The sequence below is a fragment of the Lynx canadensis genome, chromosome X, assembly GCF_007474595.2.
Source record: "Lynx canadensis isolate LIC74 chromosome X, mLynCan4.pri.v2, whole genome shotgun sequence".
Lineage (NCBI taxonomy): Eukaryota > Metazoa > Chordata > Mammalia > Carnivora > Felidae > Lynx > Lynx canadensis.
The window spans coordinates 58,129,259-58,273,437 of NC_044321.2; the positions used below are offsets into that span (position 1 = coordinate 58,129,259).

Below are 144,179 nucleotides of genomic sequence, written 5' to 3' on the forward strand. Positions count from 1 at the left end.
AGTAATATGCCTAAACCAGAATTTAAAACAACAATCATAAGGACACTAACTAGGTTTGAGGAAAGCATAGAAGATACTAGGAAGTCCTTTTCTGCAGACATAAAAAGAATTAAACTAATCAGTCCAAAGTAAAAAAAATGATATAACCAAGATGCAAAACTGACCAGTGGTATTGACAACAAAGATTGAAGAAGGTGAGGAACAAATCAGTGATATAGAAGATAAAATTACTGAGAATAATGAACCTGAAAAGAAATGGAAAAGAAAAGTATTGGATCACAAATGTAGAGTTAGGGAACTCAGCGACCCCATAAAGTGTAATAACATTCATATCATAGGAGTCCCAGAAGAAGAATGGGGAAAGGAGGTTTATTTGAGCACATTATAGTTGAAAATTTCAATAACCTGGGGAAAGAAATAGACATCCAAATTTAGGAAGCATAGAGAACTCCCATCAAAACCAACAAGAGCCAGCCAACACCAAAACATATCACAGTAAAATTTACAATATACACAGATAAGGAAAGTATCCTGAAAGCAGCAGGGGGTGGTGGGAAGCCCTTAATCTATAAGGGAAGAAAAATCAGGTTCTCAGTGGATCTCTCCACAGAAACTTGGCAGGCCAGAAGGGAGTGGCATTATATATTCAATGTGCTGAATGGGAAAAATATGCAGTCAAAATACTTTATCCAGCAAGGATGTCATTCAGAATAGGAGAAATAAAGAGTTTCCCAGACAAAAACTAAAAGAATTCATGACGACTAAATCAGCCCCACAAGAAATATTAAAGTAAATTCTTTGAGTGGTAAAGAAAGACCAAAAGCAACAAAGACTAGAACAGAGAAAATCTCCAGAAACACTGACTTTATGGGTAATACAATGGCACTAAATTCATATCTATCAATAATCTCTCTGAATATAAGTGTACTAAATGCTGCAATTAAAACATATAGGGTGTCTGAACGGATAAAAAAAAAAAACAAGATCTGAAGAGACAAATCATGAATAGGGAGATTGAAGCAATTAACACAAGCCTCCCAACAACATAAAGCCCAGGACCAGATGACTTCACTGGTCAATTCTACCAATTTTTTAAGGAATTAACACAAAACTCCTCAAACTCTTTCAAAAATTGAAGTGGAGGGAACCCTTCTAAACCCATTCTTATGGTGATACCAAAGCCAGGCATGGACACTACAAGAAAATTGTAGGACAACGTCCCTGAATGAACATAGATGCAGTAATCCTCAAAAAAAAAAAAAAACAAAAAAAACCCCAAAAAACTAGCAATCAAAAATTACCAGCAGATTAAGAGGATTTCCCAACACAACCAACTTATGTTTATCCCTTAAATGTACAGATGGATCAACTGCAATATTAATAATTGTGATACCACATCAACAGTATGAAGGATTAAAAGTTTATGACCTTCTTAACAGATGCAGAAATAGAATTTTCCAAAATTCAAAATCCATTAATAATAAAAAAAATATTGTCAACAAATTACTTACAGAAGAAAAGTAGCTCAATATAATAAAGGCCATAATCTACAAACCCACAGCTAACATTGTAATCAACAGTGATATGCTCAGAGCCTTTTCTTTAGATCAAGAACAAGACAAAAGTGCCTGCTTTTGCCACTTCTATTCAACATAGTGTTGGAAATCCTATATAGAATTATTAGTCAGGGGGAAAAAAGACATCCAAGTCAGAAAGGAAGGGGAAAATTTTTCTGTTTTCTGATGATATGATTTTATATATAGAAAACCCTGACAACTCCATCAAAAAACTGTTAGAACTAGGGTGAGGAGATGGGAAGATGATAGAGTAGGAAGACCCTAACCTCACCTCATCCCATGGATACAACTAGATAACACTCATATCAGCATGAATAATCCAGAAAATGATCCAAAAACTGGCAGAACAAACTCCAAACTATATCTCTGCACCTCCATTTCCTTGCTTTAAAATAACCATATAATAGTGTACAACTTATAAAATTACCGTGAGAAGGGGTAAAATGGTGGTGGAGTAGGAAGACCCTGGTCTCACCTAGTCCCACAAACACAACTAGATAACAATCAAATACCTCCAGAAATTTGCCTGAAGACTAGCAGAACTCCACAACTAAAGGTAGAGAAGATGCCACATTGAAGAAGGTAGAAAGGGCAAAGAGGTGGTTTCAGAGCTAAATGGACTATGACTGTCCATAGTGGGGAGGGAGCCAGTGGCATGGAGAAGGGTGAAAAGCAGAGCTTCACACCAGGGAGGCTGCATGAGGAAATTAATCCTTAGCTTTTGAAGCAAGGTGGGTTGAATCTCATGACTTCTTACAACCTGTGGGACTTAAAGATTGGTACTTTAAAAATCAGTAGGCAGAGCTCTGGGAGATCCCAGAAAGTGATAGGAAGGGGAATTCACACCCTTAAAGAGACAACACAACAAACAGACCATGCAGATAGTGTATAGAATGAACAGTTTGAAAACATGGGGGGCATACAGGAAGGAGAGTGATTAACTCATCTCAGACCGTGGCCTAGAGAGGCAGGGATCACAGGGAGATGCTTCCAGGAACAGGGGATCTGGTAGGCAATATCTCCCTCCCCAGCTCCCAACATGAACACAAGACCATATGTGGGCACCAGCACAGTGCCAACACTCACTATATAACATGCTTATATTGAGCTTCACCCCACCCCTGTGCTTCCCAGTCATGTTTGCCTCAAACTCAGTGCTGTGAGCCCCCTCCCCCAGAAGACTCATACAAACACCATCAGCATTTCATCTCCAACCCATATGTTTTGTTGAAGAAGCTCTACTGGCAGGAGAGGGTGGGGATGGTCTCATTTGTACAAGCAGACCAGCACACACCTTGTTAAAATGTGACCAACCAATCTGCAGAGCAAACACTGGCCAAAACAAGCAAAGACAGCTTCTGCAGACAATAGAACGGGAGGATAAAGAGGCCATGACTCAACAGCAGGGCACACACACACACACACACACACACATAGGAGACACTCCATGAGGGCCTAGGTCCTGGAGAACAGGAGACACTGCACTGCAGGGCACTACAAGACATCTTCTTCATAAGGCCATTACCTTCAAAAGCCATAGACATATCTGATTTTCCTAACACAGAGAAACAGACACGGAGAGTTAGACAAAATGAAGAGACAGAGAAATGTGTCCCAATTGACAGGATAGGATCAAACCACAGCAAGAGACCTAAGCAAAACGAATGTGACTAATATGCCTGATAAGGAATTTAATATAAAGATCATAAAGACACTCACTGGACTTGAGAAAAGAGTGGAGACCCTTGACAAAGAGATAAAAAACAAAGAACCATTCAGAGATGAAGAACACAATAAACGAAATTAAAAATGCACTTTATAGAATAAATAGCAGGCTACATGAAGCAGAGGAACAAATTAATGGCCTGGAACACAGAGTAATGGAGAGTAACAAACAGAGCAAATGAGGGGGGAAATATGCAAATTGTCTTAGGGAATAGTCTTAGGGAATGCAGTGACTCCATCAAGTGAAATAACATTCGCATTATAGGCATCCCATAAGAACAGAGAGAAAGGGGGAAGAAAATTTCAAGATACACTACAAATCTATAGTACTCAAAATAGTATGGTACCGGTACAAAAATGTACATATAGACCAAAGGAATAGAATAGAGAGCCCAGAAATAAACGCACACCTATATGGTCAATTAATATATGACAGAGGAAGCATGAATATACAATAGGGAAAAGACAGTCTCTTCAACAAATGGTGTCAGGAAAACTGGACAGCTACCTGCAAAAAAAATGAAACTAAACCACTTTCCTACCCCATATACAAAAATAAACTTAAAATGGATTAAAGCCTTAAGTGTGAGACCTAAAGCGTAAAACTCCCAAAAGAAAACATAGGCAGTAATCTCAAACATAGGCAGTAATATCTTGGACATCAGCCTTAGCAACATATTAATGGATTTGTCTCCGCAGGCAAGGGAAACAAAAGTAAAATTAAACTATTGAGACTACACCAAAACAAAAAGCCTTCACACAGCAAGCAAAATTATCCACAAAACAAAAAGGGAGATGATACTTGCAAATTATATATCCTATAAGGGGTTAATATCCAAAATGTATACAAAACTTATACTACTCAACATCAAAAAAAAAAAAACCACAGCCAATTTGATTTAAAACTGTGCAAAGTCTTTTCCAAAGAATACATCCAGATGGTTAACAGACACATGAAAAAATTCTCACCTCACACCTATCAGAATGGCTAAAAGTAGCAACTCAGGCAACAACAGATGTTGGTGAGGATACTGAGAAAGAGGAACACTTTTGCAGTGCTGGTGGGAATGCAAACTGGTGCAACCATTCTGGAAAATAGTATGGAGGGTCCTCAAAAACTTAAAAATAGAACTACCCTATGACACAGCAATTTCACCACTAGGATTTTACCCGAAGCATACAAAAATGCTGATTCAAAGGGGCACATGCACCCCAATGTTTACAGCAGCACTATTGACAATAGCCAAAGTATGGAAAGAGCCCAAATGTCCATTGACTAATGAATGGATAAAGAAGATGTGGTGTGTGTATATATATATATATATATATATATTACTTGGCAATCAAAAAGAATGAAATCTTGCCATTTGCAACAATGTGGATGGAACTAAAGTGTATTATGCTAAGCGAAATAAGTCAGTCAGAGAAAGACAAATATCATATGATTTCACTCATATGTAGAATTTAAGAAACAAAACAGATGAACATAAGGGAAGGGAAGCAAAAATAATATAAAAACAGAGAGGGAGGCAAACTATAAGAGAATCTTAAATACAGAGAACAAACTGAGGGTTGCTGGAGGGGAGGTAGGTGGGGGATGGACTAAATGGGTTATGGGTACTAGGGAGGACACTTGTTGCGATGAGTACTGGGTGCTACATGTAAGTGATGAATCACTAAATTCTATTCCTGAAATCATTATTACACTGTATGTTAACTAACTTGGATTAAATTAAAAATAAATTTAAAGAATGTGCAAAGGCCCTGATAGACATTTTTTAAAAAAAGACATACAGATGACCAACAGACATATTAAAAGATGCTCAACATAACTAATCACCAGGGAAATGCAAATCAAAACCAGAATGACTTCACACTTTTTAGAATGGCTATAATCAAAATGACAAATGATAAGTTGGCGAGGACGTGGAGAAAAGGGAACCTTCATGCACTGTTGGTGGGAATGTGAATTTGTGCAACCACTGTGGAAACCAGTAAAGAGATTCCCAGAAAATTAAAAATAGAAATATCATATGATTGAGAAATTCCAATTCTGGGTATTTTTCCAAAGAAAACAAAAACACCAATCTAAAGAGATATATTCACATGTTCACTGAAGCATTATTTATAATAAATGAGATATGGAAGCAACCCAAGTAACCATCAAAAGATGAATGGATAAAAAAGATTTGGAATACACACACACACACACACACACACACACACACACACGAACACATACATACATACACACCAAATAGGGATACATATATAATATATATTACATATATATTTATTACACGTAGCAATATATGGAGTATTACTAAGCCATAAACAATAATGAAATCTTGCCATTTGCAATAACATGGATGGACCCAGAATGCATTATGCCAGGTGAAATAAGTCAGATAGGGAAAGAAAATACTGCACCGTATGGTTTCACTTATGTGGAAGGAATCTAAAAAACAAAACAAATCAACAAACAAACAAACAAAGCCTTAAATACAGAGAATAAATTGGTGGTTGCCAGAGGGGAAGTGGTTGGGTGATAGGCAAAATAGATGAAGGGGATTAAGGGTTACAAACTTCCAGCTATAAAATAAGTAAGTCATGGAACTGAAAAGGATAGCATAGGGAATATTGTCAATAATATTGTAATAACGTTATATGATGAGAGATGGTGACTACATTTATAATAATGAGTAATATATAGAATTGTCAAATCAATATGTTATAGACTGGAAACTCATGACATTGTATGTTAATAATACTTCAATAATAGGTCTAAAAAATTGGGAAGGATGGGTAAAATAGATAAAGGGGATTAAGAGTACACTTATCTTGGAGAAGATGGCAGCGTAGGAGGACACTGGGATCACCTTGTCCTGCTAATCACTTAGATTCCACCCCCATCTGCCTAAATAACCCAGAAAAACACCAGAAGACTAGCAGAACGGCCACTCCGGAGTCAAGTGCAGACAAGAGGCCCATAGAAGAGGGTAGGAAGGGCGAGAGGCGGTGCATGCTACACAGAATGGTGGGAGGGAGCCAGGGCAGTAGAGGGGCAGTCCGCCAGGCAAGGTAGAGCCCCCAAAGTCTGGCTTGCAAAAGCAGAGGGGCCAGACTCTGTGAGTTCTGACAGCCAGCGGGACTTAACATCTGGAATGTTACTCTGCTCTTGGAGAGCGGGGTGGGGGGGGGCGTGAGAGGACACTGGGATGGAGAGTTGTTGAGCCCCAGAAGACAGAGCTCAGCTCAGCGGGGGAACAAAGACGCTGGCAAGCACCATTTCCCTCTCCCATCCCCCAGCCAAAATTCCAAAGGGAAACTGCTCCCGCCACTGAACTTTCTTGCACCCTGCAAATGCGCAACGCTGTGCTTCTGTGGATTCATCCCTCCGACAGGCCTGCCTCCTTCCTGGTGCTACAGGGCCCCTCTCCCAGGGGACCACCATCAGGGAAAGCAAGCTAAGCCTGCCCCTCCTGCCCCTGTGCACCTTGCAGATCCACCCCGGCTAATATGCCCTTGGACAGATCCCATCAAAGCAGCACCACAAGCCCGGCAGTGTGCAAGCAGTCCAGACAGGGGCCACACCACTCCACAGTGAGTCCTACCCCTGGGAGAGGGGAAGATAAGGTACACACCACACTGACTGTGGCCCCAGCAGTGGGTTGGGGGAAGACATTGGGTCTGACTGTGGCCCCGTCCACCAACACAAGTTACTCCGGCCAGCAGAGGGGAAGTGCCCTACAGTTTGGAACTACTGCAGGGACTACCCAAAATGACAAAATGGAAGAATTCTCCCCAAAAGAAACTCCAGGACGTAGCGACAGCTAACGAATTGATCAAAACCAATTTAAGCAATATAATGGAACAAGAATTTAGAATAATAGTCATAAAATTAATCGCTGGGCTTGAAAAAAAGCATAGAGGACAGCAGAGAATCTATTGCTACAGAGATCATGGGACTAAGAAATACTCATGAGGAGCTAAAAAAAGCTATAAATGAGGTGCAAAATAAAATGGAGGCGGCCATAGCACGGATTGAAGAGGCAGAGGAGAGAATAGGTGAATTAGAAGATAAAATTATGGAAAAAGAGGAAGCTGAGAAAAAGAGAGATAAAAAAAATCCAGGAGTATGAGGGGAGAATTAAAGAACTAAGTGATGCAATCAAACGGAACAGTATCTGTATCATAGAAATTCCAGAAGAAGAAGAGGGAGAGAGAAAGGGGCTGAAGGTGTACTTGAAAAATCATAGCTGAGAACTTCCCTGATCTGGGGAAGGAAAAAGGCATTGAAATCCAAGAGGCACAGAGAACTCCCTTCAGACATAAGTTGAATCGATCTTCTGTACAAAATATCATAGTGAAACTGGCAAAATACAAGGATAAAGAGAAAATTCTGAAAGCAGCTAGAGATAAACAGGCTCCAACTTACACAGGGAGACCCATAAGAATAGTAGCAGACCTATCTACTGAAACTTGGCAGGCCAGAAAGGAATGGCAGGAAATCCTCAATGTGAGAAACAGAAAAAATATGCACCCAAGAATCCTTTATCCAGCAAGCCTGTCATTCAGAATAGAAGGAGAGATAAGTTTCCCCAAACAAACAAAAACTGAAGGAATTCATCACCACTAAACCAGACCTACAAGAGATCCTAAGGGGGATTCTGTGAGTGAAATGTTGCAAGGACCACAAAGTACCAGAGACATCACTACAAGCATGAAACCTACAGACATCACAAGGACTCTAAACCCATATATTTCTATAATAACACTGAATGTAAATGGACTAAATGCGCCAACCAAAAGACACAGGGTATCAGAATGGATAAAAAAAAAACACCCATCTATTTGCTGTCTACAAGAGACTCATTTTAGACCTCAGAACACTTTCAGATTGAAAGTGAGGGGATGGAGAACTATTTACCATGCTACTGGAAGTCAAAAGAAAGCTGGAGCAGCCATAATTATATCAGAAAAACTAGACTTTAAATTAAAGGCTGTAACAAGAGATGAAGAAGGGCATTATATAATAATTACAGGGTCTATCCATCAAGAAGAACTAACAATTATAAATGTCTATGTGCCAAATACGGGAGCCCCCAAATATCAAAAAACAATTACTCACAAACATAAGCAACCTTATTGACAAGAATCTGGTAATTGCAGGGGACTTTAATACCCCACTTACAACAATGGATAGATCATCTAGACACATGGTCAATAAAGAAACAAGGGCCCTGAATGATACATTGGATCAGATGGACTTGACAGATGTATTTAGAACTCTGTATCCCAAAGCAACAGAATATACTTTCTTCTCGAGTGCACATGGAACATTCTCCAAGATAGATCACATACTGGGTCACAAAACAGCCCTTTATAAGTATACAAAAATTGAGATCATACCATGTGCACTTTCAGACCACAATGCTATGAAGCTCGAAATCAACCACAGGAAAAAGTCTGGAAAACCTCCAAAAGAATGGAGGTTAAATAACACCATCCTAAAGAATGAATGGGTCAACCAGGCAATTAGAGAAGAAATAAAAAAATATATGGAAACAAATTAAAATGAAAATACAACAATCCAAACACTTTGGGATGCAGCGAAGGCAGTCCTGAGAGGAAAATACATTGCAATCCAGGCTATCTCAAGAAACAAGAAAAATCCCAAATACAAAATGTAACAGCACACCTAAAGGAAATAGAAGCAGAACAGCAATGACAGTCTAAACCCAGCAGAAGAAAGGAAATAATAAGGATCAGAGCAGAAATAAACAATATAGAATCTAAAAAAACTGTAGAGCAGATCAATGAAACCAAGAGTTGTTTTTCTGAAAAAATGAATAAAATTGATAAACCTCTAGCCAGGTTTCTCAAAAAGAAAAGGGAGATGACCCAAATAGATAAAAGCATGAATGAAAATGGAATTATTACAACCAATCCCTCAGAGATACAAACAATTATCAGGGAATACTATGAAACATTATATGCCAACAAATTGGACAACCTGGAAGAAATGGATAAATTCCTAAACACCCACACTCTTCCAAAACTCAATCAGGAGGAAATAGAAACCTTGAACAGACACATAACCAGCAAAGAAATTGAATCGGTTATCAAAAATCTCCCAGCAAGTAAGAGTCCAGGACCAGATGGCTTCCCAGGGGAGTTCTATCAGACGTTTAAAGCAGAGATAATACCTATCCTTCTCAAGCTATTCCAAAAAATAGAAAGGGAAGGAAAACTTCCAGACTCATTCTATGAAGCCAGCATTACTTTGATTCCTAAACCAGACAGAGACCAGGAAATAAAGAGAACTACAGGCCAATATCCCTGATGAATATGGATGCAAAAATTCTCAATAAGATACTAGCAAATCGAATTCAACAGCTTATAAAAAGAATTATTCACCATGATCAAGTGGGATTCATTCCTGGGATGCAGGGCTGATTCAACATTTGCAAATCAATCAACGTGATACATCACATTAATAAAAGAAAAGATAAGAACCATATGATCCTGTCAATCGATGCAGAAAAAGCATTTGACAAAATTCAGCATCCTTTCTTTATAAAAACCCTCGAGAAAGTCTGGATAGAAGGAAGATAATTAAACATCATAAAAGCCATTTATGAAAAGCCCACACCTAATGTCATCCTCAATGGGGAAAAACTGAGAGCTTTCCCCCTGAGATCAGGAACACAACAGGGATGTCCACTCTCACCGCTGTTGTTTAACATAGTGTTGGAAGTTCTAGCATCAGCAATCAAACAACAAAAGGAAATCAAAGGCATCAAAATTGGCAAAGATGAAGTCAAGCTTTCACTTTTTGCAGATGACATGATATTATACATGGAAAACCCAACGGACTCCACCAAAAGTCTGCTAAAACTGATACATGAATTCACCAAAGTTGCAGGATACAAAATCAATGTACAGAAATCAGTTGCATTCTTATACACTAATAATGAAGCAACAGAGAAACTAATAAAGAAACTGATCCCATTCACAATTGCACCAAGAAGTCTAAAATACCCAGGAATAAACTTAACCAAAGATGTAAAAGATCTGTATGCTGAAAACTATAGAAAGCTTATGAAGGAAATTGAAGAAGATATAAAGAAATGGAAAAACATTCCGTGCTCATGGGTTGGAAGAATAAATATTGTCAAAATGTCAATACTACCCAAAGTTATCTACACACTCAGGGAAATCCCAATCAGAATTGCACCAGCATTCTTCTCAAAGCTAAAACAAGCAATCCTAAAATTCATATGGAACCACAAAAGGCCCTGAATAGCCAAAGTAATTTTGAAGAAGACCAAAGCAGGAGGCATCACAATCCCAGACTTTAGCCTCTACTACAAAGCTGTCATCATCAAGACAGCATGGTATTGGCACAAAAACAGACACATAGACCAATGGAATAGAATAGAAACCCCAGAACTAGACCCACAAACGTATAGCCAACTAATCTTTGACAAAGCAGGAAAGAATATCCAATGGAAAAAAGATAGTCTCTAACAAATGGTGCAGGGAGAACTGGACAGCAACATGCAGAAGGTTGAAATTAGACCACTTTCTTACACCATTCACAAAAATAAACTCAAAATGGATAAAGGACCTAAATGTGAGACAGGAAACCATCAAAACACTAGAGGAGAAAGCAGGAAATGACCTCAGCTGCAGCAATGTCCTACTTGACACATCCCCAAAGGCAAGGGAATTAAAAGCAAAAATGAACTATTAGGACCTCATAAAGATAAAAAGCTTCTGCACAGCATAGGAAACAATCCACAAAACTAAAAGGCAACCAACGGAATGGGAAAAGATATTTGCAAATGACATATTGGACAAAGGGCTAGTATCCAAAATCTATAAAGAGCTCTCCAAACTCCACACCTGAAAAACAAATAATCCAGGGAAGAAATGGACAGAAAACATGAATAGACACTTCTCTAAAGAAGACATCCAGATGGCCAACAGGCACATGAAAAGATGCTCAACGTCGCTCCTCATCAGGGAAATACAAATCAAAACCACACTCAGATATCACCTCATGCCAGTCAGAGTGGCCAAAATGAACAAATCAGGAGACTATAGATGCTGGAGAGGATGTGGAGAAACGGGAACCCTCTTGCACTGTTGGTGGGAATGCAAACTGGTGCAGCCGCTCTGGAAAACAGTGTGGAGTTCCTCAAAAAATTAAAATAGACCTACCCTATGACCCAGCAATAGCACTGCTAGGAATTTACCCAAGGATACAGGAATGCTGATGCATAGGGGCACTTGTACCCCAATGTTTATAGCAGCACTCTCAACAATAGCCAAATTGTGGAAAACGCCTAAATGTCCATCAAATAATTAATGGATAAAGAAATTGTGGTTTATATACACAATGGAGTACTACATGGCAATGAGAAAGAATGAAATATGGCCCTTTTTAGCAACCTGGGTGGAATTGGAGAGTGTGATGCTAAGTGAAATAAACCATACAAAGAAAGACAGACCATGTGTTTTCACTCTTATGTGGATCGTGAGAAACTTAACAGAACCCATGGGGAGAGGGGAAGGAATAAAAAGAGGTTAGAGGGGGAGAGAGCCAAAGCATAAGAGACTCTTAAAAACTGAAAACATGGGGCGCCTGGGTGGCTCAGTCGGTTAAGCGTCCGACTTCGGCTCAGGTCACGATCTCACGGTCCGTGAGTTCAAGCCCCGTGTCGGGCTCTGGGCTGATGGCTCAGAGCCTGGAGCCTGCTTCCGATTCTGTGTCTCCCTCTCTCTCTGCCCCTTCCCAGTTCATGCTCTGTCTCTCTCTGTACCAAAAATAAATAAACATTAAAAAAAAATTAAAAAAAAAACTGAAAACAAACTGAGGGTTGATGGGGGTTGGGAGAGAGGGGAGGGTAGGTGATGGGCATCGAAGAGGGCATCTTTTGGGATGAGCACTGGGTGTTGTATGGAAACCCATTTGACAATAAATTTCATATATTAAAAAAATAAATAAAATAGGGGCGCCTGGGTGGCGCAGTCGGTTAAGCGTCCGACTTCAGCCAGGTCACGATCTCGCGGTCCGTGAGTTCGAGCCCCGCGTCAGGCTCTGGGCTGATGGCTCGGAGCCTGGAGCCTGTTTCCGATTCTGTGTCTCCCTCTCTCTCTGCCCCTCCCCCGTTCATGCTCTGTCTCTCTCTGTCCCAAAAATAAATAAACGTTGAAAAAAAAAAATTAAAAAACAAAAATAAATAAATAAATAAAATAAAAAACGCAATGTAAAAAAAAAAAAAAAGACATCCAGATGGCCAACAGGCACATGAAAAGATGCTCAACGTCACTCCTCATCAGGGAAATACAAATCAAAACCACACTCAGATATCACCTCATGCCAGTCAGAGTGGCTAAAATGAACAAATCCGGAGACTATAGATGCTGGAGAGGATGTGGAGAAATGGGAACCCTCTTGCACTGTTGGTGGGAATGCAAACTGGTGCAGCTGCTCTGGAAAACAGCGTGGAGGGTCCTAAAAAAATTAAAAATAGATCTGCCCTATGACCCAGCAATAGCCCTGCTAGGAATTTACCCAAGGGATACAGGAGTACTGATGCATAGGGGCACTTGTACCTCAACGTTTATAGTAGCACTCTCAACAATAGCCAAAGTATGGAAAGAGCCTAAATGTCCATCAACTGATGAATGGATAAAGAAGTTGTGGTTTATATACACAATGGAATACTACTTGGCAATGAGAAAGAATGAAATATGGCCTTTTGTAGCAACGTGGATGGAACTGGAGAGTGTTATGCTAAATGGAATAAGTCATACAGAGAAAGACAGATACCATATGTTTTCACTCTTATGTGGATCCTGAGAAACTTGACAGAAGACCATGGGGGAGAAGAAGTCAAAAAAAAAGTTAGAGAGGGAGGGAGGCAAACCATAAAAGACTCTTAAAGACTGAGAATAAACTGAGGGTTGATGGGGCGTGGGAGGCAGGGAAAAGTGGGTGATGGGCATTGAGGAGGGCACCTGTTGGGATGAGCACTGGGTGTTGTATGGAAATTAATTTGACAATAAATTTCATATTAAAAAAAAGAGTACACTTATCCTACTGAGCACTGAGAAATGTAGAAATTGTTGAATCATATTGTATACCTAAAATTAATATAACACTCCTGTTAATTATACTTGACTAAAAATTTTAAAAACGTATATAGCATGCAAACTGTAACCAAAAGAGGGTGAAGGTGGCCCTACCAATAACAAACAAAATAAGCTGTAAGTCCAACATGGTTGCAAAAGACAAAAAGGAAATTATATATTGCCTATAGTCAATTCGCGTAGAAGTTATAATAATTAAAAACATATATATACCAACTATCAAGGCTCAAAATATATAAGGCAAACATTGACATAATTGAAAGAAAAAATAGACAGCCCTAGTATAATAGTTGGAGCTTTAATACACCACATTCAGAATGCATAGAATAATCATACATTGTGTAAGTAAGGAGATAGAAGGCTTGAAGTGCACAATAAATCTACTAGACCTGGCATATATATAACACTCCATGAAACAACAGCAGAACACACATTCTTCTCATGTGCACGTGGGACATTTTCCTAATAGATGGCTTCTAAGTCCACAAAACAATAAAACAAATTTAAAAGGACTACAATCGTGCAAAGTATTTTCTGGTCAGAAAGGATGATAATAGAATCGATAGCAAAAAAAAAAAAAACTTGAAAAATTTCTAATATATGGAAATTAAATAACACTGAAATAATGGGCAAAAAAAGACAACACAAGAAAACCTTTTAAAATATTTTGAGAGAATCAAAATAAAAGACATGACACAAAATCTTAGAGGATGTAGTGAAAGCAGTATTCATTCACAGATTATGTAAATTTATATGTAGAAAATCCTAAGAATTTTACAGACACAGACACAGATACATACAGACACAAACAAACACATACATTGGAACTAGTAAATGTGCTCAGCAAGTAAGAGGCTACACATCAATATACAAAAACAAATTGTGTTCCCATAAAATAACAATGTGCAATCCAATAATGAAATTAATTAAATAATTCCATTAACAATAGTATCAAAAAGAAGAAAGACACATAGAGATAAATTTAACAAAAGAATTGCAAGACTTGTGCACTGAAAACTATAAAACATTATTGAAGGAAATTTTTAAAGGTTTAAACAAATGGAGAAATATCCCATGTTCAGGATCAGAAGACTTAACATTGTTAAGTTAGCAATATTGCCAAATTTATCTACAGATTCAATGTGATTCCTATCAAAATTCCAGCTGGTTTTTCTAAGAGAAATTGATGATATGATCCTAAAATTTATGTAATAATGTGAAAGATTCAGGGATGTCAAAATAGTAGCAAAAGAGCAAATTTGGTGGATTTACATATTCCAATTTAAAAACTTACTACAAAGCTATAGTATTCCTGATGGTGTGGTACTGACATGAAGATAGACCTAGAGATCAATTAAATAGAATTAAGAGTCCAGGAACAAACCCATAATTCTGGTTAATTGATTTTCAACAGAGGTATCAAGGCAATTCAATTCAGAAAAAAGGACAGTCTTCAACAATGGTGCTGGGACAATTCAACAGCCACATGCAAAAGTGTGAATTTAGACCCTTATACATACCATAAACAAAAACGAACTCAAAATGGATCACAGACCTAAAAAATTTTTAGAAGTAAGCATAAGAGCAGATCTTTTTGATATTGTGTTAGGCAAATTTTCTTAGATACATCATTAAGGGCACAAGCAGGGGTGCTTGGGTGCCTCAGCCAGTTAAGTGTTCAACTTCAGCTCAGGTCATGGTCTTGTGGTCCATGGGTTCGGCCCCATGTCAGGCTCTGTGCTGACAGCTCAGAGCCTGGAGCCTGCTTTGGATTCTGTGTCTCCCTCTCTCTCTCTGCCCCTCCCCTGCTTGCTCATGCTCTATCTCTCAAAAATAAATAAACATTCAAACAAAAGGCACAAGCAATAAAATTTGATGAATTGGATTTCAATCAAAATTGAAAACTTTTTCAGTTCAAAAGACACCATGAACAACATAAAAAGGCAAGCCACAGACTGGGAGAAAATGTGTGTACACCGTATATCTGATAAAAGACTTCTATCTAGAACATGTAAAGGGCACCTTGTAACTCAATAAGTAGACAATCCAGTTTTTTTTTTTAAGTAAAAAAGCTGTACACAAATGTTCATGGCCATTTTATTTATAAAAGCCAAAAATTAGGAAAAAACCCAGATGTCTGTCAGTGCGTGAATTGTTAAATAAACTGTTGTACATCTGTACTATGAATACTATATGGCAATAAAAAGGAATGAACCATGGATACACCCAGTAATGTAGATGATTCTCAGAAGTATGCTGGGTGAAAAAGGCCAACTCTCAAAGGTTACATACCATATAACACAATTTACATACTATTCGTGAAAGTGCAAAAATTATGGATCATAAAGAGTTTAATGGTTGTCAGGGATGGAGGGAGAAATTGTTATAAAAAAGATAACAGGAGGGGCGCCTGGGCGGCTCACCCGGTTAAGCCTCCAACTCTTGATTTTGGCTCACATCATGATTTCACAATTGAGCCCTGCTTCACTTGGGATTCTCTCTCTCCCTCTCTCTTTCTGCCCCTCCCCCAATAGTCCTCTCTCTCTCTCTCTCTCTCTCTCTCTCTCTCTCTCTCCCTCTCTCTCAGAATAAATAAATAAATAAATTTTTTTAAAAAGACAACAGGAGCAATCCTTGTGGTGATGTAACTGTTCTTTATCTTGTCTATAGTGTAGACATATAAACCTACACCTGTGCTAAATTTGCATAGCACTAAATTCACACACACACAAATGAATACATGTATGACTACGGAACTCTGAGTAAGTTGGGTAGATTCTATCATGTCAGTTTTGTGGTTGTCATGATGTACTAGAGTTATGCAAGATTTTACCATTGAGAAACACTGAATAAAGAGTAAATAGGACATCCCTGTGGTTATTTTCTATAATTATATATGAATCTTGAATCTATGTATAATTATCTTGAAAAAAAGCTTAGTTAATAAAATAAGACAAAAGATTTGAATAGACATTTCATCAAAGAAGGTATATAAGTGAAACAAGCAAATGAAAAGGATGCTCCACATCATTGGTCATTAGGGAAATGCAAAATAACCTACAATGTGAGATATTTCATACCCAGAAGAATAGCTATAATAAAAAATAAAATAACAAACGTTGGAAAGAATGTTGGAGAAAAATGGAACTCTCATACATTGCTGGTGGGAATGTAAACCGATTGATCCACCTTGAAAAACAGTTGGCAGTTATCTTAAAATCAACAGTCTTACCATAGACCCAGTAATTCCACTCATAGATATCTACCCTTGAGAAATTAAAACCATATGTTCACACAAGGACATGTATGTGAATTTTCATAGAAGCATTTTCATAACATCCAAACATTGGAAGCAGCCCAAATATCATCAATTGGTAAATGGGTAAACAAAATGTGATATATCCTTACAATGGCATACTATTTATCAATTAAAAGGAATGAAGTACTCATACAAGACACAACATGGATAAACCTCAAAAATATTATGCTAAGCAAAAGAAATTAAACAAAAGACCCCATATTGTATGATCCACTTTATTTGAAATGTCCAGAAAAGAAATCTATAGAGACAGAAAGTAGATTAATTATTGCCTGGGGCTAGGGGTCGGAATGGGGAATGACTGAAAATGGGACAGTGATTGTCTTTTGGGGGGTGACAGAAATGTTCTAAAATTAGTTTGTGGTGATAGTTGCACAACTGTAGATTTATGAAAATCACTGAATATGCACACTTAGAAAAGGAAGAAAGGTGTCTTTTAAGTTACAGTCCCTTTCAGCTGTTCTAGATTGTAACGCCCTCAGATGGCTAAACCTGTGACCTCTGGCTTCAGATCCCCATTCAGACAGGGTAATTACACCCATGCCCTGCTTACATCATCAGATGGAAGGTTATATGGCCTGCTTTCTTCTCCACCCACTGCTAGCTTTAGTATTCTTGATGGTTGCTAAAGTATCATTTAAAAAGCATGTTGTTCCTTGTGTTTACTGACAAAACGTGTTTTTCTTGGCTTCCCCGATTCCAAATTCTCCGTTTAGAAAAAAAAATACTTCTGGAATTATATATGCATTTTCAGCACACTGTATATGCAAGAAAGCAGACAAGCAGATTTGACTAAACTTGTGAGTTTCTTGAAGCATAGCACTCCTTTGTTCTTTTGACATCTGACTAAATGTCAGAGACCCGTTTCCATTTTGGCAGTGTAATTTCCCCTCCCTCTCCTTCTCTCCATCCCCCACAGCCATCATTTCTTCATTTTTACCATAGTTCCAATATCTCACTTGCACTTATCACAAAGTCCACCCCTTATATTCCTTTCCCTTTCTCCCTTTCAAATATCCCTTCCTAGCCTAATCCTGACTGGTGAAAAGGAAAAAATACCATTTAAGTAGTAATCAGCAAAATACTTCTTTCTAGAAAGTAATTTAGTGGAACTTTATGGATAATACAGTATGTTTGGAAAATTTTTAGTATTTCCTATGGCTTTTTATGCTGTTGTTTCAATGTTTACTTATTAATTTTTGAGAGAGAAAAAGAGAGTACACACACAAGCAGGGGAGGGGCAGAGAGAGAGACACACAGAGTCTGAAGCAGACTCCAGGCTCCAAGTTGTCAGTGCAGAGCCTGACACAAGGTTTGAACCCACGAACTGTGAGATCATGACTTGAGCTAAAGTTGGACACTTAGCCAACTGAGCTACCCAGGCACCCTGGCTTTTTTGCTTTTTGAAAGGGAAGAACTAGTGTGAAATACTGATTTGATCTCAAGTCTAAGGTATTTCATTTCCATAAATGACATATGACATGTTTTTATTAATATCCAAGAAAACAGATGTATTTTATGTCTTATCAGAAGGCAAAATTATTATAAAATTTTTTAGGCTAGCAGATTAAGTTCTCTATACTATGAAAACTAGATTTTATTGCTTATTGATAGTGTTTCAGCTTATTTTTAAGGTTTCTAAATAAACAAGGTATGGAATACAAAACATTTTCTTCACTTTAGTAACATAAACTTGTTGATAATGATCATGGTTTGATCGGCGCCTCTTACAAACTAATTTCTTTGTCCTTCATACATCCTAAATGCTTTGTTTATATTGCTATACTGCTAATGTAATGCTTATCTTTTTTTTTTTAATTTTTTTTTCAACGTTTATTTATTTTTGGGACAGAGAGAGACAGAGCATGAACGGGGAAGGGGCAGAGAGAGAGGGAGACACAGAATCGGAAACAGGCTCCAGGCTCTGAGCCATCAGCCCAGAGCCCGACGCGGGGCTCGAACTCACGGACCGCGAGATCGTGACCTGGCTGAAGTCGGACGCTTAACCGACTGCGCCACCCAGGCGCCCCTGTAATGCTTATCTTAAAGCGCAGTTATGTCTGTTTCCTCGGTCTCACCATCTGATGGGGATGGAGCTGTGGCATAGCAGTCAGGATTTGTTGTATTAATTAGCAGCTATGTGACTTTGCTGTCTTAATGATCCCTGAATTATGACATGGATTTCTGTGCTGCTGGTAAGTATTAAGTAGTTTGGGACATGGATTGCAAACTCAAAATATGTGATCTCTGCAACGTTTTAGCAGTTGTGGAGAAGATAGGAAAAATATTTGAATGGAAACTTTTGGACAAAATGTTACCACAGACCTTAACAAATTACTTAAACTTCCTGAGACTCAGTTTTGCCATCTATAAAATGGATATGATAATGCTTACCTCGTAGGAGTGTTTAAGGGTTAACTGAGATATCGTTACATGAAAGAGTCTAGCTCAGTGTCTGGAAGATGGATTATATTAATTAATGTTTCTTTAGGTTGGAATTTTCCCTGCACCTCCTCCATGCCCCTCTCACCTGTAAAACAAACAAACACCCTCCAAACTTCAAACATCTTTCAAGAAACATCCCCAAATGCACCACACTACAAAGCCTTTGCAAACGACTTCAGGCAGGGTATCCCTTTGTTAAGAGCACTGAGCTTTTAAAATCAGAAGAGATTCCCAAGTTTAAAACCAGGTCTGCCAAATATTTAGTAACTCCGTGACCTTGGGCACGTTACTTATCCTCCCTGCTGCTAAGTCTCCCACCTGTCAGGCGAGATCATCCTGGTATATAACCTCATGCAGTTGTGAAGTATTAAATGAGATATGCCCACAGAGTGCTTAGCACAGTCCCAGACACTTAGTAAATCCTCTATTAAAAGTATTACATAGTAGGCATAGAAGTAGTAATAGAAAAATTTCCACTTCAGTGAAGTGTTTATAAAAATGCCTCCCAGGGTTGCAAAATTCTGATGCAAAAGTCTTTTAAACTCTAATGCTGAACAAACGTTAAGGGATTGGTATATACCTTGCGATATTTGAGGCAAAGTTCTAACCTCACGTTATGGAATATGCATTCCCTGTACGGGGTGTGGGGAGGGAAATGATAGCTACTACTAATTAATGGGAAATAAAACCAGAAAATACGTCCCAGGGCACAAGCAACAGAAGCCCAAAGTGCAGTATTAACCACTGCACCCGCAAACCGGGCCTCAACAATTCCCTGGAGTTCACCTCTAACGCCCCCCTTCCTTTGGAGCCGCGCAAGCGTACACAGATTTTGTTCCTTTCCCCCTCATGCCCCCGCCTCCAACCCTCATCGTCTGCCTCAACACGCAGGCGCATCTCTTCAAATCCTGTCCCTTCCCCCGTCCGCTTTCTCTTCATTTCGTTCCCCCTCCTCTTCCAGCACCTCGGTAGGTTCAAACTCTTCTCCGGGAGGGTGGCGGCGATCGAGAGGTCACGTGATGAGCATCCTGCTGCCCAACATGGCGGAGTTCGACACCATCTCGGAACTAGAGGAGGAGGAAGAAGAAGCGGCAACGTCGTCGTCGTCGCCGTCGTCGTCGTCGTCGGTATCGGGGCCTGACGACGACGAGGAAGATGAGGAGGGGGAGGAAGAAGAGGAGGAGGAGGAAGAGGAGGAGGAGGAAGAGGAGGAGACGCCGCACCCACCTCGGGTAGTGAGTGAGGAGCATCTGCGGAGATATTCCCCCCGATCCTGTATTGGTGCGGGGAGCCGGCCACATCACTGTGTAAGCAAGAGGGGGCCATAGGGTTTGAAAACGCTGAGATTTGTCGACAGAGGAATGAGAAGGTGATCGAGGGGCCTGTGGAGTGGGGGAGGGCCGACTGAGACATACAGTTAGAAAAGGACACCTCGTCTAAATGGAGAAACCGAGGGTGGTAGGTGCAAAGGGAGTGAGGAGAATGCAAATGTGATGCACTGACATCAGGTAAAGAGTATATATAGGACGGGGAAGTTAGAGGTTTTGAGAGCCAGAGGGATAGGAGTAAAGGTGAGTCTACTTTCGTGTTTTGCTGGCAAGTAAATAGTCTTTAAACTGCAGGATGTACCAGAGGATTCTTTACTGCTAAGATTGGTGTGTAGTGGAACACAGTGACTGCTGTGAAAAGTGACAAGACCTAGGCTTTCTTCAAAACAGAAACGTGATATGTTTTGTGAATAATATTATAGAATATCCACGTACCCATACATTCATTCATCCATTCTTCCTATCTAATCCGTATATGAATGAATACCATTATCCTTTCGATGTCTTGATAATTCCTCATTCTGACGTTCTGTAAATATCACAGAGGTTCATATTAAGAGGCAGTTGTGAAAAGTAAAAGAGCAATGGATTGAGAGTAGGGATTCTTGGATGTTAGTCCCAGCTTTGCCTCTTACTGGCCCTGTGACCTTGCTCAGATTACTTCCTATTTCTGGGCCTTAATTTCTCCATCTGTAAAATGAAGGGTCGGGGTAGGTGGCTTCCGAAGCCTTTCAGCTCTGAGATAATTTAAGATACCTACAGGAGATTTTGTATGCCCAAATATTAAATATGCAGACATTAAATATTTATGGAAATGAGTCCCCCAGGAGCTGAAGTTGATTTTTTGAAAACTTATGCAGAGTGACTTTTTTAAAAAAATTGAAATCTTGGATCATATTTAAGAAAATAAAAGGAGGAGTGATCTCATAGCATTGTGGTTGCAAAGCAAAAGAAAATTTCAATGGCTCTCTGGGCTTTGGAGAGTGCTTTTTCTTTTGTATGTGCTTGGGCTGTAAATACTTGGAAGTTTGAGTGTGTGTCATGTTCATCCTCTTAATTATGCTGTCTTTTACTGCATTTTCCTATCATTGCCTCTAATTTTGTTAATGGTTCACCTGGTCCCTTTGTCTTTCAGTTGAGTTCGTATCATCAGAAATCATATAATATGCAACACCTCCCCCCATCATGTTAGCTTTTAATTTTAACATGTCACTTGTTTTGATTATAATATACTTTTGTGATATTTGCATAAAATATGTTAAGAAAGATTTTGAAATTGTGGAAGGGGAGATTTTTAGACCTGCTTTTTGGTAGGGAATTATTTTAACACAGTTTTTCTTGGTCCAAGAATTTTGCAGATAGCCTACAATGATCAGATGCCAGCTTACTGCACTGTTTTACTTTTATTCCTTTCATTACTAGGGAGACAATTCATTACTCAAACTAATTATAATTCTGGCACCAAACATTACTTTCATGCAGATTATTTCACATGACTGAACAGAAAAAGGGTTTTTATTCCAGTCTATAATTTTATATTTCAACATTCCACCCCCTCCTTATTTTTTAACATTCAGAAAACAGAGGAGGGGCAAGAAAACAGAATTTAAGTTACCAGAAACTTATTTGTGGTTCCATTCTATTCTTCACACAATCATGGTGAAGCACTTATCAACCAACTTTCAATTAAAAGCAAAGCACTGACACTTGCCATATCCAAGCCCTTGTGATGGTGTAATGTCCCTCCCAGCTTAAAAATTCTGGAATTGGGAGTGTGAAGTAGTGGTGCTGGTAGTAACTATTGGTATTAATGGAAGCCAAAACCTGAAAAGCAGCAAACCAGTACTTGAATCATTAACCCATGTATATAGTTTGAAAAAATTGTTCAGTTGTATTCTATAAATTCTCTCAACTAAAAAGCACACTTAATGTTAAATGTCTGGGATTCGAAAAAATTAAATGTTTAGGAGAAAGTTTTGCTGAATCTGAAGAACTGGCCTTTGTATAGTAGTAAAACTTTCCTTATATCAGGTAAATTAAGATCCTTATGAAATAGTTAATCTAATTCTGAAATGTCTAAAATAACCAGCTTCTGTTAAATTTTTTCTGGCATGAGAGAGTTGTCCTGTCTGAATGACACTATCCTACCCCCTTTTTCCCCCATTTTCTGTGCAGTTGTCTAATCTCTAGAGGACTTTGTTTCTTTTTCAAGGTTCAAATTGAGAACCATTACTTCAAACTCAATATATCTTAAGCCATCATTTCCCTCCCACATTGGTTGTGCATTCCACTTACCCCTTTACCACCACTCTAATCTTTTGGGGTAGGTTTTCAAATCCTGGAGTCATTTTAACTCTTCCTTCTCCTTGACTTTTCCAGTGCTACTCTGTCCCAGAATTATGTCATATCTTTTAAAATGTCTATTAGATTTTTCATTTTCTCCATTTCTACCGGTGCCACTCTAGTTTAGGTTGCCATCATCTCCACAGTCTGCCACCTCTCTTCAATTCATCCTGCATGCTTGTGCCAAACTAATTTTCTTAAAACACAGTTTGATCATGTCACTTTCCTGCTGAAAAACCTGCACTAGGTCTTAATTAGGTCTGAATTCGTATGCTCTCTTCTTCCAGCCTCAGAGGTCAAGGAGTTCCTTCACTTGTCCAAAGCTCACAACTCCACTTGTACCTTCTATACCCTTCTCTTCCAGCCTCCTCCCAAATCTTGCTCCATCAGGTAGCCCCATCTCTCTAATTACCTCTCTCTGCATCAGCCTATAGACATATTCAGAGTCTCTCTCATTCTTTAAAAACAAAATAAAACAAAGCCATCCTAGACCTATGTTCCCTTTTAGCTACTGTCTTGTCTTTCTTCCTTCCCTCTCCAAATTTCTTAGGAATAGCCACATTCACTATATCTATTTACTTTTCACCCCTCTCTAACCTGGATTTTGCCATCATGACCACAGATGGGGGTAACTATCCTTGTTAAGATCACCACCATGACCCTCTGTTGCTACATTAGTGGGCTTTTCTCATTCCCTGTCTTTCTGGTCCTCTCTGCTATATATATGACACTTAAAATGACTCCCTCTTTTTTGGAGGCTTCTATTCCAGGGGCCACAAACACACAAGCCTTCAGAGGTAAGACAGGCCACAGAAAATGGTGCAGCATGAGTAATAATGGGGCTTTAGTTGAACTGGAAGATGGTATGTGTTTTGCCTAAAGGTATTCAAATTCTGATTTTGTAAAAACATTTTGCCAGACAAACCTAGGAATTCCTTGGCCACTTGACTCTCCTGGGCTCCCTGTATTTTTCTTGCTATTGTTTAACTCTCATTCATGGGCTTCTCTTATTCTGTTGACCCTTGAATACCAGTGGTCTCTGAGGTTTTGTTTTCACCTTACTATTCTTCTCATTCCTTACTGTGCTTAGATGATCTCATCTTGATTCTCATGGTTTCAATTATCTGACATCTCCCAAATATGTATCTCTGTGCCAGACTTTGCTCAGACTTTCACCTGGGCTTTCTCACCTGACAGCCCATCGTCATCCTAAGTTCAACATATTCATAACAGAACTCATCCCCCCCCCCCCACGCCTCCTTATACCTCCATCCCAAACCTTTAAAAAAATCCCTTCTATATCTGTTTTTTTCCATCTCAGTTAAATGTACCTCCACCTATCCCGTTATTTATCCTTGGTTCCTCTTCCTCACTTACACTTATCAGCAAGTAAAATAATACTTGACCTAAAATTTTTTTCTTTTCCTCCCTACTGACACTTCCCTGATTCGGGCCCCTTTCACCACCCTAACTAATCAACTTGCCCTCATTGTCATCACTTCACATCCATTCCACAGCCTGCTGCTAGATTAAGATACCACTTTACTGCTTAAAACTGTTCTGTGGTTTTCCCCTTACCTGCTGGATAGAATCCAAGCTCCATAACATGGCATATAGAACTGGACCTTGCCTATCTGTCAGCCTAATCTTCTGATATTTCCTCTATGGCTTGTATTTTCCTCTTTTTAGCATGCTGTTTTTTTAAAATATTTATTTTGAGAGAGAGAGAGAGAGAGAGAGCAAGGGAGGGGCAGAAAGAAAGGGAGAGAGAGAATCCTAAGCAGGCTCCACACTGTCCACACAGAGCTCACCGCATGTCTCAATCTCACCAACCGCGAGATCACAACCCGAGCTGAAATCAAGAGTTGGACTCTTAACCGACTGACTGAGCCATCCAGGCGCCCCTGTAGCATGCTGTGTCTTATCTTGTTGCCTCTACTCAATCTAGGACCTCCATCTAGAATTCCAGTACCCACCACCCATACCTCAGCTCTCCATATGTCACCACCTCCTGCAAGTCTTCCCTGCCCCCACTAAATTGTAAGCTGCAATAGCAGGAACAAGTTTTAGTTCCCTCTGAATCTTCATTGCTTAGCACAATGCTTGCCCTGAAGTAGGCAATCAATAAAAGTGAGTTGAAGGAATATTGGTTTGCTTTAGTAACACTCAATATGCCTGTCATAATGCATGCTGTATTATAGGTCCTCAACAAATACTGGTTACTTGACTCACACTGTAGAGAGTACTTGTGATTCTGAGCAAAGATACATATGGCTACAGTAATGTCACCAGTCCCAGTGATGGGTGTTATGGCATGGCCTTACCTCTGAAATCTTTGTTAAGATGTCAGAATACCCCTGTCTATTTGTATCATCTTAACGTATTGGCTTTCTTATTACTTTAACAAGATACTAATCTTTTAACATGGAGTTATAATTTCTTAAGAAATAGAATGAGCTAACCACACTAATTGTAATTCCAATTCTCAGAGGATGATGATGATGAATGGATATTTGGGGATTTTTTTCCCAACTAAAAAAGTATATAACAAAATTAACTGCACAGATTTGAGTTTATGGAAACAGACATAATGAAATGTCTCTTAGAAATATTAAGCGTTTTAGAAATAATATACATCTGAGGAATATAACTTAGTATCTACCAATTTACTTCTTGATATTCTAGGATAAGTATTTGGATCCAGTGTTTTGAAATAACAAGGAAAATTCTATCCCATGAGATCTTTTATTTTTAGGCATTATCACACTGTTTATATTACTTAAAACATAGAGATATTTACCCTTGATAATATATCTGTATAGAATTTAGTAGAGAGTTACCAATTCTCGGGGACTTATAAAATTGTCTCATAAAAATTAATTTATTAAAGCTAGAGTTGTTGCATATAGAATTGAAAAAAGATGGCCACATTTGCCAAACAGTGCATTTCTGAAAAAACTTAAACAGCACTGCAATTATTGATACTTCTCAAATCAGTTAATGGAATGCTTTTTCATAAACAGCTGTCTTTGAGGAATTACAGTGATGCATTGTTAATACATATTTGTATAAGGTAAATATTTTATAAGATTTTAGGCTTTCAGAATACAGAAATATGGTAACTTGCCATTTTACAGTGTGGCAAGACATGATTATTTTCATATAAAAGATTAAAGAGATTTAACTATAATGTTTTTGAAAATATCTTTGAATTTTATGGCATAGATTTTCTTTTTCATGGTATAGTAAATAAAGTTCAATGCACACACTTCAGAATTGTTACTATACGTGCAAAGTTTTCTAGTGAAATCATGTTTCTTGTTGGCAGAATTTTACTAGCTTGATCTGTTTCCTTAAACAATCTGAACACATAAACTTTAATTTGTATAGGGTTTTCAAAGGTTGGTATGTAGCCATTTCCAAAAGGATTGAAAACAGTGAGGGTTCTAGAGAGGGAGAGAAGAGGGAAGAGCAACTAAGAGGACCCATCCTTCTTTGCCTCAGTTTCCTTTACTCCAAAGAATCATCCAAGAAATTAAAATTTTGAAGCATTGAAGATGCTTGACAAATAAAATACAATCATTAGAAACCATCAACTAGGACAACTTCAAACACATAATAGGTTCTATATTTAATGAGGCTGATAAAATGGAAAGTGTGAGAAGTTCCCAAGTGCCTATTTGTCTAATGCTGAAAAACCCCACATCTTGACTAATGCCTATCAGTAATCAGTAATGGGTAGATGATCTTGTGGATTCACAGTTCTTAATAGTTTATGAAATAGAGCTGAGGTGTTTATTCAGCAGCAGCCATTTCAACATTTCCTAGTAGCTATCAAGTGAAATGTTGTGCCTAAGATTATTTGAGTTAAGTATTCTTTTTAAGTGCTGAGTCTCTTAATGAAGAAAGATAAAAGAAACTCCTGGTAGACAGGAATAGGATTGCTACTGCCTTTTAGCCAAAATTATGAGAGTATATCAGGCCTGGTTTGCCTGTCTTTATACATTTTTATATATATGTGCCATAAAGGAGTATTTTAAAAAGTAAAATTATATTTCCTTACCATTTTTAATATACTTTTTATATTTTAGAAAAGACAATCCCTTTATATATTAAAGAAGAAAATTAGTAATGAGAATATAGCAAGTATATATTGAGAACTTGAGCACTGGCCTAAGTACCACAAAAAAAAAAAAAAAAAAAAAAACAGAAAATAAAAAAATAAAGTACAGGGGCGCCTGGGTGGCTCAGCCGGTTAAGCGTCCGACTTCGGCTCAGGTCATGATCTCACGGTCCGTGAGTTCGAGCCCCGCGTCGGGCTCTGTGCTGACAGCTCAGAGCCTGGAGCCTGTTTCAGATTCTGTGTCTCCCTCTCTCTCTGCCCCTCCCCTGTTCATGCTCTGTCTCTCTCTGTCTCAAAAATAAATAAACATTAAAAAAAAATTAAAAAAAAAATAAAGTACAAGCCATGCTTTACAAAACTAATAGGAAAATTGCTTTTAAGATACTGATATAGAGCAGCAAAGAATAATGGAAAATATTTTATTAGCTGTTGAATTGTATAGTATGGATTTGAAGTGGCTGTGAGTATTCAGAGAAAGGGGGAATCTGTGACAGTTTAAACATTCAAGGCATTACAGCAGGGGTTGGGACTTGACTTCAGCCCTGAAGGTTGAGTAGGATTTAAACTAGGGAGGGGAAGCAAGGGAAACCACCTGAGCAAAGACAAGAGCCAGTATGGCAGTTGCAATGGAAAGGAAGGAATCATTATGAGAATGATTTCAAAGGAACAAATAACAGGACTTGGAGCCACGTCAGAGGAGGCAACGTGCAAAAAATAGGAGAAGGAAGGTGCAAAACCAATACCAAGGTCTAGGTTAAAGGGAATCAATGTGCCACTGATAGAGATGAGAAATTTGAAAAGGGGTCTAGTTTCCAATGAAAAGATAACATTTAATTTTAGACATGGTTTACTTGAGGTGGTATTATTTTAGTAAGATATCCAGGTGGAAATTTTCAGTATGCAATTAGAGATGAGGGACCAAAGAATGTTGGAAAATATAGAATTAGAGATATAGATTTGATGATCATCAGCATAGAAGTGATGTCAAAGCGATTAAATATAGAAAAATTGTTAAAGCTCCCTTAGACAAGCAGTTGACTAAAAGGTAAATTTTAAGAAAAGGCAAGAATGTTAGAGAGTGAAAGGATGGGAGAGTGTAAAGCTGCAAAGTCAAGGGAAAATTTTCTAAGAAGAGGACATAAAATTGGCAATAAATAATACTTGATGAACTTGTCTTTCTGAATAAATTTACTCAGAGATTATTTTCAGTAAAGTGACAGCATCATAAGGCAAATTGTGAATGGTTAAGAAAGGGAATATTAAAGAAATAAAAACAGGAAAGGAAAATCCACTTGCCTGATGACAAATGCAACAAGAATAGCAAAACTCAGAAGTTTTAAAATAATAAAAATATTCCATATATTTCAAGGGATACATCTGTCTATATCCTCTACTTATTTGCCAAGAATGGCAGCTTGGAAAAGCTATAATGGCAGCAATCTCTAATGAGGTAGGAATGTGTTTTTTTTTTAATTGACATATAATTACCATACATTGTTATATTAGTTTCAGGCATAAAATACAGTGATCCAGTTGTTCTGTACATTCTCAGTACTCATCAAAGTAAGTGTACTCTTAATCCCCTTTACTCATTTTACCCATTCCCCACCCACATCCCCTCTGATATCCACCAGGTTTTTTTCTGTGTTTAACAGTCTGTTTTGGTTTGTCTCTTTTTTTCCATGTTCATTTGTTATGTTTCTTAAATTCCACATATGAGTGAAATCATACGGTATTCTTTCTATGACTTATTTCACTTAACATTATATCCTCTAGGTCTTTCTGTGTTGTTGCAAATGGCAAGATTTCATTCTTTTTATGGCTGAGTTATATTCCTGAGAGAGAGAGAGAGAGAGAGAGAGAGAGAGAGAGAGAGTGAATGAGAGAGAGAGAGAGAGAGTGCTTCCTTAGCCATTCATCTATTGCTGGAAATGGGTGCTTCCATATCTTGGCTCTTGTAAATAATGCTACTATAAACATAGGGTGCATATATCTTGTCAAATTAGTGGTGGTTTTATTTTCTTTGGTCAAATACCTGCTAGTGGAATTACTAGATCATATGGTAATTCTATTTTTAATCTTGTGAGGAACCTCCACACTGTATTCCACAATGGCTGCACCAGTGGCATTCCCACCAACATGCATAAGGGTTCCTTTTTCTCCATATCCTTGCCAAAACTTGTTATTTCTTCTCACTTTGATTTTAGCCACTCTGACAAGTGTAAAGTAATATTTATTTTTTTGTGCACAAAGCTTATTTTATTTTTTTAATTTTTTCAGTATATGAAATTTATTGTCAAATTGGTTTCCATGCAACACCCAGTGCTCATCCCAAAAGGTGCCCTCCTCAATACCCATCACCCACCCTCCCCTCTCTCCCACCCCCCATCAACTCTCAGTTTGTTCTCAGTTTTTAAGAGTCTCTTATGCTTTGGCTCTCTCCTACTCTAACCTCTTTTTTTTTTTCCCTTCCCCTCCCCTATGGGTTTCTGTTAAGTTTCTCAGGATCCACATAAGAGTGAAAACATATGGCATCTGTCTTTCTCTGTATGGCTTACTTCACTTAGCATCACACTCTCCAGTTCCATCCTGTTGCTACAAAGGGCCATATTTCGTTCTTTCTCATTGCCCTGTAGTACTCCATTGTGTATATAAACCACACTTTCTTTATCCATTCATCAGTTGATGGACATTTAGGCTCTTCCCATAATTTGGCTATTCTTGAGAGTGCTGCTATAAACATTGGGGTACAAGTGCCCCTATGCATCAGTACTCCTGTATCCCTTGGGTAAATTCCTAGCAGTGCTATTGCTGGGTCATAGGGTAGGTCTATTTTTAATTTTCTGAGGACCCTCCACACTGTTTTCCAGTGTGGCTGCACCAATTTGCATTCCCACCAACAGTGCAAGAGGGTTCCCGTTTCTCCACATCCTCTCCAGCATCTATAGTCTCCTGATTTGTTCATTTTAGCCAGTCTGACTGGCATGAGGTGATATCTGAGTGTGGTTTTGATTTGTATTTCCCTGATAAGGAGCGACGTTGAGCATCTTTTCATGTGCCTGTTGGCCATCCGGATGTCTTCTTTAGAGAAGTGTCTATTCATGTTTTCTGCCCATTTCTTCACTGGGTTATTTGTTTTTCGGGTGTGGAGTTTGGTGAGCTCTTTATAGATTTTGGATACTAGCCCTTTGTCCAATATGTCATTTGCAAATATCTTTTCCCATTCCGTTGGTTGCCTTTTAGTTTTGTTGGTTGTTTTCTTTGCTGTGCAGAAGCTTTTTATCTTCATAAGGTCCCAGTAATTCACTTTTGCTTTTAATTCCCTTGCCTTTGGGGATGTGTCGAGTAAGAGATTGCTACGGCTGAGGTCAGAGAGGTCTTTTCCTGCTTTCTCCTCTAGGGTTTTGATGGTTTCCTGTCTCACATTCAGGTCCTTTATCCATTTTGAGTTTATTTTTGTGAATGGTGTGAGAAAGTGGTCTAGTTTCAACCTTTTGCATGTTGCTGTCCAGTTCTCCCAGCACCATTTGTTAAAGAGACTGTCTTTTTTCCATTGGATGTTCTTTCCTACTTTGTCAAAGATGAGTTGGCCATACGTTTGTGGGTCTAGTTCTGGGGTTTCTATTCTATTCCATTGGTCTGTGTGTCTGTTTTTGTGCCAATACCATGCTGTCTTGATGATGACAGCTTTGTAGTAGAGGCTGAAGTCTGGGATTGTGATGCCTCCTGCTTTGGTCTTCTTCTTCAAAATTCCTTTGGCTATTTGGGGCCTTTTGTGGTTCCATATGAATTTTAGGATTGCTTGTTCTAGTTTCGAGAAGAATGCTGGTGCAATTTTGATTGGGATTGCATTGAATGTGTAGATAGCTTTGGGTAGTATTGACATTTTGACAATATTTATTCTTCCAATCCATGAGCAGGGAATGTCTTTCCATTTCTTTATATCTTCTTCAACTACCTTCATAAGCTTTCTATAGTTTTCAGCATACAGATCTTTTACATCTTTGGTTAGATTTATTCCTAGGTATTTTATGCTTCTTGGTGCAATTGTGAATGGGATCAGTTTCTTTGTCTTTCTGTTGCTTCATTGTTAGTGTATAAGAATGCAACTGATTTCTTACATTGAATTTGTATCCTGCAACTTTGCTGAATTCATGTATCAGTTCTAGCAGACTTTTGGTGGAGTCTGTCAGATTTTCCATGTATAATATCATGTCATCTGCAAAAAGCGAGAGCTTGACTTCATCTTTGCCAATTTTGATGCCTTTGATTTCCTTTTGTTGTCTGATTGCAGATGCTAGCATTTCCAACACTATGTGAAACAACAGCGGTGAGAGTGGGCATCCCTGTTGTGTTCCTGATCTCAGGGAAAAAGCTCTCAGTTTTTCCCCATTGAGGATGATGTTAGCTGTGGGCTTTTCATAAATGGCTTTTATGGTGTTTAAGTATGTTCCTTCTATCCCAACTTTCTCAAGGGTTTTTATCAAGAAACAGTGCTGAATTTTGTCAAAGGCCTTTTCTGCATCGATTGATAGGATCATATGGTTCTTATCTTTTCTTTTATTAATGTGAGTATCACGTTGATTGATTTGCGAATGTTGAACCAGCCCTGCATCCCAGGAATGAATCCCACTTGATCATGGTGAATCATTCTTTTTATATGCTGTTGAATTCGATTTGCTAGTATCTTATTGAGAATTTTTGCATATTCATCAGGGATATTGGCCTGTAGTTCTCTTTATTTCCTGGTCTCTGTCTGGTTTAGGAATCAAAGGAATACTGGCTTCATAGAATGCGTCTGGAAGTTTTCCTTCCCTTTCTATTTCTTGGAATAGCTTGAGAAGGATAGGTATTATCTCTGCTTTAAATGTCTGATAGAACTCCCCTGGGAAGCCATCTGGTCCTGGACTCTTATTTGTTGGGAGATTTTTGATAACCGATTCAATTTCTTCACTGGTTATGGGTCTGTTCAAGCTTTCTATTTCCTCCTGATTGAGTTTTGGAAGCGTGTGGGTGTTTAGGAATTTGTCCATTTCTTCCAGGTTGTCCAATTTGATGGCATATAATTTTTCATAGTATTCCCTGATAATTGTTTGTATCTCTGAGGGATTGGTTGTAATAATTCCATTTTCATTCATGATTTTATCTATTTGGGTCCTCTCCCTTTTCTTTTTGAGAAGCGTGGCTACAGGTTTGTCAGTTTTGTTTATTTTTTCAAAAAACCAACTCTTGGTTTCGTTGATCTGCTCTACAGTTTTTTTAGATTCTATATTGTTTATTTCTGCTCTGATCTTTATTATTTCTCTTCTTCTGCTGGGTTTAGGCTGCCTTTGCTGTTCTGCTTCTATTTCCTTTAGGTGTGCTGTTAGATTTTGTATTTGGGATTTTTCTTGTTTCTTGAGATAGGCCTGGATTACAATGTATTTTCTTCTCAGGACTGCCTTCGCTGCGTCCCAAAGCATTTGGATTGCTGTATTTTCATTTTCGTTTGTTTCCATATACTTTTTAATTTCTTCTCTAATTGCCTGGTTGACCCATTCATTATTTAGGATGATGTTCTTTAACCTCCACGCTTTTGGAGGTTTTCCAGACTTTTTCCTGTGGTTGATTTCAAGCTTCATAGCATTGTGGTCTGAAAGTATGCATGGTATGATTTCAATTCTTGTATACTTATGAAGGGCTATTTTGTGACCCAGAATGTGATCTATCTTGGAGAATGTTCCATGTGCACTCGAGAAGAAAGTATATTCTCAACGTTTATTTATTTTTGGGACAGAGAGAGACAGAGCATGAACAGGGGAGGGGCAGAGAGAGAGGGAGACACAGAATCGGAGACAGGCTCCAGGCTCTGAGCCATCAGCCCAGAGCCTGACGCGGGGCTCGAACTCCCGGACCGGGAGATCGTGACCTGGCTGAAGTCGGACGCTTAACCGACTGCGCCACCCAGGCGCCCCAGAGAAGAAAGTATATTCTGTTGCTTTGGGATGCAGAGTTCTAAATAGATCTGTCAAGTCCATCTGATCCAATGTATCATTCAGGGCCCTTGTTTCTTTATTGATCCTGTGTCTAGATGATCTATCCATTTCTGTAAGTGGAGTGTTAAAGTCCCCTGCAATTACCACATTCATATCAATAAGGTTGCTTGTGTTTATGAAGAATTGTTTTATATATTTGGGGGTCCAGTATTCGGCACATAGACATTTATAATTGTTAGCTCTTCCTGATGGATAGACCCTGTAATTATTATATAATGCCCTTCTTCATCTCTTGTTACAGCCTTTAATTTAAAGTCTAGTTTGTCTGATATAAGTATGGCTACTCCAGCTTTCTTTTGACTTCCAGTGGCATGATAAATAGTTCTCCATCCCCTCACTCTCAATCTAAAGGTGTCCTCAGAGTCTAAAATGAGTCTCTTGTAGACAGCAAATAGATGGGTCTTGTTTTTTTATCCATTCTGATACCCTATGTCTTTTGGTTGGCGCACTTAATCCATTTACATTCAGTGTTATTATAGAAAGATACAGGTTTAGAGTCATTGTGATGTCTGTATGTTTTATGTTTGTAGCGATGTCTCTGGTACTTTGTCTCACAGGATCCCCCTTAGGATCTCTTGTAGGGCTGGTTTAGTGGTGACGAATTCCTTCAGTTTTTGTTTGTTTGGGAAGACCTTTATCTCTCCTTCTATTCTAAATGACAGACTTGCTGGATAAAGGATTCTCAGCTGCATATTTTTTTCTGTTCCTCACATTGAAGATCTCCTGCCAATCCTTTCTGGCCTGCCAAGTTTCAAAAGAGAGATCAGTCACGAGTCTTATAGGTCTCCCTTTATATGTTAGAGCACGTTTATCCCTTGCTGCTTTCAGAATTTTCTGTTTATCCTTGTATTTTGCCAGTTTCACTATGATATGTTGTGCAGAAGATCGATTCAAGTTACGTCTGAAGGGAGTTCTCTGTGCCTCTTGGATTTCAGTGCCTTTTTCCTTCCCCAGTTCAGGGAAGTTCTCAGCTTCTTCAAGTACACCTTCAGCACCTTTCCCTCTCTCTTCTTCCTCTGGGATACCAATTATGCGTATATTATTTCTTTTTAGTGTATCACTTAGTTCTCTAATTTTCCCCTCATACTCCTGGATTTTTTTATCTCTCTTTTTCTCAGCTTCCTCTTTTTCCATAATTTTATCTTCTAGGTCACCTATTCTCTCCTCCACCTGTTCAATCCGAGCCGTGGTCATTTCCATTTTATTTTGCATTAAAGTGTTTTTCAGCTCCTCCTGACTGTTCCTTAGTCCCTTGATCTCTGTAGCAAGAGATTCTCTGCTGTCCTCTATACTGTTTTCAAGCCCAGTGATTAATTTTATGACTGTTATTCTAAATACACTTTCTGTTATATTATTTAAATCCTTTTTGATCAGTTCATTAGCTGTTGTTATTTCCTGGAGATTCTTTTGAGGGGAATTCTTCCGTGTGGTCATTTTGGATAGTCCCTGGAGTGGTGCGGACCTGCAGGGCACTTCCCCTGTGCTGTGGTGTATAACTGGAGTTGGTGGGTGGGGCCGCAGTCAGACCTGATGTCTGCCACTTGCCCACCGCTGGGGCCACATTCAGACTGGTGTGTGCCTTCTCTTCCCCTCTCCTAGGGGCAGGCGGGATTCACTGTGGGGTGACGTGGCCCATCTGGGCTACTTGCACACTGCCAGGCTTGTGGTTCTGGGGATTTGGCGTATTAGCTGGGGTGGGTAGGCAAGGTGCACGGGGGCAGGAGGGGCAGGCTTAGCTCGCTTCTCCTTCAGTGATCCACTTCAGGAGGGGCCCTGTGTCAGCGGGAGGGAGTCAGACCTGCTGCCGGAGTGGTGGTTCCGCAGAAGCACAGCGTTGGGTGTTTGTGGGGAGCGAGCAATTTCCCTGGCAGGAACTGGTTCCCTTTGGAATTTTGGCTGGGGGATGGGCGAGGGAGATGGCGCTGGCTAGCGCCTTTGTTCCCCGCCAAACTGAGCTCTGTCGTCCCGGGGCTCAGCAGCTCTCCCTCCCTTTGTCCTCCAGCCTTCCTGCTTTCCACGCAGAGCTGTTAACTTATGACCTCCCAGACGCTAAGTGGCGCTTGCTGTTGGAACACAGTCCGCCGGCCCCTCCGCTTTTGCCAGCCAGACTCAGGGGCTCTGCTTGGCTGGCGGGCTGCCCCTCCGCCTCAGCTCCCTCCTGCCAGTCCGTGCAGCGCACGCCACTTCTCCACCCTTCCTACCTTCTTCTGTGGGCCTCTCATCTGCGCTTGGCTCCAGTGACTCCGTTCTGCTAGTATTCTGGTGGTTTTCTGAGTTATTTAGGCAGGTGTATGTGGAATCTAAGTGATCAGCAGGACGCGCGGTGAGCCCAGCGTCCTCCTACGCTGCTATCTTCTCATAAAGTAATATTTCATTGTGTTTTTAATTTGTATTTCCCTGAAGATTAGTGATGTTGAGCATCTTTTCATGTGTCTGTTGACCATCTATATGTCTTTCATGTGTCTATTGACCATCTAATGTCTGTTCAGGTCCTCTGCGTATTTTTAATCTGATGATTTGTTTTCCTGGTATTGAGTTGCAGAAGTTCTTTACATATTTTGGATATTAACCCCTCATTGGATATATCATTTGCAAATATCTTCTCCCATTCAGTAGGTTGACTTTTAGTTTTGTTGACAATTTCCTTCACTGTGTAGAAACTTGTTATTTTGGTATAGTCCCAAAAGTTTAATTTTTCTTTTGTTTCCCTTACCAGAAGAGACATATCTAAAAAACTGTTTCCACGACCAATGTCAAAGAAATTACTGCCAACGTTTTCTTCTAGGAATTTTAAGGTCTCACATTTAGTTCTTTAATCCATTTCGAGTTTGTTTTTATGTATGGTAGAAGTAAGTGGTCTAGTTTCATTCTTTTGCATATAGCTGTCTAGTTTTCCCAGCACTATTTCTCAAAGAGTCTTTTTCCCATTTTATATTCTTGCCTCCTTTGTTGGAGATTAATTGACCATGCAAGCATGGGTTTATTTCTGGACTCTGGTTCTTTTCCATTGATCTATGTGTCTGTTTTTGTATTTTGTATTTTTGTTTTTGTATTTGTATTTCCCTGATAAGGAGCGATGTTGAGCATCTTTTGAAGCCATTTTAATAGCAGTAAATTTTTACTCCTCCCCCCATGTTTTATGTATATGATGTCATATTTTCCATCTTGTGATTTTGTGAATCCCTTGACTGATTTTTATTGTTAATATTGATTTTACTGTTTTTGTCCTTCAACCTCCATAGTGGTTAAAATACTTTTATTATGTTTGTATTTACCTGTGAAATTTTTTCCATTCACAATTTTTTTACTCCTGATAATGGCCTTTTCTTTCCATTCAAAGAATTCCCTTTAATGTTTCTTGTCAGGCTGGTTTCTTTGTAATGAATGAACATCTTTGAGTTTTGTTTGTCTAGGAAACTGTCTCCTTCTATTCTACATGATATCCTTGCTGGGTAAAGTATTCTTGGTTGCAGATTTTTTCCTTTCAGCACTTTGAATATATCATGCCACTCCCTTCTGGCCTGCAAAGTTTCTGCTGAAAAATCAGCTGATAGCATTATGGGGTTCCTCTTGTACATAGCTCTTTTCTCTTTCTTTGAAAATTCTCTCTTTGTCACTGGTTTTTATCATTTTAATTATTATGTGTCTTGGTGTGCACCTCCTTTGGTTGATTTTGTTTGGGACTCTCTATGCCTCCTGGATCTGGATATCTGTTTCCTTCCCTAGATTAAGGAAGATTTTAGCTATTATTTCTTCAAAGAAATTTTCTGCCCCCTTGTCTCTCTTTTCGCCTTCTGGAGTCCCTATAATGTAAATGTTATTATACTTGATGATGTCACTGAGTTCTCTTAACCTATTCTCATTGTTATTTTTTTTTTCTTTTTGCTGGGCACCTTGGTTGCTTTCCATTATTCTGTCTTCCAGGTCGCTGATAAATTCTTCTGTTTCTAATCTGCTGTTGATTCCCTCTAGTGTATTTTTATTTCAGTTATTGAGTTTTTCATTTCTGATTAGTTCTTTTGGTTCTGATTGGTTCATTTCTGATTGGTTCTATCTCTTTGTTGAAGGTCTCACTGAAATCCTCCACTCTTTTCTCAAGTCCAGTAGATATTTTTATGACCATTACTTTGAACTGTTTGTCAGGCTTATTGCTTATCTCCTTTCATTTAGCTCTTTTGTCCTGTTTTTTCATTTAGGACATATTCCTCTGTCTCCTCATTTTGTCTCTCTGTATTTATTTCTGTGCATTAGGAAAATTAGTTATGTCTCCTGATCTTGAAAGTAGTGGCCTTATGAAGAAGAGGTCCTGTTGTGCTTTGTAGCAATGTCCCCTGTTTACCAGAACCAGGTACTTCAGGGGTCTCTCCTATGTGGACTGCGTGCAACCTACTGTTGTTTGTGGCTGGATGAGCAGCATTTGCCTTCAGTCCACTTGGCCACAGTGGCCCACTTTGCCTGTTGTGGGCACACAGAGGGCAAGGTTTGGTCCCTATGCTGTTAAAGGACCAGTCTGGAGCTACCCTGGGCTTATAGTTGGTTGGTGTCACCAGTAAAACCAGAAATCTGCCCTCAGCTTGTTTGCTGGTATTGTGATCACACCAAACTTCAGGACACTCTCCCTGTGTTATCCCCGGAGAGGCTTTTGTCGGTAGGAGGAGCCTGCATTCAAACCAAATGCCTGCTCCAGTCCATGTGTTGGGGCTGCAGTGACCACAGACTACAGGACTCTCTCTCTGTGCTGCCCCCTGACAGGTTTCTGTTGGTGAGCGGGGCCAGCGGTCAGATCACATGCCTATTCCTGGTTCATCTGCTGGGGCTGCAGAGGCACTGATCAACAGAGCACTCTTTCTTTCCTGCCAGTTACAAGGTTTGGCTGCTGGGGCTACATTTGAACTGGTGTGTGGTTGTCTTTCCCTCTCCTCAAGCAGGAGTCATTTTGGAGTGCAGGTGGTCCCTTCTAGGGCTGCTTACAGGATAAAATGTGGCAGGAGCTGCTTTGGAGAGTAGCCCACCTAGTGGGGCAGGTTGGATGGGGGTAGATCCACAGGAGAACACAGGGGCAGGGTGCGTGGTGTTAGTAAGGTAGGTAGAGGACGTTCTCACTGGTTCCCACAGGTGTCCTGCTATCTAGGCTGGGGATAGGGTGGGGGTGGGGATGGCACCCACCAGCTGTTTTGTTCTTGGAGAAGTCTCCTAAAGATCCCTGCCTCAGATTAGTAAATAAATCTCCTTCCTGTATATCGCAGGTGCTTTTCAAACTTCTGTTTCAATGCTTTATCTCAACAGGGGTTTTTGTTATGCTATGCTTGTCTCTTTAAGGGCAGGAAGTCAGTTTCCTATTGTTTTCTGGTTCCCTCAGAGCTAAGCCTGCTGATTTTTAAAGTACCCAGAATTAAGCCCCACTGTGTTTCAAAGCCAAATATTATGGGGGCTTCTTGTCTTACCAGTGTAGTTCCCTGTGTCTGAGGTGTTTAGTATGGGTTCTGCTCCTCTCCCTTCTCAGTGCTTGTGGTGTCCCTTCCATTTGTGGTTAGTTTCACTGGGAGTTTGGTTCCTGACCATGTCTCTGCCCTTCCTACCCTTTCCAAGTGTGACCTCTTCTCTACAGTTAACTGTGGAAAGTTTGTTGTGCCAATCTTCTGGTTGTTTTCTGTGTTCGTTGCACTGATATGGCTGTTATCTAGGTGTATCTGTGCGATGAAGAGGGCGTAGGATCCTCCTACTCCGCCATCCTCCCGGACTCTAAATCAGGAACATATTATTGACATTGCATTACATCTAAAAGTGTTCAGAGAAGATATGGAAATAGAGCTCTAGTTTAAAATGTATAATATCTCCCTTTAAAAATGAAATGTGTCTATTTTTGGGTTAAACAGTAAGAATTTACTCTTTGTGGAATAATGAATTAAATTACATCTTTTTGACTAGTGATGAGGTTACTGTTTAGCTAAATGTAACCTAAATGAAGTATGTTCCTTGCTCTATTATATATTTGTCATGTTATTGATTGGTGAGTTAGTAGATAGTTGCAAATATATATTTAATACTAGAGTCAGTTTCTCAAACAGCACATGAAATTTGCCATAAAAATTCATGTACAGGGGTATAGCATCTTATTTTCAAGTTTGGCTATATTCTATGTCTATGTATAGATTTAAAGAAAATGTTATTATGAGAATATTATGTTCTCATTACATTATGTACTGATACCTGGAAAAGTAATTAAGTATTTTTAATGAAATTAAGGCCTTTTTACAGTTGCTAATTAATTTTCTCAACTATTTTAACAATAGAATTTGTTTTAAAAAACATTTTAAATACACAAAGTATATGTGCAGATGTGTACCTTGCTACTAGCTGCCAAGCATAGAGAATCTTTGTGTTTAAGATGGGCTTGTGTCCCAGAAAAGGAGCTATTAGCATAAATGATACAAGGATTACATGGTATTCCCACATAGAGTTTTAATAGGACATTGGATTCCTGACATGTCTTTAATGTGACCATAAGACCAAAGTGCCATAAACCAGTTGAAACAAACAGTGTAACAGGTTATTATTCACCAAACTTTCATTAAATACCTACTAGATTACATGATGCTACTAATAAGCAAAATGGAAGATAACAAAATAAATAAGCCATAGTTTCTGTTTTCAAAGAGCTTAATACAATACAGAAAGAACTTAGGGATCAGAATTTGAATTTTGGTCCTCCCCATCTTATTAGATACATGACTTGGGGCAAAGTCATTTAATTAGTTTTTGGAAAAAAAATTTCTGAGTGTCAGCTTCTTTGTTTATAAGAGGGGGATGACAATACCATTCTTGCAGGGTTGTAAACTTTAGAAGTAATGTATTTATGTAGCACAGTGTCTATCTAGCCCATGGTAAGTGGATAGTTAATGGTAACTGTTACCATTATTGGCTACCTCACCAGGAGTTCCTAATAAATATTCCTGTTTTTTTCATTTTTGCTTACAACCCATCATCCACTAATATTCTGTTTCATTCCATTCCATACACTATACTCTACTATACTCTACTCTACTATAAAATTGTAGTCACCATGATATATCATCTAAGATGCAGAAAGTGACCTTTGTTATCCCTACTGAAATCAATCAGTAGATGAATGATTCCTGATAGAATTCATCGTGACTTCTTAAAACAGACTTCAGTGGGCTTACTTGAAAAGAGAGCTTTCAAGACTGAGACCTGTTTTTTTGAAAATTACTTGAGCATTTGTTTACATGAAAACCATTCATAAAGATCAAACTTTGAGTATCTGAATACTAACTGATCATAAGTTTTCAAACTATAGTTCCAAAAGTTATTCACTTTTGTTAGGAAAATTCTCATATATACATAAAAGTAGAAAGAATAGTATAATCCACTCCTACATACTACCAGTCAGCCAGTTCTAATAGTTATCGACTGAAATGGGGTTTAACAGAAACATTTCAATCAAAAATTTTGGTTCCATGGGGTGCCTGGGTGGCTCAGTTGGTTGAGCTTCCGACTTCGGCTCAGGTCATGATCTCACAGCTCATGAGTTCAAGCCCCACATCGGGCTCTGTGCTGACAGCTTAGAGCCTAGAGTCTGCTTCAGATTCTGTGTCTCCCTCTCTCTCTGCCCCTAACCCACTTTTATTCTGTCTCTGTCTCTCTCAAAAACAAATAAACATTAAAAAATTTTTGGTTCGGTTTGTGTTATTATTTAATCCCATAATGTGCATGGATCTAGTTAGAATCCTACTTTAAGATTTGCACCTTAAGTTTCTTTTACTATTAATTCAGATTAATAGTTAAACATTTATATTCTGTATGTATCACAGTTATTTTTAGGACACATTTTTAAATCACAGCATCAAAATAGAAGTGCATGGCTTTGTAACTTAGGGAGGGGGTAAAAAGTTAAATATGCTGGGTAGAATATATTTTTTTCTTTGTTTTTAAGGTTTGGCTTGAGCAACAAGTTTGATACTGAATTTCCCTCCGTTCTAACAGGGAAGGTAAGTGGGAGTTTGCTTTGAACTTTTTGATTCTAAAAGCATTGTTTTATAGCTTATTCAGTGTTATGATAAATGCTTTGGCTCACAGGTAATGAAGTCTAATAACAAGGCCAGAGTACCTGGAGACTGTGTCATTAGTGACTGAAAGCTGTCACCATGACTACTAGTCTATCTTGTTCATTGTCCATTAATGCCAGCCATTATTTATTTATTAATTTTTCCCAGTTTTGCCTTTATTCTCAGCACTAGTAGCTATAATTCTTCTCATTTATGTCAGTAATCCCAATGTTTTTAGAGTTAACTAAGTTATCATTGTTTAACTTTGTATCACTCTATTATTTTTAAAGTGTCCTGCAGTATGATTTGTTACTATCAAAAGAATCAGATGTTTGGTTAGACATTTTTCTGCCTTTTAGATAGTTTGAGTTTCTAAAATTGGACTCACTGCAATAAATTACTACCTTTCGGTTCCCTGGCTTTTCTACATTCAGTAGTATGTTCAAGCTTGAGGCTCAGTATTCAAAGACTTCCTAGGATTTAAAACTATGTTTAGAAAGTCCTCTTATAATAGTAATGCTAACTTGTAGGTCCAAAGGAAAAGGCTCTAAGGCAAAAAGTTATTTTCACATTTGTTACTGGAGGGAATGTAGATGAAAGAGAAAGGCAATTATATCACAAAATACTCAATAATTTCCAAATGGTTAATAGCTGAATGCTTGATAGCTAAAATGATGATTTGGGGTTAAAAATAAACTAACTTTTTTGTATTTTGAAGCCTGTGATTTAATACTGTTCTGTTCAGTTTTAGTACTAGAACAATGCTGTTTGTCAGTGTAGATTTGGGTCAGATTTAAAATCATTCAATTCCCTAAAGGGCTTTTATTGTTAATTTGTATTTTTATTGTTAATTTTTCTCATATTGTTAACAAGAAGAGCAAGGTGCAAATCAGTGTCTACAGTGTGTGTAATAAAGGAGAGAAATAAGCACATTGATAATTGTATAAAGAAATTCTAGAAGGGTACACAAGGAACTAAATAAAAGTCGTTACTTTGATGGGAGAAAGGGAATGAGATGGATGGAGGCAAGGGTAAGGATCAGACTATTTTTCGAGTATCTTTTAGTGTTGTTTTGATTTTTGAACTATGTTACTATATTACCTATTCAAACCCTAACTTACTTTAATTTGTCCTCTCATTCTAAACTCTCTGAGAACAGGATACAATACATCGAATATTGGCTGCTTTTAATCATGATACGTTTTCCAGCTGCTTACTTTTCACTTTTGGCTGAATCCCAGTCTTCTCCCCAGCCTTATTAGAAGGTGGACGGGGAGAGAAAGACAGCAGACCTATTTCTTTCTTCAAGGGTTATCACTAAAATTATAAGAAATTCTATTTTATTTAACCCTGAAAGGTATTTTATACTTTATGTTCTTCCTTTACCCGCTGAAAAATGGGAGCTAGCGAGAGATGGTATAGACTGGTTAAACTTTGACATAAGATCTGGGTTGGAATACAAGTCTGTCACTGGCTTTGTTGCCTTGGGCAAGCCACTTCTCTGAGCTTTAGTTCTTAATGTGAAAAATAGAGATGATGATAATAGTACCTCAGTTCTTGTCGTAAGGAATAATTGAAAGAGCATATATAAAACTTCTAGTATGTCAGGTACTTATTAGCTTCCCAATGTAAGTTGTGGTTGTTGTTGACCAGTTTTTAGCAGTGTATCCCAATTTCAAACCTGATTATTTATTTCTCCATTTTTTTCTTACCAACTTTCAATTTTTAACTGCTTTTGCTACTTTTACATTCTTTATTTGAATAATAGTTTATTCACTGGTCCCACTAATAATATGCCCTTTTAACTGTTGACTTTTTCTATTTCTCCTGAGGTATCAAAATTAAGCCGGTGGAAATAGTCCCTAGCCAAGTTAACAGAAAATATGTGTCCTTTTACCTTTTTAGGATAAAAGAGCCCTTTGGTTTGAGGTTTTGGCTTCACTCTCTAGAATGTTCTACCTTCCTATCCTGATCATTTAGAATAATTTGCCAATTGAAGCAGCAGTTCAAACTTAGATTTGTTTTATATGAATTAATCATAAATGTTTTCTCTAAAAAATAGCTGTGGAAAAATCTCTTGAATAATAATGTATTTGTGGAAAGATGACAAATTCAATATTAAAAAACTGTGAATTAAAACATCTCCAATGGAAAACTTGTTCTTTATGTTTCTCTGGTGTTGCTGCATGTGTTGTCTGGGCAGTTACATCCAGTTTTATTACTGGTTTGGTTTTTAAAAGCTTGAATTACAAGTCAAAGGAATTATAGAAGATGAATAATCGAAAATATATCAGAGAATGGAGTTCCCAGGCACAAAATTAATCCATCTTTGAAATTGGCCAGTTTTATGTGCTCAAGCAATCTTCTGAATATTTCTTCACACTTCATTTTTTTCCAAGCCTTCTAAAACTACAAACTCCATCATCACAAAAGATAGTCTAGTTTTTCTTCTTTAAAACTAGAGTAATGGGGCGCCTGGGTGGCGCAGTCGGTTAAGCGTCCGACTTCAGCCAGGTCACGATCTCGCGGTCCGTGGGTTCGAGCCCCGCGTCAGGCTCTGGGCTGATGGCTCAGAGCCTGGAGCCTGTTTCCGATTCTGTGTCTCCCTCTCTCTCTCTGCCCCTCCCCCGTTCATGCTCTGTCTCCCTCTGTCCCAAAAATAAATAAACGTTGAAAAAAAAAAAAACTAGAGTAAGAATGTTAAGCTGCTTTTAGTATTCATTTACAAAACCTAAATGATCTGGACATGAGCAGTTCTTAAAGATATCCTCTCTTTTCAGGTGACCGTTTTTGTAGCACATATCAATGATTGGATATTTATTCTAGTGTGCATTATTTAAAACATCCAAGATTTCTCATATATTAGATGAGGTATAAGTGATACTGTGATGTTTTTTTCTTGGTTTAGTTTTTGGTGATGAAAACAACAGTAAAAGAAATCCTGAAAGTCTGATTTTTAAAAGTCACATGGTGATAACATTAGCTGTATTCATTTTCTCTTTAATGAGACCATTTTTGTCCCATAGGCACTATTGTATTTGTATAGGTTATTATGAATTATCAAAATGCTTCTCTGATAACTGGAGGAAGAGGCAAGAAGAATTATATGAACAAGAAAAAAAAACTAAAAGGATTATCTGAATTTGAAACTTAGTAGTCTTTGTGTAAGATATTTAAAAATTAATAAATTGCAGTATCTAAAATAGAAAAATAAATCTACCTTTTACAAAATCAGTCTTTTGGGATGAATGGGATTCTAAATAGCTTTTATGCCTAACCTAAGCAAAATTGCAGTTAATTCTGAAAACCTAAAGAGTCATTTTGACAAGCTTTGTGACTCAGTATTAATTTTGTACTTATGTGTTAATGCTTCTAATACAAATAAAAAGGTAACCTTATATTTTAAGTTCAGAAAAGATTGTTTCCCCTGTTTCATTTAAGATAAGTCTTCCTGTCATGATAGGACATACCAAACAGGTACATACACACAAGATTATGGTGACCAGAAAATGAAAGAACCACAGAACTTTAGAAAAGAAATAAAGCTTCCAGCCCTCAGCTTGAAACAATTAAATGGTATTATGGGGAGATTAGTGTGTGTGTTGGGGGAAACCTAAGCCATAAAATCGACCATTGCCATTGTGATCCAATATGACAAGTGATTGATAGGGTTGTGTTCCCCATGATTGAAGGAGGCAAAACAGTCTTGCTGGGTTTTGCTTATATTGTCTTCTGTTTGCAGAGTCTCTTGCATCCTGTTATAAAATATTATGACCCTTTCCCCCAACTTTATGATGTGGTTTTCTTTTTTCTTTCCAAGAAAGTCAAAAGGAATCAAATATTTCTTTACAACCTGCCGTTCAGCTAGAAATTAAACGGCTCCCATCTAACCTTCATTACTAAAGGTTTTCAATTATGTAGAAGTAAATGAGTAAAACTCTGATTCCACACAGTTAACTAAACCTTTTTTTCACAGTGTTTAAAATTGAGTTAACCAATTCTCATTTCCCATGCCTTTATCATTTGTTTTATGACTTTTACTGTTATTCAAATACAGATTTTTTTTTCAAAGAGAATCCTAGCATTCTTTTAAAGTCAAAATGCAGATTTTATTTTATTGTTTAAAATTCTGGTAAAAGTTTTATTTTGAATATATTTATCTTTTGACCTCAAAAACCCTGAATTCTCATTTGTAGTAACTTCAATATTGTAGTTTTTAGTTTGCCTATGGTAACAGAGCACTAATGGATACTATTATGTGTTAAAGGTGGAAACTATTGGCAGGAAAGAAAGAAAATTACTGCATTTTTAAAAAAGTTTTGGTTAATTCATTTACAGAAGCATGTAGTAAAAGAAAACTTATATAACAAATTTTATATACCTTGGCATATAATTTATTCACAATATTTTAAACAAAAAGCAAGTTTTACATTTTGGACTGATTCATTTCTGGCTTAGGCTTCATGCTTTACTTTTATTTTTTTTTATCTGTGCTTATGCACTTCTAAATAAATATCTTAAGTAAAAATTTTACTTCATTTTTTAAATTTATTTTTTAATGTTTATTTATTTATTTTGAGAGAGAGAGAGAGCATGAGCAGAGGAGGGCAGAGAGAAAAAGACAGAGGACCCAAAGTGGGTTCCACATGCTCTTTCTCTATCTCTAAAATAAAACATTAAAAAAATAAAAATTTTTTAAATAAAGATTTAAAAAATTTGTGACGACAGATTTAATAATTTTGTGATTTACATGAGTTTATATCAAAATTTACCATATTTCAAAAATGTGCTTCTGGATATACAATTTAAAGAGAATTGATAGTAATGCTATATTAGACTAGAGCTAAGTATATAAATATGTTTTCCTTATTTTAATTTCTATTTGGTTGCTCAGTAATTCACTAGAAAAAAAGTTGAATCTCACTTTCTGAGAGCTAAATCTTTTTTTAATTTTTAATGTTTATTTATTTTTGAGAGAGAGGGAGAGAGAGAGCACACATGTGAGTAGGGGAGGGGCAGAGAGAGTGAGACACAGAATCCAAAGCAGCCTCCAGGCTCTGAGCTGTCAGCACAGAACCCGACGTGGGGCTTGAACCCAGGAACAGTGAGATTGTGACCTGAGCTGAAGTTGGATGCTTAACTGACTGAGCCACCCAGGTGCCCGAGAGTTAAATATTAAGATAGCAACTTGGCACCTTGTACTTTAAAAGGACATCTCTTTTTCTTCCTCTAAAGAATTGAAGAACTAAAGAGCATTGAATTTGCATTCAAAATATAGCTAATTGACCGAGTGCCATACCTACCTATGGACCTCTCTGGATACCTTCCATTGCCCCTAAGTGCCCACAGGTGTCTTTGTGCACCACACTTAGTCATGTTCCCCCAGCAGCCCTCGCATGCTGTGCCCAACCATGCACCCTCAGCCACTGTTGCACACCATGCCCAGCGTTGTGCCCTTGGCCACCCCTGCAAACAGCCCCCAGCTGTTGCAGTGCTTCAGGGGATCCAGCACAGGACTAGTGGCCCAGACCAAATTTTGGTAACACCGCCCTTCTGCTCCTATCACTGCTTCCCCAGTGATGCCCCCCGACCAGAGCTGGCCTGCTAAGTCCCACTAGCACCACAGAAAGCAAGCACAGCCCACAACATGCCAAGACTCAGTGCAAATATCTGCACTGAAAGGAAAATTGAATCAGACAAAACAGCAGGGCATAACAACACCATAGGATACTCTCCCAAAGTACCAGGTTCTGGTGAACAGGGGACACCACTACATGGACTCCAGGACTTCTTCATAAAATCACTACTTTCAAGAACAGAAGAAACAACTGACTTTCTTAACAAACAGTAAGAGACACAGGGAGGCAGGCAAAATGAGGAGACAAATGAAAGGACAGGACAAGGCCATAGCCAGAAATCTAAGCAAAACAGATGTAAGTAACATGCCTGATGGAGAATATAAGCTGTGATCATAAGGATACTCACTGGACTTGAGAAAAAAAGTGGAAAACATGAGTGAGACCCTTAACACAGAGATGAGGAATAACATAGCAGACATAAAGAGCACAATATAAATGAAATGAGAAACATGCTTGATGTAATGAACAGAGGATGGAAGAAGCAAAGAAATGAATTAGTAACCTAGTAGACAGAGTAATGGAAAGTAATCAAGCTGAACAAAAGAGGGAGAAAAGAATTATGCAAAAACAAGAATAGACTTAGGGAATTCAGTCACTACATAAAATAAATAGCATTCATATTATAGGAGTCCCAGAAAAAGAAGAAAGAGAAAGAGGGCAGAAAATTTGTTTGAAGAAATAATAGCTGGAAACTTCCCTAATCCGGGGAAGGAAAGAGATTTCCAGATCCAGAAGGCACAGAGAGCCCCCAGCAGACTCAGCAAAAGCAGATGACACATAGACATATTGTAATTAAATTTGCAAAATATAGTGATAAAGAAAAAAATACTTTAAAAAGCAAGACAAAAGTAGTCATTAAATTACAAGGGAAAACCCATAAGGCTAACAGGAGATTTTTCAACAGAAACTTGTAAGCCAGAAGGGATTAGCATGATATATTCAAAATGCTGAATAAGAAAGGTCTGCAGCCAAGAATATTCTACCCAGGGCAGCTCTTTCTGCCCACAGGTCCTGTCCCCATGCTTTAATAAAATCACCTTTTTTTTGCACCAAAAATAATAATAATAATAATAATAATAATAATAATAATATCCAGTGAGGCTCATTCAAAATACAAGGAGAAATAAAGAGTTTCCCAGACAAGCAAAAACTAGAGGAGTTCATGACCACTAAACCATCTCTACAAGAAATATTAAAAAGGACTCTTTGAGTGGAGAGACCAAAAGTGACAGTGTAGAGTAGAGGTAGGAAACACAAAAACAGTAAACAAAATTTTTTCTGTAAAAAGTAAAGGAACTCTCAAAAAAAGGATATAAAATACAATAACATATACCTAAAATGTGGGGAGGAGAGGAGAAAAGAATGTGTTCAAACTTAAATAACCATCAACTTAATATAGATGGCTATATGCAGAAGAGGTTATATCCAAACCTAATGGTAACCATATATCAAAAACCACTAATAAATATGCAAATAATAAAGAGAAAGATATCCAAATATATCATTAAAGAAATCCAGCAAACCATGAAATAGAGAAAGACAAAAAAGGATCAGAGAAAATCTTCAGTAACAACCACAAAACAAGTAATAAAGTGGCAATAAATATCTATCAATAATTATGTTGAATGTAAATGACTAAATGCTGCAATCAAAAAACATAGGGTGACAGAATGGATTAAAAAAAAAAGACGTGTTTATTTGCTTGCTACATGCAAGAGACTCATTTTAGACCTGAGGATACCTGCAGGTTGAAAGTGAGATGAGGGAGAAACATTTATCATGCAAATGGATGTCAAAAGAAAGCCAGAGAACAACATTTTTATCAGATAAAATAGACTTTAGAACAAAGACTGGGGGTACCTAGGTGGCTCAGTCAGTTAAGTGTCCAACTCTTGGTTTGGGTGTGAGCCCCACATCGAGCTCTGCAATGGCAATGTGGAGCCTGCTTGGGATTCTCTCTCACCCTCTCTCTCTGCCCCTTCCCCACTTACACTGTCTTTGTCTCTCTTAAAATAGACTTTTTTTAAAAGTAAAGTAAAGTTTTTAAAAAAGACTGTAACAAGAGACAAAGCAGGACACTATATAATAATAAAGGGGATAATCTAACAAGAAGATATAACAATTGTAAATATTTATGCACCCAACATAGGAGCACCCAAATACATTAAACAATTATGGCCAAACATAAAGGAACTAATTGGTAATATAATAATGTAGTAGGGGACTTGAACACATCACCTACATCAATGGACAGATCATCTAAACAGAACTTCAACAAGGAAATAATGGCTTTGAATGACACACTAGAACAGAGGGATTTAACACTTATATTCAGACATTTTATCCTGAAACAAAATACATTCTTTTCAAATGCACATTCATGATAAAAACCCTCAACAAAATAGGTTTAGAGGGAACATACCTCATCATAATAAAGGCCATCTATGAAAAACCCACAGTTAACATCATCCTTAATGGGAAAGAAGTGAGAACAAGACAAGGATGTCTGCCCTCACCACTGGTATTCAACATAGTACTGGAAGTCATAGCCGTAGCAATCAGACAACAGCAAAAACAACAAAAATAAAAGGCATCCAGATTGACAAGGAAAAAGTCAAAGTTTCACTATTTGCACATGACATGATAATATATATAGAAAATCCTAAAGGCTCCACTTTGCTAGAACTGATAAACATAAAGTCACAGGATACAAAATTAATATACAGAAATCTGTTGCATTTCTATACACAGATAATGAAACAGCAGAAAGAGAAATTAAGAAAACAACCTCTTTTACAATTGCACCCAAAACTATAAGATCCGTAAGAATAAACCTAACCAAAGAGGTAAAAGACCTAGACTCTGAAAACCGTAAAACACTGATGAAAGAAATTCCAGACGGCACAAAGAAATGGAAAAACATTCCATGCTCATGGATTGGAAGAACAAATATTGTTAAAATGTCTTTACTATCTAAAGCAATCTACACATTTAATGCAATCCCTATCAAAATACCAACAGCATTTTTCACATAGCTAAAACTAACAATCCTAAAATTTGTCTGCAACCACAAAAGACCCTGAATAGCCAAAGCAATCTTGAGAAAGAAAAGCAAAGCTGGAGGCATCACACTTCCAGACTTCAAGTTATATTTCAAAGCTGTAGTAAACAAAACAGTATGGTAGTGGCATAAAAAGGATGTGGAGAAAAAGAGAATACCCATGTACTATTGGTAGGAATGCAAACTGGTGCAGCCACTGTGGAACACAGTATGGAGGTTCCTCAAAAAAGTTAAAAATAGAACTATATGATCCAACAATCGCACTACTGGGTATTTACCCAAACTCTACAAAAACACTAATTCAAAGGGATACATGAACCCCGATGTTTATAGCAGCATTATTTTTAATAGCCAAGGTATGGAAACAGCCCAAGTGTCCATCAACTGATGAATGAATAAAGAAGATGTGATATATGTCTGTATCTATAGGAATATCATTCAGGATATTGCCCTTTGTGATGACATGGATGGAGCTAGAGAGTATATATAATGCTAAGTGACATAAGTCAGTTGGAGAAAGACAAATACCATAGGATTTCACTCGTATGTGGAATTTTAGAAACAAAACAAGCAAAGGGGAAAAATGAGAGAGAAAAAGCAAGAAACAGACTCTATTATAGAGAACAATCTGGCGATTACCAGAGGGGGTGTGGGGGATGGGTTAAATAGGCAAAGGGGATTAAGGTGATGATCACTTGCCATGATGAGCACAGGGTGATGTATGGAACTGTTGAATTAACTCTATTGTACACCTGAAACTAATATAACACTGTATGTTAATTTACTGGAATTAAAATTAAAAATTAAAAAAAGTGTAGCTAATTATCCTTTTGTTTATAGTAAAATGTGTAACAAGTCTGTGGATTATTAATGGTTGCCAGATCAAACCCCTTGCCTTAAGGTGAGACTCCACGCAAACAAGAGCTTTGCTTTTCTTTCTCCAAATCTAGTCAAGAGATAGGATTCACTGGCTTGCCTTTTCAAAGCATTCTGGTCATGAGGTTCTTTTTAAGTTATGATTTCCATTTCCTGTGAGATATGTAAGACAAAGGTTTTTATTGTCATTTTATTAGGTGGGAAACTAAAACTCAGAAAAATTAAAATGAATTTTCCTAGGATTTTTCATAACTAATAAGTAATTAGAATCCAAATCTTGATTTATTGTCTAATATGCTTAGCCTGTTAGCATGTTCTGTTTTTCAGTCATAAGCCATGGTTCTCTGAATTTATTTTCATATTTATCCCAAGAAGTTAGTCATTTAATTGGAATTCTTTTTACTCAGTGATTGTCTTTAGGTCATATTGCTGACAATTTAGGTGGAGAATAGATTAACTTATTTACCCTTTGTAAATACAGTTTTGAGCCTTGCAGTTTTACAACTGTTGTTGGTTAACATTTAGGAGGAAAATCAAATTTATGGGTTAAGCAATTAACTTTATTGAGTGGCATGAACAATCCTAATAAAGCTAGTATAATTAATGTCTTAATCATAATGGTGCTGAATTCTTTGATCATGTATCTTTATAACATCTGCTAAGGAGTATATGTTTTGTAGTGTCGATTCTAAGACATGTTTATTAAAAGATAAAGTGTAATAAATTGATTCCTCTAGTACAATTTTTACTTGAAAGAGTTGTAAAACTATTTTTTATACCAAACATTCTAAAGGGGTTTTTATTTAATAGCAACTTATTTTTTCTAATATTTTCATAATTTTTGCTTTTACAGTCAGATGCTGGAATTTTTCCCAATAGATTTTACAGTCTAACAGTTTTTTAAATGAAAGGGAATAATTTTTGTGATCCAGAAATGTGATTTCACTGAAAGCAAAATATTTTTAGTATGGCTTTGAATTGTATAACCTTCAAGCAGAATTTTTGGTATTAATCTTATGTCTGTCATGCTCTTTCCTTTGAACTGACTTTATCATTGTTTACAGAGAGGCACAAGCAGCCACTTCCAGGAATGGAGGTAGTGATTTAAAATATTAAATTTGTACATTTAAAGACCTTTCAAATCTGAAAATTTACAGCAGTTTTGAGTCCATTTTATGCTGAGTATTAAGGCCTTTTTTTTAAATATAATCACTCCTCACTGTCTTGTTACTGTAGCTTTTCCCTACAAACAATGGCAAGTGTTAAAATTGTTACATTGCACATTTGCCAGGGAGAAAAAGTTTCAAGAGTTGCCTTTTTTTTTTTTTTAATTTTTTTTTCAACGTTTTTTATTTATTTTTGGGACAGAGAGAGACAGAGCATGAACGGGGGAGGGGCAGAGAGAGAGGGAGACACAGAATCGGAAACAGGCTCCAGGCTCCGAGTCATCAGCCCAGAGCCTGACGCGGGGCTCGAACTCACGGACCGCGAGATCGTGAGCTGGCTGAAGTCGGATGCTTAACCGACTGCGCCACCAAAGGCGCCCCAAGAGTTGCCTTTTTAAAAGTAATCCAGGAATATTGCCAAAGTCTCATTTTAATTCCATTTCCTCTTGTAGTATTTAGATTTTTATTGTTATATTATGCTTCTAGTCTTACTAGTCAGAGATTAGAGACCGTAATATTGCCTGAATGAGAATATTTGGTAGGAAAACTGCTTGACAGGTATTCTTACCATCAATTTTGTTGTCATTTTATTGTTGGTAATTTCAGAAGATTATTTTTGAATATCAGAATAAATTCTGTAAACACGAAATTATATTGTTTTGCTTTCTAATGTCATCCAGAGTATGTAATATGTATACGGAGGAAATATTTTTAGACATGTAATTCCTTAAAGCCTTTGTAATAATACAGACATTTCCTTTAAGTTTAAAGATAAATAGTGGAAACCTTCCCACAAACTGTTAAATAAAGACTGTGCCCTTGTAGGTGGCCCCAGAAGAATTTAAGACCAGCATTGGCCGAGTGAATGCATGTTTGAAAAAGGCTCTCCCAGTCAATGTGAAATGGCTGCTCTGTGGTTGTCTCTGCTGCTGTTGCACACTGGGTTGCAGCCTGTGGCCTGTTATTTGTCTCAACAAAAGAGTAAGTAACCATTTTATTGTGTAACCATAAGAGCTAACATTTATTGAACACTTGTATATGCCAAGTACTTTATATGATTTTTTAAATTCTCATAACAGTGCTATCCTGATTCAAGAGGCAGACTTGGGGACAGAGCTAAAGTCATTTGCCCAGCCTTTATTAACACTTTGTTAAATAATATGAATTCCCACTATTTTAAATAAGTGAAATATAAATAGAGTACAGGAGTAAATACAAATGTAACTAGGCTACTTTCTCCTTTTACAAAACCCAAAACTGTGATTTGAAGTATTTCTAAGCTACAAATAGGAGATCGTGTCTTCAGATCTAAGGAAAAGCAAAAGTGAGAATCACTCTACAAAGCTGGGAGGAGATCCCGCTTAGTTTTGAACATGTTGAAATAACATTATAACAAGACATTACTAGTTACATCATGGATTTAAGACTAATATCTTATTTCATCTTCTTTAGAACTTTAATTTTGTCTTCAGAATGTTTTTATTTTCAGTGGAAAGAAGGAAGCCACCCTGGACCACATTGATGACTTCATTTAAACTTTTAAATAATAATTAGCCTACTGAACCATCTTCAAAATTACAGCACCTTGTACAGCTATAATTAATGAATGATACAGTTGTTTCATAAAGGCCAAAAATGTTAAGTTATTTTTTCTTCTCCATTCTTTCTCCTGCCCTTCTTAATGTGTACTTCAAAAAGGAAAATAATGAAACACTGCCATCCCTATGACTTTTTGAATGGAAAAGTTAAACATTTTATTGATTCTTAAGTACCAGTAGGTCAGAGCTTAACTTTAAGTAAAGCTTAGTTTATTGTTTGTCAAAGCATGTACTGTATTTTCAAATGGCTTTCTAGAAGTTAAAAAAATTGACAACATAAATTTCTTTCCCTAATTGTCATATCTTTTAACAATTACAAAATAGTGATTCCTATCCATTCCCATTATTTTAAAGCCTCAGTGTGAATTAATTATGATTTAGATTTTCTATCACACAAATACAGCTAATTTTAATTACTTAAGAACAGATTTTTTTGGTTTTAATATTATTTAGGATCTATCTTTTTTACTGATGACCTTACTCTTGGCCTGTTTATTGATGCTTTTGCCACAGGTCCTGAAATAGAAGCATTTTTTTCAGTCATGTGGCTTTACTTTGAGAACTTTTGATAGTTCAGTGGAAAGTGAGATATTCAATGGAAAGTGAGATTAATACTGATGCTGTGATTTCACCCTAGCTCCCATTACTTTGGTTAATTAATTATTCATATTGAAGTTGAGGTGTCAGTGCACAGATCTTCCTCAACTTACAGTGGGGTTACATCCAGATAAATTCATCAGAAGAAAATATCATAAGTGGAAAATGCATTTAATACACATAATACACATTTAATACACATAACCTACCAACCAACAATCTAGGCTAGATTAACCTAGCCTACTTAAATGTGTTCACAACACTTACATTAGCCTGTAGTTGGGCAAAATCATCTAATACAAAGCATATTTTATAATGAAGTGTTAAGTAGCTTATATAATTTATTGAATACTGTACTGAAAGTGAAAAACAGAATAGTTGCATGGGTACAGAATGGTGGTAAGGGTATCAGTTGTTTATCCTCGTGATGACATGGCTGACTGGGAGCTGTGGTTTGTTTCCACTGTCCAGCATTACAAGAGAGTATAATACTGCATGTTACTAGCCCAGGAAAAGATCAAAATTCAAAATTTGAAGTATGGTTTCTACTGAATGTTTACAGTTTTCACACCTTCAGGAAGTTGAAACATAGTAAGTATAACCATTGTTGGTCAGGGACCATCTGTATTCTTAGACCACTAATCTGTCAGTTTAAAAACATTTATTTAGTACAGATTTTCAAACTGTCATCCTGTGGGCCAAATCTGGACCATTCTGTTTTTTAAACATTTGAATCAGTTGCCAACATTTAAAAATTGGAATATTTAGGGTCACCTGGGTGGCTCAGTCGGTTGAGCGTCCAACTTCAGCTCAGGTCATGATCTCATAGCTCATGGTTTCAAGCCCTGCATCGGGCTCTGTGCTGACAGCTTAGAGCCTGGAGCCTGCTTTGGATTCTGTGTCTCCCCCTCTCTCTGCCCCCTAACGCACTTGCATTCTGTCTCAGTCTCTCTCAAAAATAAATAAACATTTAAAAAAATTTTTTAATTGGAATATTTAGGGGCACCTGGGTGGCTCAGTTGGTTAAGCATCTGACTTTGGCTCAGGTCATGATCTCACGGCTCATGAGTTCAAGCCCCCCGTCAGGCTCTCTGCTGTCAGCTCAGAGCCTGAAGCCTGCTTCGGATGTGTCTCTGTCTCTCTCTGCCCCTCCCCCACTGGTGCACACACTCTCTCTCTCTCTCTCTCTCTCTCTCTCTCTCTTACCCTGTCTCTCTCTCTCTTTCAAAAATAAAAAAATAAACATTAAAAAGATTAAAATAAAATTTCAGATAGCCAGCCTCTTTTTTTAAGATCTAAAGATCTGACCAGTTGGACCCACATGCCTATATTTCAGCAGTTGGCCCTAGCTGAGTGTTGGTTTCTGCCTTCAAATAGGGCATGAGGTCTCCGATTCACCACAGAACCACCTGGCATTTATATTATCTGCCTTGCTCTCTACAGTTTATAGTTACAGCCCTTGATTTTGTACATGATGTGTTGTTAACACACTAGAAAAAACACTACACACGTGTTGGTAACCTTGTGCAAGATACTGCCCTTTCTAGAGCCTCAGTTTCCTTACCTGCAAAATTGGGATAATATTACTTAATTTTAAGATAGTGTGATGATAAAGAAATTTAAGGTGCCCCACTGCTTTTGTGTCCACAGGGAGACATTTTTAAAAATAAAATACAATAATTTAAGAACTTTTATGCTTTCGCTACTGATTCCTGATCTGTAAACTAAGTTGTATAGACTCTAATAGTTTCATTGTAATGATGATTAGCATTCATTTGCCCAAATCCCTTATTTTACAGGTGTGGAAGCAGATCCAGAGAGATGAAGTGACTTTCTCAGTGTCACATAGTAAATGGCACACCCAAAAAAATATTTTTTTCTGTTTGGTTTCTGTCTCTTGTAACACTGTATTTTCTTGACTACATCATGTTTCCTAGGTCATATTTCCTATTGCTGGGACAAGAAACATTAGGATAAGTGGTATAATAAATAGCCCACTGAGTTTTAATTCTTTAGCAGGGGTTGGCAAACATTTTCTTAAAGGACCAAATAGTAAATACTTTAGGCTTTGTGGGCCAGAAGTCTCTGTTGCAATTACCCAGCTCTCCAGTTTTCATATGAAAGCAGCTATAAGCAATATGTAAATGAGTGAGCATTGCTGTATTCCAATAAAACTTTATTTACAAAAACTTGCAGCAGGCCAGATTTTGTGGGCTAGTTTGCCATCCTGCTCTAGCCAACTCTAATGGAGTATCTAGCTTTATGAAAGTCATGTCTGTGTTCATCCACAAAATAAAATGGAAATAATGTAGTTACATTGCCCTATGTCACAAGGTTGCTTTGTAAACTGATTGTAAAATGTTTCCAAGAAAAAGGCCACCTGGATGGCCCAGTCAGTTAAGTGTCCAACTCTTGATTTCAACTCAGGTCATGATCTTACAGTTTTGTGAGTTTGAGCCCCACAGCACATCGGGCCCTGTGCTAATTGTGCAGAGTCTATTTGGGATTCTTCCTCTCTTTCTGTCCCTCCCCTGTTCTCATTCTTTGTCTCTCTCAAAATAAATAAATAAACTTAAAAAATGCTTCCAAGAAAAGAACTTTGTAAACTGTCTACCTTAATGAACATTTTTTTTTCAGCCAGTATACTTCATGGATATATTTTCTAGTAAATTAGATGAAAGAAAAGAAGTACACATTAGGGTGTCCTGAGTTCTTCCTAGTCACTTTTGGCTCTGATAGGATTCTGTTACTGCATGGTATATGAACTGAAGGTTTTCATTTACCCATTCTTACATTTAGCACTGAAACAACTGTGATATTATAATCAATAGGCCTATTCATGCCACCATGTTTAAATTTGAAATTACTTTTTAAATGTTACCTTTTTTTGCTATAATACTTGCTAAATTGAAAGGGTTGTTCAGATGAAAAGGACTGTTCTCTCAGTCTTGCAACATGAATATGATGTTATTTTCCTTCTGTTACAATTTCATACTTTGTATGACTTTACTCTTTTTAAATTTGTTGTGACTTGTTTAGTGGCATAATATATGGCCCATTCTGGAGAATACTCCATGTACACCTGAGAAGAATTTATATTATATTGTTGTGGAACAGAGTGTTCCATATATATCTGTTAGGTATAGTTGGTTGATAGTGTTGTACAAGCCTTATATTTCTTTTGAAATTTATATGTTGAAGTTCTCCCGCCTAATCTGATGATATTTGGAGGTGGATGGTATATTGGTCTTTGAGACGTAATTAGGTTTGGATGGAGTCATGAGGGTGGGATTCCCATGGTGGAATTAGTGCCCTTATAAGAAAAAACCAGAGCTTGCAGTGCCTGGGTGGCTCAGTCGGTTAAGTGTCTGACTTCGGCTCAGGTCATGATCTCATGGTTCTTGAGTTCAAGCCCCATGTCGGGCTTTGTGCTGACATCTCAGAGCCTTGAGCCCGTTTCAGATTCTGTGTCTCCCTCTCTCTGCCTGTCCCCCACTCATGCTCTCTCTCTCTCCCCCACAAAAATAAATATTAAAAAAAAAGAAAGAAAAAACCAGAGCTTGCACTTTCTCCACAGTGAAAGGTCACAGCAATAAGGCAGCTGTCTGCAAACCAGTGGCCAAGGAAACCAAGGAAGAAGGCTCTCCCCTGAACTCAACAAACTGTGCTAGCCCTCTGATCTAAGATTTCCCATCCATTAGAATTGTGAGAAATAGATTTCTGCTGTTTAAGCCATTGAGTCTATGGTATTTTGTTATAGCAGCCTGAGCATAGTTAAACATATACTGTCCATCTTTTTTCTCTTGTAACACTTTTTTTTACTTAAAATCTATTTTGTCTGATATTATAGCCACCTCAGCTCTTCTTCTTGTTGTTGTTGTTGTTGTTACTGTTTACATGGAGTAGCTTTTTCTATCCTCTCACTTTCAAACTATTTTGGTCTTTGAATATAAATGGATTCTTATGTAGACAGGATATAGATGGATTATGTTTTTAAATTCATTCTGCAAATCTCTGCCTTTTAATTGAGAGTTCAGTCTATTTACATTTAAAGTGATTAATGGTAATATTAGTTTGCTAGGACTACCTTAAAGTATCACAGGCTAGGTGGCTTAGACAACAAATTTATTTTCTCACAGTTCTAGAGGCCGTAAGTCTGAGATCAGCGTGTTGAGAGAGGTGTTTTGTTTTTTTTTTCCTGAAGTATCTCCTTCGTTTATAGATGGCCATTTTCTCTGAGTCTTCATCTGGTCTTCCCTCTTAACATGTCTGTGTCCTTATCAGAAGTGATCAGTCATAGTGGATTACAGCTCACCCTGATTATCTCATTTCAACTTAATTACCTCTTCAAAAACCCTGTATCCAAATATACGCCCATTCTGAGGTACTGGCAGTTGTGACTTCAGTGTATGAATTGAGGGAAAGTAGTTCAGTCCATAACAGAAAAGGAAGGACTTCTGCCATTTTGCTATTTGTTTTCCATATATCATACATATTTTTACTCAGTTACTCCATTATTTCCTTATTTTATATTTAATTGTTTGTAATGTACCATGTACCTTCTAATTTTCTTTATATATATATATATATATATATATATATATATATTAGTTATTTTCTTAGTTGTTACCTTGCAGATTATAATTAACATTGTAAACTTATACTGGTTTGAATTACTGTTACCTTAGCTTTGGTAATACACAAATTCTGCTTCTATGCATATCCATACCTCCACATATGTTATTTTTTAAGTTTATTTATTCTGAGAGAGAGAGAGAGAGAGAGAGCGTGCGCACAAGCAGGGGAGGGGCAGAAGGAGAGGGAGAGAGAGAGAATGCCAACCAGGCTCTGCATGGAGCCAGATACAGGGCTCAAACTCACAAACCATGAGATCATGACCTGAGCCAAAACAGTCGGGCACTTAACCAGCTGAGCCACCCAGGCCCTCCTCCGCATATGTTATTATCACAAATTATATCTTATATATTTGTGTGTCCATTAACATAGATTTATAATTATTATTTTATGCATTTTTTAAATCACATAGGAATAAAAGAGGAGTTCCAAAACAAAAAAACAAAAATATTGTCTTTTACATTTATTTATGCAGTTACTTTTACTGGTGTTATGTCCTCATATGACTTGAGTTATTGTCTAAAGTTCTTTTATTTCAACCTGAAGGACTCTCCTTAGCATTTCTTACAGACAATTCTAGTAGGAATGAACTCCCTTAGGGCTTATTTATCTGGGAATGTCTTAATTTCTCCTTTTTTTTTTTTTTTTTGAAGGATAGTTTTGCCAAATCTAGAATTCTTGGATCACAGATTTTCTTCTAGCACTTTAAATACACCATTCCACTGCTTTGCGACCTCATGGTTTCTGATGGGAAAACAGCAGTTAATCTTAGTGGGGATCCCTTGAATATAGCAAGTCACTTCTCTCTTGCTGCTTTTAAGATTTCTCTCCTTGTTTTTGGCCTTCAAGTTTGATTATAATTTCTTTCAGAATGGATCTCTTTGAGTTTATCCTGCTCAGAATTCTTTGAGCTTCTTGGAATTTTCCTTTTTTATGTGTGTATAGACTCAAATTAATATCTAGTGTCCCTTGATTTCAGCCTGAATAATTTCCCATAATATTTCTTGTACACTGGGTCTGCAGGGAACAGATGTTGTCTGTATTTATCTACAAATATCTATTTCATCTTCACTTTTTAATATATAATATTTTAATTAACTTACTATTTTTGAGCAATTTTAGGTTTACAGAAAAAATTTAAGACAAAGGTACAGAGTTCCCATATACCCTCCTCACCCAACCCCCAACTTACCCTATTAGTAACATCTTGCACTATTGAGGTACAATTGTTAAAACTGATGAGGCCAATGTTGACACATTGTTATTAACTAAAATTCATGGTTTATATTAGAGTTCACTCTTTGTGTTGTACATTCTATGAATTTTGACAAATTTATAATGACCTGTATCCATCATTACAGTATCACAGAATAATAATTTCACTGCTTTGAAAAAGCTACCTATTCATTTCTCTCTCCCACCCCAAAATCCCAAGGAATCCCTGAACTTTAACCTGTTTCCATAATTTTGCCTTTTCCAGAATGTCATATAGTTTAAATCCTACAAGATGTAGTCTTTTCAGATTGGCTTCATTCACTTAGCATATGCATTTAAGGTTTCTCCATGTCTTTTTGTGGCTTGATAGGCCCTTTTTGTGCTAAATAATATTCTGTTGTTTTGTTGCACTACAGTTTACCCCTTCACCTATTGAAGGATGTCTTCATTGTATTCAAGGTTTGGCAATTATAATTTAGGCTGCTACAAACATTCCATGTACAGGTTTCGTGTCAGGAAACTTCAAGTAATTTAGGTAAAAAAAAAAAAACAACAAGGAGTATAATTTCTGGATCATATAGTAAGATTATGTTTAATCTTATAAGAAACTGCCAAATTCTCTTCTAAAGTGGCTATACTATTTTATATTCCCCACCATCAGTGAATAAGACTTTGTGTTGCTCCATGTTCCTGTCAACAGCTGGTGTTGTCAATATTTTGAATTTTGACCATTCTAAGAAGTGTGTAGTGGTATCACTGTTTTTTTTTAATTTGCAATTCTCTAAGGTTATATGATACTAAGCATCTTTCTATGTATTGATTTGTCATCTATACATCTTCTCTGGAGATTTTTCTGTTCATACATAGTCCCATTTCTTAATTTGGTTTTTGTATTATTATTGTGGAGTTTTAAGCACTATTTATATATTTTGGGTACCAGTCCTTTATTGGATATTTGTTTTGAAAATATTTTCTTCTAGGGGAGCCTGAGTCAGCTGAACGACTGACTTCGGCTCAGGTCATGATCTAATGGTTTGTGAGTTCGAGCCCGTGTCGGGCTCTGTGCTGACAGCTCAGAGCCTGGAGCCTGCTTCTGATTCTATGTCTCCCTCTCTCTCTCTGCCCCTCCCCCACTCATGCTCTGTCTCTCTCTGTCTCAGAAATAAACATTAAAAACAATTTTTTAAATAAAAAAATATTTTCTTCCAGTGTGTGTCTTAGCTTTTCATTTTCTTAATAACATCTTTTGCAGAGTAGAAGTTTTTAATTTTAATGGAGTCCAGCTTATCAGGTTTTTTCTTTTGTTCCTTGTGCTTTGGGTTGTATCTAAGAATTCATTACCAAAGCCAAGGTAACTTAGATTTTTCTCATATTATCTTCTAGGAGTTTTATAGTTTTGGATTTTACATTTAGGTCTGTGATCCACATTGAGTAATTTTTGTGAAAAGCCTAAGTCTGTCTCTAGATTCATATTTTTGCATATAGGTGTCTAGTTCTAGCATAATTTATTTTTTCGTTTTTTATGAATATAATTTATTGTCAAATTGGCTTACATACAACACCCAGCTCTCATCCCAACGAGTGTCCTCCTCAATGCCCGTCACCCATTTTCCTTCTCCTCCACCCCCCATCCACCCTCAGTTTGTTCTCTGTATTTAAGAGTCTCTTGTGGTTTGCCTCCCTCCCTCTCTGTAACTATTTTTCTCCCTTCCCTTCCCCCATGGTCTTCTATTAAGTTTCTCAAGATCCGTATATGAGTGAAAGCATATGATATCTGTCCTTCTCTGACTGATTTATTTCACTCAGCATGATACCTTCCAGTTCCATCCACATTGCTGCAAATGGCATGATTTCATTCTTCTCATTGCCAAGTAGTATTCCATTTTCTATATAAACGACATCTTCTTTATCAGTTCATCAGTTGATGGACATTTAGGCTCTTTCCATAATTTGGCTATTGTTGAAAGTACTGCTATAAACATTGGGGTACAAGTAGCATGATTTGTTAAAAAGACTACTCTTTTCACATTAAATTGCTTTGATCATATGTCAAAGATCAGATGACTATATTTGTGTGGGTCTATTTCTGTGCTCCCTATTCTGTTTTACACTGTTTGGCCAATTCAAAACTATCTAGAATATTGCATCTTTACAGTAAGTCTTAAGATTGGGTGGTGTCAGTCCTCTGACTTTGTCCACCTTCAGTATTGTTTTGGCTATTCTGGGTCTTATGCATATCCATAAATATTTTAGAATTTGCCAGTATCCACAAAATAACTTGCTGGAACTTTGAATGGAATTGTTTTGTATCTGTAGATCAAGTTTGGAAACAATGACACCTTGACAATATTGAGTCTTTGTACCCAAATTCATGGATTATCTTAATCATTTAGGTATTCTTTGATTTCTTTTATCAGAGTTTTGTAGTTTTCTTCATATAGATTTTGTATATATTTTATTAGATTTATGCCTGGGTATTTCAGCTTTCTGGACACTAAATGGTGTTATATTTTTCATCTCAAATTCCATTTGTTCTTTGCTCATATAAGAAAGCAAATTACTTTGGCATATTAACATCGTATCCTGCAACCTTGCCATAATCTCTTATTAGTTTCAGGGGTTTTGTTGTTTATTCTTTGGGATCTTCTACCTATTCAACCATGTCATCTATGAAGTAAGACAGTTTTATTTCTTCTTTCTCAGTAGGTATACCTTTTATTTCCTTTTCTTGTCTTAGTGCATTAGCTAGGACCTCATGATGTCAAAAAGCAATGGTGAGAAGAAAGAAATATCCTTGCCTTGCTCTTCTGATCTTAACAGGAAAGCTTTGAGTTTCTTACCATTAAGGATGATATTAGCTGTAGTTTTTTAGTAAGATGTTCTTCAGGAAGTTCCTCTGTTCCTAGTTTACAGGAAATGAATGGGTGTTGCATTTTGTCAAATGCTTTTTCTGCATCTATTGATATAACCATGTGATTTTTCTTTTTTTAGCCTGTTGATGTGATGAATTACATTAATTGATTCTCAAATGTTGGACTAGTTTTGTATAAATCCCACTTATTGTGGTATATACATTGTTGTATTTGTTATGTCCTATTCAGGATTTTTGCATCTATGTTCATGAGGAATATTGATCTGCAGTTTTCCTTTCATATAATATCTTTGTCTAGTTTTGGCATTAGGGCAATACTGGCCTTGTAGAATGAGTTCCACTTCTATTCTGTGGAAGAGATGGTAAAGAAATGGCATAATTTCTTCTTTAAATGTTTGGTAGAATTCATCCATGAACCCATCTGGGCATGAGAATTTCTGTTTGGGGAGGTTATTAATTATTGATTCCATTTCTTTAATAAATATAATCCTTTTCAGATTGTCTATTTCTCCTTTTGTGAGTTTTAGTAGATTGTGTCTTTCAAGTAATTGGTTCATTTCATCTTGCTTATCAAATTCATGGGCATAAAGTTGTTAATAATATTCCTTTATTATCCTTTAATGTTCATGTAGTCATTAATGATAACCCTATTTCATTTCTTGTATTAGTAACTTTTGTCTTTTTTCCTAGCTAACCTGGCTAGATATTGACTAATTTTACTGATCTTTGCAAAGAACCAGTTTCTAATTTTGTCAATTTTCCCTATTGAAGTCATCAATTTCACTGATTTCTGCTCTAATTTGCATTACCTTTTTCTTTTTAATCTGGATTTAATTTGTTCTTTTTCTGTTTTCCTGAGGTGTAAGCTTATATGATTGATTTTAGATCTTCTTTTCTACTGTATGCATTCAATGCTGCAAATTTCCCTCTAAGCACTGCTTTCACTGCATCCCATAAAATTTGATAAGACGCATTTTCATTTTCATTTAGTTTTAAATATTTTTAAGTTTCTCTTGAGATTTCTTCTTGACCTATGTATTATTTAGAAATGTGCTGGGGATGCCTGGGTAGCTCATTCAGTTGGGAGTCTGACTCTTGATTTCAGCTCAGGTTATGATCTTGAATTTCATGGGTTTGAGCCCCTCGTTGGGCTGTGTGCTGCCAGGGTCCTGCGCTGTTGGTGCTTGAGAATCTCCCTTATCCTCTCTCTCTGTCCCTCCTCTTTCCTCCTCCTCCCCCCACAATAAATAAATTAATTAAAAAAAAAGAAATGTGCTGTTTAATCTAAGTGTTTGGGTATTTCCCAACTACCTTTCTGTTGTTGATTTCTAATTTAAATCCACTGTGGTCTAAGAGTATGCATTGTATGATTTCTAATTTTTGAAATAAGTTAAGATGTTGTAGGACCCAGAATGTGGTCTGTTTTGGTCAGTGTTCCATGTGAACTTGAGAGTAATGTGTAGTTTGCTGTTATTTGATAAAGTAACCTGTAGATGTCAGTTATATCCAGTTGATCAATGGTGCTGTTAAGTTTAGTTATATCTTTACTGACTTTCTGCCTACTTGATCTATTCATTTCTGATAGTGGGCTATTGAAGTCTCCAACTATAAGCGTGGACTCCTCTATTTTTCCTTGAAGTTCTAACAGTTTTTGACTCACATAGTTTGATGCTCTTTTGATATACCCATACATATCAAGAATTGTTATGTCTTGGAAGATTGACCTTTTTATCATTGTGTAATACCTCTCTTTATATTTGATAATTTTCCCTACTCTGAAGTCTGCTTTGTCTGAAATTACTAAAGTAACTCTGGCTTTCCTTTGATTAGTGTTACTATGGTATATCTTTCTCTATCCCTTTACTTTTAGTTTCTTTAAATAAGGGGATTTCTTACAGACAATACATAGGTGAATCTTCTTTTGATCCACTCTGACAATCTCTAATTGATACATTTAGACCATTGATGTTTAAAGTGATTATTGATATAGTTGAATTAATATTTACCATGTTCATTAGTTTTCTATTAATTGCTTTTGTTTTTTGCTCCTGTTTTTGTCTCCCAGTCTTTTTCTGCCTTGTGTCATTTAAACTGAGTATTTTGTGGGGCGCCTGGGTGGCGCAGTCGGTTAAGCGTCCAACTTCAGCCAGCTCACGATCTCGCGGTCCGTGAGTTCGAGCCCCGCGTCAGGCTCTGGGCTGATGGCTCAGAGCCTGGAGCCTGCTTCCGATTCTGTGTCTCCCTCTCTCTCTGCCCCTCCCCCGTTCATGCTCTGTCTCTCTCTGTCCCAAAAATAAATAAACGTTGAAAAAAAAATAAACTGAGTATTTTGTATGATATCATTTTTTATCTTCCCTTAGCATATCAATAATCCTACTTTTTAATATTTAGTGATTGCCCACAAAAGTGAGTTTGTAGTATATATATAACCAGTCCAAGACCACTTTCAAATAACACAATACCACTTCCCAGGTAGTATGAGTACCTTATTACAGAGTATTTCCAATTCCTCCATCCCCTCCCTTATACCATTGCTGCCATTCATTTTACTTATCCATAGGCTATAATCATTGAATACATTGTTGTTATTATTTTGAACAAGTTGTTGCCTGCTAGATCAATTAAGAATAAGAGAAGTACCCCAATTTAACCCTCAAATTGGGCAGCATGAAAACTTTTACTGAAAAAATAAAATAAAATAAATAAACCCTTACTGTGCCTATAGTTTTTCCTTCTCTAATGCTTCTCTAAGATCTAAGTGTCTTATATATAGCATTTTTCTTCTCTCTTAAGAACTTCTGTTAACATTTATTGCAAGACAGTTCTACTGGTGACAAGTTCCCTCAAATTTTTGTGTGAGAAAGTCTATTTCTCCTTCATCTTTGAAGGACAGTTTTGCTCAGTATGGAATTCCATGTTGGTGGTACTTTTATCACTTTAAATATTTCATTCCACTCTCTTCTTGACTTGCATGGTTTCTAAAGAGCTGTCCGATGTAACTCTTATTTTCTCCTTTATACATAAGGTATTTTTGCCCTCTGGCTTTGTTCAAGATTTTTCCTTGATTTTCTGCAGTTTAAATATGAGATTATTAGGTATAGATTTTTGAGTATCTACCTTTGTATTCTCTGAGCTTCTTCAACCTATGGTTTGATGGCTTTCATTAATTTTGGAAAATTATTTTATCACCATTACTTTATTTTTTAAATATAATTTATTGTCAAATTGGCTTCCATACAACCCCCAGTGTTCATCCCAACAAGTGCCCTTCTCATTTCCCATCACCCATGGGTATCACTATTACTTTAAGTACTTCCTCTGTTCCTATCCCTCTTTACCTTCTGGTATTTCTATTATGTGTCTATTGCTCCTTTTATAATTGGCCCCTAATTCTGAGATATTCAATTCATTTTTCTTTTTTTTCCTTTTATTTTCATTTTGAAAGTTGCTGTTGATATATCTTCAATCTTCACTGATTACTTACCTCAGCCATGTCCAGTCTGTTGATGAGCACATCAAAGGCATTCTTTATTTCTGTTATGGTATTTTTGCTTTCTACCATTTCCTTTTGATTTTTTTCTTACATTTTCCATTTCTCTGCTAATATTATCCATATGTGTTCTTTCATGTTGTCCGTTTTTTGCATTTCAGTATGTGGCATATTAGTTTTATTTGATTAATAGTCCCAGTCTGATAATTTCAACATCTCTGCCATTTCTGAGTCTGGGTCTGATGTTTGCTATTTCTTGTAGTATGATTTCTACTTTTTGTTTGAAAGCTACACATAGATGAAAGAAACTGAGGTAAATAAGCCTTTAAATAAGATTTTATGTTGTCAGGCTAGGCATTTGGCTTTACTTACTATTTGCTATAGCTGTCAGTGTTGGAGGCTAAACTTTCCCCAGTGTCTTTGTTTTTGTCTGGCCTGTTTTTAGATTTCCCTAGAGATTTCTTTTTTGTTTTTTTAATCTAACATAATTTATTTAACAAATTGCCTGGTGTAGGGGACCATAAGTAAATTATCTTCATTTTTTTGCTTGTTTTTATTCTTTATTTTTTGAAGTATAGTTGGTGTACAGTATTATATTAATTTCAAGTGTACAGCATAGTGATTCAACAGTTCTCTACATTGCACAGTGCTTACCACAGTAAGTATAAAAGTATAATTACCATCTGTCATCATACACAATTATTACAATATTATTAACTATATTCCCTATGCTGTACTTTTATCCACATGATTTATTTATTTTGGATATTGTCTGAGATGCAATTCTTTTAGTTGTATTCCCATATTGTAAGAAGCCTTATTGATGTAGTGGTAAGGTGTTGGAGGACTGGAAGTGTTCTGTAGTACTATGATTTGGCCTGAGTTCTTTAGCGACCCCATGCCCCTGAGCTGTGCCCTTCACAAGTGCTTCTCAATTTGTTTTGTTTTGTTTTGTTTTTCCTTTTAGGTGGGACAGGAAGGCTAGAGGGTACTGGTGTTGTATATTTCCCTTCCCCGAGATTGGTTAGGCTCTAGCACAATAGTTTCTCTTAAGAGCAGGCTTTAAGAACAGAATGTTCTGGGCATATTTAAAAGTATCTGTTTTTTCCCTTTCCTTCCTAGAAGGATGAGAGGAGTTTTCTCCAATCACTGTGAGAACCTGATAGGGCTCCTTGTAATAAAACTCAAAAGTGTGAGTCTTCCCTGGGACTGGAGCCCTTTGGAATTTTTAACTCTCAGACTTGTCCCCACTGAGCTTCCAGAAATTCATCAAGTTCAGGTCCTGCTATCCTAGTCCTGGTTCCCAGAGTTTTCCCCCTGGGTTTCTACTCTGGTAAATTGTGCTTATTTGTATTCATTTGTATCTCTGCTCAGTCTTGGAGGCACTGATATGTCTTATGATCTCACTTCTCTGATGAATCTGTAAGGAGTTGGTTTTCAGGTTGTTCTGGGTCTTTTTTTCTTCTTCATATGTGGGCAGGAGAGACAACTTCCAAGCTCTTTACATGCCTAAATGGATTACCTTCATTTTTTTAAGTTAATTTTGATGCATATGGGATTCTTGGTTGACAGTCTTTTTTTTCTTTCATCACTTTTGATTTGTTATCCTACTGACTTCTGCCCCACATTGTTTCTATTCAGAAGTCAGCTATTTATCTTACTGTAGTTTCCTTGAAGTAATCAGTCAATAAGTAATCTCAGTGAGAGCAATTAATCAGTCTCACTGCTTTCATGATTGTCTATTTTTCTGTGGCTTTCAACATTATACTGTTATGTATCTGCTATGGATCTCCTTGTGGTTTATTCCTGGTTGGACTTCTTGAGCTTCCTAGGTGTGTAGATAAACATTTTTCATTGAATTTAGAGGTTTTCACCATTATTTCATTAAATATTTCTTCTGTTTTGCTCTTGTCTTTTTCTGGTACTCCCAGTGTATGTATGTTGGTGCCCTTAATGATGTCTAACATTTCTCTGAGGCTGTTTTCATTTTCCTTTATTCTGTTGTTTTTTTTGTTTTTGTTTTTGTTTTTTTGCTTTTGAGATTGCATATTATCTTTTGATCTTTCTTTGGGTTCACTGATTATTCTAGCTCACATCTACTTTGTGTTCTTTTACTGAATTGTTCATTTCAGTTTTGTACTCCCCAACTCCAGAATTCCATTTGATTCTTTTTAATAATTTATATCTCCTTGTAGTCTTCACTTAATGAGCCATTGACATAATTTCATTTTTTTAATTTCTGGTCATAGCATGGCATATTTTATTCCTTTATTGTGAGAATCTTTATTCCATTTTTGGTCCATATATCCTCCTTGTTGCACACATTTAAAGTTACTTCAGGGGCACCTGGGTGGCTCAGTTCATTAAGAATCCAACTCTTTTTTTTTTTTTTAATTTTTTTTTTCAACGTTTATTTATTTTTGGGACAGAGAGAGACAGAGCATGAACGGGGGAGGGGCAGAGAGAGAGGGAGACACAGAATCGGAAACAGGCTCCAGGCTCTGAGCCATCAGCCCAGAGCCTGACGCGGGGCTCGAACTCACGGACCGCGAGATCGTGACCTGGCTGAAGTCGGACGCTTAACCGACTGCGCCACCCAGGCGCCCCAAGAATCCAACTCTTAATGTTGGCTCAAGTCATGATCTTACCATTTGTGAGACCGAGCCCTACATCAGGCTCTGCGCTGACAGCATGGAGACTGCTTGGGATTCTGTCTCTCCCTCTCTCTATGCCCCTCTCCTATATGTGCACGCTCTCTCTCTCTTTCTCTCTCTCTCAAAATAAATAAATGAAAACATTTAAAAAATAAAGTTACTTTTTGTTGTCTGAGTAGCTCAGTCAGTTAAGCCTCCAACTTCAGCTCAGGTCATGATCTCACAGCTTGTGAGTTCGAGCCCCACATCGGGCTTTGCTGACAGCTCAGAGCCTGGCACCTGCTTTGGATTCTGTGTCTCCCTCTCTCTCTACCCCTCTCCTGTTCGCACTCTGTCTCACTCTCAAAAATAACTAATAAACATTTAAAAATAAATGAATGAATGAATGAATGAATGAATGAAGTTGCTTCAAATTCATCTCTGCTTCTTTTTCAGGCTCCTACACCTTCATAACAAGATGTCTGCAGTCTATAATTTTTTAAAGTTCCGTTTTTTCATTTGAGGGTAGGGTCATCTATCTATCGTAAAGAAATTCCTTATATTTTGGTCAGCTAATGACATCCTTTCTTGGTTTCTAATGTGTTCGCTGGATTTTTCTGAAAAATTTTTATAGTAGTAAAATACATATAACATAAAATTTACCATTTTAAGCATTTGGGGAGGGAGTGGGGGGGGGGAGACGGAGATAGAGAATCTTAAGCAGGCTTCACACCCAACATAGATCCCAATGCAAGGCTCAATCTCACGACTGTGAGTTCATAACCTGAACCAAAATCAAGAGTCAGACGCTTAACTGACTGAGCCACCCAGGGGCCTCCATTTTAAGTGTTTTTAACCATTCAGGAACATTAATTACATTCACAGTGTTATATAACCATTACCATTATCTATATTCAAATCTTTTTCATTACCCTTTCCGAAACTCTGTAACCATTAGGTAATAATTCCTCATTCGCCTTCCCTGTAGACCCTGGTAACCTCTAATCTATTTTCTGTGTCTACACATTTGCCTAGCCTAGATACTCTATATAAATAAAATGATTCCATATTTGTTCTGGTATTATTTCACTTAGTTTATTTCACTTAGCATAATGTCTTCAAGGTTCACCCATGTCATAGCATGTTTAAGAACTTCATTCCTTTTGGGGCACCTGGGTGGCTGAGTCAGTTGAGTGTCTGACTCTTGATCCCATGCAGGTTATGATCTCATGGTTCATGAGATGGAGCCCTGTGTCAGACAACATGGAGCCTGCTTGGGACTGACTCTCTCCCTCACTCTCTGCCCTTCTGCCATTTGCATGTGAGCTCTTTCAAAATAAACTTTTTTTAAAAAAGAACTACATTCCTTTTTATGGATGAATAACAGTATATTATTATATATATTCCACATTGTTACTCCACTCATCATTTGATGGATGCCTGAATTCCTTTCACCTTTGTCTATTGTAAATAGTACTGCATTCGACATTGCCATACAAATATCTGTTCAAGTCCATGCTTTCAATTCTTTTGGAAGTACACCTAGGAGTAGAATTGCTGATAATTGTTTAGCTTTTTGAGAAACTGCCAAACTTTTCCATTGGAGCTGCACCATTTTACATTCCCATCAGTAATGCACAAGGATTCCAATTTCTGCAGGTCCTCACCAACATTAGCTATTTTCTATTTTATTGCTAATAGCCACTCTAATATGCATGAAGTAGTGTCTTACTGTGGTTTTGATTTGTATTTCTATAATGGCTAGTGTTGAGCATTTTTACATTTGCTATTGGCCATTTCTAATATTAGGTACTTTGCTCATTTTGCAACTTAAGTTGTTTATTTGTTGTTGAGTTGTGGGAGTTTTTATATATTCTGCTTATTAATCCCTTATCAGATGTATGATTTGGAAATATGTTCTCCCATTCTGTACATTATCTTTTCACTCTCTTGATAGTGTCATTTGATGCATAAAAGATGAAAATTTTGATGAAGTCCAGTTAAACTATTTCCCCCTTTTTTGCCTGTCCTTTCAGTGTCATATCCAAGAAAATATTGCAAAATCCAATGTCATGAAAATGGTCTCCTATGTTTTCTTCACAGACTTTTATAGTTTTCACTCTTATGTTTGGTTCTTTCATTCATTTTGAGTTAATTTTTATATATTGTGTAAGTTTAGAGTCCAACTTAATACTTTTGCATGTGGATGTATAGTTTTCCTTGTAGCATTTACTGAAGACTATTCTTTTTCCCCATTGAATAGTTAGCACTCTTGTCAAAAAAGAGTTGACCATATATGTTTGAAGATTTATTTCTGGGCTCCATTCTATTCCATCGGTCTCTATATCTGTCTTTATTCCAGTACCATATTTTTTTTTTTGGTTACCATTGCTTTGTAATAAATTATGAAATCAGGAAATGTGAGTCCTTCATATTTGTTCTTCATTTTTAATTGTTGCCTAATAATGGTCTCTTGATTCCATATGAATTTTAGGATGGGTTTTTCTATATCTACAAAAAAGTCACTGGGATTCTGATAAGGATTACATTGAATCTGTAGATCATTTTGGATAATATTGTCATCTTGGCAATACTAAGTTTCCTAATCCATGGACACAGAATGTCTTTACATTTACTTAGGTCTTTAAATTCTTTTAACAATGTTTTGTAGTTTTCTGTGTACAAGTCTTTCACTTCTTTGCTTAAGTTTATTGTTTATTAAGTATTTTACTCTTTTTGGTGCTATTGTAAACATAATTATTTTCTTAATTTCTTTTTTGAATTATTTACTATTGTATAGAATGCAACTGAATTTTGCATGTTGATTTTGTATCCTGAAATATTGCTGAATTTGTTAGCTCTAACAGATTTTGTATACATTCTTTTGGGTTTTTTACATATAAGATAATATCACCTGCAAACAGAGATAATTTTACTTCTTCCTTTCCAATTTAGATGCCTTTTACTGTTTTTCTTGTATAATTGACCTGTCTAGAATTTCTAGTAGTATACTGAATAGACATGGCAAATGTAGGCATCGTTGTCTTTTTCCTGTCTTAGAGGAAAAGCTTTCAGTCTTTGGTATAATTTTATGATTTATGATTTCGTATTATTTGGTATGATGTTAGCTGTGGATTTTTTTTCTTGCCCAGAGCCAGGAAAGGTGACATCTGGTAATATTCACCATCTATCAAATCTACCCAGAATATTTCTGCCCTAGGAAGCTGGGAAGATGGGAACTGCTACTCAGTTGTCAAGCCAAGTATATCAGCTTTCCCACAATTCAGATATGTGCCAGAAAGGGTAATTGAACTTTTTTACCAGTTGTTTTGCCTATTTTGCAGAAGTTGGGGTTAGAAAAGTGGGTGGTGCCCTGCTACCACAACACACATGATACAGACTTTCTGTAACACAGGGTTGTGGAAAAATGGGATTTGCCTATTTTCACCATGCCAAACCTACCCAGGAAAGCAGTTGGAGAAGTAAATAAAGTACACCAAAGATGGTTGATGGGGCTAAAAACAGACTCTGGTCTCTAGCTTAGAGACCCCTCCTCCGGGTTCTTCTTCCTTTGCTGCGCATGGGAAAAACCCCCACAGATATGGAAGCTGACGACTATAAATTACCCTCCCCACTTGCATTTGGCGCTCAGATCTTTGGAGAAACGGTCTCCTCTGAGCCCGCCGATGTTAAATAAGTCTCCGATCCACCAAGATCTCCGAGTGCTGCTTGGCCTTAATAGGTCTCACAGTTAGAAAATCTTCTGGGAGGGAATGTAATAGACTCGTGTGTGTGTGTGTGTGTGTGTGTGTGTGTGTGTGTGAATGTGTGGCTCAGCCAGGCTTGCCAGTTGAGTTTGAGTTTGTGGCTTCACAGACGGGCACCCTTAAGGTCCCCAAAAGTCTACGAAGTCTGGGCTCTCCTGTGTCATGGTGAGAGTGTAAGGTCTAAAATAGTATCTGATCAGATTCTGATCACAAGTCACAAAGCTGAGTACACTACGGCCAAACCTCACCTAAAGTTTCCCTTGGGAACGTGACCAGAGGAGTATCTGATTGGTCCTCTCATCCAAGGGGATACCCTCTCTTTGTCTGTCTTTGCGATACCGAACACAAGAAAGAAATGAATAGTGGGATCAAAACAGAGTAAGCCTACGATTTTAGAGGTCATGCTCAAAAATTTTAAAAAGGGATTTTTCAGGCGATTGCGGGGTGAAAATGATGCCCAGGAAGTTATAGACCTTTTGTGAACTAGAATGGCCCATATTCAATGTAAGATGGCCCCCAGAAGGGACATTAGATGCTCAAATAGTGCAGCGGGTTTGGCTCAGTCACTGGGAATCCAGGTCACCCTGATCAATTTCCATACATCTACTCCTGGCTTGAAATTGCCCGAAATACCCTGCCTTGGGTGGGATTCATCATTACCAAACAGAGCCAGGCAAAGGTTTTAGTCACTTTATCTGGAGGCTCACCCAGAGAGCCAAAGAAGCGACCCACAGCTCCTCTAAATTGACAGGAGACACGGAGGAAGATTTTGTCTTTCTGCCTTCTTATGACTCGCCAGCCTCCTCCCCACTCCCCCTGAGCTTGAAACTCCTCCCCCATCTGTCTCTCCGCAGGCAGCCACGGCAGCCACAGTCGCCACTGCCACTGCCGCTGGGCGCTGCCCATATCCCCGCCCCTCTCAGCCCAGAGAACCCTCCCCAACAGGGGCCAGCCACCAGACTGCGCCCCAGACCCAGACCTAACGCTCTACAAATGCCTGTAAGGGAGATGAAGGAGCCTGAAAGGCAGAATGAGGATGGAACAGTCCGGCCCAGCTGTTCCATGATGTATTATCAACCTTTCTCTACAACCAACCTCCTCAATTGAAAACACAACACTCCATCATACTCTGAAAAGCCACAAGCAATGGTCGACTTGATGGAGTCCCTCTTCCAGACCCACCGACCCACTTGGGAAGATTGTCAACAGTTACTCCCTACTCTGTTTAATACAGAAGAAAGAACAAGAATGAGAGAAACATGACAGTACCTAGAAGATCACGCACCTCCAGGGATCAATGAACCTGCTGTCTGGGCTCAAGCTGCCGTGCCTGTAGAATGCCCAACATGGGATTTCACCACAGAAGAAAGACAGGCCCACATCCAATGATACCAGGAAGCCCTCCTTCAGGGTGTCTGAGCTGGAGCCAAAAAGCCCATGGACGTGACTAAAATACTGTCAGTCACACAGCACCCTGGGGAGTCTCCTGGAGACTACTATGAAAAATTATGTGAAGCATACCGTGTATACACCCAGTTTGACCCTGAGGCACCAGAAAGTCAACAGATGGTAAACACCTCTTTTGTGGCACAGGCTGCCCCGGGTATCAGAAGAAAACTCCAGAAGTTGGAGGGCTTTGCCGGGATGAATATCACTCAGCTGATAGAGGTCGCCAATAAAGTTTTCATGAACAGAGAAGTCACAGCCAAAAGAGAGGCAGAGAGAAGACTGAGAAAGAAGGCCACCCTTCTCACAGCAGCACTAAAAGAAACAGACGCTGAGTAGACGGGAAGACTCCAACCACCAAAACGGGGGAAGCCCAGAGCCCCCTTAGCAAGGGACCAATGTCTATACTGCAAAGAGTAGGAACACTGGAAAAATGAATGTCCGAATTGGAAGGGGCCCTCAAAACCCAGCCGATATTGGGAGGAACCTCGAGGCGAGAACCTCGGTCTGGCCAGGGTACAATCGGACTGAGGGGGACCAAGCCCTTTCTCTCTTGGCCCCCATGAGCCCACAGTCGAAATGAAGGTAGGGAGCTGAACAATAACTTTCATGGTTGACACTGGGGCTGAATACTCCATTGTTACTTCCCCAGTGGCTTCCTTAAGCCAGAAGACGGCAACCATACTTGAGGCTACTGGGACATGGGCTGTGCAGCAGCCCTTCTGTCCAGCTCAACAATGTGAACTTGGGGGTCACAAGGACCGGCATGAGTCCCTCTACTTACCTGACTGGCCGATTCCTCTCCTGGGCCGGGATCTGCTCTCCAAACTTGGGGCCCAGATAACTTTTGAACCCACTGGACACACTAGCCTCCAATTAAACCCAAGGCAGAAGGAAACCATGGTCTTGGTGATTACCCTGCCAAGGGAAGAAGAATGGAGACTATTCTGTGCCCAGGCCTTACCCTGTAGCCCCTCAGAATTCAGGCTTACATTCCCCTCCATGTGGGCTGAAGATAACCCACCTGGACTAGCTTGGAGTTGGGCCCCCATCATTGTTGACCTGATCCCTGGAGCCCAACATCAGAGACAAAGGCAGTACCCCCTTCCACTTGAGGCTAGAATGGATATACAAGAGCACCTGACCAAGCTCAGAGAAGCAGGTATTCTAATTGAGTGCCAATCGGTTTGGAATACCCCACTCTTGCCAGTCAAGAAGCCAGGAGGAGGATACCAACCAGTACAGGATTTGAGGGCCATTAACAAAGTGACTGTTTCCTTACACCCAGTGGTTCCGAAACCGTATACTCTCCTCAGCCAAATTCCAGGGTCAGCCAGATGGTTTACATGCCTTGACCTAAAGGACGCTTTCTTCTGCCTCCACCTGGCTCCTCAAAGTCAACCATTGTTTGCCTTTGAATGGACTGAGCCCATTACAGGGCACTAGATGCAGCTGACCTGGACACGACTTCCCCAAGGTTTGAAGAACTCACCCACTCTTTTTGGGGAAACACTAGCTGCAGACCTCACTGACGTTCTGAGGGAAACCACAGGGTGTGCCCTCCAATATGTAGATGACTTCATCCTTGCCAGTGACACCCAAGAAGACTATATGAAAGGTACCAAGGCCCTCCTGCAGCTCCTATCCTACTGGGGGTCCCGGGCCTCTTGGAAAAAGCCACAGATTTGTCAGCAGCAGGTCCGATACTTAGGCTTCCTCCTCACAAAAGGAAAAAGAGAACTAGGACTGGAAAGAAAGAAAGTTATCACCACACTGCCACAGCCCCAAACAAAAGGCTTCCGTGAATTTTTAGGGGCCGCAGGGTTCTGTCGCATTTGGATTCCTGGATTTTCAGCCATAGCGAGGCCCCTCTATGACCTGTTGGGAGGGCCAGACCGGGAACCCCTCGTGTAGACTGAGGAGTCAGGGGCCGCTTTCACAGAAATAAAGTTGGCTCTGGGATGAGCCCCAGCCCTGGGTTTGCCTGACATAGAAAGGCACTTTAACCTCTTTGTACATGAAAAGGACAAAATAGCCCTTGGAGTGCTCACTCAGAGTATGGGGCCTTGGCAACGGCCAGTGTCCCACCTGTCAAAAAAACTTGATCCTGTGGCTACAGGATGGCCACTGTGCCTCAGAACACTGGCAGCCACAGTCCTGCTCATCAAGGAGGCAGACAAACTCACACTGGGACAAACACTTAAATGTTAAGGTCCCACACGCGGTCATGTCTCTCATGAGCACCCAAGGATATCGTTTCCTCTCCAATTCTCTGTTGACACAATACCAAGGCCTTCTCTGTGAAAATCCAGTGGTCATTCTCGAAACAGTAAGAACACTAAACCCGGCCACCTTCCTTCCCACAGAGGAGGGAGAACCTGACCATGACTGTTCCGAAGTAGTGGATGAAGTCTATGCCAGCCGCCCAGACCTCTAAGACCAGGCTATTAACAAGCCTGGAGATCATCCTGTTCAGCGATGGGAGCAGCTATTTACAAGAGGGCAGCTGAAGAGCAGGATATGTGGTAACCACAACCACTGAAGTTCTGGAAGCCAAGGCCTTGCCAGAAGAATGGCTGGCACAATGAGCCCTCATCCTTAGCAAAGGTAAACGAGTTAACATCTACACTGATTCCTGGTATGCCTTTGCTACTGTGTATATACACGGGACCATTTATAAAGAAAGAGGTCTCCTTACTGCTGCAGGGAAAACTATCAAAAACAAGGAAGAAATACTAAAGCTTCTTGAGGCCGTATGGCTGCCAGACAAGGTAGCTATGCTACACTGTAAGGGACATCAGAAAGGAGATGACCCCATAACTCAAGGAAATTGCCTGGCCGACAAAACAGCCAGAGCGGCCACCTGTGGTGACCCAGGCGAAGCTCCTACCTACACTATGACTCTTACGCCCCAGAGGGAAGCCTCCCCGCCTCTGTACACAAAGGAAGAAAGAAGTTGGGCCTCGACAGAAGGGGGCACACTAAGCAAAGAGGGATGGTGGGTCATGCCAAATGGACACATCTTTGTCACATCGTCTATGGGAAAACATCTAGTGAAGGAATATCACCAACTCATGCACCTAGGAAAAACTGCACTAGAGGCCCTCTTCAAAAAGAACTACTATATCAGCCAGTTGCCCACATTATGCCGAGCTGTCAGTGAACAATGTGTAACGTGTAAAAAACAATGTTTGGTCTGCCTCACGGCCCCCACCCAGCACACATAGGATGGGGCTGCACCTTTTGAAGACTTAGAGGTGGACTTTACCGACATACAACCAAATAAAGGATTCAGGTGCCTTCTTGTAATAATCTGCACATATTCGGTATGGGTCGAAGCATTCCCAACCAGAACAGAATGAAGTCGCGAGGTGGCCAAAGTTCTTCTACGGGAGATTGTGCCTCGGTTTGGTCTACCCTTAACCATACACAGTGATAATGGACCTGCATTTGTGGCAGACATTATACAAACCCTGACAAAGTCCCTCAACATTACCTGGAAACTGCACTCTGCTTACCGACCACAGAGCTTAGGGAAAGTAGAGCGGATGAATTTCACCCTCAAGGAAACCCTGGCTAAGTTCCACCAAGAGATTAATGTCCCATGGCCAGGTTTACTACCGCTGGCCCTCCTGCGTGCCTGATGCATGCCTGGGGCACTAGGATTCTCCCCTTTTGAGTTATTATATGGGCGACCCCCACCCCCATGTTTAGGAAAACTCCCAGGAGACCTACACCAGATTGGAGACAAGGGAATAAGAGAACAGCTCCAGACCTTGGGGGCTGGAGTCCTAATAAGTTATAGAGATACACCATAGAGAGGGCCCCAATTTCCTTAGGGACCACCGTTCACCCCTTTCAGCCAGGAGACTCTGTGTGGGTCAAAGATTGGAAGAGGGAACCTCTTAGACCACGGTGGACTGGGCCTCATACTGCTATTCTAACAACTCCTACAGCCCTTAAAGTTTCAGGTTATCACCCCATGGGTCCATCACTCCAGAGTTAAGAAGGCCAACTCAGAAGAGCCCACAACCTGGCAAAGTGATCCAGATCCAGTCAACCTGCTTAAACTGACCCTCAAAAGGGAAACTGGCCCCTGAGACCTCCAGCCCTGCTCCAGCCACACCCCAGAAGCTGGCTGGCCTGTGCACGGCAGAAGCTTGAGGAATCAACATGTGAACGTAGCCCAGAGGTTTGGATGCAACTCTGCCAGCCCTTGCCCCTTACTGGTATCTGCCAGCCCATACTGTTGGGCTGATAGAGACTGCACCAACAAGCTGGACATGGGACAAAAGATGCATGCTGGGCCTCACATACCTCCTCTGGATGGCAGGATTATTATGTATTGCCTGTATATTATGATAACTTCTCTCACCCTCTCAACTGCCACTTACCCACTTTGCCCCCAGGATTGTTATATGACAATAAGAGGGTCAAGGGCATTCAGCGCCTTCACCTCCCTCCACAAAGATTTCTACAAGGGAAAAACACCCACTCTCTGTCAGTCACCCGGTGCCCCAAGGACCAGGTATTGGTACAGTATTGGACTGTAGAGATAACCCAAAATGTCAGGAACCCATGTCACAACAATGGCCTCCAGAGGGGGAAGCGAGTTTGCTATACTTACCTTCCTCAATGGGGGATCTCAGACAGAGGAGGGGTGCAAGACAGGGCCCTTCAAAAAGTTATAAAGGATACCCAAGATAGGGTAATACAAGCCATAAAGGTGACCACGACCCCGGCAGCCTACCAAGGTTTGAACCTTTGAGCCCTCAATCAGATGCTTACCAATTCCCCACTCCAGTGTTGGGCCAACACTACTCTACAAGTCCTCCATAAAAAAGTTAATCACACCCAAACCTGCTGGATGTGCTTGCCCCTCAGCTGGAGGGCTTACTTAGCCACTCCCATCCCTTTGACCTGGGAAGCTCCTGAAAATCTGAAAACCAACACCTGTCTTAATTGGGCCCCTGGCCACTGGGGTCCATCTCACAAATGCCAACAATCTAATCTGTACAGTCCCTGAAGGTATGAACAGTACCTCTCTATGCAGAAGAAATATAACCTTAAAGAGGAATACAACCCTATGTTCAACCCCTGGGGTGTTCTATCTGTGTTCTAATTTGGCCTACTGATGCTTAGAGGCCAACTGGACTCAGATATCAAATATGTTATTCCATCTTCCTAACCCCAGAGATATCCGAATACACTGAAGATCAGCTCCTAACAGCCTTTAGCCCCAAGTCCCGGGCTAAACAAGCAGTCCTGCTACCTGTTCTGATAGGAGCAGGAATTGTGACAGGAATAGGAACTGGAATAGGGGGCATAGGTTCATCCGTAGGACTATACCATAGACTATCTCAAGAGATAAATGAAGACTTGGAATGGGTGGAAGATTCTCTGGTAACCTTACAAAACCAAATAAACTCTCTGGTGGCAGTGACCCTCCAAAATTGGCAAGCCCTTCACCTCCTCACTTCAGAAAAAGGAGGGACATGCATCTTTCTGGGGGAGCAATGTTGCTATTTCATAAACCAGTCAGGAATAGTTACAACTAAGGTTAAGGAACCCATCTGCTCACAGATTGGGCATCCTGGCTTCCTGTCCTGGTGGGGCCCCTCCTCTTCATAATTTTACTTGTATCCATTGGCCCCTGTATACTGAATACCATGGTATGTTTTATTGAAAACACTGTTACTCACCAAATTACGGCACGTGTCTTAGCCTTCCTGTAGTACCAGCCTGTAAAACTGAAAGGTGATGCCTACTAAAAGTTTTTTTTAAAGGCATCAAAAGGGGGAATGTTGGAGAAGTGAATAAAATATGCCAAAGATGGCCTATGGGGCTAAAACAGACTCTAGTCTCCAGCTTAGTGACCCCTCCTCTGGGTTCTTCTTCCTTTGTTTGGTGCATGCGCGAAAACCCCCACAGATATGGAAGCTGACGACTATAAATTACCCTCCCCACTTGCATTTGGCGCTCAGATCTTTGGAGAAATTGTCTCCTCTGAGCCCACCAGTGTTAAATAAATCTCCGATCCACCAAGATCTCCGAGTGCCGCTTGGTTTTTCCACCAGCGTTCCAGCCTGGGTCCATAACACAGGGAGCTGAGAGATCTGGAGAACTGCCTGTCACTCAGCTCCCAAGCTTGCTAAAATAGTTCCTCCACAAAGTAGAGCAGTGGAGATATGACTAATACTGCCTAGCTTCATTACCAAGGCTTCCCAGTGTTCTTACTTATTGTCCATAAATGCTGTTGAATAAATACTTCTCAATCTGTTGTAATCCGTTGTTCAATCTCTGGAACATTTGACTGATTATCCTTGCTAATACTGATCAGGTTAATAGTTCTCTCTCTACAAGGAAAAGATTTCCATAAGGTCCTCACATGGCCATTCTGGAAGGGCTCTCACTTTCATGATGGTATCTTTGATGCACAAAATTTTTTTAATTTTGATTAGGTCATATTTATCACATTTAAAATTTTCTTGCTTGTACTTTTTGCATCATATCTAAGAGGACTTGGCCTAACTCAAGATCACAAAGATTTACCTCTACATTTTCTTATAGTTGTTTTAAAGTTCCACTTCTTATGGTCAGGACTTTGATCTATTTTGAATTAATTTTTGTGCATGGTGTGAGACAGGTGTTTGAGTTCATATTTTTTTCTCTTGGATATCCAATTGTTCCAGCCCCATTGTTGTAAATGCTATCACATGAGTCTTCTGATTCATGAACATAGAATATCTCTCCATTTATTTACCTCTTCTTTAATTTATTTTAACAGTGTTTTTAGTTTTCAATTTACAAGTCTTATATTTCTTTTGTTGAATTTATTTCTACATATTTTGTTCTTAATTCTACTGTAAATGGTCTGTTACTCTCATTTTCAGATTGTTCATTGCTAGTAAATACAATTGATTTTTATATGTAGATCCTCATATTACTTTTCTGTCTAGTGTAACAAATTTCCACAAACTTAATGGCTTAAAACAACACCTTTTATTATCTCAGTGAAAAGTCCGGGCGTACGTAGCTCAATTGGGTTCTCCTATTAGGGTCTAACAAGGCCAAAATCAAGGTGCTGGCAGAACTACATTCCTTTCTAGAGATTCTGGGAAATAATTTTCTTCCAAACTCATTCAGATTTTGGCAAAAATTGTTTCCTTCTTAGACTTTCTCTGTGTTCCTTTCTGTCTGAAAGCTAGCAATGATTGTTTGAGTTCTTGTGCTTCAAACCCCTCTGGATGTCCTTCCATCTGCCAGAAAATGTCCTCTACTTTTAAGGGCCCTTGAGATTACATTGGTCCACAAAAATAACCCAGGGTGATATCCCTATTTTAAAGCCACATAATTAGTAACTTTAATTATATCTGCATCATCCCTTTTGCAATGTAATGTAACATGGTCACCAGTGTAACTCCAGGAGGTAAAGATCATGGAGGCCAGAATTCTACCTACCAAAATCTCATTTCCTGCAAACTTGCTGCACTTACTTATTCTAGTAATGTTTTAGTGGATTTGTAATCTAATAACTAACTAACATGAATTCTCCCCTTGGTGAGCTACAGATAGAGACTACACCAGGTGGAGCTGTCACACAAAGAAAACTTTACTTCAGCAAATGAGATCACCAAGGGGAATAACTTCCAAACCCATGACTCCTAAGTGGGGGTAAATGGGTTTCTTTTATTTAGTGTTAGAGTGAATATTCAGAAAGGGAGGTTTTGTCATCACATGTAGAGGTATAACATCACATGCATATATTTAGGAAACGTGCCTATACATGCATCATATATTGTTAATGAGGTTTGTACTCCTCCTTGGGCAGAGATTATAATGAGGTAGAAGTTACTGTCAGACACTCCATGGTCCATCTGCGCAGATGTGAGCTTTGGTCAAGCTCAAACTGCTCTAAGCCTACCCGAGCTCTTTTGTTGTTTGCCTCTAAAAGATAAGGTTACCATTCTTATGAAGAAGAGTGGAGTCAGTGAGGGTCTTGCTGGTGGCAGTTTTGACTTCATTAACTCTGTGGGGCACGTTTTCAGATTCCTTAGGGTTTTCTCTATACAAGATCATGTCTGCAGATGAAGATGGTTTCACTTTTTCTATTCCAATCTGGATACCTTTTCTTATTTTTGTCCATTCTTGTATACTTATGAAGGGCTGTTTTGTGACCCAATATGTGATCTATCTTGGAGAATGTTCCATGTGCACTCGAGAAGAAAGTATATTCTGTTGCTTTGGGATGCAGAGTTCTAAATATATCTGCCAAGTCCATCTAATCCAATGTATCATTCAGGGCCCTTGTTTCTTTATTGACCATGGGTCTAGATGATCTATCCATTTCTGTAAGTGGGATGTTAAAGTCCCCTGCAATTACCACATTGTTGTCAATAAGGTTGCTTATGTTTGTGAGTAATTGTTTTATATATTTGGGGGCTCCCGTATTTGGTGCATAGACATTTATAATTGTTAGCTCTTCCTGATGGATAGACCCTGTGATTATTACATAATGCCCTTCTTCATCTCTTCTTACACCCTTTAATTTAAAGTCAAGTTTGTCTGATATAAATATGGCTGCTCCAGCTTTCTTTTGACTTCCAGTAGCATGATAAATTGTTCTCCATCCCCTCACTTTCAATCTAAAGGTGTCCTCAGGTCTAAAATGAGTCTCTTGTAGACAGCAAATAGATGGGCCTTGTTTTTTTATCCATTCTGATACCCTATGTCTTTTGGTTGGCGCATTTAGACCATTTACATTCAGTGTTATTATAGAAAGATACAGGTTTAGAGTCATTGTGATGTCTGTAGGTTTCATGCTTGTAGTGATGTCTCTGGTACTTTGTCTCACAGGATCCCCCTTAGGATCTCTTGTAGGGCTGGTTTAGTGCTGACGAATTCCTTCAGTTTTTGTTTGTTTGGGAAGACCTTTATCTCTCCTTCTATTCTAAATGACAGACTTGCTGGATAAAGGATTCTCGGCTGCATATTTTTTCTGTCTAGCACACTGAAAATCTCGTGCCAATTCTTTCTGGCCTGCCAAGTTTCAGTAGAGAGATCCGTCATGCATCTGATCGGTCTCCCTTTATATGTTAGAGCACGTTTATCCCTTGCTGCTTTCAGAATTTTATCTTTATCCTTGTATTTTGCCATTTTCACTGATATGTCGTGCAGAAGATCAATTCAAGTTACGTCTGAAGGGAGTTCTCTGTGCCTCTTGGATTTCAATGCCTTTTTCCTTCCCCAGATCAGGGAAGTTCTCAGCTATTATTTCTTCAAGTACACCTTCAGCACCTTTCCTTCTCTCTTCCTCCTCTGGAATACCAATTATGCGTAGATTATTTCTCTTTAGTGCATCGCTTAGTTCTCTAATTTTCCCCTCATACTCCTGGATTTTTTTATCTCTCTTTTTCTCAGCTTCCTCTTTTTCCATAATTTTATCTTCCAGTTCACCTATTCTCTCCTCTGCCTCTTTAATCCGTGCTGTGGTTGTCTCCATTTTATTCTGCAGCTCATTTATAACATTTTTTACCTCCTCCTGACTGTTCCTTAGTCCCTTGATCTCTGTAGCAAGAGATTCTCTGCTGTCCTCTATACTGTTTTCAAGCCCAGCGATTAATTTTATGACTATTATTCTAAATTCACTTTCTGTTATATTGTTTAAATCCTTTTTGATCAGTTCATTAGCTGTCGTTATTTCCTGGAGATTCTTTTGAGGGGAATTCTTCCATTTCATCCTTTTGGGTAGGCCCTGGAGTGGTGAGGAACTGCGGGGCACTTCCCCTGTGCTGTCTTGAATAACTTGCATTGGTGGGCGGGGCCGCAGTCCGACCTGATGTCTGCCCCCAGCCCACCACTGGGGCCACAGTCAGACTGGTGTGTACCTTTTCTTCCCCTCTCCTAGGGGCGGGATTCACTGTGGGGTGGCGTGGCCCGTCTGGGCTACTTGCACACTGCCAGGCTTGTGGTGCTGGGGATCTGGCGTATTAGCTGTGGTGGCTCGGCAAGGTGCACAGGGGAGGGAAGGGCAGGCTCAGCTCACTTTTCCTTTGGTGATCTGCTTCAGGAGGGGCCCTGCGGCACCGGGAGGGAGTCAGACCCGCCGCTGGAGGGATGGATCCGCAGAAGCACAGCGTTGGGTGTTTGCGTGGTGCAAGCAAGTTCCCTGGCAGGAACTGGTTCCCTTTGGGATTTTGGCTGGGGGATGGGCGAGGGAGATGGCACTTGTGAGCGCCTTTGTTCCCCACCAAGCTGCGCTCTGTTGTCCGGGGCTCAACAACTCTCCCTCCCGTTGTCTTCCAGCCCTCCCGTTCTCCAAGCAGAGCTGTTAACTTATAACCTTCCAGATGTTAAGTCCCACTTGCTGTCAGAACACACTCCGTCCGGCCCCTCCACTTTTGCAAGCCAGACTCGGGGGCTCTGCTTGGCCGGCGGGCTGCCCCTCTGCCCGGCTCCCTCCTGCCGGTCCGTGTAGCGCGCACCTCCTCTCCACCCTTCCTACCCTCTTCTGTGGGCCTCTCGTCTATGCTTGGCTCTGAAGAATCCATTCTGCTAGTCTTCTGGTGGTTTTCTGGGTTATTTAGGCAGGTGTGGGTGGAATCTAACTGGTCAGCAGGACATGGTGAGCCCAGCGTCCTCCTAGGCCACCATCTTCCCACCACCACCTCTTATTTTTGTCTATACCTTCTAGTACAACGTTGAATAAAACTAGTGGGAGGAGACATTCTTGTCTTTTTCTGATCTCAGGAGGAAAAGAGTCTTCTCTCCATTAAGTATATTAACTGTAGTTTTTTGTAGATGCTCTTTATCAGGTTGAGGAAGTTCACATTAATTCCTAGGGTTTTTTAGGATTTTTATCATGAATGAATATTGTATTTTGTCCAATGCTTTTTCTAAATCTATGAAGATGATGATGTCATTTTTGTCCTTTATTCTACTAATACAATGTATTGCACCAATTTATTTTTATGTTCCTGAAATAAATTCCACTTGGTTATGATATATAATCTTTTTCATATGTTGTTAGATTCAGTTTGCTAGTATTTTGTTGAGAATTTTTTGTTTATGTTCATGGTATTATTTCCTCTATGACTGTTTGGTAGAATTCATCATTAAAACCATCTGGGCCTGGATTTTTCTTTGTGGAAAGATTTATAATTACTAATTCAATCTCTTTATTTGTTACCCATCTGATTTTGTTTACAGAGATTCTATCAAGTATAGTAGCTCCAAGGTATACTCTAGCTGGCATTGTTGCTGATCTGACCCACTGTGAATTAGCTGAATACAATTGCCATTGATTTTTAACCTACATAGTTGAATGAATAGAAGTTTCTTATGTGTTGGTGCTTTGGAAATCATTTCAGATACTGGTTTGTAAATCATTTAATTTTAGGAAGTAATTTTAAATTTTAACAGTGCCTTTTTGTCAGAAACCTAATAAAAGTCTTCCAATTAAGAGTTGAAAATGTGGGGGCGCCTCGGTGGCTCAGTTGGTTAAGCGTCCAACTTTGGCTCGGGTCATGATCTCATGGTTTGTGGGTTCAAGCCCTGCGTCAGGATCTGTGCTGACAGCTCAGACATCTGGAGCCTGCTTCAGATTCTGTGTCTCCCCCTCTCTCTGCCCCTCCCATGCTCATGCTCTGTCTCTCTGTCTCTCAATAATAAATAAACGTTAAAAAAAAATAATAAAAATAATATAGTTGAAATGTGTAATATTGTTCTATTTTAATTATCTTGAAGGTTTTGTAAACTTTTCTTCCTCTCTACAAAATACATACAACTCCAAATAGAGAAATTCAGCCTCTGTCCCCTTGTTTAGGACAGTGCTACTTCTCATTCATATTTTTTCCTCTATGTACAAGTTTTCTGACTGGCTCTTTTTTGTTTTATTTTTAAAATTAATTAATTAATTAATTAATTTTGAGAGAAATAGAGCATGAGCAGGGGAGGGGCAGAGAAAGAGGGAGAGAGGGAGAATCCCAAGCAGGCTCTGCACCATCAGCATGGAACTTAACACAGGGCTTGAACCCATGAACCATGAGATCATGACCTGAGCTGAAACCAAGAGTCAGATGCTTAACCAACTGAGCCACCCAGGCAACCCCTGACTGGCTGTTTTTAATATGTTCTTTTCAATGGAAATTCTGATATATGTTGACTTGCTTTATTCAACTTGTAGACCTCTAGTGACTACTGTATCCCAGGCATTGTGCTAGGAGCTCTGATAGGAAAACTCTGTAAAGACTCAGATTAGTTTGGTATATTACATGTATATTGAAAAAGTAACCCTATAAAAAGGTATATGAAAGTCAAGATTAGGTCCATAAATGGACTGCTAGATTTCACAATAGTCCAGTGAATGGACTCACCACACAGAACAATTTGTACATATTTCATTTTGAAAAGCATATATTAAAAATCCATATACAGGGATGTGGGTGTGTGAAGAGGTGGGGAAAGAGAGAGACCTCATAATAACAGTATAATAATTGCTCAAAATATTACTCCTCTTTTGGAAGTTTCTGTTACTTTGCTTTTTTTCTGATTCCAATAGAAAACAAAAGGAGAAAATAATGGGATTTTACAAACAAGCAGAAAAATACAGATACACATAGTTTACAAAGTTCTTTAGTTCATCTTGTAACAAAGTCTTCATTCTTTCTCTTAGACCAGAAGATCAATTCAGAAGTTATTAGAATGGGAAAATAACAGATTATATCACAAGGTAAGAAAGTTTAAACAAATAAGTGCCCCATTTATATATTTGCATTATTAAGTTGAAAAAAATGGGATTTTTCAGGCCACAAAAGAATGAATTAGAGAATTAATATTCAATTTTAATATATATTCTTTACAAGTTATTTTTAAATGCTATGTTATATATCTTATGCTTATACCTGGATGGTTTTCAGTGATTTATTCAAATGTTATAGGTAATATAAATTGATATAGAAATTCTTAACAAACTGTACTTTCTTAGCTTGCTTTGCACTGGAAGTTGACTAAAAGGAAATGCGAAACTAGCAATATGATGGAGTATGTAAGTATGAAGTTGTTTTTATTTACTTTCTTTTGGATTCCATTCTAAATTTTTTTAATGTCTTTATTTATTTTTGAGAGATAGAGCATGCGCATGAGCCAGGGAGGGGCAGAATGAGAGGGAGACCAAATCCAAAGCAGGTTCCAGGCTCTGAGCTGTCAGCACAGACCTGGACTCAGGGCTCGAGCTCATGAACCTTGAGATCATGACCTGAGCCAAACGAAGTCAGACACTTAACCAACAGAGCCACCCAGGCGCCCCTGGATTCCATTCTAAATGTTACATTTCACTATGCTTATCATTTGTCAGTTCTTCTTTCTACCTTTTTCTCCTCAGCCTGAGCTTTTGTCAGTTGAAACATGGAGGTTTCCTTCCATCTTCTTTAGATCTGTAGGCAACATAAAATATCTTGAAACCTGGGAATTACTCAGATCTTAGAAAAATTTCAGTTTGTATGCTCCAGTGAAAACATTGCACAGCCTTAATTTTCTTTTAATATAAGTGCAGACCATCACATGATGATGGACACAGCTGCTGTTGAACAACATATTTCTAAATGTTATCTTGTCAAAACTTGCATAAAGTAGGAATTGAGTTCTGAATTCTGGATTCATGTTCCTGGCTTTTTTTCTAAGCTGACATTTAATTTTTAACAAAGAAATTATAGGTTCTATTTTTTTTAATGAAAGCTATGCAGTCTTAATCACAAAACACAAATTCACATGTAGCCAAAGTGACAACTACAACATCATTAACACTCAAAAGAATATGAAATTTATCTAAGCTTCAAGTTGCTGACATGTAGTCTGTATTTAATACATAAACGTTCCATTTCTGTTTCATAAATAACGATTATTACATTATCTTTCTCCACTTTGAATAGCTTAGGGAAAAAAATGTGCAAATGACTGACCACAAATCTCAAATCCACTATAGGCAAAAACCTTATATAAAATATTACAAATTTAGGGGCGCCTGGGTGGCGCAGTCGGTTAAGCGTCCGACTTCAGCCAGGTCACGATCTCGCGGTCCGTGAGTTCGAGCCCCGCGTCGGGCTCTGGGCTGATGGCTCAGAGCCTGGAGCCTGTTTCCGATTCTGTGTCTCCCTCTCTCTCTGCCCCTCCCCTGTTCATGCTCTGTCTCTCTCTGTCCCAAAAATAAATAAACGTTGAAAAAAAAAATTAAAAAAATAAAAAATAAAAAAATAATAAAATAATAAAATAAAATATTACAAATTTATACATTAAATTTATAAGTAAAATATTAAATATAAATTTAACATATACATTTATACAAGTTTATAAATATCTTAGGTTTTTATTACTGTATTTTCAACCTTTAATTAAAATATTTTAATCAATCCATTTGGATATTTCATTATTTTTTATAAACAACTTATAAAAGATAGTAGGAACCAATATCAGTTGCTTTAATTGAAAATATGTACATATAATATATAGAAAAGGTATTTTTTCCAATCTATATAACAGTTTTAACCTCTTCTACTTTGTTAAAAAAAAGAGGGTAGGAGGTGAAGAAGGACATAATAATGTAAGAGGGTTTGCGTTTCTGCAGTTAAACAAATAATTATTGTAAATTAAGTCATAGAAACTGTTAGCTACAATAAGTAGTTATGTTTGCCAGTTTAATTTAATTGCCACTCTAATGATAACTTGTAGTAAATCCTTTTTATAACTGTTTTATATATTTAACTTACTTTATACTAGAGGACCAAAACACAGTCCTGTGAAAAATGATTATAGACTTTCTGGGTTATATATGTTATAGTAAATGCAAATTATTTTATCAATATATTCTTGTTTGTTTTTATTTTACAGGTTATACTAATAGAATTCTTACCAAAATATCCCATATTCCGACCTGACTGAGGAATTTTATTCAGTCACTTCTGTGTTACTTGTCATTTCCTACCCTTAGTGCCTTGTAGATGATTTTGGAATGAAGATGGTCTCCTTTGCTCTGTTCAACTTATTCTTTATTTCTTATTCTTATTCTTTGGAATATTCTCCTTACTCTTTTATTTATGTTGGTTTTAGAAGAAAATTTGCACATCTTTTTTTGTTGTTGTTAAATGAGGCTTGTGTTTTGTTTGCACTTTCAATTTTTAAATAAATACACAGAGACTTATATGTATATATATAGTTGCCACTAAAGATAAAAAACATCAGTGCCGGTGTTTCAAAAAAAAAAAATTTGTTCTGAGCATGCTGCCTTATAATTTTCATACTCACTGTTTCTTAAATATGCATCATTTTTCTAGGCTATTTAATGCTCTGTAATCCCTTACTGGACATAAGTAAATAAGCTTTCGGTAGCTTTTAGAAATGGTTTTACTCTTACTTGCTTTTAAAGGACATGCGATTAATAGCACTGGTTTTGTCCTGCACTTTGCTAAATTATCACTTATGTTAGTGGATAAAATATTTAACTCTTAAAAGACTTGTAAATATTGTCTCTTTGCATAACAAAATGTGATATGCCATGGTTTACAGAATGTAATATTACTCTTACTGTATTGCCAACAAATCTGCATAGATTTTAATATGAATGAAGTTTGCAAGCATCCTTTTGAATGTATAGACTGTTAACATGTTTTATGGCAGAGCCATGAGTTTGTTAAAATTTCAGGTGTAGGGCAGGATTGCCCTTTCTAATGAGTGGATTAAAATTGAAGTTGTCTGAGATATTCTGCATTGCACCTGAAACCAAGAACCTTACTTTTTCCATTTAATAATATCCATTTTGTCCTCCACTCCCACCCCCCAAAAAATTCATTTGATATCCAACCAACACATTTAACAGCCTCGCTGTACTTATTTCCTGTTATGTATCCTTTCCCCCTTTTGAAAATACACACAGTTATCTTTAAGGAGTATTTCAAGATTTCAGATATCTTGGGAGGTGTCTAGATCTTCATGAAAGCCACTGCTAATCCCTTTTTGGAGTTCTGATATTTTGCTTTGGGAAAGAGGGAGAGGTAATTGAGAAGCTGTACTTAAAGAATACATAGTGGCTGATTCATAATTGATAAAATATTCTTTATATTTTTGATGATCTTTTTTAAACATTTAGATATTATTAATGAGGAAAGACAAGTACTTACACAAAAAGTATTTTAGTTTATAAATTCACCACACATGTAGCCTTTTCACTGACATGTACATATTTCTCTTTCTCCTCCCAAGTAAGATGAGTGAGAATACCACACTTAATTTGAATTTTTAACATAATTAAAGCTTTATATTGTGTTAATTCAACTGCAAATGTATGCCTGTATATAGGCATTATTTGTAATTCCTATTGCTAAAAAGAAATTAAAAGTATCTGAGACTGAATAATATCCTATTTGTCATCTCACTAGTTTTAGTAAAACTTTTTGGACAAACGTTTATCCCAGTGAAGAGAACAGTCATTTCTTCATAAAAGGTCAAGTCTTTAAAGCCATTTTTAAAATTTATGCCTAATTTGAAATCCACGGTCCTGGACCAATAAAAGAAGAGGGGAAAAAGCAACACTGTTTGATCTATGACTGTAATTGTTTGCACACTTTTCCACCTCCCTCTGTAGAACCCCATTACCCCCATGCCACCAAGCCATCCAGAATCTTTAACTTTTAATATGTGTGCCTGTAAATATCATTTGTCTGTCTGCTGCAAAATTAAATATGTATTTTTATAGACAAGGTGGAAACCTCTAAAAATGCATACCAAATGTCTTGTTTTATAGCTAAGGTCAGGGAAAAATTGTATCTGTGGTTTATGCTCCAGCTAATATTATCAGGTTTATGCTTCAAACTGTGATTGTGTAATACCAAATTGATTTCCAGAATACAACATTTCTAATTACCAATGATAGAATAATTTTAAGTGTCAATCCTTAAAATCTTATTTTTTTCTGTATACTTAGAATCTGGCCATGTGATGGTCATAGCGACTTTTCTGCCATGTATAAATCACACTTGGTTTTGCTCAAAGAACAGCACGAAGTGGTGAACTGTTTCCATGAAACAAATATTGAGACAGAAATTGAGTGCATCTGGAGGTGACAGAATATAACTTGAGTTACAGTAACATTTGTCATAAAAAATCATTTCCCAGCATTTGTAAACTTTTTTTTAATACCTCCTCTAGTTGCTTTTAAATGTATTATTTTATTGTTCATTATGCTGGTTGACTCATCTTATCTTCTTGAACTACTCAGAAAATACACAATTTTCTTTCTTCTTTCTTATATGACTGCTTTTCCAAACTATTTTCCTATGAAGCAGGCTGATTAGTAGTTGGGGATTTTGGAGTGCTTTGGTGGAGGGTGTTTTCTTTTCAATGAAATTGGCAGCAGTGAATGATGAAATGGCAAAGCACAACGTGGTCATTAATTACTCCCCCATTGACCTTTTTTTTCTTTTATCCTCAGGATAGAGTATACTTGGATATTTCTGTCAAGTTAGCAGAATATTTTTGTGAAAGCTGTTTTTAGGTTGAATAAAGTAATTGGGAATTTCTTTGTTACATGATATTCTTTAATGAAACCTGCTGTGGTAGTTTCCAGAGAAAATAACATCTAGTTGCCAAAGTATATAAATCTTGCAATGCTTTGAAGTTGTAAGCTAAAACCATTGCTTCTTTGACTTCTGTTATGCATCTCCATCCCAATGCCCCTTTAAACAACTAAATTATGTAGAAAATGAAATTAAGCCCTAACCTTTTTCAGCTACTCTCTGTTCCCTCCTACCCACTCTATTAATTTAGGAAAGACACCATTGTAGTTGAACATTAGAAGCAGACGGAGAAGTGCCTTGTCTTTTTTGAACAAAGATAACATTTTATGTTGAAGGAACCAGAATGAATGAATTGGTAGATCATTAGATTTAAAACCATCCTTTTCAAGTATTAGAATATTTCACTAGCATATTATATTTCTTCTATTTATTATTTAAAGCATGTTTCTTTGTTTTCCCCTAATCATATTATGTTAGTATTAAAATATTACAGGACTATCAATCACTTACAAAACTGGTATAATTCTAATGTTAGTAAATATGTAATTCAACATGGTTCTGAAAAAACAATGGTCTTTGAAGCCCTACAAAAACCCCCTTAAGTATTTAATATACATACTATTTATATTATGATCTATAAACACTAATGTCTGATCAGTTAATCTGTGTTAGCATTTAGCACTCTGCCATTTTTAATGAAATTCTTATTTTTTCATAATTTGACTGACATTACATAACATTTGTAAGGCATAGAACAAATAAGGTTTTTCCAAGTGTATGAGAGCTTTTAAAAATTATTAGCATTTTAATTTTGTTTACAAATAAACTACCACTTAAAAAAATCAAACCTCACTACTTGAACATAATACCCCAAACAATACTTCATTAGAATGAACTATGTTGACCTAGGGGGATGTAGAAATTATATACACTCATTTAACTGGAGTAGTTTCACATATGGAAATACTTTTTGCTAATTGGATTATAAGATGCCCAAATTCATAAAAGCTAAGTCCTCTTATGCCTATAAAATTCTGCTTTAAAAAAATTCATTTTGCAACAATTGTCAAATTGTTCAGGTTCCTTTAAATGATGAACTATTGGGAAATTTTCCACAGAAAAGGAATATATTTTGTTAATAATACTTGTTCATGTAATATGGAGACTGAAAAAGGGGATATGTATATCCTTATCTTGCCCCAAATTTCTCTTTTGTGATTCTGAGCCAGGCTTTTCATGTTGATGATGGCAACATGAGAATATATTCCATTATATGTGGACTTCATCAGATTCATACTATATGAGGAAATTATCTATTATGGGCTTTGGACAATTCACTTAAATTACATGTCAGTCTCTTTATCTATAAAGTCATGGGGTTGAACTTAGAGCTGGACAGAAAATTGGAGATGACCTAACATTCTGTGATTCTAGGAATCCTTAGGAAAATTTTATTCTACAGAATCTCAGAATGATTTTTCTCAGAACTACTACCCTTGGTGGCAATTCTCACAGTGCCTTGCACACAATAAATGTTTGATTTGCCAACTGGCTCCCAGCTCATGTGTGTTCATGTCACACAGACTCAAAGAACTGATACCTGCTAGACCTCAGCCCCTCTATGGTGATAAAAATAAGTGTAGTTTCCCTAGGAACCGAGGACTAAGGTCTGTGAGCTTTGCATATGTGGAATCTGATTATGCATTTGGTATCCAGGCAAGAATTATAACTGTGACAATAATGGAGATATGGGAGGACATATTTTGACAATGATGTGAAAAGTTTCATATCCTGTCCAATATTTGCTTCAGTGTCTTACCAATTTCCACATCCTCAAAAAGATTTATTGGAACAAATTGATGTTAGATGGAAAGAAAAGTAGTATGGAATTCAAACCCAAATCATTCTGGTTTAATTCTTAGCTCTGCTGCTTAATTCCTCTGTACCTCATGTCCTCATTGTGGAAGTGGGGACAATAATCTGGACCTACCTCACAGGGGAATTGAGGATTTTTTTTCATATATTAATGTGCTTTTGAAGTTGACTGAAAGATATACTGAATATCATAATTTTGTAATTTCTAAACACATTCCTTTAAATCTATGTTGTTATGTTTTCTTTCTCAGTCAAACCCTACAGAACGAGTGTTGCAGTTAATCTATTTTATCAGTAGTAAATTTTGTTATTAATCCCCTATATGTTAACACGAGTAATTGTGTTGTGTTAATTAATTCTTGACTTAGGGAGGAAAAGCAAGTGGATGTAAACCAGTGGTTCCCAACTTGGGAAAGATAAAGATAGCAGTGGGGACATCCTTGAACCTTTTTTATATTTCAAAAAGTATACCAGGAATCATACATTTATCTATAATATTTCTGCTGCACAAGCCAACTAAGTCATTGAATTTCCATGCGTTTTGTTTATATTTTTTCAATCCTGCCTAACATACTACTGGTTATCCCACACTAATCAGAAGTTGTGAATGACAATTGTTTTGATTAGTAAAAGAATGAAAAAGCCTATTGTTACATGCAGTTTAGTAAATAAAATACTTGAAAACATGGGGGAGGAATAATAAAGGGATCCCTATGGTAAAAATATTGGAAGCCACTTTTATAAAGGAACTAAGATTATTTGGCCCTCTCCACCAGGTTACTACCCAGTCCCTAAATAATGAAATTCTAGACTGTGTGTGTGTGTGTGTGTGTGTGTGTGTGTTGGCTAGATTGAGCTACATAATTTCAAGTTAGAATCTGCCTTCTGTTTTCTTCTGTTTCAGGATGATAACTGAGCTAATTTATTTGGATTGCAAATGTGGAAAGTGTTATAATATGTTCTAGCATTGGAGTAAATATCAACTTCTGAGTCTCAAAGTAGTTCTGTATATAAACTCAACATTATGAGTTTAGGCAATAATTTCTCAAATGTCCCTTTTATTCCTGCTTATTTGTTTGCTTTTATCTTGGCTTAATTTTCTTAATTTTTCCTTTTTTCTAGTAAGCAAATAGTGTAAAATTGTTTTAATGCCTGAACTTTGAACAAATTACAGATGTTTGAAATTATATAATCTACAAGCTAGTTCACCCTCCTTGGATTAACCACATACAAATATGAATCTCAGCTGCAAAAACAGGAAATTCTGGTAGCTGGAAGGTGAGCATTGATCCAAAACATCTATTTGAAAAGCCTAAGATTTCTTTTTGGCAGAGGATTCTTATGGAGACAGCTTTATCAGAAAAGAATACAAGTGGATATGTCCATTCAAACCAAGAACATTTGTGCATCTTGTATTGTTACATAGCCTGTGGAATGAATTTATTTTTCTTCCAAGTTTGAGAGTGACTCCCCTGAAAGAACTCAACCTATATACATACAGCTGTGCCAAAATGAAGGACACCTGCCTCTCTGAAACTTTCACTGCTGCTTCTGTTGTTCACTTAGATATAAAATTTTATTATCTCAGGATGCAAAATTACAATAAAGCGCAAATCTATGTTAATGAATTGTGTGTTCTTTGGTGCATCCTTCCTTTCTTCCTACTCTTCCCTGTTTTCACCATTCTAAGGCTTCTTTTTAAAAGCCTTACTTAAGGCTTCCTTTTAAAAATTGTATTTTGCATATTGCCTCTTCCTGCATTTGCTAGTGTTATGTCTGACCCTGTAAGTACTTCATGCTATCTATTGGCTTTGGGGGCCTTTATTGTGCCCAGAGCTTGGTATTTAGCTAAGTAGGAATTCATTTCTAAACTACCTTGCATGCCTAGCTGTGAACTACAAAATTAAAAGTAAAGTGAAGTGGCATTCCACCTTACTAAGCATAATTTTTAGTGTAAGAAATGTTGACATATGTCGGTACTTGGCAAAAATTTTGACTCCTCTTGTCATCAGATTGTTATACAAAATTCAAGTGTTATCTTCTACTTGAGTTACTACTCAAGCTATCATGCAACATTAGATTTTTTTTAAACTATCCCAAACTTTTGCAAATTCAGCAAAGCAGCAAAATGTAACATAACAAGAAAAACTTAATGTTTTCCATCATCTTTGATAATTATACTGAATATTTTTTAAAAGACTTTAAATTTTAAAACGTTAAAGTAGAGATGACACACTTAAACCTACAGGGAAGTTTCATGTTTTGTTTTAAAGTTCTTTTTTTTGGGGGGGGGGCGCCTGGGTGGCTCAGGTTGGAGCCCCACATTGGGCTTTATGCTGCAACGTGGAACTTGCTTGGGATTCTGTCTCTGCTCTTCCCCTGCTCACTCGCTTGCTCTCTCTCTAAATAAATATACTTAAAATTCTTTTTTCAAACTTTATGAATGGAGCAAAAATCTATACTTATTGATAATTTCTTGGGTGTGGTGTAGGATGCACTCTATGGGAAATACTTTCACATTACATTTTCTATTATTAAATTTTTTTTTTCAACGTTTATTTATTTTTGGGACAGCGAGAGACAGAGCATGAACGGGGGAGGGGCAGAGAGAGAGGGAGACACAGAATCGGAAACAGGCTCCAGGCTCTGAGCCATCAGCCCAGAGCCCGACGCGGGGCTCGAACTCACGGACCGCGAGATCGTGACCTGGCTGAAGTCGGACGCTTAACCGACTGCGCCACCCAGGCGCCCCTACATTTTCTATTATTGAAGGCAGAAGCCACACATGTCATTAAATAATATTTAACACGTGGGATATTTACCTACCTAAATGTAGGAAATTCTCTGGGGGATACTAGAATTCTCCAGTTGTAATTACCATAAATCGGAGTCGTGATCCCTTTTCTGTCATCTGAGTGACCTCTAGCAGAAATCAGGACACTCAGTGAGTTTGATTTTATCCATCATCCCCAAGGTCGGTTGTTAGATCAAGGTTGCAAACTAAAATGTAGTCAGTCCTCTGACAGATATGTTTTTTTGACTTGCAGAATTTTTTCACACATTTTGAATTAGTTGCCAGCACTTAAAATTAAGAGACGTCACATAGAAATCCAGATTTCTGACTTCTTTTGAGAAATTTCACATGTGAACAATTAGCACTGAGTAGCAGCAACCTGCCCTTTTTGGAAGGAGTATTTACTTTTTGTTTTACCATGGTCATTACTGTTTTCTCTTGTCTCCCTGAAACTCAGGTTGTGTTCTTATGGTATAGTTAAAAAGAAAGCAAAATATTCCATGTCTCTTTCAAAATTGAGGAAAAAATACTGACCATGATAGCTACATATATTCTTTCTAAAAATTGGTAGGGAGGGGATGGAGAGTAGGGTTATATTTTTGTTTTGTGTTTTTTTGGTGGAGGGGAGCTGTTTTCTTACAAATGACTGGCTGATTTCATGATTCCTGAGCTAGACAATCTCTAAAGCCTCATTTAATTCTGACATTGTAAGTTTCCATGAGATGATTTTATAACAATGATGTATTTCAAATTGTTATGCCTTTGAAGATCAGTGTATGATAAGTGGATAGTGGTTATAAATCTAGTCAGGCTTCCAAATGGAATAGGGGCATCAAAGACCCCTTAGTGAAACACAGCCACAAGCAGGGAGGACACACACATTATTTTATTTTATTTTTTTGAATAAGTTTTTTTAATATAATTGTCAGATTGGTTTCCATACAACACCCAGTACTCATCCCAACAAGTACCCTCAACACACATTATTTCAGAACTAATTTTTGCTCAAAAGCTTTTCAATGAAGGTCTGGTCAAGCACCCAAAGCAGTGCCTACCTTATTTCCCAAAGGTGATACTGCCCAAGGTGACACTACCATGATAAAACCTCTAGGTAGGAATCCATAAAACCTATCCTATGTTTTGTTATTTAGATAGGATTACTGATTGTTTCTCTTTTTTTGCTATGTTGAACCAAGATGATATTAATCTAAAAGAAAATTTAGACTTATTTCAAAATTAGGCTGTTTTTTCCCTTCTGTAAAAGAATACTCAAAAAATAGATTAATATTATTTCATTCCTATGTGGAATCTAAAAAAAAAATGAATAACAAAAAGAATCAGAGCTATAAATACAGAGAACAAACTGATGGTTACCAGAGGGAAGGGGTTTAGGGAATTGGGAAAAATGGGTGAAGGGGAATGTGAGATATAGGCTTCCAGTAATGGAATGAACAAGTCACTAGAGTAAAAGGCACAACATGGGGAAGATAGTCAATATTGTAATAGTGTTGTATGATGACAGATGGTAGGTACACTTATGCTAAGCACAGTATAACATATAAAAAAGTTGAATCGGTATGTTGTACACCTGAAACGAATGTAACATTTTGTGCTAACTATACTAAAATAAAACATTTTAGAAAAATAGGTTAGAGACTCAATATGTTTAGATTCTGCAACCAAAACTAACTCAGGTTTTGCTTTAATGGGACCTGTATTATGGTCTGATGGATAAAAAATATGGCCATTAAGATATTTTTTCTTTATTATAAAAATATTGTCTTCCACTAGAAAGTAAAAGAAGCATGAAGAAGAAAATAAAAGTTTCCCATAACCCCATCATCCACAACTTTTTTAACATGTTTTAAATATTACTACATAACATTTTTATGTGTATGTTTAGTGGATTTTTAAAAAGAAAAATTTTAATTACATTGTATGCCATGTGCTACTTTTACAGTTTCATATTTTCCCATATCAATACATAATCTTTGAAACTAAATTATGTTTATGTAAAAGTACGATGGTTGCATATGCCATAACGTCCCATTGTTTGTATTTAGTTTGTTTTCAGTGTTTTGCTATTATAAATAATGACTTCATGAGCGTTTTTATACATAAATCTTCACTTGAATCTGGTAATTTCCTTCAGAAAGATTCCTATAAATTATTAGGTGAAGGCATATGAAGTCTTTATAGCTCTTGATGTATATTGCAAAATTGCTTTAAGAGAGGCATGGGAGATGTGAAACCCATAAACAGTATTTCTGTCTTCCTCTGAATAGATGGGGAAAATTAAGAGCAAGAATATAGACACAATACTTAGAGGTGCTAATTGAGGTGCAGTACTGTGAAAATTGGAAGGATCAAACTGGCATCCCCAGCAGCTAAGAGTAGAACAGAGGGTCTTTGCTCTTCCACTTAAGGGCATGTGGGACAGCATCCTCAGCCCTGCAGATCTGTCCCTACAAGTCAGTGTTAAAGGCCTGATCCCTTGAAAACCCCTGGCTCTCATATTCTATGATTTATAGAGCTCTGATAGCTCAGTAAAAAAACACCAGCAAATATGATTTGTGGCTGTCTGTAATTATACCCATCTTCCTATATTTCAGCAATCAGATATACTACTTCCCTTGATGGCTTTTTAAATTTGACTTTATGAAAGAGACCCTTCCTCACATATTATTTGCCATATTCTGTGTCCTTACATGGTTATTTTTCACTCTCCTAAAATGGCTGCCTCTTACCTGATTTACCAATTCTGTAAAGGCAGTCATGATTCAGGGAAAGAAGCACTGGATTTATATTACATTTATTGTAAACCTGGTTTTATACTTTCCTGCCTTCTATTTTCCTGTAGACAATCTTGAGAAAGTAGCTTAACTCTTTTAGCCTTTGTTTCTTTGGTAAAACAAATAATTACACCTAACAGAATTGTTAAGATTAAGTAAGGTAATGTGAAAGGGCTGGGAAGCTATCAAATCACAGTATTTTTGTTTCTAGGGAAGAATAATTTCATAATCTATGCCTTCTGGGAGGGAAATAAATCAGATTCTTTCACCAGGATTGTCTACTACTGCTTATGTTAAAAATATTGATCATTCAAAACTCTGCCAAGTTAGAAGTAGTGGGCCCTTTCTCAGTTCTTTTTACTTAGGGTCACGCCTCAAGTTCTTTTGGTAATCTTTGTACACCCATTATGTGTGTGGTCCCTGCCACCTCTCATTTCTCTTATCTGAGAAAACATTCTGGAATACAGTTGACCCTTGAACAACACAGGGGTTAGGGGCACCAATCCCCCATGCAGTCAAAAATCCATGTATAAATTTGACTCCCTAAAAGCTTTACTAGTAGCCTACTGTTGACTGAAAGCCCTACTGATAGCATAAATAGTTATTACACTTATTTTGTAGGTTACATGTATTATATTCCATATTCTTACAATAAGGTAAACTAGAGATGTTATTAAAATCATAAGGAAAATACATTTATAGTACTGTACTTAAAAAAATCTATGTAGGGACACCTGGGTGGCTCAGTCGGTTAAGCGTCCGACTTTGGCTCAGGTCATGATTTCGCAGTCCATGAGTTTGAGCCCCGTGTCGGGTTCTGTGCTGACAGCTCAGAGCCTGGAGCCTGTTTCAGATTCTGTGTCTCCCTCTTTCTCTCTCCTCCCCTGTTCATGCTCTGTCTCTCTTCAAAAATAAATAAACGTTAAAAAATATATAAAAATCTATGTATAAATAGACCCATGCAGTTCAAACCCATGTTGTTCAAGGGTCAACTGTACTTAGAGTTTGATGAGGGGTTTCACAGATGAAAAGTAGGCAACAATGCAGATATTCAGACTGGCATAGATGATCAGAATGAAAGGTAGAGGAAGATCAAAGGAGACCTCCAAATGCTTTCAAGAGAGAAATCTCCCATGATTAGTGATTTTTCAATGAGCTCAGATAGGATATACATAAAAGGGCCAAAGGGCAAGCATGATGAATTACAAAGAAGGACTTGATACTTTTGGATGTTGAAGAAAAATTCTGGGACCCTTTTTCCTCCAGCTGATTATTTGAGGTGACTAGAGAAGGGGAAAATTCAAATAAACAAACTTTTCAACTGGATGCTCTTAACATCCATATTGAAGGGAAACACATCTGCCCTCTGAGCCCTGTGTTCCATGATATCTCTAATGTCAGTCTTCTACTCTATAAGAGCTTAACGAGTAATCAATTATAGCATTGTGTTATACAATCCTTAATTTTATTTGTCTTTATGTTTGGCTTTTATCTCTATCTCAGCCTTGGCTTTTATTCATCTCTGTCTCAAACTTTTGTTTGTTCAAAGTGATGGAAGCAGTCAACAAATAAATCTGTGCTTGAAAATGACATTGGGAACTCTACTGGCCACCCCACTGAGTTCATCTGAGTCATGTTAGTGTTGGCTTGGCCTCTAGGCATATTTCAGGCACCAAGTCAGAGTTAAGTCTCAGTTGGGAAGAATGAGTACCTGGTTAAAAGATACCAGAATGCCATACCATAAGATTAAGAAAAATGGTTTGATCACTCAGAACAGGACTATACTGGCTCCAGATGTTGAATGAAGAGAGAAATGGGGTCAAGACCTACCATAAAGAACAGAGCAATGGGAGGGATGTGTGCTGTTGGATCCAAGTAAGTCAGTGACACTGTCATCCAAAGACTATGTTCCACTTTCTCCTCAGATCAGTAATAATCAGCTGACAGAGACAATTTCTGCTTATATTGTCAAGATGTTTAAAAGAAAAGATAGGTAATGGGACATGGCTTGTAAAGAGGTTTTGAGATGTTCTCTCTTGGAAAAAATGATTTATAACTTGTGAAAATGAATAGTTCCTCAAGACATGTGAGCAACTAAGTCTATAACACACTCACAGTCTACTTTAAAATTTGTTTTCTAGGTATGCAGTGGGTCTTTTCCACTTTCTAGTCTGTTGAGCCACAACAGAATGGAAAGCAAAACTAAAGACAAAGATTAAAAGAGACCATGGACCAATGAGTAGAAAAAGAAAGATTAGGTGGCCTTTGGAGACTGCTGTGAGGCCTCACACCTGAGGTAGAGGAAAAGCGATTTTGTGGAAAGAGCACTGAACTTGGAATCAGATTATTTGGATTCAAATGCTGGCTCTCCTTTTTTCTAGCTTTGAGATCACTTAAAGTCTTTGGTATACTTATGAAATGGGGAGAATATAACACCCTTTGCCTCATAGGGCTATTGTGAGGATCAAAAGAGATCATGGATGTGGAAGAGGTTTCTAAACTGCAAGTGAAGGAGAGAATTGCTGTTGTCCAGGACATCTCCACACATACTGGCTACCAGAGCACAGATGAAAAAGAAAGGAACTCCCCCTTAGGGTAGATGTGGCCAGTGAACTCCTACAGCTGTCAGCTGTATTCCCTTGAGATATTCAAAGTTTGTGTGAAAACTTAGTGGCATATAGTACTAAAGATTACTAATTAATCTTTCTATTTGCTTTTCTCTTCAAACATAGACTCTTAAAGATGCTTTGCTTCCTTTTTATCTTTTCAACTGACTTCCAACACACTAACATAATGGTTTTAAGCAGATCATGCACTGTTTTCTCCAAGTTCAGGTTAACATTACCTTAGTACTTTTTATACTAGTTTTGAGAATGTAGCACAAATACTCTTGTTCAGGCCTCCCCATAATCAATAGCACATATTTGTGAGACTACTGGCTAGGGTTGAGGAGGTAATCTGTGACAATAGAACAAGGGGATCTAAATTTATTGGCTTAGCCTCAAGAGCATGATGTTTTCAACTCAGATTTGCATTTAAATTTTAAGCTTCCAGGAAACACAGAATGATAAAGTGTTAGATGTGGAAAAAGATCTCTGAGGGGATCTACTCCAATAAAAATGAGAAATCAAAGTTTTAAATTGGGGACAGAGAATTGTTTTTAGTGACAGTGCTGGAACTGAAGCTAAGGTGGCCTGATTCCCTTTGCAGTATTATTTATTCTGTTTTCTTTGGATTCTCTTTACATTGCTAACAACAGGAGCACTTGCTTTCTCTCCTCCCATCTCTAGATAAATGATCTCTGAATCAGGCAAATGCATGATGCAAGCAGCATGATGCAAACTTCAAAAATTTAGAGATATCAGACGGCTCTCAAGGACTGGGCCTAAAAATTTGACTTTTCACTGGCTTTTTTCTTAAACTATTTGTTACATTTTCATGCAAAGCTATGACTACAATATTTTATTTATATCTTTTCCTATATTTTATGGTCTTTATCATGCTTGATGGTGGTAAAATATTCCAGTTGATATCAGAGTTTACTTGAGTTCAATTGCTTCATATGAAAATTAAGGTGGGGTGACAAAGAAATGTCATTTGAATAAAATGACTTCAAATATTCTAGTTTTAGCATTCTACGATTATGAAATTTAAACATTTCCCCACTGGGGACTTTTGAACAATTCCTCAATTTTCCACTAATAGAAATATCAATGGTATTACACAAATTTCTTTTAACTTATTCTTACGTATTTCCTAGGATACATCTCGGAAGTGGAATTGCTAGTTTAAAGGGCAGGCTAACTTTGCAACTTTTGATGCATAATGCCAGATTGCTCGCTATAAAGATTTAAACTGACAAAGTATATCACTATCAGCAATGTGTAAATGCAGCCTCTTTATCATTGAGATCCTTTATTATTATTATTAACTTAAGGGGAGTAAAATGTATCTAATAATTCATTTTGCACCTATTTCTAGTGAGGCTGAGTATTCTTCAAAGTATGGCTTACTATTTTTATACAGAGGAGCATAATTATAAAGACAATGAGCTTCAGTGCTAGAAAGAACTCAATTAAACTACCTTGTAGCTCTTTGACTTAGGACAAATTACTTAACCTCTCAAAGCCTCAGTTTCCTCATTAATATCACCGTATTAATAGTACCAGATTCTTAGTGTTCTTGTGCAGATTCAGTAAGACAGTGCATATAAAGTACTTAACCCAGAGTCTGGCATAAAGAAAAAATTCAATAAATGTAACACATTCTTATACGATTTGTGGGTGACAACATAGTATGATGGAGAGAACACTGGACCAGGTTTTTTTGTTTTGTTTTGTTTTTTTAAGCCAAGATTCTAGTCTTGCCTTTGCCATTCACTAACTATGAGATCTTAGGCAATCTGGGCTTCAATGTCTCCGCTGTCAAATAAGAGACTTCAAGTATCTATCATGGTTATTCCAGTTCTAAAATCTTATCCCAATATTGTTTTATCATGCATACATTGTAGGACCACCCCATACATCTTTGTAAGTTCTTTGTGTGAAACTTTCATTTGTTATTTATCAAATAAATTCACTATTCTATGAGGTAGAAAAATCTCTTGGCTTTCTCTTGATTGAACTTAACATCTTGAGCCATTTATTGTGCAGTTGTCAGTTGCATAGAAAAAAAAACTGATCTCTGTAAACACAGAGAATTCCTTGGAGAAACAATCAGGAACAAAACTGAGAAATGAAGTTTATCTGACCTTAGTAGGCTACTATCTGTCAGGATCTGGCATTTTGATTCATCTATACACTTTGTAGATATTGTTAAGTTAATGTATTTCCATACAAGTTGAGATATTTCTGGCATTTCCATATCCCCTTCATTAGTTGGAGGTTTGCTTTCATTCCATTTGATACCTACCTCTGATGAAGACCCAAAGGGTAATTTGCTGCTCAGGGTAAAATGGAGTCAGATTACAACTTTGAGTTAAGTGGACTTTGGTTTGTTACTTAGGACACACCAGAATTTTTTTTTAGTTGTGATAACAACAGCTGCCCAGTACTGAATTCTCTCCAATACGAAAAGTTTTGCTATTCTGACAATCATCATGTTCATGTTTAGAGTGCCTTTTCCCTCCTTTTCATAAGCTTATACATCTTGCCTTTTCAGTGAAGGTTTTCTTGACCACCTCATATCAGAGAAATCTTCCTTTTGGCATTCTGTCTCTGTCACTCCTTTAACACTTAACTAGCAATTGTATATAGTATATGTTATTTCTGCATGTATGTGTATTTCCTATTATAACCAAACATCCTGATCCCTTTAGTACAGTACAGATTTTAAAAAGTTGTTCCAATATCTCCATAAGAACATGTGTACTTACACCACAAATCTAAATTTTTGATATGGAACATAGGAATAGAGTATCTTGCCCCAAAAGTTAAGATATGGTGTCATCAAGGGAAGAAGATACATTTCAGAATTTTAAATTCTTCTATCTTGCTGAAGGTCCCTAGTACAGAATTAGAAACAAAGTAGGCATTAAGTAAAAGAGGTTGATCAAGAGTTGGGTCAGTATGAGCCAATTGAACATACACAATTCCTGCAAGTAAGCAGACTTCCAGATGTGGAGTATGCTAAAGTTCCATGAATCCAAGAATGCTCCTCAACAGACGACTTGTATATAGTGTGTAAACAGTACATACATAATTCACTGCAAAAATGCTTTGTAATCCCTTTTCCTTTCATTCCTTTCCCTTCACTAAACTGATCTAACCAGTTTTTATATATCTAACCACCACTTTCATATATACAGGACTTTTAACACTTTCACAGATTTTTCACTTCTGTCATTAATTCTCACACACAAAAAAAATATGCTAGATAAGTCAATCAGACATTATTGTCTCCAGCTTAAAGATAAGAAAATCAGGAGAGGGAGGATGGCAGCTGAGTAGGAGGACCCTAGGCCCATCTCATTCCATGAACACAACTAGATAATATTAAATAATCCTAAACACCCCAGAAATCTACCTGAAGACTGACAGAATAAACTCCACAACTAAAGGGATAAAAGAGGCCACATTGAGGAAGGTAGGAATTGCAGAAGTGCAAAGATGTGGTACAAGGGAGAAACAGATCACAGGTGCTGTGGAAGGGAGGAATCCCTGGTTGCAGAGAAGAGCAAAAGAGAAAGGAGGACACAAGAAGGTTTCCACAAAGCCATTGGCTTGGAAAATAAGAGGGGCTGTATTTTGTGACTTCTTGCAACCAACAAAACTTAAAGCCTGGAGTTTTAAAGGTCAGCAGACTTAGCTGGGATAGAGCCTGGAGGACACTGCTCTGTTCCTGGACAGAAGGGGAAGAAACAACCCAGGGGCAGACAACATGGAAATAGCCATCTGAAGAATGCCTCAGACACACAGAGAAGAGATTATTTGCTCTTAGAGTGTATCCTTGAGAGGCAGTATTCCCAGAGACACTTCTCTGGGAACAAAGAAGGTGGTTGGTGTCATTTTCCTCCTCTACCCCTCAACATAAGCACAGAGGAACCTGCAGGAAGCAGCAGACTGCTGAAACTGGCTGCCTAACATGCTTACACCAGGACTAACCCCTCTGCCCTCTGGCAAAACTGTCCATCTCAATCAAGTTTGCCTCAGTCCCACCATGGCAGTCCCCTTCCCCAAGAGACAAGCACACTAGCTGACACCATGTTTACCAACCAGAGTTTTGCAGGAAAGTGCTGTCAGGTCTAATTTCACAAGCAGACCAGAACACAACCAGTTACAACTTGTCACATTCAGGCCAGGTATCAAACACTGCTCACTGCAGGCAAAAGGAGCCTCTGCAGACAAGTGGAATGAAGGATAGGGCAGCTAAAACACAACACCAGAGCACATGCAGCACACAATGGAGACACTCCCTGAAGTGCCAGGCAATGGGTACTACATAATCACTTCTTCATAACGCCATTATTTTCAGGAGTAGTAGACATAACTGGCATTTCTAACATCCAGAAAAAATCAAAGACTTGAACAAAATGCCAAGATGGAGGAATTAATCCCAAATGAAAGAACAAGATAAGGCCATGGCCAGAGATCTAAGGGAAACAGATATAGCTAACATGCCTGATGGAGTATTTAAAGCAACAATCATAAGGATACTCACTGGACTTCAGAAAAAAATAGAAGACATCAAAAAAGAATAGAAGACATCAGTGAGACCCTTACAGAGATAAAAGAGCTAAAAAAGAATCAGAGATAAAGAATGAAAAAAAAGAGATTGGAAACAGGCTTGATGCAATGAATAGCAGTCTGGAAGAAGTAGATGAATGTATTAGTGACATAGAAGACAAAATACTGGAAAACAATGAAGTTGAACAAAAGAGAAAAAGAAGAATTATGCAACATAAGAATAGATTTAGGAAACTCAGTGAGTCCAAAAAACGTAATAACATTTATATTATAGGAGTCCCAGAAGAAGAGAGAAAACGGGGCAGAGAATATATTTGAGGAACATAGCTGAAAACTTCCTAATCTGGGGGAAAAAAATAGATCCAGATCCAGGAAGTACAGAGAATTCCTATCAAAATGAACAAAAACAGGGGGCGCCTGGCTGGCCCAGTCAGTTAAGTGTCTGACTTTGGCTCACGTCATGATCTCACAGCTTGTGAGTTCAAGTCTCAGCTTGGGCTCCGTGCTAACAGCCCGGAGCCTGGAGTCTGCTTCGGATTCTGTGATTCCCTCTCTCTGCCCCCCACCCCTGCTCACACTCTGTCTCTCTCAAAAATAAATAAACATTAAAAACAATTTAAAAAAGAACAAAAACAGGCCGATACCAAGACATATCATAATCAAATTTGCAAACTATACTGGTAAAGAACAAGTCTTAAGGTCAGAAAGAAAAAAAGAAGTTCTTAATGTACAAGAGAAGACCCATAAAGCTAGCTAGGGATTTCTCAACAGAAACATGGCAAGCCAGAAGGTACTGGCATGATATATACAATATGCTGAATAGACAAGTCTGCAACCAAGAATACTCTATACAGCAAGGCTATCATTCAGAATAGAAAGAGAGATAGTTTCCCAGACAAACAGAAACTAAAGGAGATTGTGACTACTAAACTGGCCCTGCAAGAAATATGAAAATGGACCCTTTGAGTACAAAGAAGAGACCAAAAGCAACAAAGAAAGGAAAGCAATTGTGAAAATATCCAGAAACAATGGCAAGTAATAACATGGCACTAAATACATAGCTATCAGTAATTACTTTGAAAGTAAATGCACTAAGGGTCCAACCAAACCACAGAGGGTGTCAGAATGGATAAAGAAACAAGACTCATACAGTCTACAATAGACTGATGTTAGACCTAAAGAAACCTGCAGATTGAAAATGAGAAGATAGAGGACATGCTCAGAAGGTGTTAAGATGATGTATTATGGGGACCCTGAGCTTGTCTCATCCCTGAAAGGCAGTTAGATCGGCATCAAACCACTTTGAACACCTAGGAAACTGATCTGAGGATTAATGCAACAACCTGCATAATTTGAGCCACAGACTTGACAGGTATGTGGTGTGGAGAGGTGAATTGGGGGAGAGAAAAGCTGCGGAGCCACGAAGGGTAGGGAGCTATTTATGCAGAGAGAGGACATAGAGAGAAAGAGAAAGGGGGAGAGTGCAACACTTCAGGACTGCACAAGAAAGCACACCCCCCAAAAGTACTTGGAAAGAAAGAGAGAGAGAAAGAGTAAAAACACTCACAGGGGACTAGACAAGAAATCTGTTCCTAAAAATCATTGATGGGGAGAAAGGACAGGGTTTCAATACTACCAGAATTCTATAAACAGTGGAGGGCAGAGTCTGAAGGTTCAGAGCTTAGTGCCTGGTAGTGTTCTGGTGAGAAAATAGGGCAAATCCCCAGGAGCAGGCAGTGTGGTCTTAGGGGTCCAAGGGCCATACAGGGAGAAGTGGTTCCCATGCTTGGAGGGCATTTGACAGAAGCCATACAACCTTCCCACAGACAAAAGTCCAAGTGAACCTTGGAGAGGGGCCATGTTTGTTGGTATTGGGAAAAAATGCCAGAGTGTGGTAAAACCTGTTGCCGGCTGTGTGTTATAATTTGCCATAATCTCTGAACCTCTGCCACTGCATGATCACATGAAGGTTCTCTGGAGCAAGCTGGTATCCAGCCGTTGCTCAGTGAGACCCTCCCCCAGAGAGTCAGCACAGGTCTAAGCCAAGGCGGCTCTGAAGCGTGGGATTTTGAAACAGAGCCCCATATGAGATAAATCTCTGGAGGGAGGTGCCACCTGGCAGGTGGACAGCTTGGACACAGACAGGGTAGAGGCTGGGAATGGACAGAGGCCTGAGGGGGGCAAAGTAGGGGTGCTTGATCACTGGTTGGTGAAAGCACAAAGTTCCTGTGCCAGAGACTAGGGAGATGGGTAAAGCCTTTTACACCTGTCCCACACACTCACATGGGCGCACACATGCTGATCCACCCCAATAAGCTAATCACTGCCACTTAATAGAGAATGGAGGCTTTATACCCAGACCCACCCAACTGCATCCTACAAGCACATATTCCAGAAAACCAGCACAAGTCAGTCCACCTGCACAGTGTAGGGACTATAGAGTACTTCATAGTTTCAGTTGTGGCGTAAACTGAATATAACTGCATATGGGTTTCATTCTGTTTGCTGGTTCATTTATTTGTTCATTTTCTTTGCTTCTGTTTTTGCTTAAATTGTTTTCTTTTTTCTTTTTCTTTCTCTTTGAATACAGAAAGGGAAATTTTTATTTTTTTACATTATTTTTATTTTAAAATGTTATTCTATTTCATTTTATTTATTTCATTTTATTCTATGTTATAACTTAAGTTTTTAAAAATTTTTACTGTTTTTTTTTTATTCCTTCCCCTTTTATTCTCCATTGTATGAAGCTTCTTTCAACAAGCAGATGGGAACACACCTAGGATCTAGCTTACTTTATTTGATTTTTTGTGTTGTTTTTAATTTCTTAATTTTTATTTTTGTTTTATTATTATTTTTCTTCTTCCAAAATGAAAAAATGAAGGAACTGACCCCAAAAGGAAAAACAGGTAGAAATGACAGCCAGAGACTTAACACAGATATAAGTAAGATGTCTGAGCTACAATTTAGAACCACAATAATAAGAATATTAGCTGAGGTTGAAAAAAGCATAGAGGACACCAAAGAATCCCTTTCTGTGGAGATAAGAAATAAAATCTAGTCAGGCCAAAATTAAAAATTCTATACATGAGATGCAATCTCGAATAGATGCCACAATGGCAAGGATGGACAAAACACAGCAGCAAATCAGCAATAAAGAAGATAAAACTATGGAGAATGATGAAGCAGGAAAAAAAAAGACGGAAATAAAGGCAAACAAATGCATACAAGACTTATAGAACTCAGTGACATAAAAAAAGAATAACATCTGAACCATAGGAGTCCCAGAAGATAAAGAGAGAGAAAAGGGGGTAGAAGGTTTATGTGAGCAAATTAGAGCAGAAAACATTCCTAATCTGGGGAAAGACACAGACGTCAAAATCCAAGAAACCCAAAGAATTCCCATCAGATTCAACAAAAACCAACCATCACCAAAGCATATAATAGTCAAATTCACAAAATACACAGACAAGGAAAGAATTATGAAAGCAACAAGGGAATAAAAGTCCTTAACCTACAAGGGAAGACAGATCAGGTTCACAGCAGACTTATCCACATAAACTTGGCAGACCAAAAAGGAGTGGCAGGATATATTCAACATGCTGAATCAGAAAAATACGCAGCCAGGAGTTCTTTATCCATCAAGGCTGTCATTCAATTCAGAAGGAGAGATAGTTTCCCAGACAAACAAAAACTAAAGGAGTTTGTAACCACTAAACCAGCCCTGTAAGAAATCTTAAGGGGGACTTTTTGAGTGGAGAAAAGACAAAAAAAAAAAAAGCAGCAAAGACTAGAAAGGGCCAGACAACATCACCAAAACCACCAATACTAGAGTCAACACAAAGGCAGTAAATTCATATCTTTCAGTACTCACTCTAAATGTTAATGGACTAAATACTCCAATAAAAAGACATAGGGTATCAGAATTGATAAGAAAACAAGACCCATCTATATTCTGCTTGTAATAGATTCATTTTAGACCTAAAGATCCCTGCAGTTTGAAAGTAAGGGGATGGAGAACTATCTATCATGCTAATGATCATCAAAAGAAAGTTGGAGTAGCCATACTTACATCAGACAAACTAGATTTTAAAATAAAGACTGTAGCAAGAGATGAAGAAGGGCATGATATCATAATCAAGGGGTCTATCCACGAAGATCTAACAATTGTAAATATTTACACTCCCAACATACAGCACCCAAATATATAAATCGATTAATCACAAACATAAAGAAATTCAATGATAATAATACCATGATAGTAAGGGGCTTCAACACCCACTTACAACAATGAACAGATCATGTAAGCAGAAAATAAACAAGGAAAAGGGGGTTTGAATGGTATACTGGACCAGAAGAACTTAACAGATGTATTTAGACATTTCACCCTAAAACAGACTACTCATTTTAGTCGAGTGCACATGGAACATTCTCCAGACTAGATCACATAGTGGGTCACAAAACAGCCCACAACAAGGACAAAAAGATCAAGTTCATACCATACATATCTTCATATCACAACACTGTGAAACTTGAAGCCAATCACAAGAAAAAGTTTGGAAATCCTCAAATACATGGAAAATAAAGAGCATCCTCCTAATGAATGAATGGGCTAACCAAGAAATTAAAGAGAAAATTTTAAAGTACATGAAAGTCAAGGAAAATAGAAACATGACAGCCCAAAACCTCTGGGATGCAGCAAAGGTGGTCATAAGAGGGAAGTGGATAGCAATCCAGGCCTTCGTTAAGAAGGAAGAAAGTTATCAAATACACAACCTAACATTACATTAAAGGAGCTGTAAAAGAACAGCAAATAAAGCCCAAAACCAGCAGGAGAAGGAAATAATAAATATTAGAGCAGAAATCAATGATAGATTAAAAAAAAAAACAGGGGCACTTGGGTGGCTCAGTGGGTAAACCTCTGATTTTGGCTCAGGTCATGATCTCACAGTTCATGAGTTCAAGCCCCACGTCTGGCTCTGTGCCAACATCTCAGAGCCTAGAGCCTACTTCAGATTCTATGTCTCTCTCTCTCTCTCTCTCTCTCGGCCCCTCCTCCAACTCACACTCTGTCTCTCTCGCTCTCAAAAATAAACATTTTAAAAAACACAGTAAAACAGATCAATGAAACCATGAGCTAGTTCCTTAAAGAAATTAACAAAATGGATAAACCCCTGGCTATATTGATCAAAATGAAAAAGGACCCAAATAAATACAGTCACAAATGTAAGACAAGACATCACAATCAACACCACAGAAATACAAACAATAGTAAGAGAATATTATGAGCAATTACACGCCTACAAATTGGGCAATCTGGAAGAAATGGACAAATTCCAAGAAACATATAAACTACCAAATCTGAAATAGGAAGAAATAGAAAATTTGAACAAACCCATAGCCAGTAAAGAAATCTCATCAGTCATCAAAAATCTCCCAACAAACAAGAATGCAGAGCCAGATGACTTTCTGGGGGAATTCTAACAAACATTTAAAGAAGAGTTAACACCTCTTCTTTTGAAGCTGTTCCAAAAAATAGAAATGGAAGGAAAACTTCCAAACTTATTCTACGAGGCCAGTATTACCTTGATTCCAAAACCAGACAACGACCCCACTAAAAAGGAGAATTGAAGACCAATAATCCTGATGAACATGGATGCAAAAATCCTCAACAAGATACTATCAAACCATATCCAACAACACATTAAAAGAATAATTCACCATGATCATGTGGGATTTATACCTGGGATGCAGGGCTGGTTCAATATCCACAAATCAATCAAGGTGATACATCACATTAATAAAAGAAAGGATAAGAAACACACTATCCTCTTAATGGATGCAGAAAAAGCATTTGACAAAATACACCATCCTTCTTAACAAAACTCCCAAATAGTAAGGAAAGAAGGAACATACTTCAATATCATAAAGGTCATATATGAAAGACCCACAGCTAATATCATCCTCAATAAGGAAAAGCTGAAAGCTTTCCCCCTAACATCTGGAACATGACAGGGATATCCACTCTCACCACTGTTGTTCAACATAGTGTTGGAAGTCCTAGCTTCAGCAATCAGACAACAAAAATGAATAAAAGGCATCCATATCATCAAAGAAGAAGTCAAACTTTCACTCTTTGCAAATGACATGATACTCTATGTGGAAAACCTGAAAGACCACACCAAAAAACCCCGCTAGAACTGATAAAATCAACATACAGAAATCAGTTGCATTTCTATACACCTCTATAGAAGTTGGTTGCATTTCTATCATGAAGCAGCAGAAAGAGAAATCAAGGAATTGATGCCATTTACAATTGTACTGAATACCATAAAATACCTAGGAATAAGCCTAATCAAAGGGATAAAAGATCTGTATGCTTAAAACTATAGAAAACTAACGAAAGAGGATGGTGGAACAGCATGGAAGTTTTTTGTGTGTCTCACATCCATGAAATACATCGAGACCAACACTAAACCATCCTGCACACCTAGAAAATTGATCTGAGGATTAACACAACAATCTGCACAGCCTGAACCACGTAATCCAACAGGTATGTGGTGTGGAGAGGTAAACTTGGGGAGAGAGCAGCCACAGAGTCTGCAACTCCACAGCTTGATACCTGGCAGTGCTCTGGTGGGAAGAGAGAATCCCCAGGAGCAGAGTGGGGTCCAGGAGGTTCTTGGTCCACACGGGGAAAAACAGTTCCACTGCTGGAAGGATATTTGTTAGAGACTGTTGAGGCCACCTGGTCCCAGCAGACCCCAGAGAATGGCAACATTCTCTGGTGCTGGAACAAGGTCATTAAGGGTGAAGCCTGGTGCCAGGTATGTGTTGTGATTTTCCATAATCCCTGAAATGCTGCTGCTACACTATCTCACAAACATTTTCTGGGGCAGGCCTGCAACTGGCCACAGTCTCTGGGCACCGGCAGCAGCACGGTCTCGCAAACTTTCCTGGGTGCAGCCATCATTTGGCCATTATTCAGTGAGACCCTCCACAGAGGGGTGAAACGGGTCAAAGTCGCAGTCCCTCAGAAGTAAGGGGACTTACTTAAATATTTTTTTTAAATATTTTTCTTTAATTTTTTTTTACTATATTTACTACTTTTGTGTAAATTTTACATTCTATTTACTTCCATCATTTTATTTTAGTCTACTTCAGTGTATTCACTGTTTCAAATTTTCAAAAAATTTCCTTTTTTTTCTTTTTTCTCTTTTTCATTTCTTTTCTTTATCTTGAATACAAAAAGAGAAAAATCCATTTTCATTTTTAATTTTTATTAAAAATATTTTTCTTCAATTTTTCTGCTATATTCTTTACTTTTGTATAATTTTTTTTCAAATTCTATTTTACTTCCATAATTTCATTTTAGTCTACTTCAGTGTATTCATTTTTTTTAATTTTCAAATGATTTTCTTTTTTTTCTTTCCCCCTTTTTTCTCTAATCTAAGCCACTTTCAACACCCAACCAAAACACACTTAGGATCTAGCATCATTTATTCAATTTTTGTGCGTGAGTTTTTAATTTTTAATTTTAATATATTTTTAATTTTAATTTTTTCTACCTCTTTAATTCCTTTTCTCCCTTCAAAACGATGAAACGAAGGAATTCACCCCAAAAGAAAGAGCACGAAGAAACGACAGCCAGGGATTTAACCAACACAGACACAAGAAAGATGTCTGAACCAAAATTTAGAGTCACGATAATAAAAATACCAGCTGGAGTCGAAAAAAAATTAGAATCCCTTTCTGCAGAGATAAAAGAAGTAAAAACTAGTCAGAATGAAATTAAAAATTCTATAACTGAGCTGCAATCACAGATGGATACTGCAACAGCAAGGATGGATGAGGCAGAACAGAGAATCAGTGATATAGGGGACAAACTTATGGAGAATAATGAAGCAGAAAAAAAGAGGGAGATTAAGGCAAAAGAGCACGATTTAAGAATTAGAGAAATCAGTGACTCATTAAAAAGGAACAACATCAGAACATAGGGGTCCCAGAAAAGGAAGAGAGAGAGATAGGGGTAGAAGAGTTATATGAGCAAATCATAGCAGAAAACTTTCTTAACCTGGGGAAAGACAAAGACATCCAAATCCAGGAAGCACAGAGGACTCCCATTACATTCAACAAAAACCAACCAACAAGGCATATCATAGTCAAATTCACAAACTATTCAGGCAAGGAGAGAATCATGAAAGCAGCAAGGGGAAAAAAGTCCTTAACCTACAAGGGAAGACAGATCAGGTTTGCAGCAGACCTATCCACAGAAACTTGGCAGGCCAGAAAGGACTGGCAGGATATATTCAATGTGCTGAATCAGAAAAATATGCAGCCACGAATTCTTTATCCAGCAAAGCTGTCATTCAAAATAGGAGAGATAAAAATTTTCCCAAACAAAAATAAAAGAGTTTGTGACCACTAAACCAGTCCTGCAAGAAATTTTAAGGGGGACTTTCTGAGGAGAGAAAATATGAAAATTTAAATAAATAAATAAATAAATACCAAAACCAACAAAGATTAGAAAGGGCCAGAGAACACCACCAGAGACTCCAACTCTACAAGCAACATAATGGCAATAAATTCATATCTTTCACTACTTACTCTAAACGTCAATGGACTCAATGCTCCAATCAAAAGACATAGGATAACAGAATGGATAAGAAAACAAGATCCATCTATATGCTGTTTACAAGAGACCCACTTTAGACCTAAAGACACCTTCGGATTGAAAGTAAGGGGATGGAGAACCATTTATCATGCTAATGGTCAACAAAAGAAAGCCAGAGTAGCTATACTTATATCAGACTATCTAGACTTTAAAATAAAAACTGTATCAAGAGATGCAGAAGGGCATTACATCATAATCAAGGGGTCTATCCACCAAGAAGACCTAACAATTGTAAACATTTATGTGCCAAATGTGGCAGCACCCAAATATATATATATATATATATATATATATATATATATATATATAAATTAATCACAAACATAAAATCATCGATAGTAAAACCATAATAGTAGGATACATCAACATCCCACTCACAGCAATGGACAGATCATCTAATCAAATAATCAACAAGGAAACAAGGGCTTTGAATGACACCCTGGACCAGATGGACTTAACAGATATATTCAGAACATTTCATCCTAAAGCAGCAGAATATACATTCTTCTCCAGTGCACATGGAACGTTCTCCAGAATAGACCACATACTGGGACACAAATCAGCCCTCAGCAAGTACAACAAGATCGAGATCATACTGTGCATATTTTCAGACCACCACGCTATGAAACTCAAAATCAACCACAAGAAAAAATTTGGAAAGGTAACAAATACTTGGAGGCTGAAGAACATCCTACTACAAAATGAATGAGCTAACCAAGCAGTTAAAGAGGAAATTAAAAAGTATATGGAAGCCAATGAAAATGATAACACAACAACCCAAAACCTCTGGGACGCAGCAAAGGCAGTCATTAGAGGAAAGCACATAGCAATCCAGGCCTTCCTAAAGAAGGAAGAAAGATCTCAGATACAAAACCTAACCTTATGCCTTAAAGAGCTGGAAAAATAACAGCAAATAAAACTGAAAAACAGCAGAATACAGGAAATAATAAAGATTAGAGTAGAAATTAATGCTATTGAAACCAAAAAACAGTAGAACAGATCAATGAAACCACAAGCTGGTTCTTTGAAAGAATTAACAAAATTGATAAACCACTAGCCAGTATGATCAAAAAGAAAAAGGAAAGGACCCAAATAAATAAAATCAAGAATGAAAGAGGAGAGATCACAACCAACACAGCAGAAATAAAAACAATAATAAGAGAATATTATGAGCGATTGTATGCCAATAAAATGGGCAATCTGGAAGAAATGGACAAATTCCTAGAAACATATACACTACCAAAACTGAAACAGGAATAAATAGAAAATGTGAACAGACCCATAAACAGTAAAGAAATCAAATTAGTAATCAGTAATCTCCCAAAACACAAGAGTCCAGGGCCAGATGGCATTCCAGGGGAATTCTAAGAAACATTTAAGGAAGAGTTCACACCTATTCTCTTGAAGCTGTTCCAAAAAATAGAAATTGAAGGAAAACTTTCAAACTCATTCTATGAAGCCAGCATTACCTTGATTCCAAAACCAGAGACCCACTAAAAAGGAGAACTATAGACCAATTTCCCTGATGAACATGGATGCAAAAATCCTCAACAAGATGTTAGCCAACCAGCTCCAACAATATATTAAAAAACTTATTTACCATGACCAAGTGGGATTTATACCTGGGATGCAGGGCTGGTTCAATATCCACAAAACAATTAACGTGATTCATTACATCAATAAAAGAAAGGACAAGAACCATATGATCCTCTCAATAGATGCACAGAAAGCATTTGACAAAATACAGCATCCTTTCTTGATAAAAACCCTCAAGAAAGTAGGGATAGGAGCATAACTCGAGATCATAAAAGCCATATATGAACGACCCAACGCTACTATCATCCTCAATGGGGAAAAACTGAGAGCTTTCCCCCTAAGGTCAGGAACAAGACAGGGATATCCACTGTTGCCACTGTTATTCAAAATAGCATTGGAAGTCTTAGCCTCTGCAATCAGACAACACAAAGAAATAAAAGGCAAAAGAAAAAATCAGCCAGCAGGAGGTCAAACTTTCACTCTTCACAGATGACATGATACTCTATATGGAAAACCCTAATGATTCCACCAAAAAAACTGCTAGAACTGATTCATGAATTCAGCAAAGTTGCAGGATATAAAATAAATGCACAGAAAATGGTTGCATTCCTATACACCAACAATGAAGTGACAGAGAAATCAAGGAATTGATACCATTTACAATTGCACCAAAAACCATAAAATACCTAGGAATAAATTTAATCAAAGAGGTGAAAAATCTATACACTGAAAACTATAGAAAGCTCATGAATGAAATTGAAGAAGACACAAAAAAAATGGAAAAAGAATCCATGCTCTGGGATAGGAAGAACAAATACTGTTAAAATGTCAATACTACCCAAAGCAATCTACACATTCAATGCAATCTCCATCAAAATAGCATCACCTTTCTTCACAGAGCTAGAACAAATAATCCTAAAATTTGTATGGAACCAGAAAAGACCCCGAATAGCTAAAGCAATCTTAAAAAAGGAAACCAAAGCAGAACATCACAATCCCAGTCTTCAAGCTATACTACAAAGCTGTAATCATCAAGGCAGTATGGTACTGGCACAAGAACAGACACTCAGATCAATGGAATAGAATAGAGAACCCAGAAATGGGCCCACAAACCTATGGCCAACTACTCTTTGACAAAGCAGGAAAGAATATCCAACAGAATAAAGACAGTCTCTTCAGCAAGTGGTGCTGGGAAAACCGGACAGCAACATGCAGAAGAATGAACCTGGACCACTTTCTTACACCATACACAAAAATAAACTCAAAATGGATGAAAGACCTAAATGTAAGACAGGAAGTCATCAAAATCCTCGAGGAGAAAGCAGGCAAAAACCTCTTTGATCTTGGCCACAGCAACTTCTTACTCAACACGTTTCTGGAGGCAAGGGAAACAAAAGCAAAAATGAACTACTGGGACCTCATCAAGATAAAAGCTTCTGCACAGCAAAGGAAACAATCAGAAAAACTAAAAGGCAACCAACAGAATAGGAGAAGATATTTGTAAATGACATATCAGATAAAGGGTTAGTATCCAAAATCTATAAAGAACTTATCAAACTCAACACCCAAAAAACAAATAATCCACTGAAGAAATGGGCAAAAGACATGAATAAACACTTCTCCAAAGAAGACATCCAGATGGCCAACCAATACATGAAAAAATGCTCAACTTCACTCATCATCAGGGAAACACAAATCAAACCCAAAATGAGATACCACCTTACACCTGTCAGAATGGCTAACATTAACAACTCAGGCAACAAGAGATGTTGGCGAGGATGTGGAGAAAGAGGATCTCTTTAGCATTGCTGGTGGAAATGCAAGCTGGCACAGCCACTGTGGAAAACAGTATGGAGGTTCCTCAAAAAACTAAAAATAGTACTACCCTACTACTGAGCAATTGCACTACTAGGTATTTATCCAAGGGATACAGGTATGCTGTTTTGAGGGCACACATGAATCCTGATGTTTATAACTGCACTATCAACAGTAACCAAAGTATGGAAAGAGCCCAAATGTCCATCGGTGGATGAATGGATAAAGATGAATGGATGAATGGATGAATGGATATAATGGAGTATTACTCGGCAATCAAAAAGAATGAAATCTTGCCATTTGCAACTACGTGGATGGAACTAGAGGGTATTATGCTAAGTGAAATTAGTCAGTTGGAAAAAGACAAAAATCATATGACTTCACTCATATGAGGACTTTAAGAGACAAAACAGACGAACAAAAGGGAAGGGAAACAAAAATAATATAAAAACAGGGAGGAGGACAAAACAAAAGGGACTCATAAATATGGAGAAAAAACTGAGGGTTGCTGGAGGGGTTGTGGGAGGGGGGGACGGGCTAAATGGGTAAGGGGCACTAAGGAATCTACTCCTGAAATCACTGTTGCACTATATGTTAACTAATTTGGATGTACATTTTTTAAAAAATAATAAAAATAAAATTTTTTTTTTAATTTTTTTTTTCAACGTTTATTTATTTTGGGACAGAGAGAGACAGAGCATGAACGGGGAGGGGCAGAGAGAGAGGGAGACACAGAATCGGAAACAGGCTCCAGGCTCCGAGCCATCAGCCCAGAGCCTGACGCGGGGCTCGAACTCACGGACCGCGAGATCGTGACATGGCTGAAGTCGGACGCTTAACCGACTGCGCCACCCAGGCGCCCCAAAAATAAAATTTTTTAAAAATTAAAAGAAAGGAAAACTTATGAAAGAAATTGAAGATGACACAAAAAATGGAAAAACATTCCATACTCATGGATCACAAGAACAAATATTTTTAAAATGTTGATACTACCCAAAACAATCTCATATCTCATGCAATACCTATGAAAAAAACACCAGCATTACTAGAATTCTTCGCAGATCTAGAACAAACAATTCTAAAATTTGTATGGAACCAGAAAAAGACCCCATATAACCAAAGTAATTTTGGAAAAGAAGAATAAAGCTGGAAGCATCACAATTCCGGACCCCAAGCTGTATTCCAAAGTTGTAATTATCAAGACAGTATGTATCTAGCACAAAAACAGACACATAAATCAATGGAACAAAATAGAAAATCCCGAAATGGACCCACAATTATATGGCCAACTAATCTTCAACAAAGCAGGAAAGAGTATCCAATGGAAAAAAGACAGTCTCTTCAGCAAATGGTGTTGGGAAAACTGGACAGTGACATGTAGAAGAATGAGTCTGGGCCATTTTTTTACACTATACACAAAAATAAACTCAAAATATATGAAAGACCTAAATGTAAGACAGGAAACCAACAAAATCTGATGGAAAAAACAGAGAACAACCTCTTCGACCTTGGCCACAGAAACTTCTTACTAGACATGTCTCCCCAGGCAAGGGAAACAAAAGCAAAAAATGAACTATTGGGACCTCATGAAGATAAAAATCTTCTGCACAGCAAAGGAAACAATCAACAAATCTAAAAGGCAACTGTCAGAATTGGGAAAGATATTTTGAAATGAAATAATGGATGAATGATTAGTATCCAAAATCTATAAAGAAGTTACCAAACTCTACAACTAAAAATCAACTAATCCAGTGAAGAAATGGGTAGAAGACAAGAATGAACACTTTTCCAAAGAAGACATCCAGATGGCTAACAGACGCATGAAAAGATGCTCAACATCACTCATCATCAGGGAAATACAAATCAAAACACAATAAGATTTCAGCTCACATCTGTCAGAATGGCTAAAATTAACAACTCAGGAAACAACAGATGTTAGCAAGCATGTGGAGAAGGGGAACACTTTTGCACTGCTGGTGGGAATGCAAACTGGTGCATCCACTCTGGAATATAGTATGGAGGTTCTTCAAAAAATTAAAAATAGAGCGTCCCTATGACCCAACAATTGCACTACTAGGTATTTATCCAAAGGATATAAAAATGCTTATTTGAACGGGAACATGCACCCCAATGTTTATAGTAGCACTATAAATAATAGCCAAATTATGGAAAGAGCCCAAACGTCCATCAACTGACAAATGGATAAAGAAGGTGTGGTATATATATACAATGGAATATTACTCAGTGATCAAAAAGAATGAAATCTTGCCATTTGCAACAATGTGGATGGAACTAGAGTGTATTATGCTAAGCAAAATAAGTCAGTCAGAGAAAGATAAATATCATATGATTTCACCTATATGTGTAATTTAAGAAACAAAACAGATAAATATAGGAGAATAGAAGGAAAAATCAGATAAAAACTGAGAATTAAGCAAGCCATAAAAGACTCTTAACAACAGAGAACTGAGGGATGTTGGAAGGGTGTTGGGAGGGAGGATGGGCTAAATGGGTGACGGCCATTAAGGAGGGCATTTGTTGGGATGAACCCTGGGCATCATATGTAAATGATGAATCACTTACTGAATTCTACTCCTGAAATCATTATTACACTATATGTTAACTAACTTGTATTTAAATAAAAATTAAAAATATAAATGACTAAGACCTGCTAAAACTGATAAACAAATTCAGTAAAGTTACAGAATACAAAATGAATGTACAGAAATCAGTTTCATTCTATACGCTAATAATGAAGCGACAGAAAGAGAAATTAAGGAATCAATGCTACTTACTATTTGACCAAAAACACTAACATACATAGGAATAAACCTGGAACACCTGGGTAGATCAGTCAGTTAAGTGTCTAACTTCAGTTCATGTCATGATCTCACAGTTCATGAGTTCAAGCCCTGCATCAGGCTCTGTGCTGACAGCTCAGAGCCTGGAGCCTGCTTCAGATTCTGTGTCTCCCTCTCTCTCTCTCTGCCCACCCCCAACTCATACTCTGTCTCTCTCTCATAAATAAATAAACATTAAAAAATTTTTAAAAGGAAGAGCAAATATTGTTAAAATGTCTATACCACCCACAGCCATCTGCACATTTAATGAAATCCCTATCAAAACACCAACAGCATTTTCCATAGAGCTAGAACAAACAATCCTAAAGTAGGTATGGAACCACAAAAGACCCCGAATATCCAAAGCAAATTTTTATTTATTTATTTATTTATTTATTTATTTATTTATATTTTGTGGAGAGTGACAGTGGGGGAGGGGCAAAGGGAGGGGGACAGAGGATCCTAAACAAGCTCTGTGCTGCCAGGCTGACAGCAGTGATCCCAATGTGGGGTTGAACTCACGAACCGTGAGATCATGACCTGAACTGAAGCCAGACAGTCAACTGACTGAGCTACACAGGTACCCCTCCAAAGCAACCTTTTAAAAGAAAAGCAAAACTGGAAGCATCACAATTCTGGACTTCAAATTATATTACAAAGCTGTAGTGATCAAAATAGTATGGTACTGGCACAAAAATAGACACATAGATCAATGGAATAGAATAGAAAACCCAGAAATGAACTCACAATGATATGGTCAGTTAATCTTTGACAAAAAAAGAAAAGATATCCAGTGGGAAAAGATGGTCTCTTCAACAAATGGTGTCAGGAAAACTGGACAGCAACATGCAGAAGAATTAAACTGGACCACTTTCTTACACCATACACAAAAAATAAATTAAAAATTGATGAAATGGGAGACCTGGAACCATAAAAATCCAAGAGGAGAATAAGGCAGTAACCTCTTTGACGTCAGCCATACCCACTTCTTTCTAGATATGTACCCTAAGCAAGGGAAACAAAAGGAAAAATAAACTATTGAGACTTCATCAAGGTAAAACGCTTTTGTACAGCAAAGGAAATAATCAACAAAACTAAAGGGCAACCTACAGAATGGGAGAAAATAATTACAAATAACATATCTGAGAGGCACCTGGGTGGCTCAGTCAATTAGGCATCTGACTTCAACTCAGGTCACGGTCTCACAACTCCTGAGTTCAAGCCCCATGTCAGGCTCTGTGCTGACAGCTCAGAGTCTGGAGCCTGCTTTGGATTCTGTGTCTCCCTCTCTCTCTACCCCTTCCCCACTCATGCTGTCTCCCTCTCCTTCAAAAATAAATAAACTTTAAAAATTTTAAAAAAATAGCATGTCTGATAAAGGATTAGTATCCAAAATATATAAAGAACTTCTGCAACTCAACACCCAAAAAATAAATAATCCAATTAAAATGGGCAGAAGATATGAAGAGACATATTTCCAAAGAAGACATAAACATGGCCAACAGACACAGGAAAAGATGCTCAACATCACTCATCATCAGTTAAACACAAATCAAAACTATAATGAGATAGCACCTCATATCTGTCAGAATAGCTAAAATCAACAACACATGAAACAACAGGTGTTTGCAAGGATGTGGAGAAAGGGGAACTCTCTGCACTATTGGTGAGAATGCAAACTGGTGTGACCACTCTGAAAAACAGTATACAGGCTCCTCAAAAAGTTAAAAATAAGAATAGCCAGGGGCACCTGGGTGGCTCAGTCGGTTGAGCGTCCGACTTCGGCTCAGGTCACGATCTCGTGGTCCGTGGGTTCGAGCCCTGCGTCAGGCTCTGGGCTGATGGCTCAGAGCCTGGAGCCTGCTTCCGATTCTGTGTCTTCCTCTCTCTCTGCCCCTCCCCCGTTCATGCTCTGTCTCTCTCTGTCCCAAAAATAAATAAACGTTAAAAAAAATTAAAAAAAAAATAAGAATAGCTGGATGGCTCAGTCAGCTGGGCTTCCGACTTTGGCTCAGGTCATGATCTTACCATTCATGAGTTCAAGCCCCACACTGGGCTCTGTGCTGACAGCTCAGAGCCTGAAGCCTGCTTTGGATTCTGTGTCTCTTTCTTTCTTTGCCCCTCTCCTGCTCTCACTCTGTCTCTGTCTCTCTCTCAAAAATAAATTTTAAAAAAATTTTAAGTTAAAAAAATAAAAGTTAAAAATAGTACTGTCCTAGGATCTAGCAATTGTGCTACTAGTTATTTATCCAAAGAATATAAAAATACTAATTTAAAGGGATACATGCACCCCAATGTTTATGGCAGCATTTCTACAATAACCAAATCATGCCAACAGCCCAGCCCATGTGTTCATTGACTGATGAATGGATAAAGAAGATGCGGTATGTGTGTGTGTGTGTGTGTGCATGTGTGTGTACAGGAATATTATATATAGACACTATATATATATATATATAATGGAATATTATATATAATATAATATAAATAATATATATTAATACATAATATATATTATATGCAATGGAATATATTATATATAATGGAATATTACTCAGTCATGAAAAAGAATGAAATCTTGCCATTTGCAATGAGATGGATGGGGCCAGAGAATGTTTTGCTTGCTAAGTGCAATCAGTCAGTTGGGGAAAGACAAATATCATGTCATTTCACCCATGTGTGAAATTTAATTAAAAAAAAAAAGAAATGCATAAAGAGAAAAAAAGGAGAGAGAGAGAGAGGCAAACACAGAAACAGACTCCTAACTATAGAGAATATAATCTTGGTTACCAGAAGGGAAGTGGTTGGGGGGATGGGTTCAATAGGTGATGGGGATTAAGGAGTGCATTTGTGATGTACACTAAGCATTGTATGGAAGTATTGAATTGTTATATTGTACATCTGAATCTAATATTACACTGTATTTTACCTAACTGGATTTTAACGAAAACTTACAAAAAATAAAAATCAAGATGAAGAAATCATCCCTGAAAGGAAAAGTGATTCACCCAAGGTCAGACACCACAATCATGATCTTCCTACTAATGTTGACCTCACTTTGGTGTACTTGTTCTGAATTGCCCATTCTCAGTGCTTTCTATCGTCCCTATTTTGAAGCTCTGATTTTTATAAGGCAGAAATATCCTGGTTTATCTTTACAATGGGAATTAGAGTATCAGAGCTAGGAGGAAATTTAGAGGTTCTGGAGTCCTGCTGTCTCATTCTACAAGCAAAAACACCTAAAGATTCAGATGGTGAAGCCACATTCTCAGGGTAAAAAATTTAGGCAACCTTTAACTTGCAAAAGGGCTTTGAACTGGCCAGTCAGCTGCTTTCCTCTTCCTTACCCATCTCTATTCACCTAAAATCTTTGTAAGCAATCTCAGATTTGTTTCAGCCTTCTCGGGCTCTAAAATTGACACAACATAAATTCAGATCAGATAAGGATAAAGGTCATGTTAGTGTTGATATACCATTGTTTATCCTGGGCTAATACATATCAGAAGCAAGAAAGCCTGAAGGGGAGAAAAAGGAAACTGGTAAATTTCTGCACACTTTTCACAATGTGTACATATTCATAAAATGATGTGCCAATTAGTCCCTATTACTTTATATTACACAGATATCTCAGATCTCTTTCACAGTCTGGCATAGAATCTAGAATCTGAGAGAGATTGTAATGAATTTTCAGAAAGGCTGATTGAGACTGGAATTGCTGAGCCATAAGTGGCAATATTCTGCAGACTGTTAAAAGGTGAGCTAACCATTCCCCACTTTATCTCTAGAGTCTGGTCTGCTCTTTATCTCTAGAGTCTGCTCTGCTGATAACTTTCAAGTTTTAGAGATCTAGCATTTTACAAACATGGAAATTAGAGCTACAGAGTTTAGAAAATTAAGTATTACATTCAGGGCTAGTTGAAGGAGGAACGAGGTATGTCACACAGTGGATAACAAGAAGGAAAAATGGAGAACCACTGATATAATACACATGTTATTTTCATTCTATTCTCTGCCCTACAATCTGTTCCTAGGGTTTCTTTCACAAACAGTTTTGAACATATTTTGTTTGTCTTTATAACTTTTTTTGGAAGAGTCAATTCATAGAAACACATTTAGTGCAGTGGCTCTCAACCACAGCTTTTTAGATTTACATGGGAAATATAATAAATACCAATGCTTTAGCCCACCTCCCAAAAGTCAGAATTTCTTGAAAGTAGTCATCTAGCATTTGTATTTTTTCACTTGTATTTTAAATTCAGGTATTCTGGAGACGGTTGGGTGGCTCAGTTGATTGAGCATCCAACTCTTGAGTTTGGCTCAGGTCATGATCCCAGGGTCATGAGATTGAGCCCCGTGTTGGCTTCACACTGAGTGTGTAGCCTGTTTAAGATTCTCCCTCTTTTATCCCTCTGCCCCTCTCCCACCCCTGCTCATGCACTTTCTCTCTAAAATAGATGATAGATAGATAGATAGATAGATGATAGATAGATAATAGATAGATACATAGATACATACATAGATACATAGATGATAGATAAAAATAAAGTCAGGGGATTCTGATTTATAGAAGGTTGATAACCATTGATCTTGTCCAATATCCTCCTTTTGCAGGTAAAGAAACAGGCCCAGAGAGGGTCAGGTGTCAAGCCCAAGGTGATAACATTAGTTTATAAATGAAGTAGTAACATACTCGAGATTTCCTGACATCTAGTCTAGTGGTCTTTCCATTAGACCATGCTAAAGGAAGCAAGGTATATGAGATCAAGTGACATAACTCTAAGTCAATGAGGTGTCCCAAAATATGATAAATAGTCTGTATCATTCTTTATTCTTCATGTACCTCCAGATTTGAAGAGAGAGAAGGGCTAGTAAGGTTGGAGAATTATGTGACTCTATCAACTGTAAAGATCTTTTTCCTTTACCTCATAGTTCTGGCCCTGAATGTAATACCTTATGAGACCACTCACACAGTATGATTTGAGAACATTACAAGGTAGTGTTATCCCTAAATATCCCTCTTGCTGACCTTTCACAGTGCCTGAAGCTTATATTAGTAACCATTCTTCTAGTTTAGGTCACTTCTGCCAGAAGACCAATTATAAATACAAAGATAGAGGGTTGGAGTGCTGTTAACTAAACCTCTGTCATCTGGAAGAGCAGCAAACAGAACTCTAAAAAGCTGATCCCAAAGTAAAGACATATTAATGAATGATGGGAGGAAAGGAAAACCCCAGAATATAGTGTAAGCTCCCAGTAAGAGCCTCGAACAGTGCCAAAATCAGGCTCTCCTTTTTCAAAATGGAATCTAGATACTTTTCATGTGTATATTTGATAAATATAAGCAATATAATGAAAATAGAACTGGGTTGGGAGACAGAAGACCGGAGTTCTTTATTTTTTTTTTTATTTTTTTTTTAAATTTTTTTTCAACATTTATTTATTTTTGGGACAGAGAGAGACAGAGCACGAATGGGGGAGGGGCAGAGAGAGAGGGAGACACAGAATCGGAAACAGGCTCCAGGCTCTGAGCCATCAGCCCAGAGCCTGACGCGGGGCTCGAACTCACGGACCGCGAGATCGTGACCTGGCTGAAGTCGGACGCTTAACCGACTGCGCCACCCAGGCGCCCCAGACCGGAGTTCTTTAGTAGCCCAGGTTTTGTGGCCTGGGGCAGAATACTTTCCCTTATTTTTCTCATAAGTCAAATGTGAAAATTAAATAAAATGGTATCAAAGATCTTAACTAGTTCTAAATCTTTGATTCTTACAATGGATCATTCAATTACTTTGATGCCTAGTGCAGATGACATAAGCTAATGCTTTTATTTCTCTCCCTTATGACTGTGGCTAGTAGTGTTGAAAAACATCCAAGAACCTTTTGGCCAAGTAAGAACCAAAGCAGTTGGAGCTGCCACACTTTAAAGAGAGACACACAGGCTCCTGGGTAGCTCAGTCAGTCAAGTATATGACTCTTGATTTTGGCTTAGGTCATGATCTGCAGTTCATGAGATCAAGTCTGCCCTGCGTTGGGCTCTGCACTGACAAAGCAGAGCCTGCTTGGGATTCTCTCTCTCCCTCTCCTCCCTCTCTGCTCCTTCTGTTTGTGCTCTCTTTCTCTCTCTCAAAATAAATAAACTTTAAAAATAAAGAGAAACACAAAGAAATCACATAGGATTAAAGAAAGTCCATCAAGGTAATTTAAAGGGAAGGATATTGGAGTGACATCAGGAAGATGGCTAAATAAGATGTCTCTCACTTGTATACCTCCCTCAACACAGCAATTTGGTGTCCATTCATGAAGAAAAATGCCTTTGTAGGACCTGTGGGATCCAGCACCAGATGCCAAGGGGCTCAGGAGGAGTCTTGACCAACTTTATGTCAGGTAATAAGCATACAGACTTCAGTCCCAGCTGTGGACCCTGAAATGCACCGTGAACCAGCTCAGGTGTTCCAGGCCATGGTCTGTGAACCTCTGGAGAACAGAGTTATACAATCATCTACAGATGAGAAAGCCTTTGTGGAAGACCAGGAATCCAGCAGAGAAGTTCTAGCAAATTGTTGGAGAAAAAAAAGAAAAACATAGATGGGATGCATTGAAGAGGGTGAAATTAACACCTTGATTTTACCTGCATTGACATAGGTAGGCAAGGTCTGAGGACCCAGAGGGGTTCTCACAGGACCAACCAAGAAGATCTTTGGCTTCATACAGGATAGAAATCAAACTCAAGCTAGGAGGAAGTGAAAGAAGAGTTTATTGACTAGCATAGGTGATTCAGTATAGGAGATGGAGAGGCTTGGAGTTTGGGAAAGGAAAACTGAGTCTCCTCATAACTTGGGGTTAGGGGTTATATTGAAAAGTGGTCCAGGGTACATGTTCCTTCAAGAATAGAGGGGAGAATCTGATCAAAGTTGAGTGTCTGGTAAATGATAAGTGTGTTATTCCATGAATCACCAAAAGTAGTGAGTACTGATGCAGTTTTGACTATGGTTTGTTCACAGCTAATGTCCTGAAACATGTTTGGGATCTGGTTCTTTTAGATATTATCAGGTGTTTGAAGCAGTAGGACAAAATTGGAGAATGATTAATTTTCTTGTCTCTTCTTGCAGTGGGAACATAGATTCTTGGTTTACTTGAATGAAAACTATACGACATGAGTAAATGGGACTTAGCAGAGAATGAGTATAACTAGAGTCTTTCTAAAATGGAGTCTCTTCAGATAACAGAATTAGGACCTGGGAAGATGTCTGCGTAGGAGGACACTGGGCTCACCATGTCCTGTTGACCGCTTAGATTCCACCCACATCTCCCTAAAGAACCCAGAAAACCGCCAGAAGGCTAGGAGAACAGATTCTCCAGAGCCAAGCATAGATGAGAGGCCCACGGAAGAGGGTAGGAAGGGTGGAGAGGCGGTGCCCACTACATGGACTGACGGGAGGGAGCCAGGGCAATGGAGGGGCAGCCTGCCCAGCAAGGCAGAGTCCCTGAGTCTGGCTTGCAAAGTGGAGGGGTCAGACGGAGTGTGTTCTAACAACCAGCAGGACTTAACATCTGGAATGTTATAAGTCAAAAGCTCTGCTCCAAGAGCGGGAGGGCTAGAGGACAACGGGAGGGACAGTTGTTGAGCCCCAGAGGACAGATCTCAGCTTGGCGTGGAACAAAGGCACTCACCAGCGCCATCTCCCTCGCCCATCCCCCAGCCAAAATACCAAAGGGAACCAGTTCCCGTCACAGAACTTACTTGCACTGCACAAACACCCAACGCTGTGCTTCTGTGGATCCATCCTCTGACAGGTCTGCCTCCCTCCCGGTGCCACAGGTCCCTTCCTGAAGCAGACCACCAAAGGCAAAGCGAGCTGAGACTGCCCCTCCCACTTGGTGCACCTTGCAGATCCACCCTGGCTAATACTCCAGATCCCATCGAAGCAGCACCACAAGCCTGGAAGTGTGCAAGTAGCCCAGACAGGGGCCACACCACTCCGCAGTGAGTCCTGCCCGTGGGAGAGGGGAAGATAAGGTACACACCAGGCTGACTGTGGCCCAGCGGTGGGCTGGGGGCAGACATAAGGTCTGACTGTGGCCACGCCCACCACTGCAAGTTACTCCAGACACACAGAGGAAGAGCCCTGCAATTCGGCACCACTCCAGGGACTATACAAAATGATGAAATGGAAGAATTCTCCTCAAAAGAAACTCCAGGAGTAGCGACAGCTAATGAACTGATCAAAAACGATTTAAGCAATGTAACAGAAAATGAATTTAAAATAATAGTCATGGGGCACCTGGGTGGCTCAGTCGGTTAAGCGGCCGACTTTGGCTCAGGTCATGATCTCACGGTCCATGAGTTTGAGCCCCGCGTCGGGCTCTGTGCTGACAGCTCAGAGCCTGGAGCCTGTTTCAGATTCTGTGTCTCCCTCTCTCTGACCCTCCCCCATTCATTCTCTGTCTCTCTCTGTCTCAAAAATAAACATTAAAAAAATTTAAAAAAAAAATAATAGTCATAAAATTAATTGCTGGGCTTGAAAAAAGTATAGAGGACAGCAGAGAATCTATTACTACAGAGATCAAGGGACTAAGAAACAGTCAGGAGGAGCTAAAAAAAATGCTATAAGTGCTAAAAAAAATGCTATAAATGAGCTGCAAAATAAATACAGCTCGACAACCACAGCTCGGATTGAAGAGGCATAGGAGAGAATAGGTGAATTAGAAGATAAAATTGTGGAAAAAGAGGAAGCTGAGAAAAAGAGAGGTAAAAAAATCCAGGAGTATGAGGGGAGAATTAGAGAACTAAGTGACACAATTAAACGCAATAATATATGCATAATTGGGATTCCAGAGGAGGAAGAGAGAGGGAAAGGTGCTGAAGGTGTACTTGAAGAAATTATACCTGAGAACTTCCCTGATCTGGGAAAGGAAAAAGGCATTGAGATCCAAGAGGCACAGAGAACTCCCTTCAGATGTAATTTGAATCGATCTTCTGCATGACATATCATAGTCAAACTGGCAAAATACAAGGATAAAGAGAAAATTCTGAAAGCAGCTAGGGATAAACATGCTCTAACATATACAGGGAGACCAATAGGACTCCTGACGGATCTATCTACTGAAATTTGCCAAGCCAGAAAGGAATGGCAGGAAATCGTCAATGTGATGAACAGAAAAAAATATGCAGCTGAGAATCCTTTACCCAGCAAGTCTGTCATTTAGAATAGAAGGAGAGATAAAGGTCTTCCCGAACAAACAAAAATTGAAGGAATTCATCACCACTAAACCAGCCTACAAGAGATCCAAGGGGGATCCTGTGAAACACAGTACCAGAGACAATACTAGAGCATGAAACCTACAGACATCACAAGGACCCTGAGCCCATATCTTTCTATAATACTACTGAATGTAAATGGAATAAATGCTCAAACCAAAAGACATAGGCTATCAGAATGGATAAAAAAAACAAGACCCATCTATCTGCTGTCTACAAGAGACTCATTTTAGAGCGGAGGACACCTTCAGATTGAGAGTGAGGGGATGGAGAACTATTTACCATGCTACTGGAAGTCAAAAGAAAGCTGGAGTAGCCATACTTACATCAGACAAACTAGACGTTGAATTAAAGGTTGCAACAAGAGATGAAGAAGGGCATTATATAATAATTACAGGGTCTATCCATCAGAAAGAGCTAACAATTATAAATGCCTATGCGCCGAATACGGGAGCCCCCAAATATATAAAACAATTACTCACAAACATAAGCAACCTTATTGATAAGAATGTGGTGATTGTAGGGGACTTTAATACTCCACTTACAACAAGGGGTAGATCCTCTAGACACACAGGATCAATAAAGAAACAAGGGCCCTGAATGATACATTGGATTAGATGGACTTGACAGATATATTTAGAACTCTGCATCCCAAAGTAACAGAATATACTTTCTTCTCGAGTGCAAATGGAACATTCTCCAAGATAGATCACATACTGGGTCACAAAACAGCCCTTCATAAGTATACAAGAATTGAGATCATACCATGCACACTTTCAGACCACAATGCTATGAAGCTTGAAATCAACCACAGGAAAAAGTCTGGAAAACCTCCAAAAACATGGAGGTTAAAGAACACCCTACTAAAGAATGAATGGGTCACCCAGGCAATTAGAGAAGAAATTAAGAAATATATGGAAACAAACGAAAATGAAAATACAACAATCCAAACGCTTTGGGATGCAGCGAAGGCAGTCCTGAGAGGAAAATACATTGTAATCCAGGCCTATCTCAAGAAACAAGAAAAATCCCAAATACAAAATCTAACAGCACACCTAAAGGAAACAGAAGCAGAACAGCAAAGACACCCCAAACCCAGCAGAAGGAGAGAATTAATAAAGATCAGACCAGAAATAAACAATACAGAATCTAAAAAAACTGTAGAGCAGATCAATGAAACCAAGAGTTGGTTTTTTGAAAAAATAAACAAAATTGATAAAACTCTAGCCAGGCTTCTCAAAAAGAAAAGGGAGATAACCCAAATAGATAAAATCATGAATGAAAATGGAATTATTACAACCAATCCCTCAGAAATACAAGCAACTATCAGGGAATACTATGAAAAATTATATGCCAACAAACTGGACAACCTGGAAGAAATGGACAAGTTCCTAAACACCCACACACTTCCAAAATGCAAACAGGAAGAAATAGAAAACATGAACAGACCCATAACCAGAGAAGAAATTGAATCAGTTATCAAAAATCTCCCAACAAATAGGACTCCAGGACCAGATGGCTTCCCTGGAGAATTCTACCAAACATTTAAAGCAGAGACAATACCTATCCTTCTCAAGCTATTCCAAAAAATAAAAAGGGAAGGAAAACTTCCAGACTCATTCTATGAAGCCAGCATTCCTTTGATTCCCAAACCAGACAGAGAACCAGCAAATAAAGAGAACTACAGGCCAATAGCCCTGATGAATATGGATGCAAAAAATTCTCAACAAGATACTAGCAAATCGAATTCAACAGCATATAAAAAGAATGATTCACCATGATCAAGTGGGATTCATTCCTGGGCTGCAGCGCTGGTTCAACATTCACAAATCAGTCAATGTGATGCATTACATTAATAAAAGAAAAGATAAGAAACATATGATCCTGTCAATGGAAGCAGAAAAAGAATTTGACAAAATTCAGCAACCATTCTTAAAAAAAAAACCCTCGTGAGTTCGAGCCCCGCGTCAGGCTCTGGGCTGATGGCTCAGAGCCTGGAGCCTGTTTCCGATTCTGTGTCTCCCTCTCTCTCTGCCCCTCCCCCGTTCATGCTCTGTCTCTCTCTGTCCCAAAAATAAATAAACGTTGAAAAAAAATTAAAAAATAAAAAATAATAAAAAATAAAAAATAAAGGAAAACAAACAAACAAACAAAAAAACCCTCGAGAAAGTCTGGATAGAAGGAACATACTTAAAAATTATAAAAGCCATTTATGCAAAGCCCACAGCTAATGTCACCCTCAATGGGGAAAAACTGAGAGCTTTCCCCCTGAGATCAGGGACACGACAGGGATGTCCACTCTCACCTCTGTTGTTTCACATAGTGTTGGAAGAGCTATCATCAGCAATCAGACAACAAAAGGAAATCAAAGGCATCAAAATTGGCAAAGATGAAGTCAAGCTGTCACTTTTTGCAGATGACATGATATTATACGTGGAAAACCCGATAGATTTCACCAAAAGTCTGCTAGAACTGATACATTAATTCAACAAAGTCGCAGGATACAAAATCAATGTACAGAAATCAGTTGCATTCTTATACACTAACAATGAAGCAACAGAAAGACAAATAAAGAAACTGATCCCATTCACAATTGCACCAAGGAGCATAAAATACCTAGGAATAAACCTAACCAAAGATGTAAAAGATCTGTATGCTGAAAACTATAGAAAGCTTATGAAGGAAATTGACAAAGATATACAGAAATGGAAAAACATTCCATGCTCATGGATTGGAAGAATAAATATTATTAAAATGTCAATACTACCAAAAGCTATCTACACATTCAATGCAATCCCAATCAGAATTGCACCAGCATTCTTCTCAAAGCTAGAACAAGCAATCCTAAAATTTGTATGGAACCACAAAAGGCCCCGAATAGCCAAAGTAATATTGAAGAAGACCTAAGCATGAGGCATCAAATCTCAGACTTTAGCCTCTACTACAAAGCTGTAATCATCAAGACAGCATGGTATTGGTACAAAATAGACACATAGAGCAGTGGAATAGAATAGAAACCCCAGAACTAGACCCACAAACGTATGGCCAACTAATCTTTGACAAAGCAGGAAAGAATATCCAATGGAAAAAAGACAGTCTCTTTAACAAATGGTGCTGGGAGAACTGGACAGCAACATGCAGAAGGATGAAACTAGACACCTTTCTTACACCATTCACAAAAAGAAACTCAAAATGGGTAAAGGACCTGAACATGAGACAGGAAACCATCCAAACCCTAGAGGAGAAAGCAGGAAAAAACCTCTCTGACCTCAGCTGCAGCAATTTCTTACTTGACACATCCCCAAAGGCAAGGGAATTAAAAGCAAAAATGAACTATTGGGACCTCATGAAGATAAAAAGCTTCTGCACAGCAAAGGAAACAATCCACAAAACTAAAAGGCAACCAACGGAATGGGAACAGATATTTGCAAATGACATATCAGACAAAGTACTAGCATCCAACATCTATAAAGAGCTCACCAAACTCCACACCCAAAAAACAAATAACCCAGTGAAGTAATGGGCAGAAAACATGAATAGACACTTTCTCTAAAGAAGACATCCAGATGGCCAACAGACACATGAAAAGATGGTCAACATCGCTCCTCATCAGGGAACTACAAATCAAAACCACACTCAGATATCACCTCACGCCAGTCAGAGTGGCTAAAATGGACAAATCAGGAGACTATAGATGCTGGAGAGGATGCGCAGAAACGGGAACCCTCCTGCACTGTTGGTGGGAATGCAAACTGGTGCAGCCACACTGGAAAACAGTGTGGAGGTTCCTCAAAAAATTAAAAATAGCCCTACCCTATGACCCAGCAGTAGCACTGCTAGGAATTTACCCAAGGGATACAGGAGTGCTGATGCATAGGGGCACTTGTACCCCAATGTTTATAGCAGCACTTTCAACAATAGCCAAATTATGGAAAGAGCCTAAATGTCCATCAACTGATGAATGGAAGAAATTGTGGTTTATATACACAATGGAATACTACGTGGCAATGAGAAAGAATGAAATATGGCCTTTTGTAGCAACGTGGGTGGAATTGGAGAGTGTTATGCTAAGTGAAATATGTCATACAGAGAAAGACAGATACCATCTGTTTTCACTCTTATGTGGATCCTGAGAAACTTAACAGAAGACCATGGAGAAGGGGAAGAAAAAAAAAAAAGAGGTTAGAGAGGGAGGGAGCCAAAGCATAAGAGACTCTTAAAAACTGACAACAAAGTGAGGGTTGATGGGGGGTGGGAGGGAGGGGAGGGTGAGTGATGGGTACTGAGGAGGGCACCTGTTGGGATGAGCACTGGGTGTTGTATGGAAACCAATTTGACAGTAAATTTCATATTTTAAAAAAGTGTTTTATTTATTTTGTGAGAGAGAGACAGAGTGCAAGCGAGGAAAGTTTAGAGAGAGAGGGAGACACAGAATCTGAAGCAGGCTCAAGGCTCTGAGCTGTCAGCACCGAGCCAGATGCAGTGCTTGAACTCACACACCAGGAGATGACCTGAGCTGAAGTCTGACGTTGAACTGACTGAGCCACCCAGGAGCCCAAAATTCTTTTTAAAATTATCTTAAATATTTCTTCTACATTTATTTAGGACTACACTGACAGTGGTACAATTTTTGCATCAGCCATCAAACATGACCTAGAAAACTCAAGGAGACATAGAAAGTCTGTTGTATTTACCCATATATTTTTTCTTTCCATTGTTTTTCTTCCTTTATGTCCCAAGATTCCTTCTTTTATCATTTCTCTTTGTTTCAAGAATTCCCTTTTGCCATTGCTGTGATGCTTCCTCTGGCTCTAAAGAATTTTGATGAGAAATCCACTATCATTACAATTGTTTTTCACCAGTAACTGTTTTGTTTGTTGCATGTTTTCTTTTCTTTTTCCTTTTTTCTTTCTTCCTTTTTTTTTTTTTTTTTTTTTGTCTTTAGTTTTCAGAAGTTTGACTATGATGTGTTTCAGCATGGATTTTTTTTAGTTTGTTCTGTTTGGGCTTTACTTGACTTTTTGAATCTCTATTTTTATGTCTTTTGCTAATTTTTTTTAATTCGCCTTAATTTCTTCACTTATTCAGCAGTACACACATATTCTTTTCTTTCTACAACGCCAATGACTTGAATGTTACATTTTTGTTATAATTGTACAGATTTCTGAGACTCTGACTCTTGTTTTGTTTTGTTTAATCTATTTTTCCTCTGTTGTTCAGTTTGGGTAATTTTGGTGATGGTAACTTGAGGTTCATTAATTATTTTATATGTCCACTCCATACTATGTCTAACTCCATTCATTGAAGGTTTATATAAGTTATTTAATTTTTTCTAAAATGTTTACCATGGTTCTATTCACAGTTCTTGTATGTTGTAATTCTTTACTGAAATTTACTATTTTTAACTTGTTTCAAACAAGATAATTGGTGTCCACTCAAGGTTTTTATCATTTTTGTAAATGTCCTATATTTTAATTTAATTTTGTATGTATCAGCTAAACTACTCCAAATTATTTTTTAAGTTTATTTATTTATTTTTAGAAAGAGCACGCATGAGCAGGGGAGGCATAGAAGGAGAGAGAGAATCCCAAGCAGGCTCCACACTGTCAGTGCAGAGCACAATGTGGGGCTCAGTCTCACAAACCATGAGATCACAACCCGAGCCAAAATCAAGTCAGACACATAACCGACTGAGCCATCCAAATGTCCCCAAAGTAGCTTTCTTTTAATTGCAGGATTGCTTGGTACGTCTGTTTATTCAGGTAAACTTTGTGTGACATAAAATTAATCATTGTAATCATTGTAAAGCCAACAAATTAGTGGTTTTTAGAACATTCAGGTTGTAGAATTAGCACCACGTGTAATTTCAGAGCATTTTCATCATACTCTCCCAAAATTCTCATACCCTTTATTGATTTAACCTATTCTGAACATTTCATGTACAAATGGAATCATATATGGCTTTTTGTGTCTGTATTCGTTCAGTTACCATAAAGTATTTGAGATTCATCCTTGTTGTACCATATATCAGTAATTAATTCCTTTTATGGTTAAAAAACATTCTATTGTATGGATTTTCATTTTGTTTATTCATTAATCAGTGGATAGACATATGGGTTGTTTTCATTTTTGCTGATATGAATAGTACTACTATGAATTTTCACATACAAATATTTCTTTGAACATGACTTTTCAATTCTGGTTATATTTGTAGGAGTGGAGTTGCTGGGTCATATAATTCTACATTTAACTTTTTGAAGCACAGCTAAAGGCTTTCCATAGTCTCTACAGCATTTTACATACCCACCAACAATATATCAGGGTATCAATTACTCCACATTCATGCCAAAACTTGTTTCTTCCATCTTCTTTACTATATAGCCATCTTAGTGTGTGAAGTGGTATTTCATTGTGATTTTGATTTGCACTTCCCTGATGATGTTGAGCATGTTTTCATGTGCTTATTGGCAATTTGCATATCTCCTTTATAGAAGTGTCTATTCAATTTCTTTGCCCATTTTTAATTGGATTGTCTTTTATTTTTTGAGTTGTAGGACTTTGTTATATATACTAAATGTTAAACCTTTGTTGAATATAGGATTTGCGAATATTTTTACCCATTCTTTGGCTTTTGTTTTCCTCACAGTGTCCTTTGATGAACAAATGTTCTTAATTTTACTGAATTTCAGTTTATCTAGTTTTTCTTTTGTGACTTGTCTTTTAGATGTCATGTCTAAGAATTCATTGCCAAATCCAAACTCATTAGATTTACTTGGAAATCTTCTTCTAAATTTTTTATACTTTTAGCTCTTACATTTGGGTCTTTGATCCATTTTAAGCTAATTTTGGAATTGGTTTGAGATAAAAGTCCAATTTTATTAATTTCAAGGATATATCCAATTATCTCAGCACCATTCCTTGATTGTTTAATGGTCTTGGCACCCTGTCAAAAACGGGTGTGATTCTGTATTCTCCATTCTATTCCATTAATCTATATGTCTATTCTTATGCTTATATTACAAAATTTTGATTACTGTAGCTTTGTAGAAAGTTTAAAAATCGAGAATTACAAGTCCTCCTTACAGATAGGAAACAAACTGAAGGTTGATGGTGAGGGGAACTAGATGGGTGATGAATATTAAGGAGGGCACTTGTTATGTGCACCCAGTGCTCACTGGGTGCTGAATGTAATAGATGAATCACTGAATTCCACTCCTGAAACCAATATTGCACTGTATGTTAAATAAATACATTCGAATTTAAATAAAAATGTGAAAAAAAAGAAAGAATTATGAGTCTTTTAACTACGAGTATTGTTTTGGCTCTTTGGGGTCCCTGATAATTTAATATGAATTTTAGAATCAGCTTGTCCATCTATGTAAAAATGGTAGTAGAGATTTTAATACAGATTGCATTGAATCTGTAGATCAGCTTGGGAAGTATTGCCATCTTACAATATTAAGTTTTACAATCCATAATCATTAAATATCCTTACATTCATTTATATTTTACTTAATTTTTTTCAATATTCTGCAGTATTAAATATATAATCTTGCATCTCCTTGGTTAATTGTAATCCTAAGTATTTTATTTTTCTTAATGCTATTATTAATGAAGCAAATTTCTTAATTCATTTTCAGATAAGTCATTTCTAGCATACAGAAAAACAACTGATTGTTGTATGTAGATCTTGTATCCTGCAACATTACTGAACATGTTTATAATCTGAAATATGTTTTGGATTTTTTGAAGTTATCTATATATAAAAATATGTCATCTGTGAATTAAAATAATTTTACTTTTCCTTTTAAATGTTGATGCCTTTTATTTCTTTGGCTAATCTTGCTGGCTATATCTTATTAATATAGTGTAAAGTAAACATCCTCATCTCATTTCTGATCTTAGGTAATTAGTCTCTTAGTCTTTCATCATTGAGTATGTTAGCTGTGGGTTTTTCATCGATGCTCTTTATCAAGTTGCGCAAGTTCCCTTATGTTATGAGCTGAATTACATACATCCAAAATTCATATACTGAAGCACTAACCTCCAGTATATCAGAATGTAACTGTAATTGGTCACAAGACCTTTAAAGAGGTGGATAGATTAAAATTAGTCTATTAGGGTGAGTTCTAATCCAATCTGACTGATGTCTTTACAAGAAGAGGAAATTTGAATAGAAAGATATAGCAAGGGTGCAAAACCACACGTCCATGTGGGGACACAGCAAGAAGGCAACCATCTGCAAAGCAACGAAAGGACTCAAAAAACAAACAAACAAACAAACAAAAAAGCCTGCTAACATCTTGAATTTGGACTTCTAGTCTCCAAAACTCAGAATATAAATTTCTGTTCTTTAAGCCAGTCTGTGACATTTTATTGTGATAGCTATGGATAACTAACATACCTTCTATTCCTTGTTTATCAAGTTCTTGAAAATGTGAAATGTGTTGAATATTAGTGAAATGCTATTTCTGCATCAATAAAAATGACCATGTGAGGTTTTTTTTCTTCATTCTGTTAATGTGCACTTACTGATTTTTATATATTGAGCCACTCTTGCGTTCCTAGCATAAAAGTCTTATTTGGTCATGATGAATAATCCTTTTATATACTGATGGATTCTGTTTTCTAGAATTTCATTGAGGATTTTTGCATCTATATTCATAAAGGACATGGGTCTATAGGTTTTTTTTTTTCTAGTGATGTCATTGTTTAGCTTTGGTGTCAGGTTAATACCACCTTCAGAAAATGAGTTACAGAGTGTTTCAATTACTTCTGTTGTTTTAAAGTATTTGAGAAATATTGAGATTTCTTTATTAAAAATTTTATTAAGGGATATCTGCGTGGATCACTCGGTTAAGCATTCAACTTTGGCTCATGTCATGATCTCACATTCATGAGTTCAAGCCCCACATTGGGCTGTCTGCTGTCAGACCAGAACCCACTTCAGATACTCTGTCTCCCTCTCTCTCTGCTGCTCATAGGTTCTCTCTCTCTCTCTCCCAAGAATAAATAAACGTTTAAAAAATAAGTTAATTAATTTTTAAAAAATAAAAACTTTAATAAGTCAGTCTTGGTTTTGATTTTCTTTGATTTCTTACCTCTAAGTTGTATAGTTCTCATATATTTAGCATATTTTCTTAGATTTCCATCTAAGTATTTCATTTTGTTTTTGCTAATGTAAATGGCATTGTATTTTTATTTTATAATCTCAGGTGTTCATACCTGGTCTTTGAGAAAGCAACTGACATTTGTATAACCTTGTATCCAAAACTGCACTATAAATGCTTATTAGTTACAGGAGGTATTTTGTTGATTCTTTGAGATTTCTACATAGACAATCATATAATGTGGAAACAAATTATTTCTTCTTTCCCAACTATATACATTTATTTCATTTATTTTTCCTTTTCTTTTTTTTTCAGTGAATTCATATTATTTGATTATTGAGCCATATTGTAATTTTTTTTCTTTATTTTATTTATTTTATTTTTACTTTTTTCTTCCTTTTTTATTTATTTAAAATTCAGTTAGTTCACATACAGTGCAATATTGGTTTCAGAAGAGGAATTCATTGATTTATCACTTACATACAATGCCCAGTGCTCATCACAACAAGTACACTACTTAGTACCCATCATGCATCTAACCCATCATGTACCCACCTCCCTTCATCAACCCATAGTTTGTTCACTATCATTAAGAGTCTTTTGTAGTTTATTTCCCTCTCTTCTCTTTCCCCCCATATGTTAATCTGTTTTGTTTCTTAAATTCCACATATGAGTGAAATCATATGGTATTTGTCTTTCTCTGATAGACTTATTTTGCTTAGCATAATACATTGTAGCTCCATCCACGTCATTGCAAATGGCAAGATTCCATTCTTTTAAAAAAAACTTTTTTAAAAATTTTAAAAATGTTTTATTAGTTATTTTGAGAGAGAGAGAGAGAGAGAGAGAGAGAGAGAGAGAGATACAGAGTGTGAGAAGGAGAGAGGCAGAGAGAGAGGGAGACACAGAATCTGAAACAGGCTCCAGGCTCTGAGCTGTCAGCACAGAGCCCAATGTGGGCCTTGATCTCACAAACCACGAGATCATGACCTGAGCTGAAATCAGACGCTTAACTGACTGAGTCACCCCAATACCCCAAGATTCCATTATTTTTGATTACTGAGTAATATTCTATTGTATACCTGTACCACTTCTTTATCCATTCATCAAGTCGATGGACATTTGGGCTCTCTCCATCATTTGGCTATTGTTAATAATGCTGTTATAAACATTGGGTACATTGAAGTTAATGTACCGGTTTCAATATGTATTTTTGTATTTTGGGGGGTAAATACCTAATTTTGCACTTGCTGGATTGTACAGTAGTTCTATTTTTAGTTTCTTGAGGAACCTCCATACTGTTCTCCAGAGTGGCTACACTAGCTTGCATTCCCAACAACATTGCAAGAGGGTTCCCCTGTCTCTGCATCCTCACCAACACCTGTTGTTTCTTGTGTTGTTAATATTAGCTATTCTGACAGGTGTGAGGTGATATATCATCATGGCTCTGATTTGTATTTCCCTGATGATGAGTGATCTTGAGCATGTTTTCATGTGTCTTTTAGCCATCTGGATGTCTTCTTTGGAAAAGTGTCTATTCATGTCTTCTGCCCATTCCTTAACTGGGTTGCTTGTTTTTTGGGTGTTGAGTTTGATAAATTTTTATAGAATTTGGATACTAACCCTTTATCAGATGTCATTTGCAAATATATTCTCCCATTCTGTAGGCTGCCTTTTAGTTTTGTTGATAGTTTCCTTTGTTGTGCAGAAGTTTTTGTCTTGATGAAGTCCCAATAGTCCATGTTTGTTTTTGTTTCCCATGCCTTCAGCGACATGTCTAGTAGGAAGTTGCTATGGACAAGGTCAAAGAGGTTTCTGCCTGCATTCTCCTCTGGGATTTTGATGGTTTCCTGTCTCACATTTAAGTCTTTCATCCATTTGAATTTATTTTTGTGTATGGTGTAAGAAAGTGGCCCAGTTTCATACTTCTGCATGCTGCTGTCCAGTTTTCCCAACACCATTTGTTCAAGAGACTTTTTTCCATTGGATATTCTTTCCCACTTTGTCAAAGATTAGGTGACCATATAGTTGTGGATCCATTTCTGGGTTTTCTATTCTGTTCCATTGATCTATGTGTCTGTTTTTGTGCCAGGACCATACTTTCTTGATGACTACAGATTTGTAATATATCTTGAAATCCGGAATCATGATGCCTCCAGTTTTCTTTATTTTTCAGGATTGTTTTGGCCATTCAGGGTGTTTTCTGGTTTCATACACATTTTAGGATTGTTTGATTTCACTCTGCAAAAAAAGCTGGTGGCATTTTGATAGGGAGTGCAATAACTATGCAGATAGCTTCGGGTAGTGTAGATATTTTACAATTTTTGTTCTTGAATCCATGAGCATGGAATGCTTTTTCATTTCCTTGTGTTCTCTTCAATTTATTTCATAAGTGTTCTATAGTTTCAGAGTATAGATATTTTACGTCTTTAGTTCAGTTTATTCCTAGGTGTTTTATTGGTTTTGGTGCAATTGCAAATAGGAGCAATTCTTTGATTTCTTTTTCTGCTGCTTCATTATTGGTGGATAGAAATGCAACAGATTTCTACACATTGATTTTATATCCTGCAACTTTGGTGAATTCATATATTAGTTCTAGAAGTTTTTTGGTGGAGTCTTTAGGGTTTTCTACATAGAGTATCATGTCATCTGCAAATAGTGAAAATTTGACTTCTTCCTTCCCAACGTGGATGCTTTTTATTTCTTTGTGTTGTCTGATTCCTGAAGCTAAGGCTTCCAGTACTATGTTAAAATAGTAATGGTGATAGTGGACATCTTTGTCTTGCTCCTGACTGTAGGGGAAAGGCTCTCAGTGTTTCCCCATTGAGTATGATTTTAGCTATGGGTCTTCCACATATGGCCTTTATGATGTTGAGGTATGTTCCATCTATCCTTACTTTGTTGAGGGTTTGAATAAAGAAAGCATGCTGTATTTTGTCTAATACTTTTTCTGCATCTATTGATAGAATCATATCCTTCTTATCTTTTCTTTTATTAATGTGGTGTTTCACATTGATTGATTTGCGAATATTGAACAAACACTGCAGCCCAGGAGTAAATACCACTTGATCATGGTGAATAATTCTTTTAATGTACAGTTGAATCCAGTTTGGTAATATCTTGTTGAGAATTTTTGCATCCAGGTTCCTCAGGGATATGGGCCTGTAATTATCCATTTTAGTGGGGTCTTTTTCTGGTTCTGGAATCAGGGTAATTCTGGCTTTGTAGAATGAGTTTGAATATTTTCCTTGAATTTCTATTTTTGGAACAGTTTGAGAAGAATAGGTATTAACTCTTCTTTAAATGTCTGGTAGAATTCCCCTGGGAAGCCATCTGGCCCAGGACCTTTGTTTATTGGGAGATTTTTGATGACTGATTCCATTTTATTTACTGGTTATGGGTCTGTTTGAATTTTCTATTTCTTCCTGTTTCAGTTGTGGTAGTTTGAATGTTTTTAGGAATTTGTCGATTTCTTCCAGATTGCCTAGTTTTTTGGCATATAACTTTTCATAGTATTCTCTTATAATAGTATTTCTGTGGTGTTGGCTGTGATCTATCCTCTTTCATTCATGATTTTATCTATTTGGGTCCTTTCTCTTTTCTTTTTGATAAGTCTGGCTAGGAGTTTATCAACTTAGTTCTTTCAAAGAACCAACTCAGCTTTATTGATCTGTTCCACTGAGAGTTTTTGTTTGTTTGTTTCTATATCATTTATTTCTGCACTAATCTTTATTATTTCCCTTCTTCTGCTGGCTTTAGGCTTATTTGATATTCCTTTTCTAGCTCTTTCAAGTGTAAGGTTAGATTGTGCGTTTGGGACCTTTCTTGCATTGTGAGATAAGCCTGAACTGCAATATATGTCCCTCTTAGGACTATCGTGTTTTCATTTTCATTTGCTTCAATGTACTTTTTATTTCTTCTTTAATTTCCTGGTCAATCATAGTTCTTTAGTAGACTATTGTTTAATTTCCATGTATTTAGGGCTTTCCAAACTTTTCCTTGTGGTTGGCTTCAAGTTTCATAGCATTGTGATCTGAAAATATGCATGGTATGATGTCGATCTTTTTGTATTTGTTGAAAACTGATTTGTGACCCAATAACGTGACCTATTCTGGAGAATGTTCCATGTGCACTCAAAATGAATGTGTATTCTTCTGTTTTAGGAACAAATGTTCTGAATATCTTTTAAATTCATCTACTCCAGTGTGTCATTCAAAGCCATTGTTTTCTTGTTGATTTTCTGCTTACATGATCTGTCCATTGTTGTAACTGGGGTGTTGAAGTCATCTACTATTATGGTATTATTATCAATGAGTTTCTTTATGTTTGTTATTAATTGATTTATATATTTGAGATGGCTAAGTTGGGGGCATAAATATTACAATTGTTAGATCTTCTTGATGGATAGACCCCTTGATTATGATATAATGCCATTCTTCATCTCTTGTTACAGTCTTTGTTTTAAAGTCTAGTGTGTCTGATATAAGTATGGCTACTCTGGCTTTCTTATGACATCCATTAGCATGCTAATGGTTCTCAATCCCCTCAGTATCAATCTGTAGGTGTCTCTGCCTAAAATGAGTTTCTTATAGGCAGCATAAAGATGGATCTTGTTTTGTTTT

The 144,179-nt window shown here is 37.8% G+C and overlaps 1 protein-coding gene across 1 annotated transcript; it reads left to right on the forward strand.

Moving 5' to 3' along the window:
- The first annotated feature begins 20,131 nt into the window (after positions 1–20,131).
- On the forward strand, positions 20,132–95,183 carry CHIC1 (cysteine rich hydrophobic domain 1). Its single transcript, XM_030305610.1, is given in 7 exon segments — positions 20,132–20,495; positions 20,497–20,537; positions 41,014–41,068; positions 52,693–52,848; positions 86,794–86,850; positions 87,106–87,165; positions 89,004–95,183. Coding segments are annotated over 7 exon segments (666 nt in total). The 5' UTR covers positions 20,132–20,249; the 3' UTR covers positions 89,055–95,183.
- The last annotated feature ends 48,996 nt before the right edge of the window (positions 95,184–144,179 follow it).